We start from the raw sequence: 106,110 nt of genomic DNA on the forward strand, positions 1-106,110 counted from the left end.
ATATAAGAAAGTCACCTTAACTAGGTTTCCAAAAGCTGTCTCTTTAGTTTTCTCTAATGACAATACAGGAAGCTCTGTAATCTGAAATCCCATTTAGATATATTAATCTCAAAACTTGGATGTTTGTATATCATTAGATAACCTTAGAAGGTAAAGAATGGATAGTACTTTCTTCAGGTTTTCTGGCAACAACTATAGCTTTCCTGCATTTTAGATCAAATGCCCACCCTTGCTAACTGTGAACAATCAAATATCAGCCTGTACATATGCTCTTCTTCAGACTATAAACTTCGAAGTCACTTCTTGTTTGGTCATTCAGTTGCACAAAATTCTTTGTTTTCTTGGCAAAGATACTGGAGTGGTTATTTCCTTCTCCCCTGTATCCTCATTTTACAAATGAGAAACTGAGGTAAATAGGAGCCTAACAAGTAAGTATCTGAAGCCTGATTTGAACTCAGGTCTTCCTGATTCCTGGTCCAGTATTCTTTTCACTAAACTACTTAATTATCCAAACTGAAGCTGATAGAGGTTGTGACTTGCCCAGGGTAATAAAGTTGAGGCAAGATTTGAATTCAGATCCTTCTGATTCCAAGTTCAGCACTCTTAACCAACAGACTTCAATTAAAGCTATTAAAGCAAATCCATCAAGAGTAAATAATGCTATTCAAGCCCAATTGTTCACTTTCTAAATGAACACAAAGTCCACACTTTGTGTAGATTAATTTTAAGTTTCCAGAGTCTCTATTCACACCTGTGCTTCCTTCCTAATGAGGTCCATTAGCTAGGACTCCATGGCTTTCATGAAAGAAAGAGGCCATGGCAGCAGCCTGTTTAAAATCTTACTTACTCAGTTACATATGGCAACTATGACTATGACACCATGTTAGGTGGTATATAAACTATGTGCTTGAGCAAAGTACCAATAGGTTTTCTGTGTTCCTTGCTAATCCCTGATGACCATGATGATCTTTTTTTTCAAATGACTCTCCAGACCCTTTGTGCTGGAGGTATTTCCTGGTTTATTCAGCTACTAGGACCTTAACCTCTAAGTTATCTTATATCTACTATTTGTGTGAGTTACTTATAGCTATTTATATACATATTGCCTCCTCAGAATACAAATTCCTAGTTTTGCTCATTTCACACTTCATTTTTTTGTGCAAATCTTTCCTAAGCTCACTGAACTCATCATTTCTTATATTACAATAGTATTACATCACAATTATATATCATAACTTGTTCATCTGTTCTCCAATTGATGGAAATCCCTGAAATGTCCAGTAAATAGATATATAATAAATAGAAATATGTATAGAATAATTTTATAAACACACACATACTTATTTGCATTTACTGGTAGCCATCTTGATTTGGAAGTTCAGGGAACAGAAGAAAAAAAGGGAGGGGAAAAGAAAAATAAATTTACATGGTAACTTCAGGTTTAGCATAAACAGCAAAATGCACATAATAGATTTGCAGTTTCAAGTGCAACCATTTTTAAAATTGTACTGTTATGGAAATACTTGTTTTACTCCATAAATTAAAAAAAATAAAATTGTAAATTTTAAAATTATTGTTGTTTTTCCATGCATTGAAATTACAATAGTCAATGATGACTTGGGATAGCCAAGTCACCTAAACTGATTTGTAAACAACAATGAGGGAGGGAAGGCTAGCTTGACATCATCATACCTGTAGCATTGAAGACTAGATCTGGCTATTGTCCCACAACCCTGGTAGATAGAATGGTAGGCCTGAAGATAAGAAAAATTGAGTTCAAATACAGATTTAAACACTGTGTGATCCTGGTCAAGTCATTTAACCTTTGTTTGCCTCAGTTTCCTCATCTATACAATGGGAATAATATAGCATCTACCTCACAGGTTGTTGTGAAGATCAAATGGAATAATAATTACAAAGCACTTAGCATAGTATCTGACATGGAGTTAGCACTATATGAATGTTAGTGATCATAATCACCATCATCTTATTATTACTTGGCAACCTTGAATGTTCCCTATGGCTTCCAAAAATAATTCTATACAGATCATTCCCAAATAACTCCTGAAACCAGAAGTGGCAGCATGTCCTTTCCCATCATTCTGATTTTTAAACAAGTATTCTACTGCAAGAGTTACTTTCCCCAAACCTTATGTAACTGGTGTTCAGTCAAAAATCAATTAACAAGTATTTATTATGTTTTTGTTAAGTCAAATATTCTGCATCCTAAGTGCTATTCCATTAATCTTTGCTCATCTTGAATCTGAATCTTACCTGCTGAGTCCTCCTTGGGCCTCCTCCCATTCTTTTTCCCTTCAACCTCCACATTCACACATAATAATTGTGGACAGTCAGGAGAAATATATGGTTGCATACAACCTTATCTCAAGGAGACAATGGGGCCAGCTCCAGTACCTAATATTATAGTAAAAGCCTTTATTTCTACCAGCCTGGCTTTTTGGTTTCTTCCTGTATTTATCCAAGTTCAAATCTTGTCTATAAGATTCTAAAAAGGAATTTTCCTTCCTATGAGGAAAGGAAGCCCATAAACTTTTCCTCAAAACCCAACATTACCCCTAAACCTATGTTTAAACCTATGTAAACACACACACACACACACTCACACACACACACTGATAATCTAATTCCTAGACCCTGTTATGTTAACAATAGGACACCGTTAGCATATTTCTCTTTCTCCTAGAGTAGAGTTTCAATTAGCCAATAAGAGTTGTGTGTGTGGGGATGGTATATAGATAGAGAGATACAGAGATAGATATAGATATATATTAATATATTAATTAATCATATTATTAATTATATGCAATTAGTAATTATATATTATATTATTACATAGATATTAGGTATAATCAATTATATTAATTACACAATTAATATATATTAATAAAAATAATATTATTTAGGGAGATAACTATCTACATATCTATAGATATATAAGGAGGGCTAGATACACATCTATATATATATATAGTATTAAGAGTGCTGAGAAAGATTCTTATATGAAAAAGGAAATAATAATGTCTCCTACCTTTTTATGATTTCAGATAATAGAGCTAAATTTTCTTCTTTTCTTCCTCCAAGAATATAACTTAGACTTTCAACTAAAGTAAAGATGATAACATGGATTCTAGATGTTTTGATCTTGAAATGCTAGTGATTCATTCAAGTAGAGAATGTCAGCAATTAGATGTAAGTCAAGATCTAGAAGTGGCAATGAAGAATAAGGAATATTCTGAATAAAGCAACTTGCTCATAACTAACAGCTGTAAATGGTAACTTTATCTATAAATTAAGGAATCCAATTTAATCAAATTCCTTCTTATAACAACTTCTCAACTTTTTTAATTATCAGAAATATATTTTCTCTCTCTGATACCTAAAATAAATATCCTCAATGGTTATATAAGAAAAGTTAAAAAAAAATCTGTCTTATTTTGTATTCTAAATCTAACACATCTCAAAATTGTTCATTTTACATTTATATCATAAATACACACACACACACACACACACACACATATATACACATTATATATCTGGTTCACTAACATCACTCAGTATCATCTCATTAGTCTTTCCATGTGTTTTTGAAAACATTACCTCATTTCTCTTATAATTCATTAGTACTATATTGTATTAATATACTACAACTTACTCAATTGATAAGCATCCCTTTAATTCCCAGGTTTTTTTGCCATGGCAAAAAGAGTTGCTATTATAACATTTTTGCATTTAAGAGACCTTTTCTTCTTTCTTTGATCTCTTTTGGGCATAGGTCTAGCAGTGGTATATTTAGGTAAAAGGACACACACTATTTAATACCTTTTTATGCATAATTCCAAATTGCTTTCCAAAATGTTTATATACACCCATAGATACAACAACAAGGTACCAATGAATGCACTTATTTTCTCACAGCCTCTGCAATATTTTTCATTTTCCTTTTTTCTCATCTTTGTCACTCTGATAAGTCTCAGGTATAATCTCAGAATTTCTTTAATCCATATTTCTCTACTAGCGATTTGAAGCTACTGGGACAGAGATTCATTATTTAACAAAAACTGTTGGCAAAATTGAACAGCAATATGGAAGAAATTAAATTTAAATCAATACTTTGCCCTCTTATATAAATATAAATTCCAAAAGGTTACATAATCTAGTTATAAAAATCATATGATAAACAAATAAGAAAAACATGGAAAAATTACCCATCATATCTATTGATAGAAAACATAATAAATAACTATATTACATAAAAATTTTAAAGTTTATAAAAATCTAATAAAGCTAAGAGGACACGATAAATAGCTAAAGAATAATAGATAGTATTTATATAGCACCTCCTATGTGCCAGGCACTGTGCTAAGAACTTTACAAATATTAACTCATAATGATTTTTACAATAACCCTGGGAGGAAAGTGCCTATTATTATCTATTTTATATAAGAAAACTTAGAAAAAAATCATTGACCGATAAGGTATCATTTCCAAATTATGTAAGGATTATATAAACTGGGGCAGCTAGATGGTATAGTGGATAGAGCACTGGCCCTGAAGTCAGGAGGACCTGAGTTCAAATCTGACTTCAGACACTTAATACTTCTTAGCTATGTGACCTGGGCAAGTCACTTAACCCCAATTGTCTAAGCAAAAGAAAAAATAATTTAAAAAAATAATTATATAAGCTTTACGTGTATATACACACACATATACCATTATATATCCAAGATATATAAAGAAACTCATTTAAATTGGTTAAAAAAATCAAATGAATTATTTTTTAAAAAGGGCAACCCCCCAAATGATAAATGATTTAATGATTTGAACTTATAATTCTCAAGGGAAGAAAACCAGCCTGGGGAGGGATGGGGTAGAAGGAAAGAGATGGGGGATGGGGAATGGGAATACTTCAAGTCACTTTCACTGTCTTCTCTAGGAGTTCAATAATTAACTCAGTCTCCACCTGACCTCTATCTCCACCCTGACTTCATTGATGGTGAATTTAACATTTACACGGATGACCTTTCAAATACATCTACCTAGAGACTTACACTATATTTTGGGTGCTTGCTCCCATCAATCATTCCTATCCTCTCATCTTCAGTTGTTCCATATTTTACTATCTCCTTTCCTTCAATCTAAAATGTGCTCAGTACTCCACTATTCTTTTAAAAACCAACCCTTAACTTGTCTGTTCAATTATCATCACATATCTTTCTTCTTTGTTGCTAAACTTCTGGAAAGAGTGAGTGTTCACTCACTTATTCCCCACTATATTGTTGTTATTGTTTAGTCATATCCAACTCTGACCCCATTTGGAGTTTTCTGGTTTTTTTTTTTTTTTAATAGTATTTTTTTTTTAGTAGCTTTTTATTTACAAGTTACATGCATGGGTAATTTTACAGCATTGACAATTGCCAAACCTTTTGTTCCAATTTTTCCCCTCCTTCCCCCCACTCCTTCCCCTAGATGGCAGGATGACCAATACATGTTAAATATATAAAGTATAAATTGAATACAAAATAAGTAAACATGACCAAACCATTATTTTGCTGTACAAAAAGAATCGGACACTGAAATATTGTACAATTAGCCTGTGAAGGAAATCCAAAATGCAGGCAGGCAAAAATAGAGGGATTGGGAATTCAATGTAATGGTTCTTAGTCATCTCCCAGAGTTCTTTCACTGTGTGTATCTGGTTCAGTTCATTACTGCTCCATTGGAAGTGATTTGGTTCATCTCATTGCTGAGGATGGCCAGGTCCATCAGAATTGGTCATCATATAGTATTGTTGTTGAAGTATATAATGATCTCCTGGCCCTGCTCGTTTCACTCAGCTTCAGTTCATGTAAGTCCATTTGGAGTTTTCTTGGCAGAGATACTGGACTGCCATTTCATTTCCAGCTCAATTTTTTTTTTAACAATGAGGGGCTGAGGCAAATGTGGGTGACTTGCTCAGGGGCACACAGCTAGTATGTGTCTGATGCCAGATTTGAATGATGAGTCTATTCATTCCTCAAATTGTAGTTACCAGATTCCGTCACCAACTCAAAAATCCACAGAGGGACCCACAGAATCCTACAAAAAACTATAATACAGGAATCTATGACATCCTGCTTCTCTTTTCTCTCCAAGAGCTCATAATACTTTCAAATCAACTTCTTTACCCCTTCCTTCTTTTCTGAGCCTCAGATCCACATCTTCAATTACTAGATATTTCTATCTGCTTTTCCTATGATAACTTCAGACTCCATATGACTGAATCTGGGAGGCAGCTTCTCCTCAAACCACCTCTTTTTTGAATCTTGCCTATTCTTCAAAGACTTCAGGATAAAAAGCTCAGACTATTCTTTGGATTTTCTCTTTCCATCCCATTCCCTATAAGCATTATTCCAGTATTTTTCCAAAATATTTTTATGCGTACCTTTTTCTGTTGTACTACTTTTTGCTTATATTATTTTAATAGCTTCTGAATTGTTCATATGCCCAGGTTCTTCTGTCTTCAGATTGTCCTGTACGCTTATTCCCAAGTCAATCCTCCTAAAAACATTTTTTTTTCTTGTAACTTTGCTGCTCCAAAATGTTCAACAAGTACATCTGCTTATAGTAGTATTACTTAATCTGAGTTCCATAGCACTCTGGGATTTCAAGAAGAGGTTTCAGATATTCTCTGGATTTCAAGAAGAGGTTTCAGATATTCTACAAAGAAAAAAAATAGAATAGAAAAACATAGAGAACATTTAATTGCTTTGCTGTTAATAATAGCAGATGAATGGATATGTACATCTGGATATAGAGTGCTGAAGGAGAAAAACCAAATTCAAACATGTGACTAAAGAAGTAGCTTCTTGTTACTCTAGAACCACTCATTTATTGTGCTCATTTATATATGATATACAATTAACTCATTCTTGTCCTATCTTTGCAGAATTAATAGTAAAAATTCAATGCTCTTTTAAACCTGTTGGTTTTTCAATATTTTTTGTCCTAATATAGAACAATGGCATTCAAAGAGACTAGAAAACAAAAATGTTGACAACCAAGATTCTGACAGTAAAATAAGTATTTATAAACCAGTGTCAAGTGCCAGATCACAAATGTAAAAAAAGCACTTCTTCTTTTTCCTCATTTGTACACTCACACTTCTAGGTTGAGTCCTTGATGTTGAAGAGGATGGTAGAAGGAAAATCGATTACTTTCGTTGGTTCCAAGGTATAGTATACTCATTAATTTATTCCAATACTATGGCTTACAAGCCCCTACAATGAAGTATCTGTTTACAGTAAGCCAAAAGACACAATTTAAGATTAATATACACTTTCCCATTAATACACAGAGGGTTAGAGGGAAGAATGGACACAAATTTAGGGCAAAGTAGTATTAAAAACACTTCTCTCTGTTGTTTCTTTCCTACTTATCCTGTATATAATTTATTTGTATATATTTCTTTTCTTATTGCCTCAAGAACAAAGATTATTTTTGTGTCTCTTTTAATCCCCAGCTTAACACTAGTTATTGCTTAGTAGGGAATATGTCATCATAGCAACTCATATCTCTGTTACTATAAGAAATAAAAATTCTCTCTCCTCATGGAGTTCTCATACTCTTCTTGTTTTGCATTGTCAAACAAGTCATTCATTTGAGCAGGCAGAGGAGAATGAGATTTCTGTGAAGCTTAATTCCTTTTGGGCTGGGGGAAGTATTTTAAAGCATGACTTTAATTAATTTCTTTATTTTCAAGACTATTTCTTTTTTGAATACATAGTTTGTTCTTTTCATCATTGGCAGAGGTCACACTCCTAAAGAGATGCTTCCTAGCTTGAGTCACTGCATCTAAAATACTTCTCCCAGCCCAAAAGGTATTTCAATGCTAGTAAGCTGAGTTTTGTAAGTGTCAACAGAAGAGTGGCAAATTTTCTTTCAGTGAAAGGCAAAATCTAAATTCATCGAGGAGGAACTTTTTCACACTTTGTTGGGGACATGTCTTTTTTTAAGTATCAAGCTCAAAATGAATATAAAAGTTCCATCAGTTTACTAAAAGAGAAAAGACTGTATTATTTGGTGGATCAACTTTGTTTTAGCCTTATCATATACTGCTGTCCTTCATGCATGCTGTACTTTGGCCAAAAATGCCTGTATTAATTGTAAATTAATTAGTATTAGATCTATTCAGAATATTTGGGTCCCAAACTGGCTCGCTAACCGCAACTATGGCAAATATATACTACTTATCCTGAGCTATTGCCTTTTCTTCTGTGTGTGTGTGTGTGTGTGTGTGTTTTATTAAAGCTTTTTGTTTTTCAAAACATATGCGCAGCCAATTCTTCAACATTAGCCCTTGAAAAACCCTGTGTTCCAATTTCCCCCCTTCTTCTCCCATGCCCTCCCCCAGATAGCTAGTAGTCCAATAAATGTTAAACATGGTAAAAATGTATGTTAAATCCAATATATGCATACAAATACAATTATCATGCTGCACAAGAGAAAAAGTGAAGCAAACCACAAGTGAAAATGCTATGTTGTGAACCACACTCAGTTCCCACAGTTCTCTCTCTCTGGGTATAGATGGCTTTCCTCATCACTGAACAATTGGAACTGGTTTAAATCATCTCACTGTTGAAAAGAGCCATTTCTATCAGAATTGATCATCTTATAATCTTGTTGTTGCCGTGTATAATGATTTTCTAGTTCTGTTCATTTCACTTAGCAGAGTTTATGTAGGTCTCTCCAGATCTTTCTGAAATCATTTCTGTTGATCGTTTCTCATAGAACAACAATATTTTATAACATTCATATACCATAACTTAGTCAGACATTTTCCAACTGATGGGCATCCACTCAGTTTTTGCCCCTATAAAGAGGTTGCCACAAACATTTTTGCCCATGTGGATTCCTTTCCCTTCTTTAAGATCTCTTTGGGATATAAGCCTAGTAGAAACACTACTGGATCAAAGGGTATGCACAGTTTGATAACTGTTTGGGCATAATTCCAAACTGTTCTCTAGAATGGTTGGATCTGTTCACAATTCCACCAAGTTTCAATGCCCCAGTTTTCCCACATCCTCTCCAACATTCGTCATTATCTTCTCCTGTCATCTCAGCTAATCTGAGAGGTGCATAGTGCTATTTCAGAGTTGTTTTAATTTGCATTTCTCTGATCAATTATGATTTAGAACATCTTTTCATATGGTTTCAATTTCTTCATCTGAAAATAGTCCTTTGACCATTTATCAGTTGGAGAATGGCTTGAATTCTTATAAATTTGGGTCAATTCTCTATATATTTTAGAAATAAGGATCTTGTCAGAAGCTTTGAATATAAAAATGTTTTCTGGAAGCATGTCTTTATACTTCATTGATATATTACTTCTCTAATCTGCCTCTTGCTTTTTGTGTTTACATTAATTGATTGGGATTTTTTCCTTGGTGAGGGAGGGATGATTTGTCCGGAAAACTTCTTTCCCTTCCTTCTGTGAAAATATATCTTTCCACCAAAAATAATACTTTCCAGTACTCTTACTCATAAGCACTGACTTGATTATTTTTTGCCATTTCCAAAAATCAAACAAATGCTTATCGCCACTGAAGATATTTCAAAATCACAAGATCTGAAATCAATATATAAATAGATATTTCCCAGGAATATTCTGAGCAAGAAGTGGAGTATTTCCTAAGACCACAGCAATTACAATCTTGATACTCATCATATGTTCTGTGGTAATCCTAAATTTCATTAAAGCAGATATTTTTCTTAAGGTTACAACAAAGACAATGAAATTATAGACAGAAAATAGTGTCAGTTAATAAATACTTATTAAGTACTTAGTATGTTTCAGACAATACTTTAAATGCTAGATATTAAAAAAAAAGGTAAAAGATAAGTCTTTGTTCATGAGGATCTCAAAATACAATAAGGGAGACAACATGAAAATAAATATGTACAAGCAAACTATATACAAGATAAATAAAAATAAACAACAGAGAGAAGGTACTAGAATTAAGAGGAATTAGGAAAGCCTTCCAGTTGAAATTTTAATTGGAATTAAAGAAGAGAGAAGTTTTTACATATGGGGACCATTAGAAAAAATGATCAGAGTTGAGAAGAAGAGTCTTGTTTGGGAAACAGAAGAGACCAATGTTATTGGATCAGAGAAAGAGAAAGAAAAGAGAGACAAAGAGATACAGAGAGAGACAGAGAGGAAGACACACACACACACACACACACAGAGAGAGAGACAGAGAGACAGAGAGAGGGATAGAGAGAAGGAGGGTCTCTTTAAAAAGCTGGAAAGACAGAAGGGGATCAATGTTAATGAAGGGGTTTGGATTTCAAAATTTTGTATATGATTCTGCTGTTCGAGGATCCCAGAGACTCCCTGATAGAGAGTATTTTATTAAGTAAGAAGGTGACGTTTTTTGGACCTGAGCTTTAGAAAAATTATAATTAAACAAATAGCAATTTTTTAATTCTCAAGTTTTTAAGCAAAAAATATCCTGGGCTGAAATAATCCATCTAGATTTTAATTTATGTAGATAAGGGGGAAAATGAAAATTATTATAAATTACATAAAATTATTATAAATTAGATGGTGAGCTATCATCACCAATATTGTTCTCCTTTTGTTAATTGTTCAATCACTTACAAATGTCATATTTCCTTCAATGTCAAACCTCAACTACTAGTGTACAGGCATTACATCAGTCTCTAACAATATAGATCTGTTTTTCTTCCAATTTATGTTATGATCTTTAATATAAATGTTATATATATATATAAAATATGTATATATATATATATGTATAGTAATATGGTTTAAGCTGTTGATCTAATCCGGATTTCTGCCAGGCTTCTTTTTAGTTGCCTACTTTCCTTCTCTGACCCCCTAATATTCTATTTAAAAAAGAACAGCTATATGCCAGAAAGACACTGTACAGTAAGTCCAGAGTCCCAGGTTCTAGTCAATTAATCAACAAGTACTTATCATTAATTAACAAATGACCTTGATAAAGTCACTTTCCACTCTTGACTTTTCATCTTCTTTAAAATGAATGGATCATGCTAGATGTTATCTAAGATTCCTTTTACCTTTAATATCTTTGGTTCCATAATTTTTGTATTTCTTATAGTGCTGGGAACATAGGAAATATAAGCTGGATTCAATTGAATTGGATTAGATTATAGTAGCATACTAACACTAAGATTCAAGTTTGCTGTAAATTTCAGTTGGACTGGATCAATATCATCAAATAATTATGTATCATTTACTATGTGCCTAGCATTGTGCCAACCACTGTAGATAGAAAGAAAGGCAAAAACAAATTCCTCGCCCTCATATGAATCTCATATTCTAAGGGATATTAAGGCAACGTGAAAAAGTACAATTCCATTTTGATAGCTTAAGACTAAGCCCAAAAATTACCACATCTACTGTCAAGTCCTAATGCTGTATTCTAACCAAAAGAGCATAATTCACAACTAATTGGACAAACAAAAATTACATTGTTCCCCAGAAGAATTAAGAACATAATTAGAGCCTTATGGAGTCATATATTTCTCATACTGGCACCAAAGGATATTTTGAAGATATACACCAACAACATGTCATCCATGTTGTTGACCTGAAAAGAAAAGAAAAAAAACTTGGTCTTTTTTTAAATATACAAAAAATAGCAGAAAGAAATTCAGAACATGATGCAGACTAATGTTTGAGCTAGTTGCTAAATCAGAAATATACTTTTTAAAAGACTTTATATGGGACAAGAAGTCATAGTTTCATTTGTAGTTTTCTTTTTCTCTTCTTTATGAAAAAATGTTCATTTTTGTTCATGTTCCTCAAGCTCATTATAATAAAAAAATTTTTAATGGGCAAATAATACATCCTATACCTTTCTGGCCTTTCTTGTTATGTGAACTTATTCTTTGGAATCTCTCTATGATTTCAGCCTGATACCCTGTAGTAGATAAGAAACTTCACAAATTTACCATCTCTTGTATAAAGTAGCTTTTCTTTTCAAAAGTCCTAAAATTACTTCTTTTATGCTTTGAGGTGGAGGAGAAGAAAGGTCTACTAATTTCCTCATAAGTAAGTTTCTTTGGATTGACTCTTTCCATGTCATCCATAATCTATAAATTCTGATCCTGTCTCTTCAGCTTCATCTCTGCATGTTTAAAAGTCCTAACCTTTCAAGGTTTGCCCACATATTGGAAGTAGCTGCATATCCTTAAATATTTTTTATTGCCTTTCTCTAGATCTTTACTCTGTAATTACTAGTTTTGTAGAATTTAGGGGAAATAATCATTGCCTTTCAATATTCAAAGGTCTCCATAAAATAAGGATTAGACCTTTGCCTTAGTAAATAAAACTAAAAGCAATGGATTGAGATTATAGGAGGGATTTTATAATTCAGTAGAAATAATGTTATTTTAATTATTAGAGTTTTTGTTCAATTGTATCTGACTTTTCATGACCCCTTTGGCAGTTTTCTTAGCAAACATACTGGAATCGTTTGCAATTTCCTTATCCAGATTTTTACAGAGGAGGAAACTGAGGCAAACAAGGTTAAGTGATTTGCCTGGGGTCACACAACTAATAAATGTCTGAGATCAGATTTGAATTTAGGAAGATGGGTCTTACTGATTCAAGGTCTGTACTCCATAAACTGCACTACCTAGTAGTGCCTAGTGCATATCTAGCACTATCTGGCCAATAATTAGACTAGAGCTGTCCAAAAATGGAATGGACTACATCCTCACTTGAAGTGTTTGATTAGACATTAGATAATAGCTTGTCAATGATAGCTGTTAGAAGAGTATTTCTATCTAGAGATATCATGATGTCATTCATTGATAGTATGCTATACTTGCAGTCAGGAAGGTATGGCTTATAATTCTACATAATTCCAAGATGCCTTCCACATCTGTATCTATAAACTAGGGGAGGAGGGGAAAAAAGGGGTAAACACAGCAAGAGCTATAGGAGCAAAGACAGCTTCTGCCACCTAGTGGAAAAGTTGTTCAGATTTTATTTAAAAAAATTTTTTTTCTTAAAGTTTTTTTTTTTTTTTTTTCCTATTGAACTAAATACAAAATAAGAGAAACAAACAAACAAAAAAATAGCAAAAAAAAAAAAATACAGAAAAAAGAAATGAAAAAACAAAACAAAACAAGATATTGTCATGTGCCCAGCAAAACACTGGGTAGGATTCAAAATATATAACAACAAATACCAATTTAAGAAATAATTAAGAAAGTATTAGTAGAAGAAGTTATATTCATGAGTGTCCATTTTTCTTTACTTCCTTGTAAGTTGTTCTTTTGTTCTCTGCTGCGCACTTTATTTACTTTATTCTTTTTTCTCCCTTTTTCTCCCCCACCAACCCCAAACACGTTATAATTAAAGAAGGGTATATTTATATATACATATGTAGATAAATACATACACACACACCTCACATAAATATATATATATATATATATATATTTTTTTTTTTCCTATCCCTGCTGATCCTTTCATTAAATTTTGCTCTATAACTTGGCTTACATTACTTAATCTCCCCCCACTAGGGATCTCTCCCTTGTCTTCTTTCCTTACCCTTTGCTTCCCCATCCTCCTACTCTTCCCCCTTTATTTCTTTATAGATTTGGAGAGTGCTATACTTTTTGTAGTATATGTGTAGTGTAGCCCATTCCCAATGTGAGTAGGTTTTCAGAACTATGAGCCCTCCTCCCCCCTCTAATTCCTCTGTGTCTATTCTTATCTCTGCACCTCATTGTATAACACTATTATTTTTACCTTTACTCTGCCAATCTTTCTTTCTTTTTTTATTATAGTTTTTTTATTTACAAGATATATGCATGGGTAATTTTTCAGCATTGACAATAAATGCTGACATTGACAATAAAGCAAAACCTTTTGTTCCAACTTTTCCCCTCCTTCCCCCTCATCCCTTCCCCCAGAGGGCAGGTTGACTAACACATGTTAAATATGTTAAAGTATAAATTAAATACAATATATGTATACATGTCCAAACATGTTAAATATGTTAAAGTATAAATTAAATACAATATATGTATACATGTCCAAACAGTTATTTTGCTGTACAAAAGGAATCGGACTTTGAAATATTGTACAATTAGCCTGTGAGGGAAATCAAAAGTGAAGGCGGACAAAAATAGAGGGATTGGGAATTCTATGTAGTGGTTCATAGTCATCTCCCAGAGTTCTTTCGCTGGGTGTAGCTGGTTCAATTCATTACTGCTCTATTGGAACTGATTTGGTTCATCACATTGTTGAAGATGTCTGCCAATCTTTCTTTTGAGCTTACTTTATTGTTGATATAAATCTTAGACATAAAATATAAACTTCTCATGTAAAAAACAATATAAACAATTTGTCCATGTTTAAACAGTTTGTCTAATAGTTTTTTCCTTAAAATTGTTCTTTGATATTGGTTCTTATATGTTAAATATTCTATTAAGTTTGGCTTTGGTTGATAGAAAGTCCTGAAAATCCTCAAGTTCTTTGAATGTCCTTTTTTTTTTTCTCATTCAAAATTATAAATAATTTTGCTGGAGATGATGTTTTTGGCCATAGGTGTGATTCTCTTGATGGGTCAGTAGATATGAGTCCAGGAACTGCAGTCTTTTATTGTTGCTGCTGTTAAATCTTGTACAATTTTAATTGTAGCTCCAGCATATTTGAATTTCTTTTTCTTGTTTCTTGAAAACTATTCTCTTTGATCTGGGGGTTTCAAAATTTGGCAATAATATTCCTATGTGTTTTTCACAAAGGATCTCCTTGAGGTGGTGATTGGTGGATTTTTTTCTTTTTTTTTACTTTCTTCTTTTACATGTTCTATCACTCCAGGACATTTTTCTAGGATTATTTCCTGCATTATTGTGTCAAGGTTTCTTTTTGGTCACAACTTTCTGGCAGTCCAATTATTTTTATATTTCCTCTTCATGATCTGTTGTTTTTCTTATGAGATGTTTCACATTCTTTTCTATTTTCTCATTCTATATAATCTGTTTTGTTATTTCTTGGTCTCTCATAGCTTTACTGGTTTCTTTTTTGCCCAATTCTAATTTTCAAAAAGTTATTTTCATTTTTGACACTCTGTACCTCCTTTACTCTTCCCCTGTCCCAATCCTCTTGTTTTTCTTGGATGGCTTTAAATTTTTTCTTTAATTTTTCCTCAGTGGGGGCAGCTAGGTGGCTGTGTTTAGATCACCATCCCTGAAATCAGGAGGACTTGAGTTCAGATCTGGTTTCAGATAATTTGGTTTCCTCATTATCTACTCTAATTCCTTTAATTTCTTTCTCAACTCTTCTTGTCAAAGCTAGCATTTTTAATACAATATTAAATAGTAATGGTGATAGTGGGCAATCTTGTTTCACTCCTGGTCTTAATGGGAATGATTCCAGTTTATCCCCATTACATATGATGCTTACTGATGGTGTTAAATAGATGCTACTGATTATTTTAAGGAAAAGTCCATTTATTCCTCTACTCTCAAGTGTTTTTAATAGGAATGGATATTGGATTTTATCAAATGCTTTTTTTGCATCTATTGAGATGATCATATGGTTTTTGCTAATTTGGTTATTAATATGATCAATTATACTAATAGTTTTCCTAATATTAAACCAGCCCTGCATTCTTGGTATAAATCCTACTTGATCATGATGTATTATCCTGGGGATAGTCTTTTTACTAATATATTATTTAAGATTTTAGCATCAATATTTATTAGGGAGCTTGGTCTATAATTTTCTTTCTCTGTTTTCAACCTACCTGGTTTAGGTATCAGTACCATGTCCGTGTCAAAAAGAATTTGGTAGGACTCCTTCATTCCCTATTTTTTCAAATAGTTTATATAGCATTGGGGTTAATTGTTCTTTAAATGTTTGGTAGAATTCACATGTAAATCCATCTGGTCCTGGGGATTTTTTTCTTAGGGAGTTGATTAATAGCTTGTTCTATTTCTTTTTCTCTAACACTATCAATTTCCAATCATACTAAAAAAATTATCATTAAAATGATTTGGTATTTTTCCAAATAGCTTAATCAACAAAATAGATGAGGCACATAGCATATAGAAACAAATGAATATCATATGTTTTCAATTAATCCAAAGACTCCAGTGACTAAAGTAAGGACTGACTAACAAAAACTAGTGAGATACAGGAGCACTGTCTGTTAGAAATTAACTATAGACCAGCATCTCCCACCATAAATCAAGATAAACTCCAAATGAATACATGATATGAAGGGCAATATCATGAGAAAATTAGGAGCAAAGAAAAAATGCCATCCAGATCTATGGACAAGGGAAAATATTGTGACAAAACAAATAATGAAGAGGATTACTTAAGATAAAATGGATAATTTTTATTATATAAAACTAAAACTTTTTCTAGAAAAAACCCTAATGCAATTAAAATTAGAAGGGAAACCAGTAACTGGGAGAAATTTTTGCAACAAATTGCTCTGATAAAGATTTCATATCTAAAATATATAAATAACTAACTCAAATTTTTAAGACTAAGAGGCATTTACCCAATAGTGAAAAGATATGAACAGATAGTTTCCAAAGGAAGAAATCCAGGCTATTAAAAAAACATATGAAAACAATGATCCAAATCAATAATTAGAGCAAAGCAATTTTGAGGTTCCACGTTATACCTATCAGATTGGCAGTGATGGAGAAAAAAAGGAAAATGATAAACATTAGAGGGGCTTTGGGAAAACAGTCATACTAAGCCACTATTGGTGGAGTCATTCTGGAATGCCATTTGAAACTATATACCCAAAAAATTACTAAACTATGCAAACCTTTTGACCAGCAATAGTACTATCAGGTTTATATTCTAAAAGGATCGAAGAAAGAAGAAATTACCAATATTTTTGAAAATATTTATAATATCTCTTAGAAATTAAAAAGTGAAAGCTATGGTGCTATTCATTGAGGAACACCAATATTAGTATATTGTGATCTTTAATTTCATTTATATGACATAGAAAAAGATCTATACATTTATATGTGTGTAAACATACTATATAAATATTATTATCCAATAAAAATGATAAAAATTGACAGTTTCAGAGGAAATCTGAGAGAACTCTATTAAATTGTTCAAAGTGAAGTAAAGAGAATAATTCATTCAGTGACAATATCATTATAGAGGAAAAAAAGTTTTTGAAAGACTTGAGAATTCTATCAATTAAATTATAAACCATGACTGAAGAAAATCAAACATGTGACACACCTCCTACTAGACAGGTGACGGATTTAACATGCAGAAGGGAGATACATTTTTGGACATGACCATCTTATGCTTGATTTGTTATGAATGGGATTTTAAAATTGTTCTGTGGGAGGGTGAAATGGGAAGGAGAAATAAGTGCTTATAAAAATATTTTTATTTGAAAAAAAAACTCATCAAGGGGCAGCTAGGTGGCACAATGGAGAGAGCACCAGCCCTGAAGTTAGGAGGATCTGAGTTCAAACGTGACTTCAGACACTTACTGCTTCCCAGCTGTGTGACCCTGGGCAAATCACTTAACCCCAAGTGCCTCAGAAAAACAAACAAACTCATCCTGCGCACTGCAATTTAGACTGACCAAATGTTTCTTAAAAAGGCATTTCTTATTGATTATAAAAGTAAGCCAATTCCACCAACTTCTTTATTGCTTCTCTATGGGGAACTTGAGTGTTGTCCTTTAATTGGTATAATTTCCTTTTTGCCTTGTGGTTTCATTTATAATGAGAAAATTCAGAATGAAATTATCCATTTCCTCTTGTAGTCTGGTCAATTGTTTAGTTATTGGACAACAACCTCATATTTATAGTGCCAATAATTAAGTTAATATTTTCAGATGGTCAAGAAAGCATAATTTTTGCGATCCCTTTTTCTTACAATCTGTCAATGTCACTGCAGAGACAGAAAGGTCCACACAAGACTAAAGACATCCTTATATTTTGCTTTATTTCTTATGTTGCCGTAGCCAATGAACTCAACATCTACAGACCTAGCTAGTAGTGATAAACTTCTCTTTACATAGCTAAGTGCTATGTCTTCCTTCTAAAAAATACTGCCCTTTGTTGTAACCATACACAAAGCTTTTTTCAATCTAAGCTATCTTCAAGCACCCAGAATTATTCTATGTGGCAATGAAACATTAAAAAAGACTTTTTAAAAGAACTCCGTGAATGATTCATTAATCTAGTAGGGTGACCCCTTGGGTCTATAATGAAGGAAAGCCAAAGTAGCTTGGAGAAACTTGGAGATAGAGGCTGGAACTTTGGTGCTAAGCTCCCCAAGACATTTGGAGAATGATGAATTGGTGTATCAATGTAACTGAGTTGTAGAAAATGATACAAGAAAAATTTTCAGAAAATCTTGGGTAATAAGAACTGAGAGTAGAGTGAACAAAACTAGAAGAACGTTTTTATATAAAGATAATAGCATTAAGAGATTTAAGAATTTGAATCAATGTAAAAGCAACTATGAAGTATATCACCTACCTCCTAAACAGAGATCATGCACACAAGGTTCTGAAACATATATTTTTGGATCTGACTACTGTAAGTTTTCCTTTCTTTCCCTCTGCTACTTTGGGGTGGGTAGCTTTATAATGATGTGTTCTAAAAATTCTTCAAATATCTTTTAAAATGCATAGAAAAGACCAGAAAGAGGTTCAAAAGGACACACAGACAAGTAGAACAGAATCAAAAGTAACAGAAAATGAATAAAAATTTTGTAAAGCATCAAAGGAAGATTCATAGTTGCATAGATGATCCTGTTTTTGTATTCCACCATGTATATGAAAAGGGTCTTTTTTCATTTAAGTTCAGAATAAAAATAATTTTTTTGGTACAGGGTTTTCCTGGAAAGATTAGGGAGTGATTTGAGGAAACACTATAAATGAGGTTAAATGATTTGGCCAGGGTCACACAGCTAATAAGTATCTGAGATCAGATTTAAACTCAATTCTTCTTAGGTCTATCACTCTATTTACTATACCACCTAACTACCCTATAAACTTGGCAAACTATATCAACAATTTTAAAATAAATGTTATTATTGCAATTCGATCATGTCCAATTTTTCATGACCCCATTTGGGGTTTCTTGGCAAAGATACTGAAGTGATTTGCCATTCCTTCCCTAGTTGATTTTACAAAAGAGAAGAAACTGAAGAAACAGTTTTCTGAAGAAACAGAATTATTCAGTGTCACACAGCTAATGGCTGAGGCTAGATTTGGACTCAGGAAGATGACATTTCCCAACTTCAGGCCCAGCATTCCAACTACTATGACTCTTAGCTGCCCCAAAACATAGTCCCTGCCTTTAAGGAGCTCACATCCCAAAAAGTAAAACACCATGCATACACCTATGTACAAGCGAGATATTTTGTTGTTGTTCAGTCATTTTGATCATATCCAACTCTTCACATCCTTATGTGAAATTTTCTTAGCAAATATCCTTGAATGGCTTACCATTTTTGTATTTAAAGAAAATCAAAATTAAATTTAGAAACATAGGCTAATACATTTTAGCAATTACATTTACAGGGCAGATATCTTCATAAAGTCAATTCAAAACTAGCTATTTTTGTTATTGAATATTAGCATGTATTACAAGAATATTCTTCTGAAGGGAAAAAATCCAAGGTGAATAAACTATTGGTGATAAATATTAAAAAGTAAATGATTTAAGTATCCATTAATTTGAAACATTACTATTTATTGAAAACCTGTCATTTTAAAGACCCTTTTCTAGATGCCAAGTGGTTAATTATGTAAATCAAATAGTTTGTCATTTTGTCAAAACAGTATCTAAGTGGACATATCATGATTTTTTTTTTTGAAAAATTTGAGGAAGAGAGGTTTTCTGTGACACTAAAAATTATTCTGTATGTAACACTTTAGTAGGGACATCAGTAAGCTATGTCCAGAGGACAGGGACCAGGACAGTGAAGGTACTGCACACCATGAGTAACAAGAGAAGTTGAAGTAACAAGGAGCATTTATTTGGAAGAAAAAGAATATTCAGGTGTCCAAGTATTTGACAGGTGATCAGAAAAAGGATGAAAAAAAGCTATCATTCTTCTTGGTGGAAACAAACTGGTACAAGTTATGGAAAAGAATGCATAAATATTTCAACTGAATACAAAGGTAAATAAAAATTATCTAAAATTAGAGCTATCCAAAAATAGTTTTCTCTGGATAAAGTGAGTCTCCTATCTTTAGAAGTTTTTATGTAAGAAATGAAGGTTTAGGGTTAAGGAATGTTATAGAGGGGAATCACATTTTGGGTATGGGTTAAACTAAATGATGTCCAAGGACCTCTCTTATTCTAGAGTTCTTTGGGGAAAAGTGACATTGTAATTGGAAGTCATTTATTTTGAACTTATAGGCAGCATGACAGTGCTGGAAGCCAGGAAAACCCAAGCTCATAGCCTTCATCTGACATTGAAGGAATTGTGGAAATTACATGAATCACATTGACTTTATCTTGTGACTTAATTCTGAATCTACTTCAATTCCTTTTTTATTCAATTAGTATGGGAATTAGAAGAAAACTTTATTGCATTGTTTAAAGCTAACCCTGGGTGACTAGAAAATTTGACCACTTCTTCCAGTTGCCTAAAGACCTTTGACTAAAGATCTAGGTTATAGGGACTAGAAACCAAGTTAAATCTAAAGATCAATGCAAGGAATTTTCTCATAAATTATACATCTCAAGTAGTACAAATTTCATTTCTGAAAACTGGACCCATATTGATCAGTCAGTTATTGTCTCTAAGTTCCTTTGATTGAATATAGAAGCTTGTGGGGAGTGGAATACTTTTTTTTTTAAATTTCAAGAAACGACATCTGTTTGCTGCCCTCCCTCCTCTACTCAGAAACTCCCTAATCTTGCCTCCAATTAGAAATCAGCTACCTAGTTACATCCTGATAATTGTTATTTTTTAATGCATGAAAATCTATCTCCCCCTGTATTCTGAGTTCAATGCTAAGGTCGTGATTTGGAACACATTGCTTAATAAAATGCTATGTCAGAAGCTCAAACCTCTGTTTCCTCCGTCATTTCAGGCTTCATTCATCACAACATTTACGAGTCATTTAACCTTTCCATGTTCTAAAAACTTTCTAAGGCTATAAACTGTTGGAAAGGTGCTGACCTGTTCTTGTAAAATATAGTTGCTCTATAGAAGCTCCTTACCCCAATAAAATCACAGGTCCAATATCTATCCACATCTCTTATTTCAGGTACCAGAATACTCAATCATTGTTAGAAACTTGAACACTTTAAAGTGAGGGTTGGAGGAAGAGAATCAGTCAATAACACCTACTTGATAATTTTCTCTTAGTGGTCAACTTAGCCACAACTTTCAGTTGTAACATAAAACTTTACAAGAAAAAGTAGTTCTTTTAGCACTTCCTTTCTGAGAAAGGAAATATTAGTAAAAGTGTACACATTGTTACTATGTCATGGGAGATGGGCTGCCTGTGGTTTTGAAAATTCTGATAACCCAGCACTAGTTTAACAGTCTTCAGCTCCAGAGTGAAATAAAAAGGGTTATCTCTTGAACACTGAGAAACATTTATTGAGCATCTATTGTGTTAAGTACTGACTGAGCTGGGAGGAGGTGGGAAAGAAAATATGAAGGTGGGGATAGAATACAGACAATAAGAAACAGGAGTGCTACTCCCAAGGGGTTTACAATTTAGCTGTAAAAGCAAAATTGGCAGTCAAGGAAAGATGAAAAAAAAATCCTTACTACTTCCCCTCCCCCACATATATATATAATTAGAAGTAATATCTTCCTCTTCTGAAAATTAATTCTTCATACTCTTTCATGTGATACCTTGCATTATAGTTTTTTTTTACATGTTTTAATCTTTACTACTCCTTTCCAGCTACTTTTCATGCTGAAACCCCTTTTATCCCTTCAGGCACTCCCCTTAATTGGTGGGTTCCCCCCAGAACTTCCATTTTAAAGAGTACCATTTTATCTCGTATCTCTCTAGGCAATGCTCCCTGCACTCTGGACTCTTCTAACTTTCCCTACAGTACAAGAGAAACTTCTTCATTCTTGAAGTTCACTCCATCTTGGATTTTTCACATTATAAGAACCTTTCATTCATGTGTTCTCTCCATCAAATTTTCTGGTTCTTCCTGGAAGCACCATTTTCAAGAGCATCCCTTAGTGTAGTGCTTGGCACATAGTAATAAGTGCCACTTATTTTTTTACTTGTTGACTCAAACATTCTTGAGAGCAAAAGTTTGTCTGATTCTTCTATCTCTTTCCCACAAAGTCTACAAAAGTACCAGGAATACTATAGGCACTGAATAAAATATTATTGAATAAAATGAAATTGTGAAAATATTAACTTCATGATTCTAATTCAATAAACAGAGAAATGATTTTGAAGTAAAATCTTTGAAAGAAAGACTTTATGGAAAAGATGAGTTTTTAATGTGTCTCAAGGGATGAGTAAGATTTAGAGGTGGATAATGGGTATAAGGGAAGTCATTTCAGCAGAAAGTATGAAATAGGTGAGGGTGTATCATGTTTATTTTTTTGAATTTAAGAAAAAATAAGGAAGTAATCTTGGGCATGAATGGATGCTGAAACATACTTCCTTCTTCTTAGTAGAAGAGGTATATTAGGTTTATTGTGGAGGATCCAACAACAGGATTAAATAAAATCCTAATCTGAATATCTTGTCTGAAAATCCAGTTTTAGACAATTTAACCTGGGCACTGTATTATGGATATTCTTGTTTGGTTCTATAAATTAAAATTAAATAATTTTTTTTTAAAAAAAGAAAGAAGAAGGGGGAAAAAGACTTGTATTTTTTTAAAAAATCTTTTTTTTTTTTTTTTTAAAGAGTGGGACTCTATGAGTGCAGAACATTGTACACGTTGTCAGATGCTTTTATTTTATTTGTTACAAGGGAGAATTCGACATAGGGAGTATATTTGAAAACAACTGGTATAAAAAACAAATGGTATAATAAAGTTTCTAAAAATAGAGAATATTAGATTTGGTAGAGTAAAATATGCTCTGCTCTGAAGTATATTTTAAGGTTTCTTAAAATTCAACTATAGAGATAATTCTCTTCAAAATTTTTGATTACTAAAATCAAAGGAAGTATTAAATAAGGAAATATATGTTTCTCTAACTAATTTGAACTATCATAGAGAAGATCACATATGGGAAGCAGTTGCAAGAGGGATTCCTTTTATACCTCCTTTTTTCTAGGCTTGCAACCTAAATATCATCCTCAACTTCTCCTCCACTCTTCCTCCATCTTTTCAATCTCTTGCCAAATATTGTTTCTACTTTCATAATATCTCTCCAGTCTACTCCTTTCTCTCCACTCAAATAGCCACCACTTAAATATCATCACCTCCCTTTCTGCACTATTGAAATAACCTTTTAATTGGTTTATTCACCTCAGATCTTTTCCCACTCAAATCTAATCTTCACTCGGATGCCACTCATTCAATGCTTTTTTCTAAAGCGTAAGTCTTTTCCCTTCTTCCTCTTTTTTTTTTTTTGTATTTTTAAAAATTATTTTATTTTCAGTTTGTGTAATAAAATGAGCATTTCTATAACATAGTGTCCAAGTTGAACTGCCCAAGCAAGGGTTTTCAGAGTAGATATCAAGTATGGGATTTCACTTAAACCTATTGCTGGAACCTCTACAATAAACCTAAAATATTTTCTTTCTTTCCTGTTCTTTATATAAACCTTTTCTTTATGTTGTCTCTCCTTAGGAGCAATCCCTACCTTTGTGTTTGTCAACACAAAATGTCACTAGTAGATCTACCTTTCTTTTTTCCATCCACTACTTCAGAAATATGAAACATTATGCAATACCTTGCAGTGGTGTCAACCATTTGAGTTTCAGAAATGGCTCCCTATGGGTTTAGAAAACCACAGACTATCTGTCTTGAAATGCATTCTTGTTTATTTTGTTAAACATTTCCCAATTGCATTTTAATTTGGTCTGGCAACTAGGACTATCATTGGTAACTTGTTCTTTCCTCTGATGTGGAATAGATAGAAAGTTCCTCTAGAAGCCAAGAAGATCTGGCTTCAAATACCTTCTCTAATACACATTGGCTTCATGGCCCAGGGTAAATCATTTCCAATGTTCTAGATAATTTTCTGAAATTGTAAATTGGATTAAAGTTGTCAATTTGCACAGGTAAGTTGAATTCCTTCATCTGAGACTTCCTTTTTTAAAAATAGCATTTTATTTTTCCAAATACATACAAAAATAGTTTTCAACATTCATATTTGCAAAACTTTGTGTTCTCCTCTCTCCCTCTCTTCCCCCTCTCCAAGATAATAAACAACCCAATGTAGGTTAAATATGTGCATTTCTTCTAAACATATTTCCATATTCATCATGCTGTGCCAAAAAAATCAGATCAAAAGGATAAAAAAACACAAGAAATTTTAAAAAAAACAAGCAAATAAACAACAGCAAAAATGAAAATACTGTGCTTTGATCTGGCTTAGACCCCAGCATCCATAAGATGGCACCTTTGAATCAGCAGCAGTGCTAGAGGCTTCTGAATCTCTTAGTCTGGTACACCAGGAAAGACTTTGAAAGTTAGTGGAGAGGGTCTGAGGCAACTGAATGGAAGTTTGTGCAGTCCCAGCACAGCCCCAATCAGCACAACCTTTGTTGGGGCAGCACAGATCCCAGCCCCAACCTCAGAGGTGTTGCTTAAGCATTCTAGACCTTACAGCTACAGTGGATGGGACACTCCTAAGAGCTTCAGGGTAGAAAAGAGTGCTTGTGGTCAGATTCCTAGAAGGATCTCTGAAAATAGCTGCACAAAACCCTTGAAGCTTGGTACAGTGCATCCTCCACCCTGGAAAGAGCCTTTTTTAATAGAGTTAAAAGCAAAGTAATAAGGGAGAAGCCAAGAGGGCAGAAAGGACACATGATTCTTTCTGAGCTCTCCTACTACCCTCACATTAATTATGAAATTCAGCCTCTGAAATAGTACTGGACTGGCAGAATCCATGAATATAAGGAGTGCAACAAAATACCAGCAGAAGATAATTTCAAAGATCACCAGAAAAGATCTGTTTTGATTGGGCATGGGAGGAGGCCAGGTGCAGGCAGGGAGGCAGAGCACGGAGCCCAGTGCAAGCTGAGCAGAGCAGGGCTGGGGCAATCTCTGCAGAGTGGTGCAGACTCCACACTGTGGAGAATCTATGGGGAGGACTCTACCACAGCATTGGCTACTCTGCCCTGGTTGCAAGCCAGTAGATCATCAGAGAAGTTATAAAACATCTAACAAAAAAGCAAAAGGTAGAGAGTGAACCCCAAAGTTCCAGAGTCTCATGGGCTTAATCACACCTACCCAGCATCAGGAGTGACTCAGCATGATCTCAGTGCAGCTGCTGCTGCTTCATGATGCCTGTAGAGGAGGCTTGGAACTTCCTGCCCTAAGAGCAGAGCGCTAGTTTTTTCCTAAAAATGAGTAAAAAAGCAAAACAAGCTCTAACTATAGACAGCTTCTATAATGAAAGAGAAGAACAAATTTCAAACCCTGAGGAGACAAAAAGCAGATTGTCTCCAGGTGAAGCCCCAAAGGAGGATACAACCTGGTCCCCACCACACAAGGCTCTCCTAGAAGAAATTAAAAAGAATGTTAAAAGAGAGAAGAAAAATGGGGAAAGAAAAAAGAAAACTCTGCAAAAGAGTTTGGAAAAGGCATATAACTAATTACAAGAAAGATTTGATAAAGTGGAAAAAGAAAACAATTCCCTGAAATGTGAAATAGAAAAGATAAAGAACTCCAAGGAAAACAGAGTGTGTGAACTGGAAAAAGTAAAGAACTCCAAGGAAAACAGAATTTGTGAATTGGAAAAAAGAAAATAACTCCTTTAAAAAGTTGTCAAATGGAATTTAACAACTCATTTAAAAACTCAATTGGACAAATACAAAAAGAAGTAAAAAAAGTTAATGAAGAAAATAATTCATTAAAAATCAGAACTGAACAAATGGAAATGAATGACTCAAGGAGACATCAAGAATCAGTCAAACAAAAACAAAAAAATGAAAAAAGAGAAAAAAATGTTAAATGCCTACTTGAGAAAACAGATCTAGGAGAGATAATCTAAAGATTAGTGGAGTAGCTGAAAATCATGATAAAAAAAGAGCCTAGACACTATTTTTCAGGAAATCATTAAAGAGAATTGCTCAGATGTCATAGAATCAGAAGGTAAAATAGCCATTAAAAGAATTCATCGAACACTACCTGAAAGAGACCCCAAAATTAAAATTCCAAGGAATATTGTGTCTAAATTTCAGAACTATCAGACTAAGGGAAAAATATTACAATCAGACAGAAAAAAAGCAATTCAAATACCAAGAAGCCACAATAAGGATTACTCAGGATCTAGCAGCTTCCACATTAAAGGATCGAAGGGCCTGGAATCTGATATTCCAAAAGTCAAAGGAACTTGGAATGCAGCCAAGAATAAATTATACAGCTAAACTGAGCATATTTTTCTAGGGAAAAAGTTGGGCATTCAGTGAAACAGGTGAATTTCATTTATTTCTGATGAAAAAACCAGAGCTAAACAAAAATTCTGACCTTCAAATATAGGACTGAAAAGAAGCATAAAAAAGTAAAAAGAACTCTTTAGAACTGTATTTCTGTTATGGGCATACATAAAGAGCATGTGTATAATTTGATTTTGCTGTTATAATATTTTTTAAAAGGGAAGTAGAAGTGGAAAGGGGATTGTACCAGAAAAAGAGAAAAGTGGAAGTAAAAAGAAGGAAATTACATCTCATGAAGAGGCAAAGGAAATCTATTGTATCGGAGGGAAAGAAAGGAGGGGGATGAACACTGTGGGAATCTTACTCTCATCATATTTGGCTCAAAGAGAAAATATTAGACATATTTGGTTTACAGAGAAACTTCTCCCACCTCATTGAAAAGTGGGAGGGGAAAAGCTAAAAGGGAAGGGGTAGGATAAATAGAAGGGAATACAGAAATAGTAGGGGAAAGGCATAAGAAAGGGAGAGGGACCCTAAGGAGGAGGGATTCTAAAGGGGAAGGGCTGCTTAAGGCAAATGGTGCCCATAAGTTAAATACTGGGGAGAGGGGTAAGGGGAAAAGGAAAGAGAAAAGTATAACCTGGGGATAATAAAATGGCAGTAAATACAGACTTAGTATTTTAACCATAAATATGAATGGGGTGAACTCTCCCATAAAGTGGAGGTGGATAGCAGGATGGATCAAAAGCCAGAATCCTACAATATGTTGTTTACAGGAAACACATTTAAAGCAGGATGATACATACAGAGAAATGTAAAAGGTTGGAGCAGAATATAATATGCTTCAGGTGAAGTAAAAAAAAAATGGGGGAACCATTCTTATCTCAGATCAAGCAAAAACAAAAAATTGATCTAATTAAAAGAGATAAGGAAGGAAACTATATCTTGCTAAAGGGTAACATAGATAATGAAGCAATATCAATACTAAACATATATGCACCAAGTGGTATAGCATCTAAATTCCTAAAAGAGAAGTTGAGAGAACTGCAAGAAGAAATAGACAGCAAAATTATAATAGTGGGAGATCTCACTGTTTGCACTCTCAAAATTAGATAAATCAAACCACAAAACAAATAAAAAAGAAGTTAAAGAGGTAAATGGAATATTAGAAAAGTTAGGTATGATAGATCTTGGAGAAAACTGAATGAAGAAAGAAAGGAGACAGAAAGTTTCTTCTCAGCAGTTCATGGAACCTATACTAAAATTGACTATGTATTAGGATATAAAGGCCTGAAAATTAAATGCAGAAAGTCAGAAATAGCAAATGCAATTTTTTTTCAGATCACGATTGAATAAAAACTATATTCAACAAAAAGCTAAGGGTAAATAGACCAAAAAGTAATTGTAAACCAAATAATCTCATCCTAAAGAATGAATGGGTGAAACAGCAAATCATAGACACAATTACTAATTTCACCCAAAAGAATGAGAATAATGAGACAACATACCAAAATTTGTGGGATGCAACCAAAGTGGTAATAAGGGAAAATTTTATATCACTAGAGGCTTGCATAAAATAGAGAAAGAGAAGATTAATGAACTGGGCTTGCAATTTAAAAAGTTTGAAAAAGAGAAAATTAACACTCCCCCTCCCCCCCAATCAAATACCAAACTTGAAATTCTAAAAATAAAAGGAGAGATTAATAACATTGAAAATAAAAAAAATCTATTGAATAAATAAATAAATAAAACTAAGAGTTGGTTTTATGAAAAAAAATACATAAACCTTTGGTAAATTTGATTAGAAAAAGGAAAGAGGAAAGTCAAATTGTTGGTCTTAAAAATGAAAAGGAAGAACTTTCCACTAATGAAGAGGAAATTAGAGCAATAATTAGGAGTTACTTTGCCCAACTTTATGCCAATAAATTTGATAACATAAATGAAATGGATAAATACCTACAAAAATATAGGTTATGCAGATTAATAGAGGAGGAAGGAAATTATTAAATAGTCCCATTTTAGAAAAAGAAATAGAACAAGCTATTAATCAACTCCCTAAGAAAAAATCCCCACGATCAGATGGATTTACATGTGAATTCTACCAAACATTTAAAGAACAATTAACCCCAATTCTATATAAACTATTTGAAAAAACAGAGAATGAAGGAGTCCTACCAAATTCCTTTTATGACACAGACATGGTACTGATACCTAAACCAGGTAGGTTGAAAATAGAGAAAGAAAATTATAGACCAATCTCCCTAATGAATAATGATGCAAAAATCTTAAATAAAATATTAGCAAAGAGATTACAGAAAATCATCCCCACAATAATACATCATGACCAAGTAGAATTTATACCAGGAATGCATGGCTGATTCAAAATTAGGAAAACCATTAGCATAATTGATTATATCAATAACCAAATTAACAAAAATCATATGATTATCTCGATAGATGCAGAAAAAAGCATTTGATAAAATCCAACATCCATTCCTCTAGAATTAAACACTAGAGAGTATAGGAATAGATGGACTTTTCCTTAAAATAGTCAGTAGCATCTATTTAAAACCATCAGTAGTCATTAATGTATAGGGATAAACTGGAACCATTCCCAATAAGATCAGGAGTGAAACAAGGTTGCTCACTATCACCATTACTATTCAATATTGTATTGGAAATGTTAGTTTTGGCAATAAGAGAAGAAAAAGAAATTAAAGGAATTGGAGTAGGTAATAAGGAAAACAAATTATCACTCTGCAGATGATATGATGATATAATTAGAAAACCCTAGAGAATCAACTAAAAAACTATTAGAAATAGTCCACAACTCTAGGAAAGTAGCAGGATACAAAATAAATCCACATAAATCATCGGCATTTTCATACATCACTAACAAAATCCAACAGCAAGAGATACAAAAAGAAATTCCATTTCAAATAACTTTCGATGTATAAAATATTTGGGAATCTATCTGCCAAGAAAAAGTCAGGAACTATATGAAAAAACCTACAAAACACTTTCCACAAAAATAAAGTCAGATCCAAACAACTGGGAAAATATCAAGTGCTGTTGGGTAGGTCGAGCGAATATAATAAAGATGACAATACAACCTAAACAAATTTATTTATTTAGTACTATACCAATCAAACTCCCAAGAAACTATTTTACTGACCTAGAAAAAAATAACAAAATTCATCTGGAAGAATAAAAGGTCAAGAATTTCAAGGGAACTAATGAAAAAAAAAGTTAAATGAAGATGGCCTAACTGTATCAGATCTAAAACTATGTTATAAAGCAGCAATCATTAAAAGCATTTGATATTAGCTAAGAAATAGACTAGTTGATCAGTGGAATAGGTTAGATTCATAGGACAAAATAGTCAATAACTATAGCAATCTAAGTGTTTGACAAATCCAAAGACCCCAGCTTTGGGGAGAAGAATTCACTACTTGACAAAACTCCTGGGAAAATTGGAAACTAGTATGGCAGAAATTAGGCATTGACCCACATTTAACACCATATACTATGATAAGGTCAAAATGGGTTCATGTTCTAGACATAAAGAATGAGTTTATAAATAAATTAGAAGAACATAGGATAGTTTACCTCTCAGACCTGTGGAGGAGGAAGGAATTTATAACCAAAAAAGAAGTAGAGATCTATTGATAACAAACTATAAAATTTTGATTATATCAAATTAAAAAGGGTTTGTACAAACAAAACTAATGCAGACAAAATCAGAAGGGAAGCAATAAACTGCAAAAACATTTTTACAATCAAAGGTTCTGATAACGGCATCATTTCCAAAATATGTAAAGAATTGACTCAAATTTATAAGAAATCAAGCCATTTTCCAATTGATAAAAGGTCAAAGGATATGAACATACAATTTTCAAATGAAAAAATTGAAACTATCTCTAGTTACATGAAAAGGTGCTCCAAATCATTAATAATCAGAGAAATGCAAATTAAGACAACTCAACTACACACCTGTCAGATTGGCTAAGTTGACAGAAAAAGATAATGAAGAATGGTGGAGGGGATGTGGGAAACTGGGAAACTGATACATTGTTGGAATTGTGGATGCTTCCAACCATTCTGGAGAGCAATTTGGAACTATGTTCAAAAAGTTATCAAACTGTGCATATCTTTTGATCCACCAGTATTACTACTGGGCTTATATCTCAAAGAGATCTTAAAGGAAGAAAAGAGGCCAACATGTGCAAAAATGTTTGTGGCAGTCTTTTTTGTAGTGGCTAGAACCTGGAAATTGAATGGATGCTCATCAATTGGAGAATGGCTGAATAAATTGTGGTATATGAAAGTTATGGAATAATATTTTTCTGTAAGAAATGACCAGCAGGATGATTTCATAGCGACTTGGAGAGACTTAAATGAACTGATGCATGAAATGAGCAAAACCAAGAAATCCTTATATACAGCAAGATTATATGATGATCAATTCTAATGTATGTGGCTCTCTTCAGCAATGAAATGATTCAATTCAGTTCCAATTGTTCAGTAATGAAGAGAATCAACTACACCCAGAGAAAGAAGTATGGCACATAAGGGTGTTGATCACCACATAGGATTTCCACTCTTTCTGTTATTGTTTGCTTGCATTTCTGTTTTCCTTCTCAGGTTTTTTTTCTTTCTTCCTAGATCTGATTTTTCTTTTGCTGCAAGATAACTGTATAAATATGTAAACATATATTGTATTTAACATATACTTTAACACCTTTAACATGTATTAGACTATTTGCTATCTAGGGGAGGGAGTGGAGGGAAGGAAGGGAAAAGTTGGAACAGAAGGTTTTGCAAAGGTCAATGCTGAAAAATTATACATGCATATGTTTTGTAAATAAAGAGCTATAATAAAAAAATAAATAAAAGCCAAGTAAGAGGCTAGGAAAATGAGCCAACAACAAAAAACTGTTTTGACCATAGAAAATTAAATGGTGACAAGGAAGATCAGAAGATCATAACAAAGTCAAAGCTCCTACATCTAAAGCCTCCAAGAAAAATAAGAATTGGGCTCAGGCTATGGCAAAGCTCAAAAGAGACTTTGAAAATCAAGTAAGAGAGATAGAGGAAAAGTTAGGGAAAGAATTGAGAGTGGTGCAAAAGGAAATACACAAAGCTAATGAGAAGAGTGTTTAAAAAGCAAATTGACCAATTGGAAAGGAGGTACAAAAGCTCACTGAAGAAAATAATTCCTTAACAAATGGAACTGAGCAAATAGAAGTATTAGTTCTCTCTCTGGATATGGATGGCATTTTCCATCACAAAGACTTGGAACTAGTATTCCCTTGAATCACCACATTGTTGAAAATAGTCCATACACAATTACTGTGTACAATGTTCCCTTCATTCTGGTCACTTCACTTGGTATTAGTTCAGTTAAGTATTTCCAGGCTTTTTAAAAATCAGTCTGCTTATCATTTCTTATAGAACAATAAGATTTATCACATTCATACACCATAACTTGTTCAGCCATTCTCCAGCTAATGGTCCATCCACTGAATTTCCAATTCCTTGCCACTACAAAAAGAGCTGCTACAAACATTTTTGCAAATGTGGGCCCTTTCCCTCTTTTATGAGAAATTGCTGAATTAAAGGATATGCACAGTTTGATAGTCCTTTGGATATGGTTCCAAATTGCTCTCCACAATGGTTGGGTCATCTCACAACTCCACCAACAATGCATTAGTGCTGGTTCTTTCTTTTGCCATGAAATCTCAGGTATAATCCTTATCTTTATTTCATGAGCATGTTGTAGGGAAATAATCACTTTGTTATTAACTGTCCAATTAAATTTAGCCAATGCTCTAGTGGCCACTTAGTCCTACTCTCAAAAACCCAGGGAAGTTGAGTGACTTGCCCAAGGTGATCCAGGTAGTAAGAATCAAAAGTAGGATTCTCAAACTCGAAATACTTTTTTCAGAATGGGAGCAGCTAGCTCAATCCTCCTTATAAGTAGCCTCATCTCCATCCCATTTGTGCTTAGGAACAAAGCAATGGGCTGCCACAAATTGTTCCCCTGAATCAAATTTTCTCGAATTTAAAGACAAAAGTAGACAAGAAATCATGCTGAGTAGAGCAAATAAAGTTACTTAAATAAAGGGGGTGAACAATATAATAAAGGGAAATCAAGGAAGAGAAAAAGTTATAAGCTAGAACAGATGGAAGAGAGATTCATTTTCTGATCACCTGGCAGACACATCTCTGCAAGCCCACATAGGCTAAGAAATAATAATAATAATAAAATACTTTTGTTTCTGTAATTACATTACATTATAGTCCCTTCTGTGATCTGCCTACCTACTCTCATAGATCTGGGTGAACCAATATCTATTATACTGGTTTGTTTTCAGTCACTTTTTAGGTGTGTGCAATTAGAGGTGAAAAAATGAGGAACTAAGGCATAAATAAATTAAGTGATTTGCCCAAATCACAGAGGAACCCAACTCCTCAATTTCCAAAAACAGTGCTCCTTTTTCTGTATTACCACAATGCTTTCCATAATCATCTGCGCGCTTTCTCTCTCTCTCTCTCTCTCTCTCTCTCTCTCTCTCTCTCTCTCTCTGTCTCTCTGTCTGTCTGTCTGTCTCTCTCTGTCTCTCTCTCTCTCTCTCTGTCTCTCTCTCTCTCTCTCTCTCTCTCTCCCTGAAATGGCTTTGAGTAAACAAACTTTTCAATGTGTGAATTCACATTTGCTAAAAATGATAAGATAATCAGGGTTTCCTAAACAAAAGCAATGCGTTTATTTTATTAGCATAACATGTATATTGGATACATCTCAAAAATGTATTAGAAAAATGAAATGTCTTCACATACACATGTGAGCTTGCACTCCACCCACCCTTAACACCCCAATCTTCTATGATCTGACACTTCTACCACAGAGCAGATTTCCCTTAAACAGAGATGTATATCTTACAGCTGTAACCTGCAACAATAATAACAAAATCAAATGAATATTCTTCTCTCCACCCAATGGAAAGAAATGAAACTAAACAACTTAAAGAGTGATGCATTTGAAATTTAGGTCTGCATTCTAGTTTTGTCAACTTATCTGTGTGACCTGGGGTCATTTCATCTCTCTGTGACTTAGTTTCCTTGTCTATAAATTTAATGGGGCAGGAGGGTCAAGAAAAAAGGGCATTAGATAGATGACAAGCCCCTTCCAAACTTAAATCCATGATCCTAGGATACTGTAATCATCTATTTCCTTGAAAATAAATACAATGTAAATCAAAGTAGAGAAAATTTTGGCAATAACATAGAGTATCAATCTAAAGCAGTTTTTAAAGAAAGACAATAGTGAAAAATTAGTGTCCTGTCCAGTGTTATAGGTATATACAAAATAATAGGAACTTAGATTAGAATTAATTTATTGATGATCACATTAAGAAAAATTTTCTTAATTTAGGGAACATATTTAGGGGCAGCTAAGTGGTACATAGAATGGACCTCTAGGTAGCATAGTGCGTAGAGTGGTAGGCATAGTAGGTAGAGTGGTAGGCCTGGAACTAGGAAGACTCAGCTTCATGAGTTCAAATATAGTTTCAGACATTTGTTTGCTTTCTACTTTTAGTCAAGTCACTCAACCTTATTTGCCCTATTTCCTCAACTATAAAATTAACTAGGAGGAATAAATAGAAAAATCACTCTACAATCTTTGCCAAGAAAACCTCAAATTGGTTCATGAAGAATTGGGCACAACTGAAAAGACTAAACAAGGAATTTTATAACCAAGGAATCTAAGGCTCAAATGGGATAATGGTTTCCCAAATGTTATATGACTAGTAGGCAGCAAAGCTAGACTTTGATACAAGGGCTTTGGACACCAAATTTGGCAGTTTTCCTACTAACTAATATATTGGTTGAATTATTAAATATTTTAGAAGGCATAGAGACATACTAATTAGAGTTGAAAGAAAATGTAAAGCTCCTTCAGTATAAATTTAATATTTTATAGATGAAAAATGTTGATTTTTATCTATTCTCTCTTCTGAGCTTCAGACCTACTATATTTCCGACTATAAAACATTCCTATCTGAATGTCCTATAAGATCTCCAGATTAACATGTTCAACGAGTTTATCTTTTCCCAAAAAATCTTGCTCTTCTGACTTGACTAGGGCAGTAAAAAGAACATTGGATTGGGCACTAGAAGACTTAAATTCAAATCCAGACTACAATTTACTCTCTTCATGATCTTAAGCAAGTCAGTTTCCACATCTAAATAGATAAAAGGTTGAACTAGTTAACCTTTTAGGTCCTTTGCAACTCTAATTCTGATATTTCTATAGATGCTGCCATTCACTCAGTTGGTTTTAACTCTTTCTTCTTTTATATTATAATCAATCACCAAATTATGTAAATTTCATCTCCATGGTATCTTTTAATCTATCATTTGCTTCTGCCACTCTGGAAAAGGCCCATCTAACAACCTTGGGGTATAATATCCACTCACTTTCCCTTGTTTTTCATATTACTCCCAGGTTAGTTTCCTTTATACATAGGTATAATGCTATCACTCATTTGTTTAAAGCAATTCAATTGTTCTCTATTGCCTCTAAAGTAAACTTTAAATTCCTTTAACAATTATTCAATGCCTCTAGTATCTGATGCCACCATACCTGATTCTACTACCTTTCAAAGAGTTGTTATTGGGGAAAAAAGACATAAAATAGGTACCCTGAAGTGAGAAGAATGGAAGGAAAGGAGATAATCCCATGAAATGATGAAGAGTTGATAGATCAATATATTTATCCCAATTTCAGTTCTTTTTTTTAAAGCATGAATTGGAAAATACTGTTCTTTTTTTCCCTCTATTTCATTCTCCCTATTCTTTCCCCTTGCTGTAGGCACACTGGAGTATGTTCAGAACATATATCCAATTCAGGAGTAGTTCTGAGTTCAGGTTTATACTCTGTGGTTGACACTGGAGAATTACGGGACTTATGTTTTCAAATAGAATGAGATTACAGGAGGTGGAGCCAAGATAATAGAGAGCAGACACAACTTTCTGCGACTCCTCTGACATCTCAAACCAACAGCTGATTAAGCCTCTAAACTGGTTTTGGAGTCAAAGAACCCACAAATATTTGGAGTATAACACATTCCTAGAAGGAGATATCTTGGAAGAACTTTAGAACAGGTCTGTTTCAAACAAGCAGGGGGCTAGTCAGCTGAGCCCACACTGCAGCACAGAGAGCCTGGGATAAGGAGCTGGGGTGGGAATTCAGAGCGTTTCAGCTTCCATGTACCTGGGATTCTTCTGTGATCCTTTTAGGGTACTCTGTCCTGGTTGCAAGAGGGTGGTTTGGCAGATTTACTACAAAAGGCAAATTGTAAACACAGAACCCTGGAGAAGAAAGTGGGATCTAGCTTTGATTACCCTGCACTAGAAGTCAATCAGCAGAACTGCCCCAGGGCAAACTAAAAAAACTGTTGCTCCTTTCAGTTAAGAGCAGACTGAAAAAAAAAAAAAAAAAAAAAAACAACATAGATAGCTTTTATGGAGAGAGAGAACAGACCTCAAATCCTGAGATTCCTAAAGACAAAGCAATTCCAGATGAAGCCCCAAAGGGAAATATGAGCTGGTCCCTATTTCACAAGGCTTTCTTGGAAGATTGCATAAAGAATCTTAAAAGAGAGTTAGAAGAAAAATGAGGAAAGGCAATGAGACCATTGCAAAAAGGAATGGAAAAAGCATATAATGCCCTACAAAATAGATATGAAAAAGATATCAATTCATTGAAAAATGAAATTTGTGAAATGGAAAAAGAGTGCAATGAACAAAAAAATTCAATTGGCCAAATACAAAAGGAGCTAAAAAAAGGTAACTGAAGAAAATAATACACTAAAAATTAGAATTGAACAAATGGAACAAAAAGAGATAAGGAAGGAAATGATATTGAAGTGAAGAGTACCATAGATAATGAAGCTATATCAATACTAAATATATATATATGCACCAAGTGGTATAACATCCAAATTCCTAGAGGAGAAGTTAAGAAAGAGGTAAGAAGGAATAGATATCAAAACTATATTAGTTGGGGAATCTCAACCTTGCTCTCTTAGAACTAGATAAATCAAAACACAAAATAAAGAAGAAAGAAGATGAGGAGGTAAACAGAATGTTAGAAAAGTTAGGTATGAGAGATCTTTGGAGAAAATTGAATGGGGACAGAAAGGAATACACTTTTTTTTCAGCAGTTCATGGAATCTATACAAAAATTGACTATGTATTAGGGCATAAAAACTTCAAAATCAAATGCAAAAAGATAGAAATAGTAAATGCATTTTTTTCAGATCATGATGCAATAAAAATCACATGCAATATAAGGTCAGGAAAAAAATAGATGAAAAATTAATTGGAAATTAAATAATCTAATCCTAAAGAATGAATGGGTGAAACAACAAATCATGGACACAATCAACAACTTTATCCAAGAGAATGACAATAATGAAATAACATACCAAAATTTGTGGGATGCAGCCAAAGAAGTTATAAGGGGAAATTTTATATCTTTAAATGCTTAGTTGCATAAAATAGAGAAATAGAAGATCAATAAATTGGGCCTTACAACTAAAAAAGCTAGAAAAAGAACAATTTAAAAACCCTCAATTAAATACCAAATTTTTGAAATTCTGAAAATAAAAGGGGAGATTAATAAAATTGAAAATAAGAAAACCATTGAATTAATAAATAAAATTTCAGAGTTGGTTTTATGAAAAAAAAAACAACAAAATAGATAAACCTTTAGTTAATTTGATTAAAAAAAGGAAAGAAGAAAATCAAATTGTTAGTCTCAAAAATGAAAAGAGAGAACTTTCCACCAATGAAGAGAAAACTAGAGCAATAATTACGAGTTATTTTGCCCAACTATATGCCAATGAATTTGATCATCTAAATGAAATGAAGAAATATTTACAAAAATATAGATTGCCCGGGTTAATAGAAGAAGAAATAAATTATTTAAATAGTCTAATTTTAGAAAAAGAAATAGAACAAGCTATTAATCAACTCCCTAAGAAAAAATCTCCAGGGCCAGATGGATTTACATGTGAATTCTACCAAATATTTCAAGAACAATTAACTCCAATACTATATAAACTATTTGAGAAATTAGGGAAAGAAGGAGTCCTACCAAATTCCTTTTATGACATGGTGCTGATAGCTAAACCAGGTAGGGTGAAAATAGAGAAAGAAAATTATAGAACAATTTCCCTATTTTTTTTTTTGGAATAATAACTCACTATAATTCACTATTTGACAAAAACTGCTAGGAAAATTGGAAACTAGTATGGAATAAATTAAGGCTTGATCCACATTTAACACCACATACTAAGATAAGATCTAAATGGGTTCATGATTTAAACACAAAGAGAGATATTATAAACAAAGTAGAAGAACATAGGATAGTTAACCTCTCAAATTTGTGGAGAAGAAAGGAATTTGTGTCCAAAGAAAAACTGAAACTCATAATTGAACACCAGATAGATAATTTTGATTATATTTAGTTATAAAATATTTATACATACAAAACTAATGCTGACAAGATTAGAAAGGCAGCAATAAATTGGTAAATCATTTTTACATTTATGGGTTCTGATAAAGGCCTAATTTCTAAAAAAAATATAGAGAATTGACTCAAATTTATAAAAATTCAAGCCATTTTTCAATTAATAAATGGTCAAAGGATATGAACAGACAATTTTCAGGTGAAGAAACTGAAACTATTTCTAGTCATATGAAAAGGTGCTCTAAATTACTATTGATCAGAGAAATTCAGATTAAGACAACTCTGAGATACCACTACATACCTCTCAGCTTGGCTAAGATGACAGGAAAAGATAATGATGTATATTGGAGGGGATGTAGGAAAACTGAGACACAAATACATTGTTAATGGAACTGTGAACAGCCAATCATTCTGGAAAACAATTTGAAACTATGTTCACAAAGTTATTAAACTGTGCATACCCTTTAATCCCGCAGTGTTTCTATTGGGCCTATATCCTGAAGAGATCTTAAAAGAAGAAAAGGGACCTACATAGACAAAAATGTTTGTGGCAGCCTTTTTTGTAGTGGCAAAAAACTGGAAACTGAGTGGATGCCCATCAGTTGGAGAATGGCTGAATAAATTATCGTATATGAATGTTATGGGATATTATTGTTCTATAAGAAAAGATAAGAAGAATGATTTTAGAGAGGCATGAAGAGACTTACAGGAACTGATGCCAAGTGAAAAGAGCATAACCAGGAGATCATTGTACATAGCAACATTAATATTACTGATGAATGTGACTCTTTCCAACAATGAGATGATTGATGTCAGTTCCAATGATCTTGTGATGAAGAGAACCATCTACACCCAGAGAGAAGATTGTGGAAACTGAATGTGGATCACAACATAATATTCTCACTCTTGTTGTTGTTGTTTGTTTGCATTTTATTTTCTGACTTATTTACTTTCTTTTTTTGATCTGATTTTTCTTGTGCAGCAAGAGAATTGTATAAATATGTTTATACATATTGGATTTAACATATATTTTAGCATGTTTAACATGTATTGGATTGCTTGCCATCTAGGGGAGGGGGTGGGGAGAAGGAGGAGAAAATCTGAAACTCAAGGCTATGCAAGGGTCAATGTTGTCAAATTATCTATGCATGTGCTTTGAAAATAAAAAGCTTTAAAAATGAAAAAAAGAATGAGATTATAAAGAGAGAAAACCAGTTAGTCTAAAAAGATTGAACAGAATTTCAGAATCTATTTCCAAAAAGGAAAGAAAAACGATTGTAAAATTAAGATGAAGGGCACAGACAGAAAATAGGATGATGATGTTAGACAATAGTAAAACAGATAATATATTACTTGAATCTGGAGGATGTCAGAATCAAGACAAGTTCTAAACCAAACCAGAAAAAGAATCCTAAGCCAGTGAACTGGATCAAAATGAGAATCACATTCACTTAAGGACATGTGAAGACTACCATGACCATGAATATTCTACTCATTTGACTTCATCAGTGAGACTTTCTGCGTTGGATTTTATCTGAACTCATTCCACAATAGTTAGCAAACTCCCAGCCCCCTTTACTTTCCCATTATTGTGAAACTGAATTCCTAACTCCCTAAAAGCAACCCCTACCTCTGCATTCCTGTTGCTCATGATCTTATCCCTCTACTAAAACTTTACACCAATAGTATTCCAATTCAGATTTTTATCCCTTGCCACTATGCCTGATGAAACTTTAATACCTTTTCATTTCAGAATTCTTCCTATCATTTTCATTCTATTTTCTGACTCATACTGAGTCCTGGCTCTACCAATGGCACTAAATGAGAGGCAATTAGGTGTCACAGTAGATATATCTCTGAAATCAGGAAGTTGTTAGTCATTTCAGTAATGTCCAACTCTTGGTGATTCCACTTGGAGTTTTCTTGGCAAAGACACTGGAGTGATTTGCTATTTTCTTTGTCAGCTCATTTAACAGATGAAGAAACCGAGGCAAACAGGGCTAAATGACTTGCTCAGAGTCATACAACAAGTGTCTGCAGCTAGATTTGAATTCAGGATTTTCTAACTCCAAGCCCAACACTCTATTCAGTGCAAGTTTAAATTTCATCTCAACGATTTACCCAATTATGTTCCATCAAAAGTCATTTAATCTCTCTGCTTAATTTTCCTTATTTGTAAAATGGGGGTGATAATAACACCTACTTCCTAGGATTATTTTGAGGATTAAAGAAAAATATATATATTTTTTATTTAATGATTACTTTATAATGACAACATTATTCCTTGCACTCGTTTCTTTTCCGATTTTTTTCCCCCTCCCTCTTTCCTCCCCTCCCCTAGATGGCAAGCAGTCCTTTATATGTTGGATATGTTGCAGCATATCCTAGATACAATATATGTTTGCAGAACCGAACAGTTCTCTTGTTGCATAGGGAGAATTGGATTCAGAAGGTATAAATAACCCGGGAAGAAAAACTAAAATGCAGATAGTTCACATTTGTTTCCCAGTGTTCGTTCTTTTGGGTGTAGCTGCTTATGTCCGTCATTTATCAATTGAAACTTAGGTCTCTTTGTCAAAGAAATCCACTTCCATCAAAATATGTCCTCATACAATATCGTTGTCGAAGTGTATAATGATCTCCTGGTTCTGCTCATTTCACTTAGCATCAGTTCATGTAAGTCTCGCCAGTCCTCTCTGTATTCATCCTGCTGGTCATTCCTTACAGAACAATAATATTCCATAACATTCATATACCACAATTTACCCAGCCATTCTCCAATTGATGGGCATCCATTCATTTTCCAGTTTCTAGCCACTACAAATAGGGCTGCTACAAACATTTTGGCACATACAGGTCCCTTTCCCTTCTTTAGTATTTCTTTGGAATATAAGCCCAATAGAAACACTGCTGGATCAAAGGGTATGCACAATTTGATAATTTTTTGGGCATAATTCCAGATTGCTCTCCAGAATGGTTGGATTCGTTCACAACTCCACCAACAATGCATCAGTGTCCCAGTTTTCCCGCATCCCCTCCAACATTCATCATTATTTTTTCCTGTCATCTTAGCCAATCTGACAGGTGTGTAGTGGTATCTCAGAGTTGTCTTAATTTGCATTTCTCTGATCAATAATGATTTGGAACACTTTCATATGAGTGGTAATAGTTTCAATTTCATCCTCTGAAAATTGTCTGTTCATATCCTTTGACCATTTAGCAATTGGAGAATGGCTTGATTTCTTATAAATTTGAGTCAGTTCTCTATATATTTTGGAAATGAGGCCTTTATCAGAACCTTTAACTGTGAAGATGTTTTCCCAGTTTGTTGCTTCCCTTCTAATCTTGTTTGCATTAGTTTTGTTTGTACAAAGGCTTTTTAATTTGATGTAATCAAAATTTTCTATTTTGTGATCAGTAATGGTCTCTAGTTCATCTTTGGTCACAAATTTCTTTCTCCTCCACAAGTCTGAGAGATAAACTATTCTATGTTCCTCTAATTTATTTATAATCTCGTTCTTTATGCCTAGGTCATGGACCCATTTTGATCTTATCTTGGTATATGGTGTTAGGTGTGGGTCCATGCCTAATTTCTGCCATACTAATTTCCAATTATCCCAGCAGTTTTTATCAAATAATGAATTCTTTTCCCAGAAGTTAGGGGCTTTGGGTTTGTCAAACACTAGATTGCTATAGTTGACTATTCTGTCTTGTGAACCTAACCTTTTCCACTGATCCACTAATCTATTTCTTAGCCAATACCAAATGGTTTTGGTGACTGCTGCTTTATATTAAAATTTTAGATCAGGTACAGCTAGGCCACCTTCATTTGATTTTTTTTTCATTAATTCCCTTGAGATTCTCGACTTTTTATTGTTCCATATGAATTTTGTTGTTATTTTTTCTAGATCATTAAAATATTTTCTTGGAAGTCTGATTGGTATAGCACTAAATAAATAGATTAGTTTAGGGAGTATTGTCATCTTTATTATGTTCGCTCAGCCGATCCAAGAACACTTAATATTTTTCCAATTATTTAAGTCTGACTTTATTTGTGTGGAGACTTTTTAATAATTTTGCTCATATAATTCCTGACTTTCCTTTGGTAGATAGATTCCCAAATATTTTATGGTATCAACAGTTATTCTGAATGGAATTTCTCTTTGTATCTCTTGCTGTTGAGTTTTGTTGGAGATGTATAAAAATGCTGAGGATTTATGGGGATTTATTTTGTAGCCAGCTACTTTGCTAAAATTATGAATTATTTCTAATAGCTTTTTAGTAGAATCTCTGGGGTTCTCTAGGTATACCATCATATCATCTGCAAAGAGTGATAGTTTGGTTTCTTCATTGCCTACTCTAATTCCTTTAATACCTTTCTCGACTCTTATTGCCGAGGCTAGTGTTTCTAATATGATATTAAATAATAATGGTGATAGAGGGCAACCTTGCTTCACTCCAGATCTTACTGGGAAAGGTTCCAGTTTTTCCCCATTGCATATGATGCTTACTGATGGTTTTAAATATATGCTCCTGACTATTTTAAGGAAAAGTCCATTTATTCCTATGCTCTCAAGTGTTTTTATTAGGAATGGATGTTGGATTTTATCAAATGCTTTTTCTGCATCTATTGAGATGATCATATGGTTTTTGTTTGTTTGGTTATTGATATAGTCAATTATGCTAATAGTTTTCCTAATATTGAACCAGCCCTGCATTCCTGGTATAAATCCTACTTGGTCATAGTGTATTATCCTGGGGATGATTTTCTGTAATCTTTTTGCTAATATTTTATTTAAGATTTTAGCATCAATATTCATTAGAGAGATTGGTCTATAATTTTCTTTCTCTGTTTTCAGCCTACCTGGTTTAGGTATCAGTACCATGTCTGTGTCATAAAAAGAGTTTGGTAGGACTCCTTCAATCCCTATTTTTTCAAATAGTTTATTTAGCATTGGAGTTAATTGTTCTTTAAATGTTTGGTAGAATTCACATGTAAATCCATCTGGTCCTGGGGATTTTTTCTTAGGGAGTTGATTGATAGTTTGTTCTATTTCTTTTTCTGAGATGGGACTGTTTAGGATATTTACTTCTTCCTCTGTTAGTTTGGGCAAGCTATATTTTTGGAGGTATTTTTCTATTTCATTTAAATTGTCGAATTTATTGGCATAAAGTTGAGCAAAGTAACTCCTAATTATTGCTCTAATTTCCTCTTCGTTACTGGTGAGTTCTCCCTTTTCATTTTTAAGACTAACAATTTGATTTTCCTCTTTCCTTTTTTTAATCAGATTTACTAAGGGTTTGTCTATTTTGTTGGTTTTTTCATAGAACCAACTCTTAGTTTTATTAATCATTTCAATAGTTTTTTTACTTTCAATTTTATTGATCTCTCCTTTTATTTTTAGAATTTCAAGTTTAGTGTTTGACTGGGGGTTTTTAATTTGTTCCTTTTCTAGCATTTTTAGTTGCAAACCCAATTCATTGATCTTCTCTTTCTCTATTTTATACAAATAGGCCTCTAGAGATATGAGATTTCCCCTTATTACCGCTTTGGCTGCATCCCATACATTTTGGTATGATGTCTCATTATTATCGTTTTCTTGGGTGAAGTTATTAATTATGTCTATGATTTGCTGTTTCACCCAATCATTCTTTAGCATGAGATTATTTAGTTTCCAATTATTTTTTGGTCTATTTCCCCCTGGTTTTTTGTTGAATGTAATTTTCATTGCATCGTGGTCTGAAAAGGATGCATTTACTATTTCGGCCTTACTGCATTTGAGTTTGAGGTTTTTATGTCCTAATATATGGTCAATTTTTGTATAGGTTCCATGAACTGCTGAAAAGAAAGTGTATTCCTTTCTGTCTCCATTACATTTTCTCCAGAGATCTATCATATCTAACTTTTCTAGTATTCTGTTTACCTCTTTGACTTCTTTCTTATTTATTTTGTGGTTTGATTTATCTAATTCTGAGAGTGCAAGGTTAAGATCTCCCACTATTATAGTTTTACTGTCTATTTCTTCTTGCAGCTCTCTTAGTTTCTCTTTTAAGAATTTAGATGCTACCCCACTTGGTGCATATATGTTTAATATAGATAGTGCTTCATTATCCATGCTGCCCTTTAGCAAGATATAGTGCCCTTCCTTATCTCTTTTAATTAGATCAATTTTTGCTTTAGCTTGATCTGAGATCAGGATCGCTACCCCTGCTTTTTTGATTTCACCTGAAGCATAGTAGATTTTGCTCCAACCTTTTACCTTTAACCTGCATGTATCTCCCCGCTTCAGGTGTGTTTCCTGTAAACAACATATTGTAGGATTCTGGCTTTTAATCCATTCTGCTAACCGCTTCCTCTTTATGGGGGAGTTTACCCCATTCACATTTATGGTTAGAATGACCAATTCTGTATTACTTGCCATCTTGTTAACCCTGGATTATGCTTTTCTCCCTTCTTTCCCCTTTCCCCGCCCTTCCCAGTATTAAGCTTGTGAGCACCAATTGCTTCTCACAGCCTTCCCTTTTTAGTATCCCTCCCCCCGCCTTAGAGTTCCTCCCCCTATCTTATCCCTTTCCCTCCCAGTTCCCGTATTCCCTTCCGCTTAGCTTATTCCTTCCCTTTTCACTTTTCCCTTCTCACTTTTCAATGAGGTGGGAGAAGTTTCACCATAGATTGAATATGTCTTAAAATTTTTCACTTAAAGCCAATTCTGAAGGCAGTAAGATACCCACTATATTCATCCCCCTCCCTTCTTTCTCTCAGATATAATGGGTTTCCTATGCCTCTTCATGAGATGTACTACCCCCACTTTACCCTTTTTCTGGTACAATGTCCTTTCCACATCAATTTCTAGAACAAGGTATACATGTATTCTTTATACATCTATATAGTCAAAATATAGTTCCCAAGATTAATCTTTACCTTTTTAGATTTCTCTTGAGTTCTATATTTGTAGATCAAACTTTTTGTTAAGTTCTGGCTTTTTCATCAGAAATAGATGAAATTCGCTTACTTCGTTGAATGTCCATCTTCTTCCCTGGAAAAAGATGCTCATTCTTGCTGGGTAAGTTATTTTTGGTTGCATACCAAGTTCCTTAGCTTTTCGGAATATCATATTCCAGGCCCTTCGATCTTTTAATGTGGATGCTGCCAGATCCTGGGTTATCCTTATTGTGGCTCCTTGATACTTGAATTGGGTTTTTCTAGCCGCTTGCAATATTTTTTCCTTCATCTGAGGGTTCTGGCATTTGGCCACTATATTCCTTGGTGTTTTGATTTTAGGATCCTTTTCAGTGGGTGATCAATGAATCCTTTCAATGTTTATTTTTTCCTCTGTTCCTATGACTTCTGGGCAGTTCTCTTTGATAATTTCCTGGAAAATAGTGTCCAGGCTCTTTTTTTCATCATGTTTTTCTGGGAGTCCAATGATTCTCAAATTGTCTCTCCTGGATCTGTTTTCCAGGTCTGTTGTCTTCCCCAGAAGATATTTCACATTCTTTTCCATTGTTTGATTTTTTTGGATTTGCTTGACTGATTCTTCTTGTCTCCTCGAGTCATTCAATTCCACTTGTTCAATTCTGATTTTCAGTGAAGTGTTTTCTTCACTCACTTTTTTAAGATCTTTTTCTAATTGTCCAATTGAATTCTTTTGTTCTGTGGAATTTTTTTCCATTTCGCCAATTTTGTTTTTTAGAGAGCTGTTTTCTGTTTCCAGTTCACCAATCCTATTTTTCAAGGATTTTACTTCTTTATCCACTCTCTCTTTAACTGACTTCTCCAGGCTCTTTTGCCAAGCCTCCCTCTCCTTTTCCCAAGCTTCCCTCTCCTTTTCCCAAGCCTCACTCTGCTTTCCCCATTTTTCTTCTAGCTCCCTTGTGAGAGCCTTTTTAATTACTTCTATGAGGTTCATCTGTGCTGAGGAACAGATGATCTCCTCCTTTGGGGATTCACTTGGAGATTGTCTGTTTTTAGTCTCCTCAGGATTTAGAGTCTGCTCTCTATCTGTATAGAAGCTGTCAAGGGTTAAAGTCCTCTTCAGCTTCTTACTCATTCTGTCTAATAATCAAAGACAAAATAGCAAAGAAAAACAGAAAAAACTGGAGTCTTTCTTTGGGGGAGGGGCTGGGTGTGTTATCGAGCTTCCTCTCCAGACTGTGGGGGGCAGCAGTGAGGCACTAGCAGGACTGTGTTGCATGTGCGCTCTGAGATCCCAGAGCGTGCTGAGTCACTGTGGGGGGAGGGAAGGAGGGGGGCTGCCAGGTCCCGGGAGACTCCAGCTGTTTGGGGTTGTATTCTTCAGCCCCGGTGTTTTTAGCTTCTCTGCTGGGCTGCTGACTTGCTGCCGGAGCAAAGTATCCAAACCTGTAGCGAAGCTCTCCCCGCAGAGACGGCTGCGATCACTCCCCACCCCCTCTCCGCTCTGCTCCTGTGCTCTCACTGCCGCTGCCCGCCGCCTGTGCCCGATCTAAAACCGTCCCAGCCCTCCAGTAAAGACAGACCTTTCTTGGCGAATCTCAAGGATGGCTTCTCTTGGTAACTATATGTGGGTTTTTTTCAGTCAAGCATTGATTCAGAGGCTTGTAATGAAGTGGATAGTGAGAGAAAGCGCAGAGCTTATGCAGCAGTGTGCCTCCTCTCTGCCATCTTAACCGGAAGTCCAAAGAAAAATATTTGTAAATTGCTTTTCAAACCTTTAAGTTAGATAAATATTAGTTAAATTCCTAGCCATTCTTAGCAATACGTTGCACCTTCTTTCAAATACCACAATTATTTCTCATGTGGTTGTGTCAGAGAAAGAGAGAGAGACAGAGAAAGAAGAGAGGGAGGAGGAGAGGAAGAGAGAGACAGAGACAGAAACCGAGACAGAGAAAGGGAGACAGAGACCCAGAGACACAGAGACACAGAATGAAACAGAGACAGAGACAGAGACAGAGAAGAGAAAGGGAGGGAGAAAGAGAGGAGAGAAAAGGCAAAAGAGAGAGAGAAAAGATTCCCTTTGCTCCCTTTTCCTACTTCTAAGATCTCTCACTCCTATTATTCAGCAACGTCTCCTCCTACGATTTTCATTGAATTCAAATTAATAACCCAATCCAGAGTCTGGTGACTTACTACTAACATCCACAACATTCTCCCTCCCTTCCTATTATTTCAATGCCTGACTTCATATTAGGGAACTTCAGCATACAAACTGATGTTCCCTTAAATATTCTCTCTACCAATTCCTTAATTTTTTCCTTTACTTATATCTCTAAGTATTGCTTTGTTTCCTTCAAAATTCAACTTAAGCCATACTTTCCTGATTCTCTTAAGATATTGCCAGATATTTCGGTACAACCAGATATTCATATATTCTCTCTATATTTATATATCATGTTATCTCTTCTGTTAGAATGTAAGCTTCTTGAGGGTAAGTAGGATTGTTTCATGTTTTTTTTTATATTCCTAGCTGCCTGGTATAGAGCAGTTATTTAATAAATTCTTGTTGTTTGATTTTCATTCTATTAAACTTTGCTGAGGATTGTTACCTGTCCATTAAGTGCGATTTCAGAATAATGCAGAGAATGTTGTCATCCTTTTGGCCACCAAATTTAGCCCATACCTTTATTGATGCCTGAAATGCCTTTGTAATAGAGGTAGGAGAGTTGATTTTAGTTCAGCTGATGCAATAAGACATGTATGGGATAGATAACAAAGATAATTAGTGTTTTAAGTCTTAAGTGAAACAAAATGAAATGTTTCCAGTCTCTTACCTCTTCAAGAGGTATGAAGTTCTTCAGTCAAACTTGATATATTTGGAAGTCAACTAGGCAGTGGCTGGTCACAAGACTGATTATGATCCAGGTAACCCTTTCAAAGGTGACATAAGTACTTGGATAGAGTACTAGGCTTAGTCAGAAAGACTCATCTTCCTGAGTTCAAATCTGCCTCAGACATTTACTAGTTGTGTGATTCTGAGCAAGTCACTTCACCCTGTTTGCCTCAGTTCCCTTATCAGTGAAGTGAGCTGGAAAAGGAAATGTAAAATCCTCCAGTATTTTTGCCAAGAGAAACCGCAAATGGGGTCATGAAAAATAGAACAACTCCACAACAACAAGGCCTGTTTAAAAGTAGGGTAGACTTCCTAGAAAGTCAACCAAATATGGAGGCACCTGCAAAGTTAAGTATGGATATTTGTTGTTGCTATTGTTATTCAGCTGTGTCTGACTCTATATAACACCATAGATGCTTTATTCATGGTATTTCTTGGCAAAATTCCTAATGATTTAATATTTTCTTCTTTAGTGTGTCCCCATTTTACATTTTTGTTAACATTTATAATAAAACAAATAGGGGTTAAGTAATTTGCCTAGAATCACACAGCTAGAAAGTATCTCAGGCCAAATTTGTACTCATATCTTCCTAATTCCAAGCCTGAAGCTCTATCTTGTATCACCTCGCTTCTACAACATGATTATACACTGAACTAAAAATGGATTTAATATTAACAGAACAAATCAGTATTTTAAAGAGTATATTAAATACTGAAATCATTCTGATGAAATAAGTAGGAATTTGGAGTTTGTGTAAGTAGAGTGTTCAGTTTGTGAAATCTGTCTTTCAGTCTGTATGATAGCATTTTTATGAACCTTATATTGTTACCAAGGAACAAACATAATGACTGAAGGCCATGTCAGTCACAAAAAACTTTTGCCAAGATCAAGAAGAAATAGACATGTTAGCAAAGATCAAGAAAGATGCATAACGTTGAAGCAAGACCAGATCTATGAATGCCTTTTAAAGTAAGCTAATAGAAAAAAAGAAAGAAAGAAGATCTGAAGACAATGAGAAAACTATCTACGCAAGTTCTTTTAAGCCTTCCATAAAGATTCCAGGAAACAAGACTTCCAAGGTTCTTCCATCAGAAGATAAAAAATAGTCATTTTTGCAGGACTTTTCAAGGTTTAAGAAGTATTTTCCTCACAATATTAGCAATTAATTTCACAGATGAAGAAACTGAGATTTTGAAAGATACAGTGACTTGTTGAGACTTTCACATTAACCACCAATTTAAGCCAGGATTCAAACCCAGATTTCCTAACTCTATTTTTGGTACTTTCTGTAAAACCAAGAAGCATCTGGGTACCACAAAGGAAGGAAGATAAGTGTAACTACATTGGAGATTGCACGTTGGCCAGGAATGGATAGATGGCTCTGGTTTTGTCTTCTAATCCTAGGCTTCATAGCTCTTTCTTTTTGCACATAAAGCTGATCACAGAAGTCTTCACTGTGCCCAAGTAAGCAGTAAGAGGATTTTCAGCCTGGTTAAATATAGAAAAGAAGATGAAACATGATGAATCACTGGTTTCATTTCTTGCGTAGCCAGATGTCCACTGAAGGCCCCAATTCCATGAAGGGCCCACAGCTGCAGGGCATAGGATGGGAAAGCTGATACAGTCATGATACATAGAGATCTATCTGTGAATTGCCTGTCATATACCAGAACAAGGACAACTACTAGATTCTCCAGAATCCAAATGACTTGCACCTTCTTAAGCCTGTTATTGATTATTAAATTACAAAATGAATACCCTGAGAAAATCCTCATTACTTTTCTAGCAAAGTAGAATAAATAATAAATGATAAGGATAAAATCTTTTACCACAACAGTTTGAACTAGCTTTCCATTACTTACAATTCAGTACAATTTTTTTCTTCCTTCTCAGAAAAACATGAATTTTTTGGAAAGGCCTGAACTTAGCTAGTTCAGCATAAGCATTCAACATCTTTTTCATCTCACTTCTAGCACCTACCTTACATAATGTATATAAAGCACTTTACCAAAAAAAAAAGCAATATAAATGTGTTATTATTATTCCATTTTAAAATGTTTTCTTATTACTTACTTTTTCTTTCTTTTATTTAACAATCTATTTCTTCTCTTTTTTTCCTTCTTAGTTAAATGGTTAACACAAGAGATTCTATTCCTCTCCTCTCCTCTAACTTGTTTTGATTGTTAGGGTTTCTTTTTCTTTTTCTTTTATCTTAGAAAGATACCTTTATTTTATTGTACTTATTCTTGTCTTTCTGTCTGTTCTGAGACTTTATTCTTTGATTCATGTTCTATATACTTATTTATTCCTTTAAAAATTATTTGTGTTCCTCATGAAATGGAAGGTTCTAAAGTATTAAGTTTGAGTTCTTTGAACCCTACTTCTTTTGTAGATCTCACTCTTTTATCCCTTTTTTCCTTTCTTCCATACTCTTAGAAGTAAATTAATAGATGTAATGAGAATAGAATCATTATCCTCTGGCAGAAATTTCCCTATTTCCAAAACTGTATCATCTAGTTCTAACCCATCTTCTCTATAATCATTCTTCTTCCCTTCTGCCATACAGTTGGCCTGTGCTTTATCACTAGACTCCACTGTCCTATAGAGGACACTCTATAGTGTCTATGGTGGAAAGAGTAAGACTGTTATCAAGTTACTTGCAAGTCAAGACATTTCCCTCTTGATGTTACTGTCCCTTTTTGAGAATGAAGAACACACTCTCAGAGGAAGTGGTCTGCTTATGCACAATTTATCTCCTATTACATATCTATCTATCTATCTATATATCTATCTCTTCCCTCCTCTTCACTTCTATGAATTGGAGGGGACTTTCTTGTCCAAGGGTTTAGATCTTCTACTTCCATTCCCTCTATTCTAATCTCTTCCTTCTTCATCCTCTCCCATGGTCCTATAGCCCCTCTTCTTGCTTCAGTTCCCTTCACTGTTCAATCATGGATTTGAAGAGAAAAGAATACACATCAGGCTCAAGGTTTTACTTTCTTTCTCTTCCTTTTTATACTATGCTATTTTGCAATGTAGTACCAAAGAATTTATTGATTAACATCTAAGACTAGGGAAAGGTATATTTATGGGGTTTGGTCCATTATGGTTTAGGTCTGTTCTTCTACTTTCTCATCTCCTTTTTCTTTAAATCCCACTTTTCTATTAGTTCATGTACTTAAAAACAATCTTTTATTGGCACCTCCTACTGTTTCTGTTTTAAGTCCCATAGCTTTGTTTTTCTCTTTCTTTTTTTAAAATAATTTCTAGAAATAGGATGAGATAAATAATTTCACTTTTAATGTTTTCCTTCATAGGAAAGAATATTTTATATATTCATCTTTCTTGCATTCCTGTTGTTTTCAGTGTTTGAATGATGTGTATGATAATTTGTTGATTGCTGTTGAAATTGTCTTGGAGTTTGAAGCTATGGGCTAGAGAAAAGCTGCATCTTTTTGATCCATCCTTTGCTATCTGTGTTCAGAAATTCTTAATTTTTAATTATTATTATTATCTAGAACAGATAATAACAGATTTGGTTGGCCAAAAAATTAGCAGCCCGAGAACTAAGGGTGGTATCTGGAGTGACTGACAAGAATGGTGGCTGGAACACAGGAGTACAGATTTTTAAAAAGCACTACATATATATCTGATATTCATCATTAATAGGATCCAGTCTAAGTTAATATCAACAAGAGAAAAAAATAGATCAGCAAAGTTTTTCCATAATGAGCCATTATATTTCTGTTATGAAAATTAATCACTTTTCCCTTTAAATTAAGTTCTTTTTAAAATTTTATTAGTACCTGTCAGCAAATAATAAAAGTATAGTTCTAAAAGTAAGTTTTTGTAATGGGCCAGAACTCTGGAGAAATGTACTTGAAACAAGGATTCTTACAACAAGGTGTTAACTCAGTGGAATTGAGAAGACAATGATTATCTAATTTAGCATGTGAGTTACAACAAATAATTGTTCCCTAGTGATATAATGATTGGTTTATACTCAGTATGATGAATTGATTTAATTATAATAGAGTATATAAACTAGCCACAGAGAGAAGACTTGACCAGCCTCTGGTGGCTCTCCTGCCTCCCGCATTTCTCCATTGAGACCAAGGCCCATCTGAAGATCCCCCAGAAAGCTAGCCCAGCTCCAACAAAGGAGACAGAATGTGGAGGAGATAATAAAGAAGGAGACAGACTGTGAAGGAGATAATAAAGACTTTGGACTTTATCCCTGATTATTCTCATGGTGATTATTCTGATGAGAGCAAGGCTGGTCCAAGGCCCTCCAGAAAGCTAGCCAGAACATTACAAGTTTTCAATAATTATTTGTTGAATTTTATTGAACTGCAATTTGAACTTCACAAAGACATAAATACCCTTCTTTCTTGAAAAGTTATGGCAGAGATTCCAAACATGGCTACCATGTGAGAACCCTCTGTCCACTGGACCCTCTGTCCAGTGCCCTCCTTATTTCTACCTTCGCCTATACTTTAACTTTGCTTATCTAATAATAAACTTCTTTTATCAATCTAAAAAAAAAAAAAGAAAGAAAAGTTATTTACTTAAAAGTGATTCACTTGTCTAACATAACCCACAAAAGGCTGCCTGATTAATCTATCTAAATCACTACTCTGATCACATTACTTCGTTGTTCAAAAACCTTTAACTTCTTACTATTTAGTTAGTGAAATCTAAGTTCCCTTGAGTGGCATTCAATGCTCTCACCCATCTAGCTCCAATCAGTCTCTCTGGCTTTATTTCATGATAGTCATACTGGTTTATCTATTATTCTCTCAATATCTCCTATACTATTCCACTTCTAAATCACAAAGATAAAGAAGTGCTCAAGGCAAAAGGCTGTATTTGGAATCATAGGCCTGGATGTGAATCCTAGTTCTGCTTCTTTCTATTTGTGTGACTTTGGACAGGTCATTTAATCTCTCTTTTTCCTCATCTATAAAATGAGTTATTTGAACTAGATGTCATTGAATTCCCTTTCAGTTCTACTGAGGCTATATAATCCTATCAAATTGCATGACTACTTCATACTTCAACCTGAGTCAGCACAGAATGAGAGGAACTGCAATTATTACTCTTAAATCACGACCAGAGGGCGCTGTTGTATTGCAACTATTTCTATTTTATCAATTTAGTTAACCTGTTTGTGTGAAGTTTATTCTATTTCAAAGAGAGACAAAAACTTTATATGTTATTCTAAATGGCTTCTGTTGGCCCATGTGATCCTGATGCATGTTTTTTTTGTTTTTTCGTTTTTCTTTTCAGATCTCAAATTTAGAGTTACAAGGAACCTTGGAGGCCATTTGGTACAATGATTTAACAAAAATTGTTGGGAAAAATTATTAGTCTGATAGAAATTAAGTATAGAACAATATATCACTTTCATACATCAAAAGAAGTTCCAAATGAATATAGAACTTAGATACTAAATGTTACACTATAAGCAAATTAAGGAAAGAAGGAAGTCATCTTTCAGATATAAGGACAGGAGAAGAGTTCATAATCAAATAAGTGGCCAAAAAAAAAAATACAAAATTTAGTTGAAAATAAGAGAGAAACTTCGAGAAATCTTTGATAAAGGTTTCATATCCAGGACATAAAAGGAACTGATTTAAGTCTTTAAGATTAAGAGTCATTCTACAATAATCCAATGGTCAAAGGATAAAAGACAGTTTTCAAAGGAAGATGTCCAAACTTACCACAATCATATTTTAATTATTATTTTTTATTAAAGATTTTCTTTTCAAAACATATGCATGGATAATTTCATGTACTTAAAAACAATCTTTTATTGGCCCCTCCTGTTTTAAGTCCTATAGCTTAGTTTTTCTCTTTCTCTTTTTAAAATAATTAACCCTTGCAGAACCTTGTGTTCCAATTTGTTCTCCTTTCCCCCAATCCCCTCCACTAGATGGCAAGTTATCTAATATATGTTAAACATGGTAAAAATATATGTTAAATCCGATATATGCATACATATTTATACAATTATCTTGCTGCACAAAAAAATCAAATTGAGAAAGAAAAATAAAATGCAAGCAAACAACAACAAAAAAGTAAAAATGCTATGTTGTGATTCACATTCAGTTCCCACAGTCCTCTCTCTGGTTGTAGATGGCACTCTCTTCATCACAAGATCATTGTAAATGGCCTTAATCATCTCATTGTTGAAGAAAGTCACATCCATCATAATTGATCATCGTATAATCTTATTGATATGTACAATATTCTCTTAGATCTATTCACTTTACTTAGGATCAGTTCATGTAAGTTTCTTCATGTCTTTCTGAAATCATTCATACACCATAACTTATTCAGCCATTCCCCAACTGATGGACATATAGTGGCAGTTCCTTGACATTACAAAAAGGGCTGCTACAAACATTTTTGCACATGCAGGTCCCTTTCCTGCCTTCTAGATTTCTTTGGGATATAAGCCTAGTAGAAATATTGCTGGATCAAAGGGTATGTACATTTTGATAGCCTTTTGGGCATTGTTCCAAATTACTCTCCAGAAAGGTTGGATCAGTTCACAATTCCACCAACAATGTATTAGTGTCCCAGTTTTCCCACATTCCCTCCAACATTTGTCATTATCTTTTCCTATCATCTTAGCCAATCTGAGAGGTGTGTAGTGGTATCTCAGAGTTGTCTTAATTTGCATTTCTCTGATCAATAGTGATTTAGAGCACCTTTTCATATGACTAGAAATAGTTTCAATTTCTTCATCTGAAAATTGTTTGTTCATATCCTTTGACAATTTATCAATTGGAGACTGGCTTGAATTCTTATAAATTTGAGTCAGTTCTCTCTATATTTTAGAAATGAGGCATTTATCAGAACCTTTGAATGTAAAAATATTTTTCCAGTTTATTGCTTCCCTTCTAATCTTGTCTACATTAGTTTTGTTTGTACAAACCCTTTTTAACTTAATATAATCAAAATTATCTATTTTGTGTAAGTGAACTCCAGTTTTTCTTTGGCCACAAATTCCTTCCTTCTCCAAGGTCTGAGAGGTAAGCTATCTTTTGTTCTTCTAATTTGCTTCTAATGTCACTCTTTATGTCTAAATCATGAACCTATTTTGACTTTATCTTGGTAGATAGTTTTAGGTCTGGGCCAATGCCTAGTTTCTGCCACATTAGTTTCTAATTTTCCCAGCAGTTTTTGTCAAATAGTGAGTTTTTATCCTATAATCATATCTTTAAAAAAAATTCCAAAATCACTAATAACTAGAGAGATGTAAAATAAAGCAACATTCAGATTCTACCTCATAAACATTAGATTGGCAAAGATAATTTAAAAAAAATAATAAATTAAAGGTCTCATAAGAAAAGTGATGTTAGTGAAGCTGTGAATTTTTCCAGTAATTCTGAAAAGGAATTTGTAATCATGCCCCCAAAGTCACTAAGCTATCCATATCCCATTATATGTTTATCAGTCATCCTGACAAATTGCCCAGAATGTAGTGAATGACCTTGTTATTTTTAATGTTTGTCCAAGCTCTAAACTCACAGCACCTGTTTCAGTTACCATTAGGACTTTTAGAACAAATTGTTTCATCTCGTTGAGAAACAGTTTTATGAATACAGCCACTAAGCATGCAACCTTGGAGCTATGGGTGAGAGTAGTAATTTACAAGAAACATCTTTTGTCATCTTTGCTGTTTTGTTGAATGAAAGGTGAAACCTTGGGGTTGTGTAGATTTACAATCCTCTTTTTATTAGTGATTTCATATTGTTATTATTACTTTTTAATTTTTCTTTTGAATGTTATTTGTGTATGTCCTTTGACTACTTATCTATTAGGGAATGGATTTTGGTCTTATATATTTCTGTTAAGGACAAGGACTAGACTTATGATTTCATTGATATAGGAAATTACAGATTAATGCAACTTCTTTTATTAATACAAATTAACACCTTCCCTGAAATTTATTATTTTAGAGAGATATCAAGAACACAGAGATGGTAAGTGACTTGTACAAGTCACACAACCAAGGCATTATCTCAGATTGTTCTGATTTTGGAGCCAACTTTGTATTTACATGTCCATGCTGTGCTAGGCAACTCCTCAAAATTAAAAGTTACAGAGAAGGTGACAATCTGTAATGGCAAAGTGAGTTTCCTCACCTGAGAATTACCTATAGCAATGAAAACATATATCTAGCCCATATCCCTATGATTTTTCAATGTTCTGGCCACATCCATTTTGAATTTATACTAGAATATAATTTTAATTTCTCCCACACTGCTTTCCAGTTTTCCAGCATTTAAAAAATCATATTCAGAGTTCTTTTCTAGGTAATTTATGTTTGGGAAATCATCAAATATTAGATTATTAAGATCCATTATTTCTGATCTTGTCTGTTCCATTGATCCAACTTTCTAATTTTTTTAACCAGTGTTAAATAGCTTTGATTAAACAATATATATTTATTTAGTTGTTGTTGTTCAACCACTTCAGTCACATTCAACTATTTGTGACTTTAAGATTTTCTGAGCAGAAATATTGGAGTAGTTGCCATTTCCTTCTTCATTTTATGTGACAGATGAAGAAACTGAAGCAAACCAGGTTAAGTGACTTGCTTAAAACCATACAGCAGATTTGAACTCAGGAAGATGAGTCTTTCTGACCCCAAGCCCTGTATTTTATTCATTTTGCCATCTAGCTACATTTATTGTAGTAATATGTTTGCTCTGTGTTAGGATGTGTTACCTAGAAAAAGCATAGATGCACACAGAGATACTGTGGCACAATAAATAGAATGCTGGGCCTGGAGTGAGGAAGCCTCATCTTCCTATGTTCAGTGCTAGCCTTAGACACTTATTAGCTGTGTGACCCTGGGCAAGTCACTTAATATTGTTTGCCTCAATTTGCTCAAGTGTAAGATGAGGAAGGAAATGGCAAACCCTTTCAGTATCTTTGCAAGAACATCCCAAATGAGGATACAAATAGATACAACTGAAACAAACGAACCACAACCATATTGTAAAATTTGACAATACTTGTCCTAAGGCAGAGTACTAACATAGACAATGTATTTATTAAATAATGATCTCAGGCTATATGGGACAGTAGTCCAGTAAAAACACTGGACAAAATCTGGCACTGCTACTTATATATCTTTGGTTAAATTATTTAACTATTCTCTATCTGTAAAATGAAGAGATCAAACTAGATTAAGCATTTTTAACCTGCAGGCCAAGAGTCTATGGATGAGTATATGGGGCCTATGAACTTGTGTGTAAGGAAAAAAAAATTAGCTTTACTCATCTCTAACTAAAATTTAGTGTTTCCTTTACTTATTTTTTTTAAAAATCCTCATTCTATAAGGGGTTCACAGACCTCGCCAGACTGATAAAAGGATCCATGATCCAAAAGGGTCAACTAAACTTTAGAACTGCTGGGCTAAATGTTAAAAAGAACTACATCTGTCAGAATTGATCATCATATAATCTTGTTGTTGCTGTGTACAATGTTTTCCTGGTTCTACTCACTTCACTCATCATCAGTTCATTTAAGTCTCTCCAGGCCTCTCTGAAATCATCTCACTGATTGTTTCATACAGAACAATAATATTCCATAACATTCACATACCATAATTTATTCAGCCATTCTCCAACTGATGGGCATCCACTCAGTTCCAGTTCCAACATTTTTGCACATGTAGGCCCTTTTCCCTTTTTTATGATCTCTTTGGGATGCAGGGATACACTACTGGATCAAAAGGTTTGTACAGTTTGATAGCTCCTTAAGCATAGTTCCATATTATACTCCAGAATGGTTGGATCAGTTCACAACTCCAACAATATATTAGTATCCTAGTTTTCCCACATCTCTTCCAACAATCATCATTATTTTTTCCTGTTGTCTTAGTCAATCTGAGAGGTGTGCAGTGGTACCATTTGTCAATTGGAGAATGGGCTGTATTTTTATAAACAAGTCAATTCTCTAACATAGTTTAGAAATAGTCCTTCATCAGAACTCTTGGATGTAAAACTTTTTTCCCCAGTTTATTGCTTCCCTTCTAATCTTGGCTGCTTTGATTTTATTAGTATCCTAGTTTTCCCACATCTCTTCCAACAATCATCATTATTTTTTCCTGTTGTCTTAGTCAATCTGAGAGGTGTGCAGTGGTACCATTTGTCAATTGGAGAATGGGCTGTATTTTTATAAACAAGTCAATTCTCTAACATAGTTTAGAAATAGTCCTTCATCAGAACTCTTGGATGTAAAACTTTTTCCCCCAGTTTATTGCTTCCCTTCTAATCTTGTCTGCTTTGATTTTTTTTTTCTACCCACATCTTTTGAGTGTCTTTCTTGGTGTTATTCTTGGTTGGAATGACATATAGTGGGTTCAGAAGGGACCCTTAGGGATTCCTTGGCTTTGCAAATCATTGTTTCTTTTTTTCAGTTGTTTCAGTTCTTCATGACCACTTGGGGGATTTTCTTGGCAGGTACTAGATGTTTCGCTATTTCCTTCTCCAGCTCATTTTACAGTTGAAGAAATTGAGGCAAACAGAACAAACCTTGGTTCATCTAGGGTCACACATTTTACAACTAATAAGTGTCTTAGGCCATATTTGAACTTGGGAAGATTTCTTTTTGACTTCAGACCACGTGTTCAAGTAACCACTTGTTGAAGAAGGGACATAGAAAAAAAATGACTAAATTAAAATTCGTGCCATATTTGAAGGAGGTCAGAGACTTAGCATAGCAGTATGACTCTATCCACTGCAGCCACCTACCTGTGATTGCAAATCAATAAAGTTCCGTTAAAAATGCTGTCTTGCTACTAGGTGAGTTCAAGGAGCTCATAACAAGGTTTTGAGCCCTGAGTTCAATTTTGGTCCATAGCAATTCCCCCGTCCTAACTACTAACCTAAAGAGGGGCCAGGAACCTGGGAAGTAAAATAGACATTGATGAGGAATATACACCGATGAAATTACAACTATTCCAAAGCAGTGTGGTGCCCTGGAAGGAATGTTGAACTTGGATTATGGGAACCTGAGTTCAAATCCTGCTCTTCTACTTACTGTCTATGTGGCTTTTGTCAAGTCATTTTACTGCTTTGTGGCCGTTTTTTCATCTATAAATGCGGTGATTTGCTAAATGTCTTGTTAAGGTCTCCCTTTGAGTTCTAACTCTAGGATGCTTGAAGTATTGTAAATGGGTTGGGGACTCGCATATCGGGAAGTTGTTTAACTTTTAGGGAAGAAGTATGGAGGAATCCGAGAAATGTTTCATCCCTTAGCCGGTCTTTTTTTTTGTCCAGTTAATCCTTCAATACCTGGACAACTCTTGTTTAAGCCGAACAATGATTTGAGCTTCTAAATTCGCTCCTCAGATACCTAGTCCCATCTTATCCGGTCACACCCAGCTGACAGAGAACACCGGAGAGGCTCTGGCTCCTCCTCTATTCACAGACAAAAGAAGAAGCAGCAATAATGGAGGCCTGGAAGCTCTCCCCCTGACAGCTGCTGCCTGTTCTGGAACTACTGGAATGGAACGAAACTGGGCCAACTTCCTCCAGTGTACGCGGGGAGCCTCAGTGCGGAGCTGGAAATTGAGTGCGAAGAGGACTTGGAGCCGGGGGAAGGAGAGTTCCGGCACAGCCTTCCCCCGATGGGGTAAGGACTTTTCTATGGAGGCGCTGTTTTCCGAGGTTCCAAAGATTCTAGCTCAACTGTGAATGATGGCAGGTGTTTCCCAAAGTAAGAAACAAAAATCCAAGGAGGGAATACATCCGGGAGAACGAAGATCGCCTCCCCTCACGCACAATATTCATTTTCTATCCGTGGGAACTAGAACAATGGGAAGGTCTGGGATATGCACTCACATCTCTTGGGGAACTAGAAATACAGGAACCTGGTGCGAAGCGAAGGATGTTAGAGCGATTTTTGTTTTGGGTGGGGCTTCTAGAGGCCCAACCCGTATCCTTGGGCGCTCGAGAAGTGAGGATCCTAATTAGGATCTGCATGTGTGTTGAGGGCTGGGATTGGGGGAAGGAGGGAGCGGGAAGGAGAGAGGTGAAGAGAAAGAAAACCTAGGCGGGATCTTTTTGCTTGTTTTGAAAACTTGTGGAAACACTCCTAATGCACAATGCGGCATCTTGGTCCTAGAATTTCTTAAGAGAAGGAGCTGTGCACATCTTTTTTCCAGGCACACAGCGTTCCTCCAGTTGCAAACATTGTCAGCCTTAATTGGATCCCTGGGGTCCCATCCTTTGACTCTGGCTATTTGTGGAGATTCTAAATCTTGAAAAATTGGGTGACACCCGGCTGCTAAAATTGGCTTTCAAGCACACCCTATCCTCTCCATAGCCCAGTATGGTGATTCTGTCCCGGCTTCTACCCGGTCTCATCTTGGTTTTCCTTCACTTTGCCAGAGCAGGTAAGTATAATTTAGTAATAATTTAGCCTGCCTTTCAGAATCCCTCCACCTCTTTAAGCTCTAAGATTTCAGCCATTGTCCCGTCAGAGAGAGCCCTATCAATTAGAACATTAGAGAAACACACTTATTAAAAGTGAGGGTGATCATAGTATCTGAAGTTACAAGACACTTTAAAGATCGTTTAATGCAAGCAACTCATTTTACTGATGAGGAAACTGAGGCCTAATCAGTTTGGAAAACTTGTCTTAGATCAATGTTCTTTGTCCTTTTTTTTGCAAGATAATGATATTCAGAAGATGTTGCCAGAACATGCAAACAAATTGGATTGGATTTGAGTGAAGGAGGGCTGTGCAAGATCTCCAGCCTTGTTTTCTCCTCTGGAAACATGTGGGTCCAGGGCCTAGATAAGACATCCCACTAGAGATGACCCTGGATGTAGTGGGAGACCTTAGCCTTTTTTAAGCTGAAGTCTTTACCCATCCTTAAATCAATGAATGGGTGGCCTCTGTCAAACTGAGACCTGTTTTAGGTCATATAGGTAGTAAATAAAGCAAGAATTTAAATCCAAGTTTCCAGGTCCTACAATACATTACACTCTGACTTGGGTCCCTTATAGTGAATCCACTGTTCATGAAATGAAAAGAACTCTGAATTTGGAATCAGAGAACTTGGGTTTGAATTCTTTTATGTTAGAGAAAATATGCTTAATATTAATGTTTTTATTACAAATTATTTTATTCACTCACCAAAATGAATAGATCTTAAATCTAGATAGAATAAAGCTGACTATTATATCGTTAATGTATATTACATGAAGTCAGGAAAGCTTTTTCAGATCACATGTTGAAAGCTGTTGTATGAAATTTATAATGTACTTGGGCATAAAGGAATGAAAATAGTATTCTACCATGTCAGACCCCATAAAGGGTTAAGTAGAATGTATTGTATTTAACATATTTAACATGTATGGGACTACCTGCCATCTAGGGGAGGGAGTGGGGGGCAGGAAGGGAAAATTTGAAAGAGAAGTTTTTGCAAGGGTCAATGTTGAAAAATTACCCATGCATATGTTTTGTAAATAGAATGAATACGTTTGTGATCTTGAGGAAAGTTAAAGAAAGTATAAAGTAGAAGTGGTTGATTTCAAGAATTTAAGGAATCTACTTCAAAAATGTCTTTTGAAAATTTCTGGCGTTTGGGGAGTCTGTTTTTTGGGGAAAGCAAAACAAAAGAAAGTCTTAAAATGTGACACAACAAAATGCCAAAATGTTGAAGAAGAAACATAGAAAAAAAGATTGCTTGAAATTTTGAGACAGATTTGAAGGAGATCAGAGACTTATCATGGCAATACAGAAGACTCCCACAAGAGGTTAATGCATAGAAATGAGAAGAAGTAGTTGGTATATATCTGAGATCTTTGAAGAGCTTCGTGATCTTATGTAACTATCTGAAACTTCCTGTACAAATCTGAATACTGTCCTTATTTTCAGACATTTCTTTAAATTTAACTTTAGCTCTGAATGATCATAGACCAATTAACAGACATTATTGATTTCCCTGAGAACACTTGTATTGACTAACGAGTCAAGGAAAGGCAGCTAAGGTGATCGAATATTTATAGAATGAATAAAAGAAAAATGAAGAATTTTCTTTGCAGCAAGCTTTCCTTTTTTTTTTTTTTTCTTTTCCCAACAGAGAAATGCAAAGTCAGCACCGAAAGTCAACATTTTGTGGCAGGACAGCCTTTTGCTCTTTCTTATACAATCACAGAAGGGAAATACAATCATGAAAATGTGACCTGCTATAAAAATTCTAGCATAACTCCAATAACTCTGGACAGAAATTCCAGAGTCCACCAGTATCTGAATCAAATTTTATTTTTTCCTTTGACATTGGAAGACTCAGGAATATATCAGTTTGTCATAAGGTAAGTTTGCAGTTTTAAAAGAAAGAAATATACTCAAGTGATGCTGTATTTATCTTGTTATAGGAATACTCTACTTAAATAAAGAAAATGAGATAATAAATGCTTTATTCTTATTGTCATATGATTGAGTTGAGACCATAAGATCTAGAACTTGAAATACTAAGAGAATTCAACCCCTAATTTACAAACTGGTTACATATCTAAGAGTTTGTCAGTTTGGCAATTGGAATATGCTTTCTGTAAAATCAATGCTATTAATTTTGATTAGATTCCATTGCAGACTATCCTAAAAGCCAATTTCACCAATAATGTAGCTGTTCTTTAATGCTCATGGTCAGTCAAATCAATAAACATTTATTGAGTATTTAATCTACTGGCATATATATGGCATAAGTATAATAAGTATTTTCTTCTGTACTAAGTGCTGGGGCCACACACACAAAAAAAAAGAAGCAAAAGACAATCCCTGCCTTCAAAAAGCTTACACTCTAATAAGGGAGACAATCAACAAATAAACTATATGCAGAATAAATAGGAAATAATACAGGGGAGGCACTAAAATTAAGAGAAATTTTAAAAGACTTCCTGTAAAAATATGATTTTAGTTATGACTTAAGGAAGACAGTAAAACCAGTAGGTAGAGATAAAAAAGGACAGCATTCTAGGCATGAGAAAGAGCCAGAGAAAATGCCTAAAGCAAGGAAGTAGAGTGTCTTATTCATAAAAAATCAAAGAACTCAGTGTCACTGAATCAAAGATTGGTGAGTAAAGTATAGGAAGATGGAAAAAGTAAGAGGGAAGTAGATTATGAAGAATAGGATTTTGTATTTTATCCTGAAGGCAATAGAAAGCTATTGAACTTTATTTTTAGTAAGGAAAAACATGGTTGAATCCTGTGCTTTAGGAAAAATCACTTTTTTTATTAAAGTTTTTCATTTTTCAAGACATATGCATAGATAATTCTGCAACATTTGCTCTTGCAAAATCTTGTGTTCCATTCCCCCCCTCTTCTCCCACTCCCTTCCCCCAGATTGCAAGTGTTCCAATATATGTTAAACATGGTAGAAATATATGTTAAATCCAGTATATGCATACATATTTATACAGTTATCTTGCTGTATAAAAAAAAATCAAATCAAGCCAGAAAAGAAAATGATGAAGAGATTAAAATGCAAACAAACAACAAAAAGAGTGACGATACTATGTTGTGAGCCATATTCAGTTTCCAGTCTTCTCTCTCAGTATAGATAGCACTTTTGATCACAAGATCGTTGGAACTAGTCTATATCATCTCATTGTTGAAGAGAGCCATGTACACCAGAATCAATCATCATATAATATTGCTGTTGTATACAATGATTTCCTGGTTCTGCTCATTTCACTTAATGTGAGTCTCTCCAAGCTTCTCTGAAATCGTCCTGCCTATTGTTTCTTATAGAACAATAATATTCCATAGCATTCATATACCATAATTTTTTTTAACCATTCTCCAACTAGTGGGCATTCACTCAGTTTCCAGTTTCTGGAAACTACATAAAGGGCTGCCACGAATATTTTTGCACATGGGGGTCCCTTTCCCTCCTTTAAGATCTCTTTGGGATATAAACCCAGAAGAAACACTGTTGGGTCAAAAGGTGTTCACAATTTGATAACTCTTTAGGCATAATTCCAAATTGCTCTCCAGAATGGTTGCATCCATTCACAATTCCACCAATGCATCAGTGTCCCCATTTTCCCACATCCCCTCCAACATTTGTCATTATTTTTTCTTGTCATCTCAGGCAATCTGAGAGGTGTGTAGTGATATCTCAGAGTTGTCCTAATGTGCATTTCTCTGATCAATAATGATTCAGAGCACCTTCTCATATGACTAGAGATGGTTTCAATTTCATCTGAAAATTGTCTGTTCATATCCTTTGATCATTTATTAATTGGAAAATGGCTTGAATTCTTATAAATTTGGATCAATTCTCTATATACTTTAGAAATGAAGTCCTTGTCAGAACTCTTGAATGTAAAAATGTTTTTTCCAGTTTATTGCTTCCCTTCTAATCTTGTTTTGTTTGTGTAAAAACTTTTTAACTTAATATAATCAAAATTATCTATTTTGTGATCAATAATGATCTCCAGTTCTTCTTTGGTCACAAATTTAGGAAAATCACTTTAATGGCTGAATGAGAATTTTGGGCAGTATGGGTAGTTTTGAGAATCGTTAGAAGACATGATAATGAAATTCATTTTCTCAGTTTTGGAATCCAGATACTGGAAACTGGTTTTCATATTGTTAAAGTCTAGGCCTTGAAGCAAGGATTTCAATCCCTGTCCTCATTCAATTTTCTGGAGTGATATTGATAGTAAAGGAAAAGGACATAACAGAACTCTATGGGCAAGAAGAGGTTCTCCTAACAGTAGTTTTTCATGTACTATGTAATTTTAGGCACTGCCTACTTCCATAAAGGGACTTTCATTTCCAGCTCAGGAAAATGAGTCTCCAAATTTTGAGATTATTTTTTTCCCAACCTGTTGGGTTTTATTTAACCTTTTTGTTGTTTCAAGATTGTTTTATCAATAGACTGCCATACAATCAGAAGGCCATCTGATTATATATTATATATATTATTATATATTATTAATATATATATATATTATATATATTATATACCATCTGATTAACAACCATGAGAATATTAGTTCTGCTAAGATTGTAGAGGTAGGATTAGGCTCTCTAGCTAGTCATCCTATCATATATATATATATATAGAACTGAAATTTATAACTTTTATCTTTTGAATACCATTTCTATCATGTCATTAATTTTTTAAAAATTGAGTCTGAACATTTTATTATTTTGAACAGGAGTAAGATTCAGATTTATTTTCTACTTGATTACAGAAGACTGGGGATAGATAAAGTTTGCTGTACAGTCCAGAGAGAATTTAGAAAAATAAGAGGAGTTTTAACCTCTCCCCCACAAATAATGCTACTGAATAGCTAATTAACTTACTACTAGTAATGATGATTATACTCACTTCAGAATCTATTAAATCCGTTTCTATTATTTTTCTTCTCATCTGACATATTTACAAATTACAAACTACTACAATAGAAATAGAAATTTCTTTTCTCATCTTTTTTTGTCTATATTGTCTTCCTCTCCTTTCTTTTCCCACTTTATCTTTTTTCCTTCTTTCTACCTTTTTTCCTTATGTAGTTTTCTTTTTTTTCTTTTCCTCTAATTCATTTTTCCTTTTACTTTTACATGTCACTATCTTCCTTAATTATATACAAAATATAATAAGTGCATTTTATAACTTATCTTTAAATACCATTTCAATCATGTCATTAATTTTTTAAAGTGGAGTTTGAACATTTAATTATTTTGTTTTTATACTTTTTTCTTTTTTACAAAAATATTTTTAGAACATATGCAAAAATAGTTTTCAACATTCACCCTTGCAAAACCTTGTGTTCTAAATTTTTTCCCTCCCTTACCTCATTATCTCCCCTAAACAAACAAGTAATCGGATATATAATAAGCATGCATAATTCTTCTATAATATTTCCACATTTATCATGCTGTACAGGAAAAATCAGGAACATAATAAATTCCTTGACTGAAGGAATTTGTTTGTTTTCAAATATGTGACCACCAAATGATTTCTCTGCTCTTCCTTCAAATTAGAGACTGTTATCTATATTAGTGGAGGAAGATATTAAATCATTCTGACACTGGTGGAATAATAGTCTATTATTGTTATATTGATATGTGAAGCAACATACTCAGTTCTGTGTGACACCATCGGAAGAAGGAGGAGGAGAAGCATAAGAGAAAAATATTTGCATTCTTCATATATATGTAAACACACATACACATGTGTATATTATTTATATAATATATATACATCTATTTCTATTAATCATTTTCTTTTTTGTCTCTCTATTTATCTCTGTCTCAGTTGCTGAAGTCTCAGTTTCTCCTATTACACAGTAGAAATACAAAATAGATATATAGTTATTTTGAGGAGAAAAAAGTAGAAGCTGTGAGATCTGAAAAGATTTCATGTAGGAAGTAGTTCTTGACCTGAGGCTTGACAGACAATCTGGATTCTCAAAAAAGAATATATTTAAAGTGTGAGGGTCAGCCATAACAAAATCACAGCCACAGCAAGGTTTGTTTGTTTTTTTTTTTTAAATAAAACTCTTTTTAAATAATCCACCTAGGTTTAACTTACAAAATCAATTCTATAGATTTCCTAATCTATTTTCCCTAATGCATATGGCATAATTGTTTCTTTTGGAACAGCTAGGTAGTATGTGAATAGAATGCCAAGCCTGGTGTTAGGAAGACTCATATCCCTGAATTTAAGACTGATCTCAGACTCTTACTAGCTGTGTGACTCTGGACAAGTCTCTTAACCCTGTTTGCCTCAGTTTCCTCATCTGAGCTGGAGAAGGAAATGATAAACCACCACAGTATGTTAGCTAAGAAAATCCCAAATGAGGTTATGAAGAGTGGGACACAAATGAAAAATGACACAACAAACAACAATTGTTTCTTTACTGTCCTTTATCACAGTAAGATAAGAGAAGAGATAGTATGTATGAAGAAAAATTGGAAAAATAGTTTCACTGGAATAGAGTGTCTTTGAAGAGGGATGAATATTTAATAGAGTTAGAAAATAAGTTGGGGCCAGGTTGTAAGGCATTTTAAATGTCAAATAGAGGAGTTTATATTTGATTCTTGAAATAATAAGGAATCACTGGAATTAATTGAATGAGAACTTGACACAATTTATGCCTTAGGAAAATCCTATTGACAGCAATGAGAGAGGAGAGGCTGGAGGCAGAGAGCCCAATTAGGAAGCTTTTGCAATAATTTAGAAAAGAACTGCTGAGGATCCCAAATGGTTGGTAGCTGTGCAACTAAAAACAAAGAAAAAGATGTGAGAGAAGCTATGGAGACAAAAATGATAATATTCAGCAACCAACAGACCATGAAGGGTAATGGAAAGTGACAAGTTGATGCTTCCACAAGCTTGCAAACCTGGAAAAGTGATGCTCTCCTTGACAGAAATAAAGTCCATGGAAGGGCCAGTAGAAGGAATGAGATAAGGAGTTCTCTTTTAAAATTGTGGATTTTGCTGTATTTTGGGAATCCAGTTTAAAGTATTCATTAGGTATTTGGTGATGTGTCACTGTAGCTCAAGAGAAAACTAGAACTAGATATATAGATTTTGATTCACCAGTACAAAGATAAGCAAATGTATCACCAGAGATAACCCAGAGAGATCAAATGTTGAGAGAGAATAAAAGCTGATCCAGGAAAGAATTTGCTCATAGTAATGGCGGCTTGATGTTGATAATTCTGCAAAGAAGACTGAGAAAGAGTCAGACTGATAGGAAGAAAATCAGGGCAAAAAAAAAAAAAAAAAACTATTTCTTGAAAAACCCAGAGAGAAGAGAGTATTTAGGAAGAAAGGATGGTCAAATGCTTCACGTGTTGCAACAAGGTAAAGAAAGAGGAGGATTGAGAGTAGAAGTAAGCCATCAGATTTAGCAATTAAGTGATCATTGGTATTTTTGGAGAAGGCAGTTTAGTTGAGTGATGACATCAGAAACCAGACTATTTCAATTGGTTAAAGAATTCTTTGTTACAGAAGACAACTGAGCATGGGTTTTAAAATACCTTGCCCCAAGTCATTTGGACAAATATTATGCTGAATAACAGAGATGACCCTGTTGAACAAGAAATCTTTTAAAATTGCAATGTCTTTTGCATGCTAGGTACTGAATAATTATTGATTGGTTGGTCGGCACTTATGCCTGATTCAAGAATTTTGTGATAACTCTCTTGTTTTACTTGCAGGGATTTAGGTAGCTGTCAAAATATCTCCGTGGATTTAACTGTTCAAAATAGGAGTAGTGGTTGGTGTGGTGATTCCAGCAAAGACCTAGCAGGGTTGGCAGATTATCACAGCCAGCAAACATTATATATGGGGACAACTAGTATTCTTGCATGCCATATAATTACCTTTCCAAACAATACTTTAAGCCCAATACAGTGGTATAAGGTAAGCACTAATATTCTCATTGTCTTTCTCTCTTTCCTGATATTTATTCCATCCTCTTTTCTAGTACAAAATTTAAGTTTTGAGATAGAATTGCTGGGGAGATTGATTTAAAATCTTAAGATCACATGAGATTCTGTCATCAAATACCTGAGATCTATGTCATATTAAGGAATTCTAGTTTTACTTACGATGAACATTGATAAGGCATTTAGGTCTTTAGATGTCCCCCTCATTTAAGGTTATTTCTAAGATATAAGAATGTGGAATAATTTTGACAAAATCATTTTGAAGAAAGTCAAAGTAACAAATACTCTTTTTATGGATGAACTAGCATTCTATAATAACCACATTTTTCTTCCTTGTAAATTTAAGCAGTTTCAAGCAGGGAAAAAAGTCTCTGAGTCAAGAAACTTGGGTTTGAATCTTGACATTAACACTTGGGAACTGTGTGATCCTGGGCAACTCAATCTCTCTGAGCTTCAGCTTCTCTATCTATAAATTGTGAATAATAATACATGCACCATTATCTTTCAAAATTATTGAAAGGCAAACACTTTTAATTCCTAAATTGATTATAAATGTAAATGAGTTATTAACACTTATTAATGGCCAAAATAATTTTTATCATTTTATTGTTCAGTAGTTTTTGTCATATCTCTTTGTGACCCCATTTTTGGCAAAGATATTGGAATGGTTTGCTTCTTCAGCTCATTTTACAGATGAGGAAATTGGGGCAACCAGGATTAAGAGACTTGCTCAGGGTCACACAGCTAATAAGTGTCCAAGGCCAGAGTTATACTTAGAAGAATGAGTCTTCCTGACTCGAGGCACAGCACTATATCTACCATGCCACCTAATCATCTCCACAAAACCATATCTAGGTCTTTTAAAAGGACCTCAAGAGTCAATAAAATAAGGGAATATATATTTTAACATTAATAATTATATGGTGATTAGACTGTAAGACAAGGAATATCACATTTTCCAAAGAACTGAGGTTGAAGATCACTCAGAAGTCAGTGGAGAAATACAGAGTGGATGAGAGAAGACCACAGCATATTATAAATGAAAAATAAGCAATTCCAGAAGAAAAATGACATAAATGATGTCATGATAGAAATAAATGACTGAGGAAGAAAAGAAGTCACAATGGCAGTGAAGGATAGCTTATGTGCTAATTAGCATTAGTATAGAAAAATATAACATATTAATTCATATACCGTGTTTCCCCGATAATAAGACACTGTCTTATTATTTTTTTGGGGGACAGAAAAAACACCAGAGGGCTTATTTTCAGGGGAGGGCTTATTTTAATGAACATTGACAGCAATTTTAATAAAAAAAAGAGTTCTTCTTTTATTGTCCATCATGCCCCCTCACCCCCACTTACATACTGGGTTTTTATATTGTCCTGCCTCAGCTCTCCTCCGTGGCACTGCTCTCAATAGCGCCAGCAAGCAAATCACTGGGGAAGAACAGGATGACACGCTCACTGCTGCAGCTCTGATTGGATGCAGCTCGGAGCCCGGCGTGCGTTTCACCGGGGGTGGGGGTGGGAGTGGGGGGGTGCATACAGAGGGTACTGTAATGTAGCGTGTAGCGCAGGGGATCACTTTCACTACAGTAGCAATTTCAATAGGGCTTATTTTCGGGGGAGGGCTTATTTTAGAGGAATCTTACACATTAAGGGGAGGGTTTATTTTCGGGATAGGTCTTATTATCGGGGAAACATGGTATAATATTTAGTTACTTTCCATGCAATGTTAAGAGATATTATGGGGGAATGCTGCCAGCACATTTGATGTAGTCTTGTTATAGATTTATGGATATGACCTAAGCAAGAATTACATGGAAAAAATGGGTAGAGATTGATGTAATCTGTATCATTCAAGGGAATTTCTATATCAAGAAAGTACTAGATACATTGACATATTAAAGTAAGATGATATTCTTATTCCCTTCAATGATAATATATGAAGAAGGAAAGGAGGGGAGAAGAATAATACGATTTCCCCTCCACACACACAAGTATTATGCTTCTCCCTGCCCTTTATTTTTTTGTTTCACCTCACTATATGTATGCACTATCTACCTATGATAATTATTATTGATGGACAAGTGCTATGGGCTGTCTTTTTAACGGTATAATCCAATCTTGACAAAAGTCACTTTTTCCATTGAGTTTTTCCTGTGTGATTAATTAAGCCAAACTCTTTTGGTTGACTATAGATCTCAAGTAGGCAACTCTTGTTATTTCAGTGCTTGATGGAATCAATACAATGTCATCTGTAAATCAGAAACATTTAGAACATCTTATCATCTCTAAGGAATTTCATTCACTTGTATTCTGTCTGCTGTACACCTTCCATGATGATGACAGACACTTTGAGTGAATAATGAAAGATAATTTTGGTTGATGATCCTTTAATTATTAACATTGAACCTAGTATATTTATAGGATTATGTAAAGGATTTTTGAGTAGGACTGCCTCTGGTAAATCTTTCAAAGTTTTTAATATAATTTGGTTGTTGTATTGGAGACATCTTGATGGAAAGGAATCTTTTAAGATGTTGATTTACTCTGCCCATCAAAAGCTTATGAAGAGTTTAATAAACAGTAAACACAGTGGGCTTGTAATCTTTATGTCTCTCAGCCAATTGTGTAACTATAAAGATATAGATATCCTTTTGTGAAATCTGTGTATTCCTTTCTGAAGCTTCATTACTTGTATTGGTTATTCTCATTAAAATGTTGTAGATATGCAAAAGTAGATATATGTCAGTACTTATTCATATTCTCTTGGGGAATTTTAGGGGGCAGTAATTTTCCCCATATTTTTATTATCCTCAATTTTCTTAGGAACCTTGAGAATGAATCCTCAAGTATCTTTCTTGAGAATCACATCCTCAAAATTGTATCCTTTCCAGCACTGGTGTCTTATAGACAGGCACACTTGGTCTAATCCAGCCCTTCTTCCCATCTTTCTTTGGTACCTTCACTATCTTATATAGCACATAGGGGACTGGAAGAGAATGTGTAACAAAAAATGTTGCATATGTTCCCATTTTTTTATCTTTTCATGCCCTACCAGTTCCATTCTTAATGTCCTAGCGATAACTTAACTGCTTCTTTTGCCAAGCTTCCTTTATAATTTGTTTTTTACTCCATTGCCTCTCATTATTTTATGATATGATCCTTTCATTATCTTCTGCTACCTTACTTTAGTTCCCATTCTAAACCATTATTGTCTTTTTCTGCCATATCATTCTCTTTGGCAAGGAGGGCTAAGGTTGCTGGCTGATTCTATCTAGAATTTTTGATTCTCCTCAGTGTGACAAATATTGTTTTTAGGAAATTATAATTGATTTTGATGTTTGCTCTTCCATGCACTTTCAATTTTTTCTTTTTTCAAATTAATTAATAAAGAAGTATTCCTCCCCCCACCCCCATTTTGCTCAGGATAATCAATCATAATGATGATATCAACTTCATTTTACAGACAAGGGAACTGAAGCTCAGAGAAACTGACTTGATCAAATTCATATACCTAAGCCATAAATTCTTTTTTGATTTCAAATCTATAGCTCTTTTCAATTCCTTGGCACCTTGATTTCAATCTGCCTATTTCTTTTTAAGTTTTACAATCAAAAAACAGGAAGTGACTCAAAATCATCCAGTTCACTCCTATCTTAGTGGCAGGTATGGAGCACAAGTTCCATGTGACTTTAAGTTTCATTCTGTTTTCTCTACATCACATTATCTTTGTTGTTGACTTTCTGCATATTTTGGTTCAGTCTGAGACTTTCTTATTATTTGTCAGTCATCTTCAATCATAACTTTCTTTTTGTGACCCCATTTGTGTCTTTCTTGGCAGATACTACAGTAGTTGCCATTTCTGTCTCCAGCTCATTCTAACAGATGAAAAAACTAAAACAAAAAGGTTAAGTGACTTGTTTAGGATAACACAGCTATTAAGTATCTTTGGACTCAGGAAGCTGAGTCTTTCTAACTCCAAACCTGGTACTCTAGCCACTGTACCACCTCACTGCCCAATTAGCCTCCCTGCATAATATTCTAGCAGTTCATTCTTGTAGAGGATTGTAAGCTTTAAAGTGATTTAAGTTCACACATCTAACTTGTTAAGATAGACATATACCTTTTTCAATTCCTGTGATAGCCTACTTTACTGCAGTAACTTTCTGACTTTCTTTTGGGCTTTTCATTCTTGCTCTCATTACACTATTCTCCTTAGTCCTTAACACTGGTCCTTTTTTTTTTTTTTCATTCCTTTTCTGTTAGAGGCTACTGATTGAATGAAATGAGCTTGAATTTTGAAGCTTTATTTTGTCCTGGCTCTTGATTATATAAGCATGTCTTTTATCAGAAGCAACATGAAGCTCTTTCTGGGGGTTGCACTAATATCTCTTTCTTAAGGAGAGAATGTCCAGTCTTACGTATAAGTGTTCCTTATGGTCAGGAATACTATGTATAAATACTTCCTTTATGCCACCCACAATTCTTAATGTAATACTAAACTTGCTTCTTTCAATAAATACTTGCTTACTGAAAACGAATTTTTGTATTTAGGAATGTAAACCTATTGGAGACAAAGAGAACTATTTTTCTGTGAGATATGATCTCTTCATAAAAAATACATCAGCTGAGAATGCAGGAACATATTTATGCAGAACAAAACTAACATACATGGGAAAACATTATGATATTTTAAATAGAATTTCCACAACTCTATGTAAGTATGATATAATATGACAGTCATTTTCTTAGAGTATTTGCAATGGTTTCCTTTTAGCTTTATGTGAATGACAGGATATCTGTGTGGTATTATTTGTCACAACTTTTTTCTCAGATTGCCTGCAAAATTCAGAAGTTTTCCTTGTCAAAAGTCATAAAAGGAATGGGAAGAAGCATTGGATAGTAGAAGGGAAGGCTTATTAGCAGCCATCTAATCCAAACCATAAATAATAAGAATCCTTACCATAATATACCTCAGAAGTGGTCATCCAGCCCTTCTAAGTAAAAACCTCTGAGGAAGAAGGTCTCAGGCAACTTACGTTTTAGATGACTTTTTTCTCAGATTGCCTGCAAAATTCAGAAGTTTTCCTTGTCAGAAGTCATAAAAGGAATGGGAAGAAGCATTGGATAGTAGAAGGGAAGGCTTATTAGCAGCCGTCTAATCCAAACCATACACAACAAGAATCCTCACCATAACATACCTCAGAAGTGGTCATCCAGCCCTTCTAAGTAAAAACCTCTGAGGAAGAAGGTCTCACCACTTCTCAAGGCAACTTAAGTTTTAGATGACTAATTGTTTGGAAGTTTTTCCTGATATCAAGCCGAAATCAGCCTATTTCCAACTTCTACCTGTTCTTATTTGTCCTGCCTTCTGCAGCCAATTGGGGGCGGGGGAGGGAAGAAGTATAGTCTCTTTTTCATGTGTTATGCCTTTAAATATTTAAAGACAACTGAGTCTTTTTTTCTCCTGGCTAAACATGACCATTTCCTTCAATAAATTTCCATATGATGAGGTTCTTTTTCAACTTGATTATCCTCATCTAGACATTCTTTAGCTTACCAGTGTCTTACATCTTAAACCAAACACTATAAGCCATATGCGGTCCAATGACCAATATTAGTATGTCAAATTCAATCCATCACAATGTGTGTATATGCAGATGCATAAACATATACAACATATAAACACACTTGCATAACATGCAAATATACTTATGTGTATATGTACCTGCATAAATGTAACACACTGGTTATTTGTAGAATTTATTAACTTTTTCTCATAGGGATCATTATAATTAAATCTCATTGTGGTCTTTTCTTAATGTTCCTTTTTTTAAAATAAGTTTTTCCACTTTGATTGCTTTCCACTCCCCCCATTTTTACAGTTCCACTAGATATAAAACTTATGTCACATGAAAAGCCCAGTTATAATCCCTTCTCTCTTCTCTGCACTTACCTTTTAAATATATCCAAGTCTCATATCCTAACATGGTGATTTGGGGGTATTAGAAGCTGAAATGTAAATTTATTTTTTTATTTTAATTTTTTTTAAGATTAAGATTAAGATTTATTTTTAAGATTCTAAATTTTCTTTTAAGTTTTTGAACATGAATAATTATTTTTTATTTTTTCAACAAGATCAATATGTATTTATGGTTGTTGGGTTTTTTTTCTCCTAGTAAACAATGTAGAAAGAAGGAAAGAACCTGAAATTATCTATCCAAGAAATAATACCATTGAAGTACAGCTTGGTAAGTAGAATGAAAAACTACCAAATCATTAACCATAAAGATTTCATTAAAAAAATGATGCTATTATCATTATAACATAGAGTTGTAATGCTGCAGCCTAGAAAAGAGTAGGGCAGCTAAGTGATAACAGTGGATAGCATGCTGGACCTGTAGTCAAGAATGCTTATCTTTCTGAGTTCAAGTCTAGCCTGACACTTAGCTGTGTGGCCCTGAGCAAGTCACTTAATACTGTTTATCACCATTTCCTCATCTGTAAAATGAACTGGAGAAGGAAATGGCAAACCACTCCAGTATCTTTAACAAGAAAACTCCCATGGGATCATCAAATTGGACATAATTGAAACAAATGAACAATAATAGGAAAGAATTCGGTGGAGATAAAGAGAGAAGTTGTGCACTGAGTACAATTTTCCCTAACACTGACATGAAGCTGTTTATGCTGACATTCATTTCATTCTGTAGCATGGAAAAATTTCATGCATACATTGTTGGTTCACCAAGGCTCATGTTTAAATAAAAATAGATTCCAAGTTCCTCAGAAACTGTTTATGCTGTAGTAACTGGCTTTTATCCTGTAAGATCTTAGTTGAAAAAATAAAGAGGGGTGATGACCTGTAATTGAATATATTTTGAAGTCCAGCTACATTGTGCCAATTCAGTAAGGCATGAAGGTGCCACGGTCTTTGAATTTCTAACTTCATAGTAGATCCTCCCAAAAAGGGATTTATCCCCATTCTCAAGACAAAAAAACAAAACAAAACAAAATTATATCTCTTCAGCAAAATGTACCAAATGAATACTTATCCTACTGGGAGAAAAAAAAATGCTAAGTATGATTTGTGAGTTTCTATCTAATCTTATAACCTGATAATTCTCACCAGAAGCATCATAATGAAGGGAATAATCATTATAAAAGAATATTTATTAAATACTTACATAAAGGTTCATAGGTTCAGAATTTTTAAGACTGAAAGATATTCTAGAGAGCTGTTTGACCTCTTATAATCTAAATTCTTAAATGAGGATTTAATGTTAATGAGAAAAGACCTGCAGAGGCAGAATAAATGATAGAAAAATAAAATGAATAAATGGTGTATCCATAATAACAATAATTAATATCCACATAATGCTTTAAGGTTTGAAAAACACATTTACTTCCTCACCCCCACCCCAATGACTCTGTAAGATAACTAGTACAAAGTATATGAATAGTGTGTCGTAAGAATATTAACTATGTTTCAAACAGTGTGGAATTTTCCTTTAAAAAGAATCACAAATAATTTGAAAGGAACCCTTACAAAAGTCTCCAAGACTATAGCTGATACAAATTTTGTTGAAAGTAAAATCCCAACTTAATTGACATAAATTGAGAAGAGAGAAAGTAGTACATTGTGTTTAATTGTGGGAAAGTGTAAGTCAGTATGCTTAGGGGAATTTTAATTCTTCAACTCATTAGTAATTGGAGAAATACAAATTAAAGCAATTCTTATTTTTGATTTCATGCCCATTCAATTGGCAAAGACAACTGTCAACCAGAACAGAATCTACTCTAATCTCTGAATGGCCAAACAGAGAAGGCTAAATACAGGAGAATTAGAGATCAAATAGAAGTTTTATTAATTTTGGAGTGATGAAAACAGCTTATAAGCAAAGACACATATGCTAGATTCCTACCCCTAAGTGAGAGGTGGTCCAAGGCAATGAAAAGAAATCTCAATACTTATAACTACAGCAACTCAGTGAGCTGTAGCCCTGACAATGAGAAATAACAGCAACAATGAGACAAGTTTGATTTATAGCAGGGCTTAATGACTAGAACTTGGGCACTGCAGGTGCTTGTCCAAACTTGTCCAAACTCAGACCATCAGATGCTGGTCTGAAACAATTCTGGGATTTTACTATGGCTGAGATCATACAGAGGGTGAACACAAAGGATTGTTGCTCGGCCTTAGCTCAGGAAAACAAGATTTCTCCTAATATCTTGGACATGACAAAAGAGAAAAGTAGCAAATGTTGAAAGGACTTTAGAAAAAGTAAACACATTTGTGCATTGTTAATGGAACTATAAATTGATCCAACTATTCCATAAAACAATTTGGAACTGGGACTCCAAAATTACTAACCTGTACATACCTTTTGCATGTATGTATGTATGTATGTATACCCCAAAGAGATCAAAAGAAAAAGAAGAGGATACACATGCACAAAAATGTTGAACTCCTTATAAAGTGCTAATTTAGCATGGTACTTAGCAAATCCTCTAGCTCACTAATGTATTTAAGTACTCATTGGCATTCATACGTTTGGGAGATTTCAGGGTTTAGAACAAGATATCTGAATCCACACCTCCCTTGAAGTTCTTAGGGCCAGAGAGCACTCTGGGAGAAACCCATAATCCCACTCTCTCAGAGGAGATTATATATAAGAAGCAGACAGAGGCTCTCTCAGGGAGTTCAGCTGAATTAGATTGAGAGGGGAGCATCAAGTGAGTTCAGCTAGAAGCCCTCTCTCAGAAGCAAGAAAGATTCATTACAACTTTTACCTTGATGATGGCTGGAGGCTGAAGAAAGCAGAGGCAGAAGCAAAGGACAAAGCTGCAAGAGCTCTTAGAACCATAGGCCTCTAAGAAAAACTAACCAGGCTATTTTGGAGGAAGCAATAAAAGATCTGAACTTTTAATACCTGGCTGCATTTGGGTGATTATTACTTTTAACTGAAACTAAGGCTGCCTCCAGAAAACCTCCCCAAGAAACCTGCTCCTAGAGAGAACCATTATTATTTTAAAGAAAAAAAAAACACCACACAAAAATATTTATAGCAGGTCTTTCTCTATTAGGGCCGAACTGGAAACAAAGGGGTGCTCACCTATTGGGATTTGGCTAAACAGATCATAATATATGAATGGAATTATTGAGCTGTAGGAAATGAAATAATAGATGGTTTCAGAGGAAATAGGGAGGATCACTCTGAATAAATGAAGAGTGAAACCATCAGAACTAGGAGAATAATAATGATTAAAAACTCAAAACCAATGCAATGAAAAGCCATGTATCTACAAGACAGAAAATTAAACATTACTCATTTTTTGCCAAGAAGTAATGTACTTAAAAAACAGAAAAAGGGATATATTTTCACATTCAGACATTTGTTTTGCTAGATTATGGACAGTGATTTTTTTTAATTTTTTAATTAAACATTAAACATAGGGGATAGTGGAAGAGAGTGACTATAAATATATGCAAATTTTTAGAAGTAACCTGAAGTTTGCTTATTTGATGATTTGTGGTCTTTTGATTTACTATACTGTTCACATAACATTTTGGGTATCATTAGGAATGAAATTAGAACTCAAAGTCAATTATAACATTTCATTTTTGTTGGTGTTTGCCTTTTTAGTACTTTATCTTAAAGAAAAGCTTCTTGCCAGAAGTCCAAAAAGTGATTAAAATAAGGGGTTAGCATTGATATGAAAATAGAACTCCTTTTGTATATTCTCAGAATAGAAAGATCAAGTCAAAGCAAGTACTATGATTGATGCTTTTAAAATCATAAAAGCACAAATTGTGTCAACAGAAATTTATTGACTAAATTTTAAAGTTCTAGAATATGAAATCTACTTTAGGAAGGAGCTTTAGGATTTTAGGAAAATATCCTTTAGGTAACAAGTAGAAAATCTTGTGACCTCAGTTGTGTGGAGGTTGTAGACAGAAAAACATAAATAAATATATGTAGGTTTAAGGGAATTCATATGATAATAAGTTTAATGATAAAAGTAGAAGTCCACCTTCTCCTGCTCTTAATTTTATAGATAATGAAATAGGTGTAGTAGTGTGGGGATCCCTTAGTACATACTTGCTGATTGGATCCCTACAGTGATAACAAGTTCAATGGACTCTGTGAGTTCCTACTCCTAAAACTATAGCTTATAAGTTTCCACTTATGTATCTTTAAACCTTAGATTTAGATCTGGAAAGAATCTTAATCCACTTCTACATTTTACAAATAAGGAAACATTTTATAAATGAGATGCAAGGCATTTTGGTGACTTGCACACAGGTAGTAAATGAAAGAATTTGGGACCAGACCCTGGTCTTCTATATTCAAATATAATGCTTTTCCCACTGCACTAATTTGTTTGTTCAATCTTAACTTTTTGAGATTTATGATGGAAAAGGAAATTCATTCCTTGTTGCCTCTGTTTGAAAGATAGTCTTGGGTTGGTTGGATAGGCCATGGATATAACTCATTTAGGATTTATGATCTGATTTTAAAAATTGAAAAAATACTCTAAGCAGAAAGAAAATAAATTAAATTGACTAAATAAAAGTCCAATAGAATCATGAATCCTTTGGATTTGGTTCTTTTGTCTCATGTGCTTTTAATTCGCAGAATTGTAAATGTTTATATTTGGTCTTGTTTTGTAGGCTCTTCTCTTATTGTAGACTGCAATATAAAAGATGGGAAAGAGAATTTAAATCAAAGAAGTTGGAAAGTCAATGATACTTTGGTGGATTTTCTTAACTCTAACAGAATCAAAGAAGGAATTGAGTAAGTATTCAGTCTTAAAGAAACTCAGAGATTTTCTAGGACAATTTCTCTAAATATGTCCCCCAAAATGGTCATCTGGCTCAGGGCTTCTTAAATTTTTTTTACTCACTACTCCTTTTTGTCTGAGAAATTTTATGCAACCTCAGATAAATAGGTATACTAGTCAAACATTTACTGAAAATAAATTACAATTTTGCATTCCACACATTCAGTTATATGGCCCTATATAGGGTCATGACTTACAGTTTAAGCAGCTTTGATCTAGCCTCTGTTTGAAAATTTGGAGCAATGAGGAAGACATTATTTACTGATATAATCTATTTCATTTTTATACTGTTCTAATTGTTAAGAGGCAGCAAATTTTACCCAAGTTCTATGTAACTCAGTTCATGTCATTTAACTCTCTAATGCTCTTGGGTAGATAACTCTTCAAGACTGTGAGTTGCAGGGAAGGTGTCAATATGAAATAGTACTAGGGCATGAACTCTGGAAGATCCTATGAAACTACATTACTTCTAGTACAGGGCAGGAGATAGATTATATGTTGTTCATCTGAGGGCCCTTCTAGATGAAAGACTGATTATCAAGTTGATTGTAGACAGTGGTGTGCTGGTAAACAGTTAGCGACCTGCTCTCTGGAAAAAGAAAAATATTACACACTTTTGAGTTTAATCTGTATTAATTCTTCATCACTTCCTAAGTCTAGAAATCAACAAAATAATAAATAAAAACTTCATTTATAGCATTTATGGATTTCTAAAATGAAAAATATTCACATTGAAAATTTAATAATTGCCTCTAATGAACCAAGATAATCTATGTGCAGCACAGCCTTGGTTAAGGTACTGAATTTTCTAGCCAAAGCAGTTTTCTACAACTGTCTACTAAGTTCATAGAATTCTAAGATCAGAACTCTTAAACTACAGTGCAACTCTGAAGCCCAGAGGGCAGATGATTTGGCTAAGGTCACTGTGTAGTAAAGGTGCTCTTGACTCCAGGATCTTTCTCCTGGGGGGATATAAGCTATTTATATTATATACTATACATATATATACACACACATATATACGTGTGTGTATATATATGTATAGTATATAAAATATTATATTATATATGTTATATATAATATAATATAATGTATATATTAGACATAATCACTTGGAGAATATAATCTGCTACTTAAGGTATGATTCACTCTCAAAGTCATATGTTTGCTAAGTATTGAAATGCAAATATAAAAAGGATAATGTTTCCTCAATTATGCAAATGTTTAAAATAAAATTTGCTCTATCCTTTCACAGATCAAATGTTTCTTGTGGGGAAAAATACATTTTCTATACTGTAAATATCAGCTTCTCCGAGGTAAGACAAGAAGATTATGGCCGTCCCTTTTTATGTGTATCTGGATCAGCAGCAGCATTTATTATGCTCAAACATCCAGGTAACATACCAAAATGATAGGTGCAATTTAGTACATGCAGGATTAATTTTTAAAAAGGAAATTTCTATGACAGAAGTGTGATCAAATGTTTCAAGTTACTTTTTAAAAAATTGTATTTGTTTTATTTTTAACATGAAATCAAACAAGCATTTCCACAACGTTAGAATAAAAAAAAATGATTGCACATGAAACTAATCTATAAACAAGCATTTCTATAGCAGAATAGAATTCTTAAAAGAAAGATTACACACTAAATTAATCCATTATGTACAAGTTGCTATTCTTTTAAAATATATAATGAAGTTATCATGTAAATTTTCTTTTTCCCTTTTTTTTCTTCTTTTCTCTTTCCTCTTCCCCCTTCCCACTCTAGAAGTGACTATCATTAGACACAAATATCAACAGTGTAAGAAATAGTAAAACCTGGGATTATAGTCACTGACAGGGTTTCTCGATTCTGTCATAATACTGATGTATGTTTTTTTGAAAAGAATTCAAGGTATAGTAAATATTTGCTTACTATCATGAATTGCATCTGACCTACAGCCTATAAAATGTAGTTAACTTTTTTGGTTTGCAATATTTTGTTTCTTCAGTTAGTGATAAAAGTAATTAGAATCTGTGCTCAAATTCTCTTTAGTATAACTATTCAAAAAATTTCCTGTAGCTGTTTAGCTCAATTGATTAGAATTCTCTTGGTCTATATCTGCTCCCAGACTCTTTCCACCTATTCATTTCTACTTGTGCAGAATCCTTTTTGTTTCTCCTCTTTTATAGAATCATCATTTGTTAAGAGTTGGATGTTATTCTGGAGATCTAACATTTATTTTATTAATGAAGAAAGTGAAATCATGAGATTTCTTCCCTACCCTCCCTTCTCTCCTTTTCTCTATCTTCCTTTCTCCTCTCCTCCTCTTTCCCTTTCTCTCTCCCCTGTGTATATCAAGGGATAGTTAGGTGATTTAATAGAAAACCCTAACTGGGTCATGAAAAGTCAGACAAGTCAACTATATACAACAAACAATAACTATATATAACAAACACCTTGCATATACAAAACAGTTGGGAGAGGATCAGGTTCATTTGGAAAATCTGGAAAGGCTTTATATGGGAAGTGGTCTTTGAACTGAGCTTTGGAAAGAGTATAAGCGACAGAAATGAGGAGCGAATCCATTTTTGGCTTGTGCTACAGCTTATGTACAGGCAACGAGAGAGAAAATGGAATGATAAATGTCAGGACAGCAAAAAGTCCAATTTGGCTAAACTGCAAACTGTGTAAAAGGAAATAATACATAATAAGCATGGACAAATAGTTGTGAAGTCACAGTCAAGTTGTGAAAAATTTCAAATACCAAAAAAATGAACTTGTATTTTATTCAGAGGTAATAGGGAATCTTTGGAGTTTATTGAGCAGAGTAGTGACATGGTTTCATTCCCTAGGAATATCTACTCTCACTATGGCTTGTTCCTTTTTATCTTCTTCAGTTAGTGGGAAGCACATTCTTTAGTTAATTGTTAAGGCTGCTTTTTTACTGTGGTACAATGTTAAGCTTCTTCACTTCTTGTTCTAATTTTTTTTTTTTAGTTTAGTCTCTCTAGTGGCCATTAGTTCTCAATGACTGGTGCCACATATACCAGGAGCTCTTGGGCAAAACATGAATCATTTTTAGTCAAAAGCCAAAACCAGTTATGAAGTCTATACTCCCTTTTGGACCTACTCTCTGGGTTTCATTTCTAAAATTCATCTCCCTCTTTTAACTGATTTTCAGAGCAGAGGTGCTAAAGAAAGATTCAGCTTGCCAATGCCTTGTATTCCATTGGGCTTTCTTTCCTGGCTTTTCATTCAAATGCTTCTCAGAAAATGGTCTGTTAATGTCCTGTCATTCAAATGACATAATAATTCTTTCAGTCTTTAAAATGATCAGAAATAATTTCCACTGGGAGATGCTATGTATGTACTCATCCATCCACTCTCTTACCTGGTCCCTTTCATGAATCTCAACATTCATTTTGCAAGATGGCCAAACAGAAAAAATGGTAGGAGTGAAGAGTATTGCAGTTGAAGTCTGAAAACTTAGATTCATTTCCAGATTTTTCCTATGGAAACATTAATGAGAGGAGAGAAAGATTAAGAAATGTGTGGGTAAATGAATCAGTTTCAGTTAGCAATTTTAGGAAAAAGAGAATAGTCTGCTTAGCACTGAGTCCATGGGTCATCTCCTCTCCTCTCTTCTCCTCTCCTCTTCTCTTTTGTCTTCTCCTCTCTTCTCTTCTCTCCTCTTCTCACCTCTTCTCTCCTCTTTTCTTCTCTTTCCTTTCTTTCCTTTGGAATCTTTTTACATGATAGAGTAATTTCTGAATCTTCACTTTAGTATTTTTCTCTTTCTATTCTACCATACTACCATTCATCTATCACACATAACCATTCTCTCAAGGTGGGAAGAGAATAAAAACTTGACTAGAGTCATATGAAGTCTTGTAATTTGTAGTTAGAGGTATAGATCTCAGAGGAAATAGTCAATTACCAAATATTTATTGAGTATTTATAATATGCCAGATAATTTCCCTGTGTTTGATAGAAGTCTTGACAACCAGCTTTTGTTGTCTTTATTGTTAACAGTAGACTTTTCAATCAAACAGATAATACTCTTCCTGACTATTGTTAAAGAACATTTTACAGTTAAGGACATAGAGGAGACAGTGTGGTATGAATCAGCTTTAAAGTCAGGAAGTCCTGGATATTATTTTTTTAAGAAAAAATATTTTATATATGAACAAGTATTGTTTGATATATAATATTAGCTCTTCCTTATGAATTCCTTGACTAAGCCTCTGGGAAATATTTCCATTACTAGTTTTGAATTATTGGGGAAGAACTTAAAGCTACTATGGTAGAAGTTGACCATAACCAGCTTTTCTCTTCTGTCTCCAGTCCCCACCAAAATGCCTTTTGCAAGGGAAAGAAATTTTTCATTTTTTTCAGGAATTTGATACCATTTCTTGGTTTCATATTTTAAAAATATTTGAAACATAATACTTATCATCCTACAGATTTTAAAAAGTTATAATTTGTCATTTATTAATGATCCCTTTTAAATAAATTCTATATTTTTTTTGCATTTTGATCTTTTTCCTTTTTGTATAGCTCCAGATGTTCGAGGATACCTAATAGGAGGGCTCATTGTTCTTTTGTGTGTGATTATGGTTGTTATGTGCACCTACCATATTGTCAAAGTTGACATTGTGCTTTGGTATCGAAGCACCTTTTATTCTACTTTGAATCAAGAAGGTAAGTTTAGGAGATTAAAGGAAAATTATCTTGTCATCAAGTGTCTTTTTCCAGAACCTGTGATTTTATTGGTAAAGGGTAAAAATGAGAATATTCTTTTCAGATTGAGAACTTCTGCACCTTGTAGACTTAAGCACAAAAAAAAAAAAATCAAGTGATTTATTCAGTTGCATAGCCAGTCTGTGTCAGAGACAGGCTTTAAATCCAGCTTATCTTGGTTCTGAGACAATTCTTCACTAAGTATCAAATAATCAGTATATCCATTTAAACATTCTTGATCTTGATAGAAAACAAAAATAATTACGTGGCACAGTGGATAAGAATCATAACTTTAGGAAGTTATGTGATTGTAGGCAAGTTATTTAACCTTTTTTTTGCCTCAATTTCCTCAACTGCAAATCACACAAAGTTGTATTTGGCACAGTTCCTGGCACATAGTAGTTGCTATGCAAATACTTATTCCCTTAATTTCCCTCTAAATAGATACATTTGGATGAGCCTTTTCTCTTGACTAGATGACATACTTGACTAAATTGTTTTGCTGGTGAGACTCAGAGCAATGGGGTCCTATAAAGCTTTTTATTTCTTTAAACCTTCAATTCCATTACTTTTTCACCCCTTCTTTTATCCCTTACTACTAGAAGCTTTCACCCTCTTCCTTTTTTATGGTCTTTGAGCCATGTGAGGTATGGAGATTGTAGAGGATACCATATGAGAAAGAATTAGTTTAGCTATCTTCAGTATAGGGTGGGCTGGAAAGTATTGGTCTAGAGTAGGGGTAACAAAAAAATAGAAATAAAAGCCACTAAATCTTCCATGAGGCAGATAAACAATGGATAAAGTGCTGGGTCTGGGCAAATCACTTAATCTTGTTTGTTTCAGGTTCCGCATCTGTAAAATAAATTTAATAAGGAGATGGCAGATCACTCCAATATCAAACTAAAAAAAGGAGTCAAGGAAAGTAAAATACTGAAAATGATTGAACAATAACTAGAATCTTACAAAAGAATTCTACATAAGGATCCTTGGAAGCATCATGTTGACTTAGAAAATCACAGATTAACATTATAGATGTTCTATTGTATTTTCATTTTATTTTGTTAAAAAGTTCTCAGTTACATTCATCTAGTTCCTATTTCTATGGTACAGATCACAGACAACATGTTGGCTTCTCTGCTCTAGAAGTTTATGTTGAAAAATAATGGAGGAGAAACCTCCTGAGTTTCTAGTTATACTTAAGGAAAGCAATAAGCAGCTTTTTCATGATCAGTAGTAGTCTATTGCAAAGATGTGCTGGAATCAGCTCAATCTGACTCATGAAAGCAAATTGCTAAGTTTTGAATGTGATCCTTTACACCTTGAAAATCAGCAAATTACAAATCAAGATTTGATTTATCATTTTGATTTCCAGACTTTAAAAAACAGAGATAATATTAATAAGGCAGATAAAATTTGGTTGGCTGTACATTTTTTCCCCTGGAAAGCTAGTTGTTATTTTTGTTTTTTAACATTTACTAATTGATCTACCTATGGGGCACTAAAAACTTAGTTAACAAATAGCTTAGTTACAGTAAATCACTTAATCTCTCTAGATTTCAGCTTTGTTATTGTTCAGTCAGTTTTCAATGTGACTCCATTGGGTTTTCTTGGCAAAGATACTACAGTGATTTACCATTTCCTTCTCCAGGTCATTATATATATATATATATATATTTATATATAGACAAACAGGTCTAAGTGACTTGTCCAAGATCACACAGGTAAGTAATATTTGAACTTAAGAAGGAGCAGTCTTCCTAACTTTAGGCCCTGTGCTCTATCCACTGCACCTCCAGATGCTCTAGATATCAGTCTTCTCACTTGTAAAATGACAAGAGTTGGACATGAGCTATAAAGTTCCTGCCAGTTCCAAACCTGTGATTTTATAACAATCTTATCCATTGGTGTTTGTAAAGTAAATAGATCTTCAGTTCTTTTTTTTTTTTTTGAAGATCTGCTTATTTTACAAACTTTCCATATATGTGGAAAGATAAATGGAAACAATTAGCTTTGACTCCTTTTGTTTTCATTCTTTCAGGGCTTTATATTTAAATATTTTGTTTTGTGAAGTTTTAAAGGTCACTAGGAAATATCTTCAAATATCTGGGATTAAGTTACAGACTTTGGACTAAAAAGAACTCTATCTCTCTCTGTACCAACCTCTCCCACATCCCTCTCCTCATATAATTTCTGGTCCTTGTAAGTACAGATGCTGCTACTTGAAAGTAGTTGTAACTTAATCTTCATCATGTTTTCTTTCATTTTGAACACTTTCCATCTTTTTTCATTCTTAGTGCATTATAAAAGTAAAAACTTAACTTAGCAAGAACTTGCCCAAGAATAAATCAGAAAGGCTTGTATAAATTTCAATAAAACCTCAGTGATTTGCCATAGTGAGCAAAGAGTTAGATTTATTTCATTTTTAAAAAAGATTTAATAACATAGAACACAAAGAAATGAAAAGTACTCAGTTATACTTTTTTAATATGAAAAAGGAAAAAAGAGCTGGGTTTCTAGAAAATTTTGTTATATGATTAAGAAATAGAAACGAATAATTTATAATGAATACATTAATCATTTATTTGTAGAATCTGTTGCTGTAATGATCCTTAAATAATATAGTTATATCAAGTAGATTTGTAGAGCATAATCGTTCAATATGGAACAATCATAACAGATGTTTATTACAAAACAAAGATTTGCCATTTATTATGTGAAATGGGCTTAACCAAATATGATTAAACTAGTCAGGGAATAGAAGAAAGGGGAGTGAGACAGGTTATGGGGAGTAAGACGAGTGTGGGAGGACTTTGGGAGGAACTAAGAAAGGATCAAGATGGAGCCAGGGAGTCTATTTGACTGACCAGGTCCTAGACTTCTCTAAAGAAATGCTGATCAAGACAGAGGTTGGGAACTGGATGCATGGATTAGTGTTACTAATAATGGAGGCTGGGTGAGCTGATTTAAAGTTCCAATTTCACAGCTTTATATGTTAACAACACAGTTTGAGAAAACTTTGCTCTAGTTTTTCCTGACAAAGAGAACAAAATGAGCTGGTTTAGAGTTCATATCATAAGTGCTTGAAAAGAGTTTCTTGGCTTTCCTCTTTAGATTATCTTCTTTCTGCTCTGTTGTACCTTCTATGGATGCATTTTTTAATAAATTAATCTTCCCCATTAGCGTGTAAGACAGACTGTTTTTGCATTTCTTTGTATCCCAAGCTCTACAAACCTTATCTGACACATAATATAAAAGGAATAGAGACTGAATCTCTAATGTCAATGGTATAGAAGCTTCTGGGTAAGAATATGCCCTCTAGATATCTATGTAGATCAGCACTTTCTCTTCAATTTAGTGTCTTAGGAGTTACCTAGAGAGCAAGAAGAGACTAAGTAACTTGCCCAAAGTAATACAGGCTGTATATGTCAAAGGTAGGCCTTGAAGCCAAGTCATCCTGGCTTCTAGGCTGACTTTTTAATTCACTAAGCAATCCTGTCACCCTAAAATAGATCAGTTACTCCCCTTACTCCTCCCAAAGCTCTTGCTTCTCCCATCCCTTAGCTCTTAGTTCCACCATTGAGAGTAACAAAGAAAAGTTGTAACACATTTATAAGCCCAGCTCAAGTTCTAATTCCTAAAACAGATATATTCTATGATTATATATACTTTATATCAATTGTTTAAGAAGGGAAAAATTCAATCCATCAATTAGTGTATCTATTTTTTAAAAACTTGAGCTGATTGCTTCATCATGATGGCCTGTGTGTAATTCAGTGAACACTGTTCCATAGAACTTAATCACTTCCTCCCACTTCATTGGATTCAACAATAGTGAATGCAAAGATGACTCATTTGTGTTTTGCAAACAGGCATAAGTCAGAAACTTTGCAATGAAAGTCAGATTTTTACAGATGAGACAAACAAAGGGTGTTGTAGCAATTCCTTCAAGCAAATATAATTGTAATAGTTTATAGGCTGGCACATAAACACACTCCTCTCCCTTTAAACCACCCCCTTCCTGCTCCCCTTCCCTCACCATAGACACACTTACACAATTTTACTCCATGCTCAGATTGGACTGCATTCAAAAGGCAATGGGAGTTGGGTTTTAAGATGATTTCTTAATGCTCTGATTAGGAAAGTTGCTTTGATAATTCAGGGACCAACATAATATAGTACAGAAGGTTGTAACGTAGGGTCCATTAATCATCTAAAACATCTGTGGCTGGATTCCAGGGGTGTATAACCTCATATAGGAAAAAAAATGCATCTTTATTTCCACTAACTTCTAAGTTAAATTTGGTATTTCTTTTAATTATGAATTTAAAAAAACAACAAAATTATTCTAAAAAGAAGTTTGTAGACTTCAGCAAGATTGCCAAAGATGTCCATGGATATACACAAAAAAATTTAGAACCTCTATTGTAGTAAAACTTTTCTGGAGCCAACTAGACTTCAGTTTTTACAGGGAACAATGTTTTCAGCCCAAAGATATAATTAAGTCAATAAGCATTTATTAAGAACTAACTGTGCACTAAGTACTGGTGCAAGCAGATCAGAGCTGTGTTAAGTGCTTTATAAATGTTACCTCATTTAATCTTTACCAGAATCCTGGGAAGTAAGTACTATTTTTATCTACATTATATAGCTGAGGGAACAGGTTAAGTGATTTGTTCAAGATCATATAGCTAGTTGTATGAGGTTAGATTTGAACATAAGTTTTACTGAGTCTAGGCCCCTTGTTATATCCACTTCACTGCCTAGCTAGGCAAGTTCTAATAGGTACTATCAACTAAAAAGGCTTTGAGCATGAGCCTAATGAGGGAATCACTACTCTTAAGTTTAGCCAATAGGTTAATAGATCTGAAGCTGAGGTTCATGAAAATTTGTTGTCCTTGTACCTTAGCAGAGTACCTTACACATAATATTTTCTTGTTGAATTGAAACTAAGCAACAAACAATTAGACAGTTAAATGGATCAGTGCACAGAGTGCCAAGTCTAAAGTCAGGAAAACTCATCTACCTGAGTTCAAATATGGCCTCAGATGTTTACTGTTTACTTAGATGTTATGTGACCCTGGGCAAGTCTCTTAATCCCGTTGGTCTAAGTTTATCATTTGTAAAAAATAAGCCAAAATCCTTGCCCTCAAGAGTTATGAGTTACATGTATTGAAACTTGATAACACAATATTACATGACAGGTGTATTATGGAGTCAGTAATAGTTGTCCCTCTGGAATTCACATGACACTTGTTTTATATCAGGAAAGACCTCCTGGCATGGTATTTGAGTTGGAATTTAAAGTATAAGCAAGAATCAAATAAGTGAAAAATTGGTAGTGAGGTAATTTTGGGTCTAGAGAATAGAGAATAGAGAATAGCCAAAGGGACAGAGGCTAAAAAGCACACTGTATATTTTTGGCAAGGCAGAGTAGAGTTTAGCTTATGTGGAACATAGAATACATATGCTAAATGAAGTCTTCTTAAGTCTTTTTGTGTCGTGGACCCCTTTACAAGGCAAGCAAAACTTCTGGACCCCTTCTAAGAATATTTTAAAAAATATTTGAAAGAAATGACAAATGCTAGATATTAGTAAAAATAAATAATAAAGATTTTTCCCCCCAATCCAAGTTCACAAATTCCCTCTTAGTTTAAAATAATAGGAGATAAGCTTGGAAAAGGGCTCTGGGGCCATATTGTGGAAGGCTTTGCATGCTAGGCAGATGACTTTGAATGTTATCTGGTAAGCAGTAAGAGGTCACTGAAAATTCTAAAGGGGATGACCAGATCTATATATAAGAAAAATTAGGCTGTTGGTATGATGATGGTTGGATGAGGTGAAGACTTTTGAGGAGACTATTGAATTAGATCATGAAAGACGAAGATAATGAGGAAATGTAAGAACAGAGAAAAGACAAGAGATGTTGCAAAAATAGTAAGGTAATTTACTGGATAGGAAAGGTAAAAAATGGGATAATTTTAAGGAAGCTTTTAAGTTTCAGACATAAAAGATGGGCAAGTTTGAGTTGAATGGAGAGAAGTATTGAATGTAGGGCAGAATTTGATAAAATCCAACATCCATTTAAAAACTCTTGAAAGTATAGAAATAAATGGACTCTTCCTTAAAATAATCAGTAGCATCTATTTAAAACCAGCAGTAAGCATCATATGTAACAGCAACAAACTGCAACCATTCCCAATAAGATCAGGAATGAAATAAGATCAGACCCACTATCACCGTTACTATTTAATATTGTATTAGAAATGCTAGCTTTGGCAATAAGAGTTGAGAAAGAGATTAAAGGAATAAGAATAGGCAATGAGGACAACAAATTATCACTCTTTGCTGATGATATGATGGTATACTTAGATAACCCCAGAGATTCTACTAAAAAGTTATTAGAAACAATCCACACCTTTAGCAAAGTTGCAAGATACAAAATAAACCCACATAAGTCATCAGCATTCTCATATATCACTAACAAAACCCAACAGTTAAGAGTTACAAAAAGAAATTCCATTTAAAGTAACTACTGATTGTATAAAATATTTAGGAATCTATCTGCCAAGGGAAAATCAGAAACTTTATGAGCAAAACTACAAAACACTTTCCACACAAATTAAGTCTGATCTAACCAACTGGAAAAATATTAAATGTTCTTGGATTGGGTGAGCAAATATAATAAAGATGAATGTACTACCTAAACTAATCTATTTATTTAGCGCTATACCAGACTCCCCAAAACTATTTTGATGACCTAGAAAAAATAATAACAAAGTTCATATGGAAAAACAAAAGGTCAAGAATTTCAAGGGAATTAATGAAAAAAAAAATGAAGGTGGCCTAGCGGTACCAGATCTAAAATTATATTATAAAGCAGCAGTTACTAAAACCATTTGGTATTGGCTAAGAAATAGACTAGTTGATCCATGGAATAGGTTAGGTTCAAAGAACAAAACAGCCAATAATTTTAATAATCTAGTGTTTGACAAACCCAAAGACCCCAGATTTTGGGATAAGAACGCAGTATTTGACAAAAATTGCTGAGAAAATTGGAAATTAGTATGGCAGAAACTAGGCATTGACTCACACTTAACACCGTACACCAAGATAAGGTCAAAATGGGTTCATGATCTAGGCATAAAGAATGAGATTATAAATAAATTGGAAGAGCATAGGATAGTTTATCTCTCAGACCTGTGGAAGAAGAAGGAATTTATGACCAAAGAAGAACTAGAGATCACTATTGACCACAAAATAGAAAATTTTAATTATATCAAATTGAAAAGTTTTTGTACAAACAAAACTAATGCAGACAAGATTAGAAGGGAAACAATAAACTGGGAAAACATTTTTACAGTCAAAGGTTCTGATAAAGGCCTCATTTCCAAAATATATAGAGAATTGACTTTAATTTATAAGAAATCAAGCCATTTTCCAATTTATAAATGGTCAAAGGATATGAACAGACAATTCTCAGATGAAGAAATTAAAACTATTTATAGCCATATGAAAATATTCTCTAAATCATTATTAATCAGAGAAATGCAAATTAAGACAACTCTGAGATACCATTATACACCTGTCAGATTGGCTAAAATGACAGGAAAGATTATGCGGAATGTTGGAGGGAATGTGGGAAAACAGGGACACTGATACATTGTTGGTGGAATTGTGAACATATCCAGCCATTCTGGAGAGCAATTTGGAACTATGCTCAAAAAGTTTTCAAACTGTGTATACCCTTTGATCCAGGAGTGTTTCTACTGGGCTTATACCCCAAAGAGATACTAAACAAGGGAAAGGGACCTGTATGTGCCAAAATGTTTGTGGCAGCCCTGTTTGTAGTGGCTAGATGCTGGAAAATGAATGGATGCCCATCAATTGGAGAATGATTGAGTAAATTGTGGTATATGAATGTTAGGGAATATTATTGTTCTGTAAGAAATGATCAGCAGGATGAATACAGAGAGGACTGGTGAGACTTACATGAACTGATGCTAAGTGAAATGAGCAGAACCAGGAGATCATTATATACCTCAACAATGATACTATATGAGGATGTATTCTGATGGAAGTGGATTTCTTCAACAAAGAGATCTAACTCAGTTTCAATTGATCAATGATGGACAGAAGCAGCTATACCCAAAGAAAGAATACTGGGAAATGAATATAAACTGTTTGCATTTTTGTTTTTCTTCCTGGGTTATTTATACCTTCTGAATTCAATTCTCCCTGCAATAAGAGAACTGTTCGGTTCTGCACACATATATTGTATCTAGGATATACTGTAACCTATTTAACATGTATAGGACTGCTTGCCATCTGGAGGAGGGAGTGGAAGGAGGAAGGGGAAAAATCGGAACAGAAGTGAGTGCAAGGAATAATGTTGTAAAAAATTACCCTGGCATGGGTTCTGTCAATAAAAAGTTAATTTAAAAAAATGTAGGGCAGAGCTTAGAATTAGGAAAACTTGCATTCAGATCTGACTTTATTTATATGCCAATTGTATGACTCTAGACAAGTCTTTTAACTTTTTTTGCATCAGTTTCCTCATCTGCAAAGTGTTAGTATGATCAAATAAGATGATATTTGTAAAACCCTTAGCAGAGTGTCTGGCACATAGTGAATAATATATAAAGTTATTTACTGTTAATATTTTTTTTTTACTGGATGAATTACTTAGGGTTGGGAAAAAACATAATGAACCCATTCTGAGAATGAGTTTGGTTTGCTATTCAAAGTTGGTGATATCCTGCAGTTGAAAAGAAGTATCTGGAGTCTAAAAGAGAACTCAGAGTTAGAGATGCAGATTTCAATCATACTCATTTTGGTGGTCATTGAAGCCATGAGAAGGAATGATATTGCCAAGAAAGAGAGCAGAGAGTAAATAAAGAGGGCCAAGAACAAACCCTTAGAGAACACCTATTTTAAAGGCTTAGGAATAAAGTAAAAAAAAGCAGAACACCAGCAAAAAGTGAATATGTTATTTATTTATCCAAAAGAGGATAATAGAAAGGAGTAATCAACAATGGCAATTTAGAGATGTTAAGGAGGACAAAGACAAAAGGACCATTTAATTTAGCAATTAGGAAGTCAATAGCATCTTTTGAGAGAATTCAATCAGAAGTTTAAGCAAAATTCAGAATGTAAGGATTGCAGAAGGAAATATATATTGAGGAAGTAGAGCCATCAAGTATAGAAAATTCAGTAAGTTATCTCTGTGTAGTTATCTTTTTATGTCTATGTCAAACTTCCTGTACTAGGTACCGAACCTCCAATACCATTGGAAGAACATTGACTGGATTGAGAAGTAGAGAAGCTGGGTTCAAATCTCAGCCCTGCCACTTATTTGTCTGTGTGACTTTGGTCAAGTCATCTTATCTATGGGCCTAAGATTCTTCATCTGTAAAATGAGGAGGTAGGACTCTTCCCAGGTTTTGTGCATGGATCATTATAATTATCTTCAAATATTTAAAGAGTTGATCCAAAGAAGGGAGACTAGATTTGCTTTGCTTGGTCTCAGAAAGCTAAATCAAGAGCAATGGATAGAAGTTGAAAAGAAACAAAGTTCAGCTTCCTAACAATAACTGCCTTCATATGGAATTAAGGCAGCAAGGTAGTGCAGTGGATAGAGCACTGGTCTAGAATCAGGAAAACTCCTCTTCCTGAGGTCAGATCAAATACTTATCAACTTGTGATCCTGGACAAGATATTTAACAGTTTGCCTCAGTTTCTTCATCTGTCAAATGAGTTAGGAAGGAAGTGGCGAATCTCTCCAGTATTATTGCCAAGAAAACAGAGTCACAAAGATTTGGACACAATTGAAAAACAAATGACTAAGGTGGAATGGGTACTTCAGGGTTCCTTCTCAAAAGAGATCTTGGAGGAGAAGTTAGATCATTATTTGTTGGTTGATCCTGAGATTCTTCTTGAGATAGATATTAAGATCTTTTTCAATTCTAAAACACCAGGATTTTGGTGATTTTAGTGAGTAAGAAATGTAGAACAGCAAGCATGGGTCAGAGAACTTAGTGCATGTCAGACAAAGCTATTCCTTCTGAACCCCTTTCCCCATCACCATATCTGAGATACACACACACACACACACACACACACACACACACACACACAAACACACAATGAAGAGACAGAAGAGAGCAGTGGGAAGAGTACCAACATAGCAACCAGTAAGACCTTGATTCTAGTCCACTCTTGACACTTACAATTTATGATTCTGAGAAAGATATAACCTCTCAGTGCTCCAGACAACTTACAGGGGTCCTCAAACTTTTTAAAGAAGGGGCCAGTTCACTGTCCCTCAGACTGTTGGAGGGCCAGACTATAGTGAAAACAAAAATTTTGTTTTGTGGGCCTTTAAATAAAGAAACTTCATAGCTCTGGGTGAAGGAGATAAACGTCCTCAGCTGCTGCATCTGGCCCGTGAGCCATGCTTTGAGGACCCCTGAAAGACAGTAAATTAGAGACCAGGTACTGGTCTGCATTAGTAGAAGGAGCAATTTCACTGAGAGTATATATACTTATGAAATCACAGATCTGGTCAAAATTGAAAACAATAACAACAAAAACTTTAATTAGGCACCTTATAATTCAGGCTCTATCATCTTATTATGTTTTACTGTTCTTTCTGATTTTCTGAACCAAGTTTCTAGCTAAAAGACTTCTCATTGAGCCTGTATAAGCACTCAAGAAAACTATGACATAAATCTGACATATTGCTTCATATATCCCATGTAGCACCCACCTTTACTCATTCTGAAAAGTAGCATAATAGGAATGTGCAATGCTGAAAAAACAGATCTTCTTTAAAGGCAAATAAAAATGATGCATCTCATAGGTTAGTTTTACAAGAATAATAAGCTTCATAATCCCCAGAGATTGGCTCCCAGGTGGTTAATATTTTTAAAGATGCAACAACTAATGAAAATAGTCTACTAAGACATATAGGAATGTGATCTACCATTATAGCTTTGTGGATCACAGCTTTAGAGCTGGAGGGACCTCAGAATTTATCTAGTCAAACTCTGTCATTTTATAGATGCAGAAACTATGTCTGGGGAAGTTAAATATGTGTCACTGGGTGAACTGTTCCTATGGAGGAAATCACAGACCCTCAAAGCGTTAAATATCATGGATAATAAAAAGGGTACCATCTTGATTACAGCATTAATACATTTCCTGTATTAGTGGGTCTAAAATGACTAACATATTTCAATTGAATATCATACAGAGGATAATGAAAATTTTTCTTCTGATGAATCGCATCTTTCATATAGAAGAAAACATTGATAATCTAAGTTCTAAAGCTTTTATAAATTATTGGGTAATCTTGGGCAAGAGGCTTCACCAATCTGGCTCTTAAAAAAATCATATGGGCTTCAATAATCTCTTAAGTTCCTCCAACTTTAAAGTTCTATCTGCTTCCTCTGCTGCCTTGTTGGCAAATTGAACTAAAAAATCATAATGATGCAACAGTTTCATTATTTCCTTTACTAATAGAAAAGTTTCTATTAGTGTGTTCATTTCCTTTTCAGATGGCAAGCTCTATGATGCATATGTTTTGTATCCAAAACCTAAAACTGAAAGCCAGAGCCAAGACATGAACATTTTGGTGCTGAAAATCCTGCCTGAAGTCTTAGAGAGACAGTGTGGGTACAGACTATTTATATTTGGAAGAGATGACTTACCAGGACAAGGTATGTCTGAAATGACTTAAAGAAACCCTTTTGCTTATTTTTTTAAGAATATTTTTCCTCCTTTGAATTTGAAGAATGTATTTTAATTCTGCTTCCATTTTCCTTGGAAATTGAGACGGCATCTAGTTGTCATGAAGAGGCTGGATTTGATTTTAAACTTGTATTACAGTCATTCTAAAAACATGCAATTTCTGTTTCAAGACTCCTTCATGGAAATAATGTGAATCTAGTTTTAGATTGGAAAGTAACAGAACTATTCTAGGAAAACTTATAGAAAAGAAAGTGGCAGAACTTATGGAAAACAAAGTATATTTACCAGCACACATAGCTGGTAAACACATCCCAGAGTTGATGTGATATACTATATATTTATAAAGTTGAAATCTTGCATGTTTACTTGCTCCATGACCATGAGCAATCTGGGCCTCAGTTTCCTCATTTGTAAAATGATGGGATTGGGAAAGATGGCCTCTGAGATGTTTTCAAGCTCTTGGTCTATGATCCTATGACTAGGTTCAGGTTATAGTTTAGATATTCAAAATTAATTCTTTTTTTGAACTAGTGTTGCAAAGAGGTTAACACATATAACTCATTCTTTAATCCCCTTATGCTTCCTCTCTCCCACTCTTTCTCAGGGAGACTAGTCTACACAAATGACTGAAAACACTTTTTCATTTCAAAACAAAATTATATCTGCTTGCTTTTGTTTGGATTTCCTCTTATAAGAGGTCTTTAAGAAGAGATTGGATACAAAGGTGTTTTAGAGGGGATTCATATTTAGATACAGTTTGGATGAATTGATTTGTGATGTCCTTTACAACCCTGAAATAGATTTCATGTTTTATTACAAATGAATTAATAAGTGCCAATCAATTGAATCTCTTTCTCATACTTCATTTCAATCTACTCAGTAGAATTGAGACCAAAAAAAGACAGAAAGTATATTTTAGTTAACAGATTCCAAATGTCCACTTAATTTCTTCTGTTATTTTCAGCTGTGGCCAATGTTATTGATGAAAATATTAAGCTAAGCAGAAGATTGATAATCATTTTGGTCACAGAATCTTCAAGTTATAGTTTATTAAAGAACATGTCAGAAGAACAGATCACTATCTACAATGCTCTCATCCAAGATGGAATGAAAGTCATTCTTATTGAACTGGAGAAAATCCAAGATTATACAGATATGCCAGAATCAATTAAATACCTTAAGCAGAAACATGGGGTGCTGCGTTGGAGAGGGAACTACACAGAGGGATTACAGTCAGCAAAGACAAAGTTCTGGAAAAATGTAAGATACCATATGCCACCTAAACGGTACCCATCTTCGCTAGAACATCTGATGAAGTCAGCACCCTGCAACTACTCCATGAACTAGAAAGAGACAAATATTGGGCTCCAGACTGAGTGATCTACAACCTGCTTCTGTGGCTTTGTTGTTCAATGGTAACTATGTGCCATCAAAGTTTGGTATTGAAAAAAGTTTTCCATTTGAGCCTACCTGTTCAACTGATAACTCCCTTATGGGTTTGTCAGGGTGGGGATCAAATCACTCGCCATAGTCATTTCTATGAATAGTTATATCTTAAAATAGTTCTATTTAGAAGCTGGATGACTTGTTCAAGGTCATACTGATGGTAGGTGTCCAAGGTAGAATTTGAAAACATATGTTTAGCATGATTTCATATGTTGAATTGATATATTGCTCATCTCAGTGTGTGAATTAGAAGTGGGAGGAAAGGAGAGAATTCAGAACTCAAAAATTTGTTTTTAAATTTAGTATTTAAAAAATGATAATTCCAGTTAAAAGGTGAATGAATTACTTTGGGAAAGATAACACAGTTATCCATTGCACAAATTAGCAGAATTTACTTGTCTGAATATACGGCTCCAACTAACTTTCTGATGGAATAGAAAAGACAAGTAAGTTTTAGTAAGAAGTTGAAAGAAAGAAAAATCTGGGTTGTGGGATATATGTCAAAGAAGTTCTCTTTGACAGCTTGGCTCCCTGAACTGCCCATATAATACTATCTGGGTAACTGAGTCTCTAGCTAAGAAAAATATGGCTGGAGTAGAGACTGCTGCTTAGAACAACACATTTTGCCTGCTTTGTATATTTCAATGAGGCTGAAAGTCATTTATTGAATTGCTCTGCAGTGCCTTTATCTGATCCTTTTGCTTAAGGCTTCAGCTTACCAGATTTTATTTGAATAAGCAGTGAAAATGAATAGCAAGAGGATCTTGGACTGTTAGAGCAGAGTCTTAAAGGTAATTTGGGCTGGTGTTCCTCATACTATTCCTTGGAATCCTGTAGTTCCTGGGCAGATATTTGAAATGTCCTACAAATAAAATAGTGATAATGACAGTAGTAAGAAACAATTGTGAAGTATGAAATACTTCATTGGGTTTGTTTTCTCTGATTTTTATTGAGGGAAGAGGGTATAAAGGACAGTGTGTATTATAGGGCATCAGGAAGACCTGGTTCAGATACTGTCTCAGGGATATACTCAGTATATGACTGTGACCAGGTCACTTAACTTCCCAATTTCCAGGAAATTTTCAAAGACTAAGTTGCCATTATGAATCAGTAGGGTGAAGGGGGAGAAAAGGTTGGAAGGGAAATGGAATCTAAACTAGGACTTCTCTACCCTGATGAAATCAAAGATTTTTACTCTTTCCCCCAACCTCTTCCCCCTACTCTTCCAAAACAGATAAGCACACATAGGGAATGTACACACTTTTTCATCTGCATGAATGAATGATGAATGGGTCAAGTTAAAATGAAGACTAGTCAAAATGTTAGCTTTGCATTTAAGAATTTTTTAAGAAACCACCTAAAAATAACATAAGTTAATGAGGATGTCTCAGAAGAATGAATATAAAATAAATTGTCCATTTATATTTTTAATTTTTTAAATTTTTTAATAATTTCCTTCACTGATAATAAGCTAACATTAAGAGGGCTGATAATAAACCTATATCTCTAAATCTAGTTCAAGTAAACAAATCTTAAATAGAGAAGAAAATCAAGCAATAGGAAAAGCTATTTTTGATTTAGGTTTACCTCGTTGCTCCTGATGTCTAACAAGTATTAGCTGTTAAATTGGCAAGAATTTCCTGATTCTGGAAGTTTCAAAGATACTAATAAAATCACAATGATTTTTAGAACAAAACTCTTGGCTTTTTCATGCAAAAATGTGATGAATTGAAACTATCCCTGTTTCTTTTAAAAATAAAAATCTTGGCTTATGTAAAAAAAGGGGAGATTGGAGAAAATTGTTTTGATATAATATCTAATGTTCCTGTTTATAAAAGTTATTCAGCACAAACAGTCTAGTCCTATGTAAGTACAGAATTTGTCAACTCGGAATTTGTTAGTTTATAAAAAAAATGCTTTATTGATGTCTATTTTTGTTTTTTATCGCAGTCTTTTCAAAATTACACTTCCTTTCACAAAATCACAAATTTTATTTATTTAGAAAAAGTAAATAGTAAGGCAAAAATAACTTATACAGTGACCTCAGTTGACAATGAATGCAGCATTCTATCCATGAGAGTCCTCTACTTCGCTACTTAGAGGAGGGAAACATGTTTCATTTGTTCTCTGCGTTCAATTAATTATTAAAGTTACTCTTGGAAATTAGCTTCCTTTTAATGTTTTTTCACTTACACTGTTGTAGTTATTTCCTTCCTTCCTTCTTTCCTTCCTTTCTTTCTTCCTTCCTTCCTTTTTTCCTTCCTCCCTCCCTCCCTTCCTTCCTTCCTTCCTTCCTTCCTTCCTTTTTTCCTTTTTCTTTCTTTCTTTCTTTCTTTCTTTCTTTCTTTCTTTCTTTCTTTCTTTCTTTCTTTCTTTCTTTCTTTCTTTCTTTCTTTCTTTCTTTCTTTCTTTCTTTCTTTCTTTCTTTCTTTCTTTCTTTCTTTCTTTCTTTCTTTCTTTCTTTCTTTCTTTTGCAATTGGGATTACACAGCTAGGAAATGTTAAATGTCTGAGACCAGATTTTAACTCAGGTCTTCTTGACTTCAGGACTGATGTTGTAGTTATTTTCTAAATTGTTTTTCTGGATTTGTTTATTTTACTCTGTATCAGTTTATATAAATCTTCCATTCCTTTTTTTTATTCTTGTAAATATATTTCATATATATTTCATTTCAATTCAATATATAATTCATTTCATATTATTCTATAATTTGCTTAATATATTCCCTGTTAAATTAATGCCTATCCCTCTCATCTTCCAATAAGTGTCATTGGCATTTGATTGGAGAAGGACAAAATTACAATTCATTTTCTTTCCCCACTTCTATTCCTAATTCTGGATTAAGTATTTATTGCCCATAGCAACACTTCTTTATGGACCTAAAATAAGGCCTAGATTCTTCTGGTTGTTCACATGTGTCTCTCTGAAGCTACCTGGATGGAGTTATGTAACATAATTACATAAAGCTATTTACCCTGACATTGGAGCATAAGAGCATAGGAAGTGGAAGGATCATTAAAATTAAGCCTCTCATTTAACAGGTGACTAAACTGAGGTCCATTAAGGTTCATTGAATTTCCCAGTCACAAAGGAAGTTAAGTTAGAATAGTCCTCTTGATAAGTTCAATACTTAATCCAGTGGACTCTACTTTCTCTCATGGTAGAACAGTAATACTTCCAAAAAAGCAGGATGAATGGGAGGAAACCTTACACTCAGAGACCTAAGACTTATAGTACACTGAGGAGAAGAAAATGTAGTCTCTGCTACATTTACCTCTCAATCAAAAGTTTACTTCTATAACAATATAATCATATCACAACTTTAAAAAATAAAGGATTACATATAGCTCGCCATTGTGTCTCTTCAGTACTGTTCATCAACAGCTACACAGTTTTAAGTTTTTTTTTTTTTAAGTACCCAGCTAGCCTGAATATCCAGATGATAGCTTTATGTCCCTATCCATCTAGAATGGTGCTTAAGTATGTGGCTATATGAATTGGCCCTATGGTATTCTAATTCTATACCAGATCAGATTTTAAAGGAGGTTAAAAAAACTCAACTTTAATTCAATTCAATAATCTTTTTTTTAAGATCCTACTATGTCCTAGTCATTGTGCTAGATCCTGTGTAAATTAAAAAGGGGAAATAAAAATCCTTATTCTCAAGAAACTTACATTTTATTGAGGAAAAAGTATATAAGGTTAAGCAGTCATGAAATATAAACAGAGAAAAAATAAAAGTGGGCACTGAAGTGGCACAGTGAATGTGGAATCAGAAAAACCTGAGCTCACACATAGCCTCAGACCCTTACTACCTGTGTTACTCTGGGCAAATTATTTAACTCAACCTGTCTAAGTTTCTTCAAGCTCTGTGAAGTAATTTCTTGGGAGTTTGAATGAAAGGGAACTGAATAAGTGAACTAATTTAGGTAGTATTGTCATTTTTATTATATTATCTCAATCTACTCAAGATGCTATTGACAATTTTAAGGAAAATTCTCTTTATTCCTATACTCTCTAGTGCTTTTAATAAGAATGGGTGTTGGAATTTGTCAAATGTTTTTTTCTGCATCTATTGAGATTATCATATGATTTTAATAGTTTGGTTACTGATATAGTCAATTATGCTAATAGTTTTCCTAATATTGAACCAGCCCTGCAATCCTGATATAAATCCTATTTGGTCATGATGTATTATTCTGGGAATAACTTACTGTAATCTCTTTGCCAACATTTTATTTAATATTTTTGCATCAATATTCATTAGGAAAATTGTTAATAATTTTCTTTCTCTCTTTTGACCCTACCTAGTTTAGGTATCAGCACTGTGGCTGTGTCATAAAAAGAATTTGGTAGGATTTCTTCTTTCTCTATTTTTTCAAAGATTTTGCATAATATTGGAATTAATTGTTTTTAAAATGTTTGGTAGAATTCACATATAAATCCAACCATTCTGGAGAGCAATTTTTAATAAAAATCCTGGAGATTTTTTTCTTAAGGAGTTGATTAATAGTTTGTTCAATTTCTTTTTCTAAAATGGTACTATTTAAGTAATTTATCTCATCTGTTAATGTGAGCAATCTATATTTTTGTAAGTATTTCTCCATTTCACTTAGATTATCATATACAGTTGTGCAAAATAGCTCTGAATTATTGCTCCAATTTCCTTTTCATTGGTGGAAAGTTAACCATTTTCATTCTTGAGACTAACAAGTTGATTTTCTTTTTTCCTTTTTCTGATCAAATTAACTAAAAGTTTTTGTATTTTGTTGGGTTTTTTTTCCCCCATAAAACCAACTCTTAGTTTTGTTTATTTGTTCAATAGTTTTGTTTTGTTTTGTTTTGTTTTTACTTTCTGTAATGTTCCAGTTGGTTTTCTGGAAGTCTCTGGACCAGCTTTCCTTTCAGCTTAGTAATCACAGGAGAATAGCCAGATGTTAAAGTCCAAATCCTTTATTATCTCCTTCACAATCTAGTTTTCTTGCCTGAATCTGGGCAGCTTTCTGGAGAGTCTTTCAGATTGACCTTGGTCTCAATGGGGAAAATGCAGGAGGCCAGTCACCACGGTGATGTGCGGTGAAGTGAATGAATCTGGCAGTGAGTCCCTACTGGCTGTTATATACTCTATTATAATTACATCATCATAGGTATGCATATAATATCCCATTATATCTTCATACATAATATCTTCATTATCTATGGTATCCTTTAGCAAGATATAGTTTCCTTCCTTATCTCTTTTAATTAGATCTATTTTTGCTTTTGCTTGATCTGAGATCAGGATCACTACCCCTGCTTTTTTGACTTCACCTGAAACATAACAGATTTTGTTCCAGCCTTTTTACCTTTACTCTGTATGTATCACTCTGCTTTAAATGTTTTCCTTATAAACAGCATATTGTAGGATCCTGGCTTTTAATCCAATTTACTATCTGCTTCCTTTTTATGGGGAGAGTTCATTCCATTTGCATTCACAGTTAAAATGACTAATTCTGTATTTCCCGCCATCTTATTTTCCCCAAGTTATGACTCTTTCCTTTACCCTTTTCCCTCCTCCCCAGTATTTTGCGTCTGATCACCACTTCCCTCAAATAGCCTTCCCTCTTTGCAGCCCTCCTCCTTTCTTAGCTTTCCCCCACTACTTCTATTTTCCCTTCTGTTAGCTTCCCCTTTTTCTTTCTCTTTCTCCTCCCACTGTTCTATGGGGTGAGACAAGTTTCTCTGTGAAGCCAAATATATCTGGCATTCTCTTTCCCCTCAATTATAAAAGTTCTTCTTTTTCTCTTCATGAGATGTAATTTATCTTACTTTACCTCCATTTTCTTCTGCTGGAAATTTTTTACACTCCAAATATTTGTGGGTTCTGTCACTCCCAAACCAATTCAGAGGCTTGATTTGGTGTTGGTTCTGAGGGACATCAGAAAGACCCCAGATAAGACATGTCTCATTTCTGCCATCTTGGCTCTGCTCCCTCAGGATATGCCAAATCTTAATGAAGTTTTGGATTATTTGGCAATTTATGACAACTTTAAGATACTACATTATATTCTATAAATTGGTGTGGGGGTGGGATTCTATTTTGGCAGAACTATGAGAATTTGGGCACACATTCTTTGTGCTATAACAGATTTTTGGGCATTGTCCTGGGAATATTTAATAACAGTAACAAAAATGATCATACCTTTTCATCTGCTGATTTTATGAGGCTCTCTGGTAAAAGATATCATTAGAAGGAAAAGATATCTCATTGCATAGAAATAGTCTAACTTTAATTATAAAAACAATAAACACAAATACATTTATTACTGAAAACAATTAACACAAATCTATTTACTACTGAAAACAATCTATTTACACATGTAAATATTGGAAAATGGCTGAATGAAATATGGTAGATTAATGCAATGGAATTTATAACACTTTCCAAATATAAATTTTATAACCAAGCAAACCTGGAAAAACTTTAAGAAGTCATATAAAGCAAAATCAGCAGAATCAAAAGAGATACTTATTGATTAGATCTGTATAATGGAAACAAAACAGTTCAAAACTTGAAAAAAAAAGTACAGAATATTGAGACAGATTTGAAAGAGGAAACTGCAAACTTTTTCATTTGTTTCTTTGATTTTATCATGTTAAAATGAAAGAGAATTTATTAAATGCCTACTGTGTTCCAAGCACTAGGAATACAAGCAGCAGCTGAGTGACCTAGTGGATAGAGTGGCAATATCAGGTAGTTGTAATTCACTCATTTCCATTCTGTCTGACTTTTTGTGACTCCATTTGGGATTTTCTTTGCAGAGATACAGGAATGATTTGCCATTTCCTTTTTCAGTTCAATTTATAGATGAAGAAACTGAGGCAAACAGGGATAAGTGATCTGCCTGGGATCACATAACTAGTTAAATGTCTAAGACTGGATTTGAACTCAACTCTTCCTGACTCCAAGCCTTTCACTTTATCCACTAAGTCATCTACTGCTTTCCAGTGTGTCTTTGGGAAAGTCAAAAAACATCTTTCAACCTCAGTTCATTCACTGGTAAAAATGTAAAAAATAATAGTGCATACCACACAGAGTTATTGTGAGGATTAAATGAGATGATAATTGTAAAGACCTTTACAAACATTACAGCATTTTAAAAATGGCAGTTATTACTATTATAACTCTTGAAAATAGGAAAAAGAAAGTATTACAAATTTGGAGAGAGGAAGTAGAAGTATTATTGGGTGAAATTAACAGTCTAAAATAAACCCTAGAAGGCAAAATTAAGTCAATGAATTCAGTGCGAATTGTATTATCAAGAAAAATTGTGGAGGAATCTTATTTTTAGAAAATATTTAAGAATAGAAAAAATTATAAACTTGTGCAAATTCTTTATATATAGTTCTATCCAGGTTCACAGGTAATGCTGTCTTTGGATTCTTTCTCTAACCTTATGATTCTATTAAAAACAATTCAGTCAATTTTTTATTAAATAAATTCATCAACATTCTCAGCAACTAAGTTCTAGGCCTTCAAAAATCAGCTGAATTCTACAATGCTACACAGGTTTAACAGGTTTAATAACTGGCTTAATAACTATTCATTTTAGTATTAGGTATACAGATTGGGTGAACAAGTTTATCTTGTTTAATGGGACTTTCCTTTGCTAGTAAAAACATTCCATATCTAATAAAGTAATCTGGTTTTGGTAAAAGAGAAATTAATTAATTTAAACTGATGTTATAGACTGCAGAATTTTATCTCATAAAGAGTAGAATTTTAGAGATAGAAGAAACTTTGAGGATATCTCATTCTGAGGCATGGGGGGAAGGAAGACCATTATAGATGAATTCCATCAAATAGACAAAAAAATTAATCTTAATGTTACCTAAATTCTTTACAAAAAATTAGGGGGAGTGATTAATTCTAGAATTTTATTCTTCTTCCAATGATATTTTATTTAATAATTTGGGACAAAACCCCCTTTTTTCCCCAGACATGAAAACAATAGTTAAGGCTTCACTCATTCCAATTGGTCTGTATGATTGTAATTTTTAATTGCTTGAGCCCTACTGTGCCCATACATCTAATTTTTAAGGGATAATCCTTTATTCAAGATTTTTAATTATGTTCTCAAAATATGATTGTTGTGGTTGGGATGTTCCTCATGATTTCTTGAAATAATGATGTCCGGACTCCTTTTTTTTTTTATTATTATGGCTTTCAAGCAGTCCAATAATTCTTAAATTATCTATCCTTGATCTATTTGACATGTCATTTTCCACCCTGGTGAATTATTTCACATTTTCTTCTACTTTTGAAATACATTCTTTTATTTTATTTGATTGTTTCTTGATGTCCCATGAAATCATTAGCTTTTCCTTGCCCAATTCTAATTTTAAGAAATTATTTTCTTCATTGAGATTTTTATACCTTCTTTTCCATTTGGCCAATCCTGTCATTTGAGAATTTATTTTCTTCAGTATGGCTATGCTTCTTTTACTAAACTGTTAGTTGTTTTTTCATAATTTTATTCCTTTGCCTAAATTTTTCTGTCACTCTTGTTTGATTTTGGAATTTTTTTTTTTAATTCTTCCAAAAATTTTCTTGGGCTTCTGTCTAATTTGCTTTTGTTTTCTTTGAAATTTTGTTTGTTGTTGTTTTGACTTGATTGTTTTCTTCTCAGTTTGTAGCTTGATTTTCCCTGTTATCATAGTAGCTTTTTATGGTCTGGTTCTTTATTTATTATTTGTTCATTTTTCCACCCTATTTCTTGATTTTAATTTTGAACTTTATGTTGAGGTTGGGCTCTGTTCCCATCATGGAGATGGAGGTGGGGAGGAAGAGCACAGTCTCAAGCTTTAGGCTTTTTTGTGCTGTTTTCAGAGGTAATGCTAGGGAGTTTTGTGTATCTCCAAGAGGTCATCTGGTAAGAAGTGTGAGTATTTCTTTCTTAGCCTGCATTCTGATTCTTATCCAGGAAGGGCCA

At 34.0% G+C, this 106,110-nt stretch overlaps 1 protein-coding gene across 1 annotated transcript; it reads left to right on the top strand.

The window, feature by feature from the left end:
• Window positions 1-59,948: 59,948 nt before the first annotated feature.
• IL1RL2 (interleukin 1 receptor like 2) lies at window positions 59,949-101,636 on the top strand. The gene is made up of 10 exons (XM_051984330.1): window positions 59,949-60,343; window positions 62,039-62,270; window positions 68,137-68,341; window positions 72,930-73,092; window positions 74,555-74,626; window positions 79,051-79,174; window positions 80,476-80,615; window positions 83,761-83,904; window positions 95,499-95,660; window positions 96,656-101,636. The coding sequence occupies exons 1-10, from the start codon at window positions 60,280-60,282 to the stop codon at window positions 97,036-97,038; spliced, it is 1,689 nt and encodes a 562-aa protein (XP_051840290.1). The 5' UTR covers window positions 59,949-60,279; the 3' UTR covers window positions 97,039-101,636.
• Window positions 101,637-106,110: the final 4,474 nt, after the last annotated feature.

The sequence above is a fragment of the Antechinus flavipes genome, chromosome 3 (assembly GCF_016432865.1).
Source record: "Antechinus flavipes isolate AdamAnt ecotype Samford, QLD, Australia chromosome 3, AdamAnt_v2, whole genome shotgun sequence".
Taxonomy (NCBI): domain Eukaryota; kingdom Metazoa; phylum Chordata; class Mammalia; order Dasyuromorphia; family Dasyuridae; genus Antechinus; species Antechinus flavipes.

Coding starts and splice junctions, on each gene's coding strand:
- IL1RL2 (XM_051984330.1), top strand. CDS start 60,280: ATGGTGATTCTGTCCCGGCTTCTACCCGGTCTCATCTTGGTTTTCCTT. Junction 80,616..83,760: donor TATTATGCTCAAACATCCAG/GTAACATACCAA, acceptor CTTTTTGTATAG/CTCCAGATGTTCGAGGATAC. Junction 83,905..95,498: donor TTCTACTTTGAATCAAGAAG/GTAAGTTTAGGA, acceptor TTTCCTTTTCAG/ATGGCAAGCTCTATGATGCA.